Raw genomic sequence first — 144,179 nt, 5'->3', positions numbered from 1 at the left:
ACCTTTGACGTGTGGGGTAAGTATGAGGTTCGCGCGTGGCATCTTACATTTTGGCACTCCCGCCGAGCTGTCTCCAGTGACGTCACTGCACCCCGGTGGCTGTCTTGTCTGTGGGTGCACTCTTCCTTTGTTGTGTGAGTCCTCCATCTCTCCATCCTGTTGATCTTCCGTTTTTGTTCTTCTGTGGCCGTCAGGTGCTGCAGTGTGACAGGTGATGTCACACAGTCTCCTTTCTTTGTTGCAGTGTGACAGGTGATGTCACAAAGTCTCCTTTCTTCCTTCTTCATAGCGTGGTGCTATGCCACGCTTTCTTCTCCTTTGTTGTGGCGTCTGGCCACTTGTCTCCCTTTCGTGTGGACCTTCCGAAGGTCCTGTCCTGCCGAAGGACTAGGGGCTCTTCCACGTGTTGCAGTGGTGGCATCGTGCCACTCAGGGTGTGCAACTCTCTTCTTGCGAGTTGTGAGTCACTGCCGACTCCGTCTTGAGGCAGTGTGGGGGAGGACACTCCTGTGCGACTCTCCTCTTGTGAGTCACTGCCAACTCCATCTTGAGGCAGTGTGGGGGAGGACACTCCTTGCTGAGTCTCCGGCCCATTGCAGGGCAGTGACATAGGGTCACTTTCTTTTCCGCTTCCTCTTCACTTGAGGGCGCAGTGCTTGCGCCTCAAGGCAGTGCTTTCTTGGCACTGGGTCTTGCTTGAACCTGGGTGTGCTTTGCAGGGTTGGTCGCTTCTGATGACCTCCTGTGTGATGGGCCAAAGGTGGCCATCTTGTGTTGCTGAAAGGCCGGCTGGCACGGCCTCTTGTCCCGTGCGTTACGTCACGCTCTCGGGTGCTCTCTCCAATTTCGCAGGCGTTGCCTTAGTTGTCACGTTCTCTGGCGCAGCTCTCTGCGCATCCGACATAGTCTCTTTTCTGGGCGTCCTATGGTAACGCCTGCATGTCCCTTTCTTGTCCTGCGGTGATGTCCATCACTGCTGGGGCATAAGGCGTTCTTTCGGCGGTAGTGGCGGATGGCCACCAGGGGCTGTGCAGTCCATGCACACTCTCCTCGTGCCTCACGTGACACTTGCGTCCATTTCTCACCGATGCAGCTTGGCTGAGGCAGCTGCAGTCTTCTCCTTCCCTTTTCAGCGTCGTCTGCGTCACTTCCTTCTTCCTCGCCGTTTCTGTCTTCTGCGCCGTTTCTGTCCATGGGCGCACTCTTGGTGTGGAGCAGTCCCTTTCTGAAGGTGCTGCTGTAAACTTGCCTTCATCCAAGCTTGTTTTCCTTTAATACAGAAATAGGGTGCAGTGCCACCTTTGTCCACTGGATGTCAGTAGTGCACTTCTTTCATGCTTGAAAAACACTCTTTCTTCCTCTTGTGCCTTGTTGATTGGAGACGGACACCGGAGAGGATCCAGGCTGGAGGGGGCTCTGGAGGGGGCTGCAGAAGCTGCAGGTAAGTGTCTTTTCCTTATTTTTCCACTTTTCTGTCTTCTTTTTTTCCAAAATGTTTATTTATTTTTTCTTCTTTTAGCCTCGTTGACAGAGGCTGTCAGAGACTACGAAGTTTTCAGTGGGGGGTTTGGGGGCTCCGGGCACTGTTCACTGTGGGTGCGTGTAAGCACCTCACTTCTTTATTCATTTCTTGGAGGTGGGGGCGCGGCCCTGGGCACCTGGTGCTTTGGTGCGTGTCAGCACCATGTTGTTTGACATTACTTTCGGTGCGTGTCTGCACCTTGTATTTCTCTCGTGTTTTCCTTGTTTTCTTTTTTTTCCTAATGGTGGTGGGGGCGGCCTTTGGCAATTATCTTGAGTTTGGTGCGTGTCAGCACCATGTATTTCAAGTTTTCGGTGCGTGTCAGCACCATGTATTTCACTTTGTTTAGGTGCGTGTCTGCACCTATGTGCTCTCAGACCACGTGGTAGCTGGGGGCCGGCTCTGGGCATTTTCAATTCTTTTCTTTTTGGCTTAGGTGCATGCCAGCACCATTTCCTTTCTTGTACGTGGCCGCAGCCTGGCACACGCTGCGGGACGCCTTTTTTTCCTGGGGCAACCGGCCCCGGCCACATTTTGCCACTTTATTCGAGGGGGGTGGCCCTCGGCTTATCTCCGTTCCGGTGCAGGTCAGCACCGAGCGGAGCGCTTGTGTGGAGGGGCGGCCCTGGGCGTTTCTCTTTGTTTTCTTTGGTGCCTGGGAGCACCATTATTTACGAGTAAACAGGCGACGGCCCCAACCATTCTTTTGGCACTTTCATTTCTTCACGGCGCGCAACAGAGCCTTCTGCCCATGTGCTGCGCAGACCGCCGCGCTCTATCCGACTCTGGGGGGGGCCTGGGCATTTTTCCTCGAGGGCACAGGGAACAGCAGCACTGCGCACCTCACAGCGCTTTAATTGTTTTTGGCACCCGCAGCCATTCTGGCAGTGCTGCGGACGCTCCGATTGGCAGCACTCACCCCCTCATTGACACCGGTGGGGCTGGGGCTGCGACGGCCTTCTTCTCCCCCAGCACATCGCAGAAGATGCTCCTTGCCACGTGGGATCGGACCCTCTCGTCGCCAAAGTAGTGTTGGGGCCGTAGGCCCCCATGCTACTGGAATGGACGACACGGACACAGTTTCTTGGTAGGTGGAACTGGCCCTGGGCACGTGCGCCCGGCCCTTTTTATTGCCTGGGTCACCTGACCGGTGACGCCTGTGTTGGGTGGGTGTCAGGTGCATGTGGGAGGCCAGCCCTCAGCAGAGAGGCTGGCCAAACACTAGAACGTGTCCAGCAGGACACTACAAAGTATACCTAAAAACACAGAAATGTCACACACAAACAACCTGACAACTTGGCTGCTATTGCCAGAACAGATTGTGTCCTCACCTTCTAGAAATCATAACTCCGGGTCAACCAAAGGGCACCATTTCTTTTTACATATGTAACTACAAAACACATTATAAATGGAGACCAATACAGAAACCCCAGAAAATCAAGGAACACTGGCCATACTATAAACGAACAATAGCATGCTAGAGCATGCTGCTGATTCGTATACATTAAAAAACACCATCTAAGCATAGGTCTTTTCTATATTCATATTGCACAGGGTGCACTTCACAAATAAACATGGCTTCTAGCTGGTAAGAAGACGTGATATCTCACAAACTAATCAAACATATATAAAATCCTATGAGCTTACAAGTTATATACTGTATATATAAAAGTCTTCCATGGGTCCCATTTAGAATGTTAAATAAACTCACTGTACCATTCTCTACTATACTTAAATTAAATTACAAAAAAATAAAAACTTTACAATTGAAGTGAAAAAAATGAAAGATTTCAGGGACATGATAGTTAGGAAATATCATTTTTTAAAACTTACAAATTCACTGAAATAACTAAAGGATTCAAGGATTATATAGTTCGGGAATAGAATTTAAAAAACTTACAAATTCACAGAAAAAAACAACGGTTTCAGAGATGCTATAGCTAGATTGGCATTTTAGATGTACAGATCCATAGACATTCAGCAGTTATAGTTAACTCACCTAACTAGCACTCACAAAGCCAGTCACTGATTCATAGAGCTACCTATGAAGCCTCTAACACACAAACACAAACACTCACATACCCGCACAAGCACTCAAGCATACATTTCAAAGCTCATACAACTACTGACACACCCAGCCACAGACCAACTCAACCACTGAACCAAACACTCACACAGCCACACACAGATGCAGTCACACACTCACACAACCACTGACACACCCACTTACACACTTATTCAACCACTTATGCACCCAATCATAGACCTGCACAGACACTCCAACACCCACTCACACACCGATACAGATACTTACATGGCCACTTGACCACTAATATACAACACACACACCCATGCAACAATCCATATAACAACACACACCCATACAAGCAATCAGAAATCCACAGAAACACCCATACAACAGCCACAGTCACTCACACACTTAAAAAACTACTCACACTGCCATTCACAGATCTATACATCCACTCATATACCCAGTAATACACATATAGAACAACTTACAAACCCAATCTCAAACCCAGAGAGCCACTCAGAAATCAATGCAACCAGTGATACAAACAGTTACACAGCCATACAAAATAAATATGTTACAAAAACTAACACTTATTACACTATTGAACAAATAGTAATTTAAATGATTCAGTAGAATATTATAAATCTATAAATTTAATAAACATCTATAAAATACTTACATTCACTGAATGATGTCATCAGTGATGTCACTGACCATGTCATGTGTGATGTAGTATGTGAGGTCATAATTATTGAATTGCTGGGGTATAAGTTATAATTAGGTGAGTTAACTATAACAGCTGAATTTCTATGGTTTTGTACATCAAAAATGTCAGCCTAATGATAATGTCCCGTAAACCTTGGATTTTCAGAGAAACTGTAAGTTTTTTAAATTCTATTTCCTAACTATAACGTTCCTGAAACCTTTGTTTTTTTTAAATGTAATATTATTTATATATATATATATATATATATATATATATATATATATATATATATATTACACACTTCTCTTCCGTGGATATAGGAAAAAGGCAGCACTCCACAGCCACAACGAATTCAATCATGTTTATTCACCTACAGGGACGCGTTTCGGCGTTACCGCCTTCATCGACCTGTGAGCCGCCATTTTAGCTCGGTTTTTATACTCCAATTACAATGACCTCAATTAGCATATATCATGCGAAAAACTGTTTTAGTCACAAATTTTCACCATACATTTCAATTAAACAGCAATTAAATACAATTAGAAAATATACAATGTAAAAATGCATTAGCTTGTCGAGTGTCAATTCTTCAGTGTTTATAAAATGTGTTAAACTAACCCTCGCCTATAATCCATGAATACAACTATCTCTATTCAGTCAATGATCCTTTTCAAATTCATTACCATTATGATTCAATAATAATATGCGTGCTGAATGATGATCTACATGAAATTCATTCCTTTATATACCCTTATTTTCTTAGTGTATATATGTATACATATATAGTGACAAAATATTCTCATCAATCCTTGTGAGTATGGATCTCTCTAAAATTACTTCATTAATATAAGTGCATCTCCTCACTACTATTCAATCCATTTGGCTCTTTAGTATCAAATGCCAATATGTATTTGGATTCTAATTTCCTTAAATGTTTTTCTCTGTCACCTCCCCGAACATCTTTTTTCACTCCATCTATCACGCTATACACTATTTCCTCTACTTTACCTCCGTGTACCTCATGTATGTGTCTAGCTACCGGGTAAGTCTCATCTCGATTTGAAATTGCCCTCAAATGTTGCAAAATTCTTAGATGTACCTGCAATTTTGTGCTGCCTACATACATTTTGGGACAGCTGCATTTTAGTATATACTATTGAACACTTTTTACGTGCAAGACCAATCCATTTTTACCAGCATAGTAAAATGTTAATTGAAATGATACAATGGTGCCTTGAACACAATATGTTTTTTTTCAATCAAGAGATTTTTGAACAGCAACGGGGTACCGCGATGGGCACATGTTTTGCCCCAAGTTACGCCAACCTCTACATGGGGTGGTGGGAAGAATTGGTCCTTAACAATTCCCCCATGGATAAATGGAATGACAACATAATTTTGTGGTTAAGGTATATAGACGATATTTTTATAATTTGGAAAGGTGATATGAGTACTGCTACACAGTTTTTGGAAGAGATCAACATAAATGATTGTAATCTAAGATTCACTGGGAAAGTCCATAATCATGAGATTGAATTTTTAGATGTGAAAATAATGATTGTCAATAACAAAATAGAAACAACATTATATAGAAAGCCAACAGCCGGCAATAGTATTCTGCATGCCACTAGTTATCATCCACAATCATTGATTGATAATATCCCATTCGGTGAGTTGCTAAGGGCCAAAAGAATTTGCAGTACAGAGCAAAATTTTAAAGAGGTACAAGGAGATATGGTTTACAGATTACATGATAGGGGATATTCTCAACCCATATTAGAAAGGGCAGTCAGAAAAGTAAAATCACGTACCAGGGATTTGCTTCTATTTTCTAGACAAGACAGGGGAGCATCTAGGACATGTAACAGAACAGGACAGAGATTGAACAAGTTAGAGAATACAACGAGGTTTATAACCACTTTCAATATGGCACACTTGGAGATGAGAAAGTTGCTACAAAAGCATTGGCACATGCTTAAGAGTGATCCTGTGATTGGGGAACAAATAAGCAATAAACCTGTTATAACATACAGAAAAGGAACATCCATGAAAGATATTTTAGTCAAGAGTGATGTGAGAAAGGTAACGTCTAATACTAATTGGCTCAAACCCCAAGATGGCTTTTATAAATGCTTCAAATGCAAAGCCTGTAAAAATGGAGAGAATATCAGTTTTATTAAAGTAGGAGGTAAAATCATACACTCTATCAGAGGCAAATACAATTGCAAAAGCGACCATGTGGTGTATATACTAAAATGCAGCTGTCCCAAAATGTATGTAGGCAGCACAAAATTGCAGGTACATCTAAGAATTTTGCAACATTTGAGGGCAATTTCAAATCGAGATGAGACTTACCCGGTAGCTAGACACATACATGAGGTACACGGAGGTAAAGTAGAGGAAATAGTGTATAGCGTGATAGATGGAGTGAAAAAAGATGTTCGGGGAGGTGACAGAGAAAAACATTTAAGGAAATTAGAATCCAAATACATATTGGCATTTGATACTAAAGAGCCAAATGGATTGAATAGTAGTGAGGAGATGCACTTTCACTTATATTAATGAAGTAATTTTAGAGAGATCCATACTCACAAGTATTGATGAGAATATTTTGTCACTATATATGTATACATATATACACTAAGAAAATAAGGGTATATAAAGGAATGAATTTCATGTAGATCATCATTCAGCACGCATATTATTATTGAATCATAATGGTAATGAATTTGAAAAGGATCATTGACTGAATAGAGATAGTTGTATTCATGGATTATAGGCGAGGGTTAGTTTAACACATTTTATAAACACTGAAGAATTGACACTCGACAAGCTAATGCATTTTTACATTGTATATTTTCTAATTGTATTTAATTGCTGTTTAATTGAAATGTATGGTGAAAATTTGTGACTAAAACAGTTTTTCGCATGATATATGCTAATTGAGGTCATTGTAATTGGAGTATAAAAACCGAGCTAAAATGGCGGCTCACAGGTCGATGAAGGCGGTAACGCCGAAACGCGTCCCTGTAGGTGAATAAACATGATTGAATTCGTTGTGGCTGTGGAGTGCTGCCTTTTTCCTATATCCACGGAAGAGAAGTGTGTAATATAATACGCGATGGCGTGCGTATGAGGAATAGCACCGTTGACGTTCAGGTGCCGAAAGGGAACGCCACAAGTGGAGTGTTTTATATATATATATATATATACACAAAATTAAAATGTTGCAGTGAAATTTGTCACAAATTTGTAGTAACATCTTTTTAAAAAGTGCCTTTTTGCTCTGTACTAGAGCTAAGGGGTCATGATGTACCTACCCTGGCCCATTTTCTTTTTTCCTCATTTTTTTTCTAGGACTCAGCTGAGGCCGAGCCCCAAGATGGCTGCAACACTTCCTGGTTTGAAGTCTTGGCAGCCCATCAAAGTTCTGCAGCTGCGTGCAAGAGCTCTTATTATTCGTGAAGTCGCCGAGGAGGATCCACGGCCCTAGATATACAAATCTATTTTCCTGTTAATAGCTCAAAAACTACTGAACGGATTTACACCAAATACCTGAAAGCATAATCTGCATACCTAAAGCTACTTTTCTGTAATTTATTGTAAATCCGTCCAGCAGTTTGGGTTGTAGTCGTGTTCAAACTCCTATAGGAATTAACATTGGAAATGCATGTTTTTGATCCCCTTTTTTCTCTGCCCCCAATGTAACAGACAAACTCAGTCACACACCCATAAAAGCATTTACACATCCATTTACTCAACTATACATTGACTTACATAGTCATATACACACCCATACAAGCACTGCCTCACCTATTCAAATACCTATACAGCCTATACACCAGGGTGTCACTGTAATGCTAAATCAAAAATAATAAAACCAGGATTGGAGAAATGTCTAAGTCTATGCAGAAACCATAGGGTTATTTTACACCAAAATGTAATCATTGAAGAAGTTCTGGTTAACGGTGCTATGGTTAAAGTTGTTGGTTTTATTAATTTCCTTAATAGGAATGAGGTGGAATACTTTGTGATTAAATTTGATCACATTGACAATGCAAAGCAAAGTGGACAATTATTCGTGAAGTCGCCGAGGAGGATCCACGGCCCTAGATATACAAATCTATTTTCCTGTTAATAGCTCAAAAACTACTGAACGGATTTACACCAAATACCTGAAAGCATAATCTGCATACCTAAAGCTACTTTTCTGTAATTTATTGTAAATCCGTCCAGCAGTTTGGGTTGTAGTCGTGTTCAAACTCCTATAGGAATTAACATTGGAAATGCATGTTTTTGATCCCCTTTTTTCTCGGCCCCCAATGTAACAGACAAACTCAGTCACACACCCATAAAAGCATTTACACATCCATTTACTCAACTATACATTGACTTACATAGTCATATACACACCCATACAAGCACTGCCTCACCTATTCAAATACCTATACAGCCTATACACCAGGGTGTCACTGTAATGCTAAATCAAAAATAATAAAACCAGGATTGGAGAAATGTCTAAGTCTATGCAGAAACCATAGGGTTATTTTACACCAAAATGTAATCATTGAAGAAGTTCTGGTTAACGGTGCTATGGTTAAAGTTGTTGGTTTTATTAATTTCCTTAATAGGAATGAGGTGGAATACTTTGTGATTAAATTTGATCACATTGACAATGCAAAGCAAAGTGGACAATATAATGTACAGATTTTGCTTGTGAAATATTAATATGTTTGACAGAAACAGTTTCCAGCTTGTCTAGCATATGCTGTTATTATTCATAATTCATAAAGTTTAGAATTTATTAACATTTTGTAATACAGTTTTTTTTAGGAAGATATGTCATGTATAGCTTTGTCTCAAGTGAGGACATTGTCTGTTTTTTATCTATTTGTATTTGATGAGAGCAGGGTAAACACAGACGTCAGTTGTGTTAAAGAATACACCCAATAAAGAAGTCTGTATGCTCCTTACTTAGAACAGTATCCAGTTTATGAGATCCATTCCATCTGTCCAAAGTGGAAATTTTTGAAGCAGTGTAGTGATGGTGTTGCAAAGAATGAAATTAATAAAAAGAAGGAAATTGTTAAGAAACAAAAAAATGAAAATGAGGGAGATATTTTCAAAGGTTACCAGGGCACACTGCAGTAGTCCAAAGAATCTTGTGCTTTACATAACAAGTGCATAAAGTCTCTAACACATTTGTTGATAATTTATGGTTATTCTTCACAAGAACGATGATGCCAGTATATGATTTACAACTGACACGTTTCATCATCAAGACTTTCTAAAGGCTATAATATAATCTGTGATGTGTCTCCGATTTACAACAATAGTTCAGAAATCTCTGTCCATGATCAGCCTTCTTTTTAGTAATGGTGAGCCTGAAGAGCATGACAGTTATGCAGTGTGACTTAGTAACTAATGGCATCATAAATTTGAAGATTTTTCATACACATCAACTACACAAATAGAATTGCAGTGTTTTATTTATTTAAAACTGTGCCTTTTGGAAGATCAGTGACAAAAGCTACACAAAATGATGTATGTCTAAGCTGTTGAACAAATGTTCTGTTAACTTTACGTGTAGCAAGAACTGGGAAGTATATTGTTTTAATGCTACTACAATGTAGGGCACATGGCAGTCAATTAGATACTGAGATGACTAACTTTAAAGCAGGACAAATATCTATTTCTGGTAAAACATGCACCTCTATTGCTATCATTTTTCATGAAGCGGTTAGTTTTAGATCTGGTCAATATACTGTCTATCTAAAAGAATAAGTGGAAAGACAGAAGTTTATGATAGGAACCTTAAATTGCCTTGGAAGTTACCACATTCCTTTCTTTTGTTTTTCTAACCAAAATTCTGTTCATTTCTAAAAGTGGAATAGTGTAATTACTGTAGATGCATTATCAGGATTGATGGCATCATGCGGCCTATCAAGAGTGATGGTTTATAAGGCGCTGCCTATGCTGGTATGCCTTATATAGCTAATAGTACTACTGTAGCACTTCGAATGATGAAGTACGTTCTCATTTTCAGCATGTTGCTTTGGATTAATACTGCAAGTATCAATAACATGATCATTTAAAAAACAACTGTAGTGAGTAGAATGAGCAGTGTTGCTTATTTGCAATGACAAACTATGCAGTTGTGGAATTTTTAATGCAGTATATATGATTATTTTTTTCCCTACTGTTCAAGGATAGTTCTTTATACAGTATATCATTTATGTTGAATTATTATAAATTCTGAGAGCAGTAAAAAGGGAACATGACATGATGATTTGTATTATAACATAGCATGAGAGTAGAAGAAATGTGTAGTGAGTTATAGCTATTATATGATGTTATATGTGGGAAAATTGGGCTGGTTGCAGAAGCCCCCTAACTTTCTGCCCCCATTTTTAGCTTATGCTGGTGTTTTTTCTTACTCCGATGGTGCCCTGGGCACTGATAACCAGTCCCAGTGCCTGTGCTCTGGTTAAAATGCATACACAAATGAGGCTAATTATAATTGGCTGTATCAACCTACCTATCAGTCCCTAATATATGTTAGGGCGTGTAGGTTTAGGGACCCCAGCATAGGTCCTCTGCTGTGGTGCCCAGTGTAATTTTAAAGGCAGGCCTGTCCTGCTGGCTGCTTTTAAGTTAAAGTTAACCCCAAATTTGATTTTAGAATTAAAAGTACTTCGAAAGTCTTAAGCTACCTTATTTTTTAGATAAAAGACACCCATAAAGTGTGCCCAAGGTGCCCCCAGGGTTGGGTGCAGAGCAAATTTAATAACAGACTTTATAAAATAATTTTTATAAGCCCTGGTGAGGGGAAAATAGCTAAATTCCTTTCCCCACAGTAGTGAATGGGCTCCATTGGCTAAAATCGGGAGACTTTATTTTTAATTAATAAAGTCTCAAAAGGAGCAAGATATTTCATGTTTGGTATCAAACTTATTGTTATAATAAATCCAACAACTTGCCATTGTTGATTTTTTTATAACTAACTCACACTGCCTCAGTAGATGGTGAAACAGGATGGGGGAAGAGAAGCCAAACTGTACTTCAAAGGAGGGAAGGACATTTGGGCCAGCAAGTGGACCACCCCCATTTCCTGCAACATCAGACATCTAGATGCCCCCTAATTAAATGAAGGGAGGGTTGGAAAGGGGTGTGCCAAGAGAAACTTAGCCACACCAGTGGGTGGGCTCAGCCAGACCCAACCTCTGAGATTGAATTTTTGCCATCTTGGATTGTTGGAGAATGTTGCTCCCTGGAATTGATTTTTGCCATACTTCCCAGGAAGTGGTGACTCAAGAGGGTTGTGGTCTACACATAATTGGTAAAGAGACCCCCCTTGTTTTCCACCCCGGGAGCAAGGATACATTGAAAGAGCTGCACCCCCACCTCCGATCCATACAAGGAACAAGACAAGAAGAAGAAGGACTACCCTGCTGGACCCCTGACCTTCATCTGGACACTTCACCCTGAAGGACTGCACCAGCTGGACACTTGGGCCCTCATTCCGAGCCTGGCGGGCGGCGGAGGCCGCCCGCCAGGCTTCCCCCCTCCGAAATACCGCTCCGCGGTCGTAAGACCGCGGAGGGTATTCCGAGTTTTCCCCTGGGCTGGCGGGCGGTCTTCACAAGACCGCCCGCCAGCCCAGGGGAAAACTCCCTTCCCACGATGACGCCGGCTCGTAATAGAGCCGGCGGAGTGGGAAGGTGCGACGGGTGCAGTTGCACCCGTCGCGTATTTCAGTGTCTGCTTTGCAGACACTGAAATACTTTTAGGGGCCCTCTTACGGGGGCCCCTGCCGTGCCCATGCCATAGGCATGGGCACGGCAGGGGCCCAGGGGCCCCGCGACTCCCCCTCCCGCCATCCGGTTCCCGGCGGGAGAACCGCCAGGAACTGGATGGCGGGAGGGGGAGTCGGAATCCCCATGCCGGCGCAGCATGCTGCGCCGGCTTGGAGGATTCCTTTGGGGCAGCGGGAAACCGGCGGGAGACCGCCGGTTTCCCTTCTCTGACCGCGGCTGAGCCGCCGCGGTCAGAATGCCCCGCGGGGCACCGCCGGCCTGTCGGCGGTGCCACCGCGTCCCACGGCCCTGGCGGACTTGTTCCGCCAGGGTCGTAATGACCCCCTTGGTCTTAGCAACTAAAAGGGCCTTGCCTGCCTTCTAATACTTAAAGAAGGGGCTCCATGTAGGTATAAAATAGCTGACCAGAGCCCCCTGCATCAAGCCCTGAAGAAACTGACCAGTGACCAGTTGGTAATTTTTGGATTTGAGTCAGGTGGATTCTGGAAGTTGGAGTCCTAACCCTTAAGGAGCAACTTAGAGCTTCTAGAACCTTGAGGTGAGCTGTGGACTTCTAAAGGACCTTCAAAGAGTTTCAAGTTTGAAGAAAATTGGATCATTTTTGGAAAAAAGCTCCATAAGTGAACAAACCGGATGTCGTGAGTCAAGCTGGCTTCCGTCGATCGTGACCCAGCCTGACTTGCAGGTTCATCCCACTGAAAAGCTTCAGAGCCCCAGACTTCCAGGATTTCACCCGGGGCTTGTGAAAAGGCAATCCCATGACGTCAACTCAAATTCGGAGTACTGTGCTGGGTCATCCAACGTCAGAGAGGAAAAGCTCCAAAAAAGTGACAAAGTCTGAACGTAAAAAGTTGACCGATGCTTCCCATGCAGCGTATCCGAGGAGGGGTCCAGGGAGGCCAGCTTCAATTTAAAGTTTTTTCTGGAGGAAGATTTCCATCACAAAAAATTGTTTAAGTCCAAAGGTAGAATACTTCACCGAGGTTTCCTGCAACACGTATCCGAAGAGGGCTCCAAGGAGGTTGGATCCAACTTGCAGCTTCCACACTGGTGAAGAAAGTCATCCTGAAAAAAAGACTAAGGCCCTCTTCATGACATTGGTGGTAAATGCCACGGTGATGGCCACCAACCGCCCCAGAGGCGAACATCCGTTCGCCAAATTATGACACGCACACACCAATCCGATAGAATACTGCCACATACACAAATCCTCCAGCCCAAAGGCCAGTGCCAAAGTGGTGGTAGCACCACCCATATTGTTACACCAACAAAACAACGCCCACCACATCATGATCCATGATTCAGTGGTGGTAAACCATTGGCGGTACACACCAGCGTGCTCAGAATGGACACCCAAATACTAAACTACACAACATTGCCCAATACCAAAAACACACATCAGACACTAATACATACACCACACCCACAGCACTATAAAACACACACCTGCATCACCCACAAACCTTTACAAAAACAAATTATTGCCACAGGACTGACACCAAGATAACTGTGACAACTAGACACACACACCACATATACCCATACATCCCTAATGAACCCCACTTCACACAGCCAACCATAGTACCCAACACCCACACACCTACACACACCACAAAATACCCAGGTCCCCACAAAGGCACCCCATTTCACAGATAAGGAGTTGTGGTCATGGTGGAGGAGATAGTCAGGGTAGAGCCACACCTGTTTGGAGCACAAGTACAGCAAATATCCATTGCAAGGAAGATGGAGCAGTAGCAGCACCTCCCCCATCCTTCCTCCACCTCAGCGCCTTAAGACCCTCACGGGTGAGTAGTCAACTTTACAAATTCCTGACTGATTGATTGATTGATTGATTGATGGAGCTATGGTGGAGAATCGTGGACAGGGCGAACGCTGTGGGAGAGCATCCAAGAACAAGGAACGACATCAGGAAGAGGTGGAATGACCTACGGGGGAAGGTGCGTTCCATGGCAGCAAGGCACCAGTTCACCATACAGAGGACTGGCGGTGGACCCCCACCTCCTCTTTCACAGCTCACAGCATGGGAGGAGCAAGTCTTGGCAATACTGCATGCTGAGGGACTCACTGGAGTTGCTGGACGACTGGACACTGGTGAGTCAACATTCACTACTTATCACCCCTGTCACCTGCATGCCATCTCACCCTCTCACCCTCACTCCCATCACTCCTCTCCATCCCACACATTGCACCTACACATATGACTAACCCCAATGCCAAGCCCTGCATGCCATTCCAATGCATAGACAGCCCTCCCAGCCCTGCACGGATACCCATCACAAAAGCATGCACAGCATAGGGGCACTAACAATCCCACAATACATCACCATGCACAACCAAAGGTGGCAGGGCAACAGGAACAATTGAGGGGAAGCTAGGGATGTACAATATGTCACAGACATGAAGCATAATACATCACTTACATCTCCACAGGTGCCCCAGCCAATTTCAGTGGAAAAGAGGTGCCACAACAAACCAGTCCCCCATCAGAAGATGTCCACAGTGATGACAGTAACTCTGGACATCTGGATGAACCACCTGGCCCATCAGGGACCACTGGTCAGTTGGTCACCCCAGCCCACTCCCAGTCAATCACAGAGCCTCCCCTAACAGTATCCAACACCACAACACCCACCCTGCGTCCCCACACCTCTGTGCCCAGGACACGTCAATCAGCAGTGTGCCCACCTGTTCAGAGACCCCAGTCCAGACCTCACCCCCAAGACAGTTAGGGACCTGAGTTCAGTGGCAGTGGGCACACCGTTCAGGGGACACAGGCACAGGACAACAGGGACACTTGGAGGATCACTGTGCGCCAAGGGCAGGACAGGCCTAGGGAAGCGACTTTCAAAGAGACACTCACCAAGATCCTGAGGGCCTGCCAACAATCCCAGGACACGATGGGCCAGATCCTTACCAACATGCAGGAGAATAAGTGGAAAGGAGACTCTCCTGATTGTCCTCCTTGTGTCCCACCCTGTCACCTTGTCCACTTTGAACTGCCTTTACTCACCTCCCTATGGCCCCTTTGAACCTGGGCCTGTGCTACAAACAGACTGGAACAATACCCTGGACTTTCCTCTACCATCACCCCATTCCATTGCACTTTTCGATCAATTATTTTCACTATAATAAACACCCTTGAACACAACTTGAGTGACATTGTTTTATGTGTTGAAAATGTGCATTTATGGAAACAGTCATATCTAGTGCAAATGATATGAACAGTGTGTTAGCATACAAATAATGACCTGTAGATGGCTGCAGTAAACACATCAGGACACTGTTGTCATATCACTAACACCTGGAAAAGGACAAGCCATAGGTGACAGTAAGTTGAGATGCAAAGTAAGTGAATGCCTTCATGCTACAGCCACACAGATAAATCAATAGTAAGAGTAATGGTCAGTTCCACTGTCTCACTTGTGTGTCATTGGATGTTCTGTTGTCCACATCCTCATCCTCTGCCTCCTAAGCCTCACTGTCCTAGGGTACACTGCTGCCACAGGGTAATCTCCAGTCTCCTCCTCCTGCAGATAATTCACATGTCGTCTTAGGGCTGGGTTGAGCAACATGCAGCATGACACTACTATGTGGCAGACCTTCTCGGGTGAGTAGCACAGGGATCTACTTGTCTGATGCAGGCATCTGAACCTGGGCTTCAGGAGGCTGACGGTCCTTTCGATTATTCTCCTGGTTCGCCCATGTGCATCATTATGACAGTTCTCAGCCCCTATCCTGGCATTCCTCACAGGGATCAGGAGCCACGATAGGTTTGGGTAGCCAGTGTCACCTGCAAGTATTGAGGGACAAACATTAGCCTTTAACAATGCTATGGGGATAACACCTGAAGGCATACATTGACAAACAGTGGTTGGGGACTCTGGCTCACCTATTAGCCACACCCTGTGCCTCTGTAGTTGGGCCATCACATTTGGGATGCTGCTATTCTTCGAAGGCGTCATGCACCAACCCAGGATACTTGGCAGTGATGTGGGAGATGTACTGGTCCGCCATGCACACCATTTGCACATTCAGTGAGTGCAAACACCTGTTCATTTTGGTGGGGGGGACAAACGCAATATGTGTACTGTCAATCGCCTCAATAATATTGGGTATATGTCACAATGCATAGAATCCTGCCTTCATAGTGGCCAAATCTTCCACCTGTGGGAAAGCAATGTAGCTGTACATGTGTTTTACTAAGGCAGACAATGCCCTTGCCAGCACGATTGAGAACATTGGCTGTGACATTCCTGCTGCCAAGCCCCCTGTCACTTGGAAAGAAACAGTTGCCAGGAAATGGAGCACTGATAGAACCCGCACAAGAGGGGGGATCCCAGTGGGATGATGAATAGCTGATATCAAGTCAGGCTCCAATTAGGCACACAGTTCTGTGATTGTGGCCCTGTCCAGTCTATAGGTGAGTATTATGTGCCTCTCCTCCAGTGTTGCCAGGCCACAAGGGATCTGTACACAGGGGTTTGTCGCCTCCTCCCATTCATCCACAGTATTAGATATCTAAGGGACACAAGAGTGAGTAGGCTGTCGCAATTTGAACAATGGAACCACAACCTTAGTGTACATAGAGCATTGATGTGATGGGACAGTGGGAATGGCAATGTCTGTGCAATTTTCGGCAATGACACAGTTATGGAAGATCTGAATGTAGTCCACCACCATGAAATGGTGACCGTCTGTCCTGTATCTAGGGACAGGTGGAAGTGAGGTAACTCCGCTGACCTTGGGCGTCATGATGGTAGGCGGTCTTGTACTGCGGTGCAATGCCTCATTGGCTAATATGAGGCTCTATGGAATACAGTGGCCAATGGGGATCAGTGGTGGTGGTGATAGTGTACACCACCGCTGATGTGACCTCCATTTTCTATTTCAATCCTCACTTGATTCCTGACTCTCCACAGGATAACATCTATACTGCATGTGCTGCTGTGACCTGTGTCTGGAACCTACCATGGCACTTGTGGCTGGGGAAAGGGCCCCTGCATTCACTTCGATGGAGTTGGAGCACTTGGTGGATGGGGTCCTGCCCCAGTATGGACAACTGTATGGGCCTCGAGACCAACAGGTGAATACACCTTGGGCACGATACATGTGGGAAGGTTGCATGGAGATGTGTGTGCAGGCATTGTGTCATTTGTGGAATGGAATGTCTGGTGGTAGTGTCCATGGTGTGCGCAGGGAAATGTGTGTGCTAATGGAGTTGGAAACAGGAATGAGGGTGATATGTGTGACAAGCTGTATTATATGTGTAATGCTGTCCTTCTGTCTATATTACCTCTGCAGTTCAGCGCCCATCAAAAGAAGGGATTGTGGCGTGCCATCGTCAAGGACGTGCGGACCCTGGGGGTCTACAGCAGGCGGAGCACACACTGCAGGAAATGGTGGGAGGACCTGGGACGCTGGGCATGGAAGACCATGGAGGCCTAGCTGGGGATGGCCTCCCAATGAGGAAGGGGTTCCGATTGGAACCTGACCCCCCTGATGGCCTGCATACTGGCGGTGGCCAACCCAGAGCTAAATGGGCGCTTGAAGGCATCACAGCAGCCACAAGGGGGTGAGTACAGTGGGCATTTCTACAATCATTGGTAGGTGGCATGGGATCTGGGTTATGGGTCTGAGTTAGTGGGGACCCCCTAATGCCAGGACAGACATTGCTGCATGATCCAGCTCAAGGTTAATGGATGTATGGCAAATGGAGGTAACCTAGCTCGGTTTCATTCCATGTCAGTCAGGGCTTTGTGGGTCCCAGGAGAGGTGCTGTTGGCGGTGTTTGGCCCTCATCTTGCTGTGACATATAGCCAAATCAATGCCAGTGCAATGCATGGTGCTCAAGCCTGATCCCTGTGTGTGACGGTACTGTGTATGCCAACTGTGGTGTTGGTGCTGTAATTGTCCCAGTGCTGCCTTTCTCTCTCTCCCCCCCTTTTTTTCTTCTTTCATCCTGTTCATGTGTGAATTTGCATCATCTGGTGGAGGAGCCGGGGCACAAGCGACAGAGGGTGCTGCATCCCACAGGACCCAGGAGGCAGAGTCCACTGATTCCGAAGGAACCAGTGGGATGGAGGGCGAGGAGAGAATCACAGCAGAGGAAGGAGGTGACAACACAGACTCTGATTACTCCTCCGATGGAAGTTCCCTAGTGGTGGCGGACACCTCTGTGGCCACCCCAGCTGCAGGTACAGCCGCAACCATCAGTACCAGTACCACCCTGAAGTAATTTGGATGCAGGAAACCAGGAAACAGTAATCCGTATTTATTGAAGAATAATTCTCCACTCAGAAAAGGAAACTCCAGCCACTCCTGCTCTGCTCCTTCTCCAACTGTCCTGACCAACATTCTAAACAGTCCCATTGATGGAGCAGGGGCGGCCGGAAGAAACCAAGTAACATGTTACAAATAAACAAAGAGTAAAACAATGAACTACAATTACACAAGTAATATGATACATTTTAAATACATGAAAGTTATTTTTTCCTTACTTATTCTTAACACAATACCACACCACCTTCCTCTTCCAGAAAAGTAAAAATATATCCATCTACATTACTTGACTTTGACAATTCTATTGAGATTCCACACACGACCATCATCTAATTTAACAGCACCACTGTAAACTTCAACAACCTTAAAAACTCTACTAAAGTGAGATTGCCCTCCTGTAATTTTCCCAGGAAACTTGACCTTTACAAAATCACCCACCTCAAAATGTAACTCTTTTACAGATTTCCTCAAATCATACACTTGTTTTCTTTTTTCCTGACACGACAAATGTTTGCTCCTTGCTGAATCTCTCCTACCTTCATAATTGAGTTGCTCCTTAGTATAAACTTTAACCCACGGAGGATACACCATAGTATGTGGTATACGTTTCTTGAACATGACAAAAGGGGATTGGCCAGTGCTAGTGTGTGGAGTGAACCTATATTCCTCCACCTTCTTCTTAATCATGAATTCCCAATCACACCCTAATTGATTTGCCAATTGAATGGTCTCCTTTAATGTCCTGTTGAAACGTTCCACCATCCCATTTGTCTCAGGATGGTACAAGGCACTCTTTCTATGCAAAATCCCTCTTTTACTCAAAAACTCACGCATAAGTTTAGATGTGAATTGAACCCCATTATCAGTCAAAATGGACCTGGGATTACCTTCTTTACTAAAAACATCTGTGAGAAATTCTACCACAGTCAAAGAGGACACTTCTGAAGAGATCATGATCTCTGGCCACCTAGAAAGCTCATCCATAAGAACTACAACAAATTTTGAATGTGATTTATAGTTCAATGGTCCTAAGATATCAATAGATACTGAGTCCCACACTTCGTTAGGAGCTTTCTTGAGTATCATAGGTTGAGTTCTAACTTTCAACGACTTATCTGCAACATTACACTCCACACAATCACGTACTTTTCTTTCAATATTTACGTCCATACCCGGCCACCAGTATACTCCTCTCAGTCTTTCTTTAGTTTTACAAATCCCATGATGACCACTATGGGCAAAATCCATGATGCGCTCACGCAAGTTACACGGAGGAATTAACCTTTCTCCTCTCAATACTATCCCATTCTGAATGGACAATTCATGCCAAATTTTACTATAATTCTCACTCATATTCTCATTTTTTTTTAAGGCCCGTCCATCCAAAAGTAAATCTCTGACACGGGAAAGATTTACATCATCCTTCATTCCTTGAAACCATTCATCCTCTGTAACACACCCGTCAGTGACAGCACATACCTTAACATCCTCGTCAACCCACCAGGAATCATCAGAGTCATAACCATCCCAATCAACATTCTTCATTCTAGATAAACAGTCCGCTGCTTTGTTTTCACACCCCGGAACATACCTCACCTCAAAATGGTAATCCTGTAATCCAACAATCCACTTACAAATTCGACCCGAAACATTATCCAACCCCTTTTTCTCAAAGATCTCACGTAGAGGTTTGTGATCAGTGCATACTTCAAACTTGACTCCCCACAGAAATTGTTTAAATTTTCTTACAGCCCAGAAAATTGCTAATGCCTCTTTTTCGATAGTCGAATATTTACACTCCGCACCACGTAAACTACGAGACGCAAATGCAATTGTATTAACTTTGTCCTCATTAAACTGTCTTAAAACACATCCTAATCCTTTCTCAGATGCATCCGTGGTAATTGAGCAAGGTAGACCTGGTTGAAAACTATTAAGAAATTGAGCTGAAGACAAACCCATCTTTAAATCTTCAAATTCCCTCTGACACTCAGAATCCCAGTTAAATTCAGATCGGTTCTTAAGTAAACTCCTAATAGCACAAGTTCTTTTAGCCAAATCAGGAATGAACTTAGCATAAAATTCCACCATACCCAAAAAGGACTGTACATCAGATTTACTTTCAGGTGCTGCTAGCTTTATAATGGTATGAACTAACTCCTCTTTAGGCTTTACTCCTTCCGCAGAAATTATGTGACCAAGATAGGAGATTTCTGTTCTAAAAAACTTACACTTCTCTTTTTTTAAAGTTATCCCCTTGTCTCGGAAAATGTTAAGCACACTCCTGACAGATGTTCTATGCTGTTCAAAAGTATCTGAAAAAACAAGAACATCGTCCTGAAAAAATTTCACAAAAGGCAAATCACCTAATAACCCATTCATCAGTCTTTGAAAGACGGATGCCGCCGAACATAACCCAAAGGGCATCCTGTTGAATTTAAAAACACCAAAAGGAGTGATAAATGAAGTCAACAATTTAGATTCTTCGCACAGTGAAACCTGATGATAAGCTGAGCTGAGATCCAAAGTAGTGAAGAAACGGGCATTGCCCAAAGAACTTATCATTTCTGTAATGTTAGGTAAGGGAAATCTGTCCTCAACTATTTCTTTATTCAAATTTCGCAAGTCTATGCAAAGCCTAATATCTCCGTTGGCTTTAGAAGCAACTACAATTGGGGCAACCCATTCTGCAGCTTCCACCTTCTCAATAATATTTTCCAATTCTAGTCTCTGAAGTTCCACCTTAACTTTGTCTCTTAAACTAAAAGGTATGTTCCTAACCTTACATGCTATAGGAATAGCTTCTTTTTTCAACACAATGCGGTGCTTGTATCCTTTTACACACCCAATCTTACCGGAAAAAACTTCAGGAAATTCATTCATAAGATCATCACTACCAGAGCAGACCTTTTGAACCTGAACTTGTGGAACTGCATTAGGGTTCAATACAATATTAAGTAATTTCTGATGGGGCCAACCCAAAATGGTATTTCCTACTATGGGAACATAAATCTTCCCTTCAATGGTATTCCCTTTGAACATGATCTTAGCTTCAAAATATCCTCTCAACTCAATAGGTTTTCCCCCATAACTAAAAGGCAAAATATCTGGAGGTTGAAGAGTAATCTTGTTCTCAAAATGTTTTAAAAAGTCTGACTGTGAAATCAGAGTCAATTTTGCACCTGAATCCATCATCATGGAAACCTTGACCCCATTAACATCAACCACATCAATAGGATATTCACATCGTACCTTAGCAATACAGTTTACATCATTTACAACTTGTAAAATGAATGATCTTTCTTCATCATTATCATCACTGCCCCCATCACCAACTTCATTCAACTTCACCACCCCTTTATCTCCAGATTTACAACACCTAGCAAAGTGCCCTTTTTTACCACATTTTTTACATAACACCTTAAAGGCTGGGCAATCTTTGCTATTGGCTAAGTGTGATGATGAATTACATCTATAACATAACAGTTTAGTTTTCGACGGACCAGGGTGTTTTTTAGTTGGCAACCTTGTCTCAACAATCTGAACAGACTTTAACGTAGTCTTGGATTTTTTTAAATCTTCCACGCAGAGTTCTGAATGTTCAATTTGTTTTGCGACCATTAAAACCTCTTCCAAATTTGGATCACCTTTGGACCACAAGGCCTCTCTTATCTTGTCGCTTCTGCACTCCAACATAAATTGGTCTCTAATACGTTCCTCTACAGTGTCACCAAACTTACACTGGGCCGCCAATTTGCGAAGATTTGTTACGAAATCTTCTACTGTCTCAGTTTCACCCTGTTTACATTTTCCAAAGTAAAATCTCTGTAATATAATTGACACTTTTGGTAAAAAGTGCCTATCTAATCTGAGTAATGTTGACTCAAACTCATTCAAGTTTGTGTCCCCTTCTCCACCATCTGACGAATTGATAACAGGTAAATTCTCCAAAATCTCCTTTCCTTCTGCCCCAAGACAGTGTTGAAGAACAGAAGTCTTCCGGTCTGCAGACAAATTGCTTCCACAAACACGAATGTATGTTAGAAAGACCTTCTTCCACTTACACCACGGTATAGATGGTTCACCAGGCAAAGGCAAAAAAAATGGAGGTGGTGCAATGTTCTGCATGCTTTCTTCTTCAAACAATAATATAATTTATTTTAAAAAAACTCCAATCCCTTCAAACATGTATGCCTCTTTACCAATAATCCTCCCAAAAAAAAGAAAAATAGAACAAAAAGGAATATATATATTTTGTAGCAGAGCCAGGTAAAATAGAAAACCTTTCTTCAAAATGTTTAAAATGCTTAAATAAACAATTAAGCAAAAGAAACTGCAGATTGTATATAAAAATCAATCCTTAAAAAATATGCTCTTAGCTAAGCCTTGGCAAGCAGCCAAACAAAATACACACAGCAATCCTTTCTGTGCCGGAGAATCCTTGGCAAGCAGCCAAATAAAATGTGTCGAGAAACTTTGGCAAGCAGCCAGTAGAGACACGAAGTGTTGCCTAGCAACCTTAGTGTCGATCTGAGAGGAAACGTTGGCAGGCAGCCAAAGCAGCCAAAGCAGTCCTGTAATAGCTCTCTTGGTAAACAAATTATCTCACACTTCTTTGCACAAGTAATTGACACACACAGCCATCCTTTTCTGTGCCGGAGAAGCTTTGGCAAGCAGCCAGTAGAGACACGAAGTGTTGCCTAGCAACGTTAGTGTCGATCTGAGAGGAAACGTTGGCAAGCAGCCAAAGCAGTCCAGTAATAGCTCTCTTGGTAAACAAATTATCTCACACTTCTTTGCGCAAGTAATTGACACACACAGCAATCCTTTTCTGTGTCGGAGAAGCTTTGGCAAGCAGCCAGTAGAGACACAAAGTGTTGCCTAGCAACGTTTAGTGTCGATCTGAGAGGAAACGTTGGCAGACAGCCAAAGCAGTCCTTCCTTGCGCAAGTAATTGACACACACGGAGCCCGAATAAAATCAATAATGTTCAGTGCTGGAGTTTCCATGTACCGGTGAAATAAAATCTGACGCGTGGAACGTTGGCAGGCAGCCAAAACCGGTCTCTAATAGCTCTCTACTTACAATGGCAGCTGTTGTGGAATAAAATCTGACACGTGGTCCTCCAGACTGAAAGTCTTAACCCTCGTCGCCAAAATTGAAGTAATTTGGATGCAGGAAACCAGGAAACAGTAATCCGTATTTATTGAAGAATAATTCTCCACTCAGAAAAGGAAACTCCAGCCACTCCTGCTCTGCTCCTTCTCCAACTGTCCTGACCAACATTCTAAACAGTCCCATTGATGGAGCAGGGGCGGCCGGAAGAAACCAAGTAACATGTTACAAATAAACAAAGAGTAAAACAATGAACTACAATTACACAAGTAATATGATACATTTTAAATACATGAAAGTTATTTTTTCCTTACTTATTCTTAACACAATACCACACACCCTCCCAGTAGCCCCTCAATGAGTTGCCTGTGCCCGCTAACCCAGGAGCGTGGGCATCGTCTTTGCCCCAGGCACCTCAGGCCCTGCCCCAGTGAGCCCTGCTGCCCTGAGTGAGGAGGCTATTGACCTCCTGACATCCATCTCTGTAGGGCAGTCAACCATTGTGAATGCCATCTAGGGGTTGGCATCCCGGATGCAGCAATGCAATACATTCCTGGAAGGCATCCACAGTGAATTGGCAGCCCAGCCGAGATCGATTTAGGCTCTGGCCTCCTCTCTGATGGCAGCCATTGTCCCTGTTTCCATCGTCACCACTCCTACTACCACTTCCCAGTCCCAGTCTCCTGAACATGAACCCATTCCATGCACACATACAGAGGAGCATGCACACAAGACAACACACAAGAGTGTCACAGTCAAACACAGGCACCACACTTCAGTCAACAAGCACTCACACAAACAACAGACAGTTGCACACACATCCACATCCACTGCCTCTACTGTCTTCCCCCCTCCTCCCTCTCCACCTCCCTCACAGTCACGTCCACACACACCAGCATGCACTGCAGCAACAGCCACCACCAGCATCATCACACCAAGCAGCACACACACCTCACTAGCAGACACCTCCACAACATCCATCCTCGCATCCCCTGTGTCCTCTCCCACCCTGTCTGTCCCACCTCCTAAAGGACACACACACACACAGGCACTGAGACATCCAACAGCCATTCACCTCACACCAGCACACTGCCTATGCACCTGTACCCAAATCAAGTAGACGTACTCCTCCAACAACCACTTCCTCAACCTCCACTCCCATCTCTCCTCCCTCATCCCACCCTTCTGTCCCTAAGAAGCTGTTCCTTGCCCAACTTGACCTTTTCCCTCCCCCTCCTCTTCCTCCTGCCCATAAGAGCAGGGTCCCAATGACCCAGCCCAACACCTCAGCCAAACAATCCACGGGGACAGTGAAGGCACCTTCCAGTCGTGGAGGCAAGACAGTGAAGGATCCCACTCCACCAGCCAGTCACAGATCTGGTTTTAATCCAGCCATATGCAAATCAGTCTTGACCCTGTTCCTCATGGGAACAGTCCAGCCCGAACTGCCAGGCCAGGTCCTCCCTGGACCGGAAACAAGCATCCTAAGACCGGTTTCAGGGTTTCACCCTTCATCAGCCAGGTTAGCTTGAATCCAGTGGCACAGTGAGCAAGGGACCCTCGTCTGGGCATACCCTTCCCACTTAGAGCAACTTTAGCAACACAAAAGGATGATGGACAGAGAGCTGAGCAATGCAAACACTCACCCCCAGCCACAGATATGGGTTTAATCCATCGTTCATTTGCTCACCATGCCACCCCAGTTTGGACCCAGCCATATGCAAATCAGTCTTGACCCTGTTCATCATGAGAACAGTCTAGCCCGAACTGCCAGGCCAGGTCTTCCCTGGACTGGAAACAAGTATCCTAGGACCGGTTTCAGAGTTTCACCATTCATCAGCCAGACTAGCTTGAAACCAGTGGCTCAGTGAGCAAGGGACCCACGTCTGGGCATACCCTTCCGACTTAGAGCAACTTTAGCAACACAAAAGGATGATGGACGGAGTGCTGAACAATGCAAACACTCACCCCCAGTCACAGATCTGGGTTTAATCCATCGTTCTTTTGCTCACCGTGCCTCCCCAGTTTGGACCCAGCCATATGCAAATCAGTCTTAACCCTGTTCCTCATGGGAACACTCCAGCCCGAACTGCCAGGCTAGGTCCTCCCTGGACCGGAAACAAGCATCCTAGGACCGATTTCAGGGTTTCACCCTTCATCTGCCAGGCTAGCTTGAATCCAGTGGCCCAGTGAGCAAGGGACCCACGTCTGGGCATACCCTTCCCACTTAGGGCAACTTTAGCAACACAAAAGGATGATGGACAGAGTGCTTAACAATGCAAACACTCACCCTCAGTCACAGATCTGGGTTTAATCCATCGTTCTTTTGCTCACAATGCCACCCAGTTTGGACCCAGCCATATGTAAATCAGTCTTGAGCCTGTTCCTCGTGAGAACAGTCCAGCCAGAACTGCCAGGCCAGGACCAGTCATGGACCCAGTGTATCCTTTGTCTCACTCCCCCCTTTCTTGTTTTGTCATCCTGTCCTTATGTGCATTAGCATCATCTGGTGGAGGAGTAGAGGCACCGGCAACAGAGGGAGCTGCATCCCACATGACCCTGGAGGCAGAGTCCACCGACGCTGAGGGAACCAGTGGGACGGAGGGCGAAGGGAGCACCACGGCGGAGACTGGAGGAGACAACACAGACTCTGATACCTCCTCCGATGGGAGCTCCCTGGTGGTGGCGGGCACCTCTGTGACCACCCTAGCTGCAGGTACAGCTGCCACCCCGAACCAGCACCGTCCTCCCCATAGCTTCTCAGCAAGTTGCCTGTGCCCACTCACCCAGGAGGGTGGGCATCTCCTTTGCCCCAGGCACATTAGGCCCTGACCCAGTCAGCCCTGCTGCTCTGAGTGAGGAGGCTATTGACCTCCTGAGAGCCATCTCTGTAGGGCAGTCAACCATTGTGAATGTCATCCAGGGCCTTGCATCCCAGATGCAGCAATGCAATACATTCCTGGAGGGCATTCATGGTGGATTAGTGGCCCAACAGAGACCGATTTAGGCTCTGGCCTCCTCTCTGATGGCATCTATTGTCCCTGTTTCTACCATCCCCCTCCAACTACCACTTCCCAGTCCTACTCCCCTCAACCCCAACCCATCCGAAGCACATACAGACTAGCATGCATACAAGGCAACACACAAGAGTGGCACAGCCAAACACAAGCACCACACTTCATCCCACAGGCACTCACACAAACACCATACAGTTGCATACACGACAACATCCACAGCCTTCACTGTCTCCCCCTCTTCCTCCTCAATCTCCCTCCCAGTCACATCCACACTCACACCTGCATGCACTACATCTACATCCACTATCAGCATCACCACAACAAGCAGAACACACACCTCACTGGCAGACACCTCCACAACCATGCACACGTCCCCTGTCTCCTCTCCCACTGTGTCTATCCCCCCTCCTAAGGGACACAAACGCAAGCATTCACACACCCAACAGCCACCCACCTAACATCAGCATACAACCCATGCACCTGCACCCAAGTCAAGCAGACATACACCTCCAACAACCACTCCCTCATCCTCCACTTCCATTACTGCTCCCTCTTCCCGCCTCAATGTCCCTAAAAAGCTTTTCCTTTCCCAAATTGACCTCTTCCCTATGCCTTCCCCCGTCCTGTATGTATGGGCGGGGAACGAAGGACACAGCCCAGCACCTCAGCCAAACTGTCCACGGGGACCATAGTAGCACCACCTATTCGTGGTGGTAAGGATACCATACCTACAACACAGAAGGGGAAGGAGCCTGCACCACCAGGGAAGAGTGTGAAGAGTCCTGCACCACCAGGGAAGAGGGTGAAGAGGCCTGCACCACCTTTGAAGAAGGGGAAGAGGCCTGTACCTGCTGTAAAGAAGGGAAAGGAGCCTGCACCACAAGGTAGAGAGGGGATAAGCCCATCCACCCCTGCCAGGAAGGGTAAAGGATCCACGACCCATGGACAGGAGGAGACGAGACACTCTATGCCAGCGGAAGCTGTCAGGCTAACACCGCAACCACCAACAGCTGTCACGTGGCCCCTACCGCCAGCTGTAGAAGTGCAGTCATCAGGGAGTGCAGGGGCTGCCCAGGAGGCTCCTCCAACCACCACCACAATGCTGCCATCGGACAGTGCAGGAGCTGCCCAGGAGGATCCTCCAACCACCGCCACAATGCAGCCATCGGACAGTGCAGGGGCTGACCAGGAGGCACCTCCAACCACAACCACAATGCAGCCATCGGACAGTGCAGGGGCTGCCCAGGAGGCTCCTCCAACCACCACAGTGCAGCTGTCACCGCCAACGGACACTATGTAGGCCACACTGCAGGGGCTGCTGTGCGAGTTGTCCCCATCTAGAACCAGTGGGCAAGTAATCCACCTGAGAGACAGTGGCCTTGCACTCCCAGGGTAAAGCAATGGACATGTTGCCCCCTCCAGAACCAGTGGGGAAGTCATCCACTTGAGAGACTGTGGCATTGCACTCCCCATGACGAAGCAATGGGTATGTTGCCCCCTCCAGAACAAGTGGGCAAGTCACCCACTCCTGAGACTGTGGCCTTGCGCTTCCCAGGACAAAGCAATGGGCATGTTGCCTACTCCAGAATAAGTGGGAAAGTCACCCACTTGATAGACTGTGGCCTTGCACTCCCCAGGACAGAGCAATGGGCATGGAGCCCCCTCCAGAACCAGTGGGCAAGTCACCCACTCCAGAGACTGTGGCCTTGCACTCCCCAGGACGAAGCAATGGGCATGTTGCCCACTCCAGAACCAGTGGGGACGTTCCCGTATTCGGCTGAGGTCCTCCCCCATCCCCTTGAGGTGCCTTCCCACTTGCAAAATGATTCCCCTGCAGTGTTCTCTCCGGCTGTGTTAGGAAACAGGTTGGGCCTTGGACTGTGGCCTGTGGCCTTGTGTGGCCTCATGACTTCCGACTGGGCATTGGCCCTTTATGGACATTTGTATATATTTGGTTTGTGTGGTGGATTTTTCTATGCTAATACATTTTCATTACTCCAGCATTATGGTTCGTGTTTTGTTATGCTGTGTGTCGTGTGCCATTGGTTTATGTGTGCAGCTAGTTGTGTGTATGGTGTGTGTGTGTCTGGTGTGTGTTGTGCGTGTGTGTGTGTCACTCTCATTTTCCTCCCACCCTTCCTTGTGTGCTAGGTGACTTTACTCACCGTTGTTGTCTTCGTCAGCGTTGGTGTTCCAGGTGGAGCATGACGTAGAAGCTCATCGGGAAGACTTGCAGTTCAGGTTCCATTGCTGCCTGGTTCTTCCCTGTGTCTCCAATGTTGAGTCCTTTCACTTCTGAGCTCTGTTTCCGCCAGGCTTTTGTTGGTGTTGGTACCGCCCCAGAAAAGGTGGCGGTTTCCTGTGCCTTAATATGGTGGGCGGTACTTTGTCTCCCGCCTGGCTGTAGGGGGCTACTGCTGTGGTGACTGTTGTTTCCGCCATAGCAGTTGGTGTGGTACATTGGCTGTCTATGGGAGTTATCACCACTATGGTCATATTTTGGCAGTTTTTACCGCCACTTTATCACTCATCGCCAGATTTGTAATGAGGGCCATTATCTACTTTTTTTAACTGGTGTTGGATTTTTATTGTGTTTTGTGTTTTACTTATTTACTGTTTTGTGATTTTTAAATGCTTTACACACCTGTCTCCTAAAGTTAAGCCTAACTACTCGTGGCCAGGCTACTAAGGGTTGAGCTGCGATTCATTTATTGAGGCATAACTGAACCTAGTGGTGGTTTGTGGCTAATTGATAGGTGTAGGTACTTACCTGCCCTTACCAGTAATCCACTTCCCAAAATTATGCATTGTTAAACTTTCTAAGTTCAAATGTATATTTTTATATTGTCATACTGATTCATATTTGTTTGTTTTTCTTTTTTATGCAGATGAATGGCAGCATTTATTGAAGTAATGTGGTATATAAATTAGTTCTTCCAATGCTGTTGAATTCGTTTAATTGTGGCGATGTTATGGACTACAAATTAAAAAACAGTGCACCTACTTACACAGCCAGACACCCACTTACAGTCCCATACAGCTACTCACATACTCACTCACACATCTATACAGCCACTGGCTTCTCACATATCAACCCTGTCATTCAGATACCCACATGCATACCCATAGAGACACTCACATAGCTACTCACACACCCACTCCCTCACTTACAAACTCAGAAATATACCCATAAAGGCACACACACATGCACTCACCCAGTCACACACCCACTCAGACACTCACAGAGCCACTCTGATACCTACTGTCAGACTCATACAGACACTTACACATCCATTCACACACTCACTTACAGACCCACACATACATTTACATCCCCACTAACAAAGCCATACAGTCACTTACAGAGGTACTGACACATTCACACAGCCACTTACACATCCATTCACACTCCCATACAATGCCTCACATACCCATTTGTACATGCACACACTGATTCACATAGACCCATACTCAAACACTAACTCACACAGCCACTCAGACATTCACTCACACACCTATACAGCCACTTTCAAACCCACTCATAGAACCACACAGATATGCACACCCACTCACAGACACACTTACACTCCAACACAGACATGTATATCCCAAATAACACACCCATACAGTAACACACACAATGTCTGACACTCCCACACTGCGGCTCAGACACCCAGTCACAAAGCCACACCGCCACTCTCATACTCACTCAACAGACTCACTCAACCACTCACACATTCAGTCACTCACAGACTAACACACCCACTTATAAAGCTACACAGATACTTGCATCCCCACTTACACACCCATACAGGCACTCACACAAGTACTGACACAGCCACATAGGCACCTACACACCCATTCACTCTTTCATACAGTCAATCATACACCCATTCACACTGGCACCCACCTACTCACATAAACTGGTACATCCATACAAATACTCACACACTCGTTCACACACCCACTCATAGACCCATACAGTTCCTCACACACCGAGCACCAATTATACAAGCAGTGATGCACCCAAAGAGCCACTAACACATCCACTGAGACACCCATACAGCTACTTACACACCCAGTTCCATTTTAGTATTCTAGGTGACATTGCAAAACATGCATTCTTTAATACTTTATAGGTTTATTCCCATTGATGAATATTAAAGTAGGCAGATGTGCTACTTTGATTTCATTTATGCTGGGTATGATACATGTATACATACTAACAAACACTTCAACACACAATACCACAAAACCATAAAACATGTAGTTAGCTCTTTGAACAGATAAAGTGGTTCTAATAAGAATGCTTTTTGGGTGGGTTTTTTCAAAAATGTTTTTGATTTTTTTGACTTTTTACTTTTGTAACAAAAATAACAAGGATAGTAAAAGTAGCAAGGGAAAGCTATTTGGAGAAACAACTTGCTAAACTCTTTACGAGGAACACAATGTGGAATAGAGAGGAAAAATAAAACTAACAGATGTGGTTCTTGACAGCATCAATGAATTCAGCAACAGATGACATTTTTATTCCCACTGGCATATGACTATTGCCACAATGAGTGATCATGTCCAGTAGTTTCTGTGCGTCAGCAGGGATAGCAATCATCTGGTTAGGTTGTGAGGCTCCCACAGACGATCAAGCGCTGATAATGCAACTCCTTCCTTCTCTCTCATCATTCTGTCATATGTCTATGTATGAATGATTTTGAGATGTTTCCACATGGAGGATGTCCCATGCAAATACTTCTTGTCCGTTCCTCTCAATAGTTTTTTGTTGCATATTTTGCATTTTTACCAACAAATGCTTCCACACATCATACTCCTTCTTGGGAGGTGGCAAGTCTTCTTCCTCTTCATCGTCGTCTTCTCTTTGTCTGCTATCTTCTGAAGAAGACATCTTGATCTTGAAACTATGTTTTTTTGCAGGAAAGCCAAAGAAACCCAATGAAGTTCTGGTTATCAGTCTTCTCTAGAGAGATGTGAAAGCTAAATAAATAATTAAGGGTGCAGTTTACAATGTGCATGGGTGGAGGCTTGCTGTAGCCAACCAGAAGTTGAGGTTTGGGTGTGTTCCTAGCATTACAGCAGATTTGTGGATTTACTGAACTCATAAAATAAATATGTTGTAAAACACAGATAGGCTTCCAAAGATTAGTGTATGAATATGGTTTCTGAAATGTCATTGTTAAAATTTGAGCAGCCTGTATATGACATCTATATACTTTTTCAAAAGCTTTGTCTAAACCATGGATCCACCACAATTTCGTTACAGGAACCAGTAACAACAGAATACTTGTATGGCCTCCTTTTCCGAATCTTGAACTGATTTCTGGATCAATAAAATGATTAAAAAGAAAAGAGAAACTTTGCTGTATTGCAAAAAGAAAGACTACTTGTTACTTTTCCTTCCTTTGTCAATTGCTACTTTAAAAATGTATAATATAATAAATATCTGAATAAGATGTATTTACAAACTTGTGAAAATGTATATTGCTGAATTTAACTTATAGGTGTAGTTGTAGTATGATTTATAATTTAAAAAATGGTTAAATTCACTAAACAAACAAACTTTACAGGGACATTTTCTAGACAGTAAATAGCATTAAAAAGCCATAGAAATTCACTAAAAAACAAAGGTTACAGGGAAGTTATTTTCAGGAAATAAAATGAAAAAACTGTAGACATTCACTAAAAGAAACAAAGGTGACAGGGATTATATAGCTAGGTTCAAATTTTACACAAACAAAAACATAGAAATTCAGCAGTTATAGTTACATGATCTAACTATAACTTACTCTCACACAATGCACTACTTATGACCTCATATATTACATCTCTCATGACTTGGTCTTGACATTACTGAAAGTGGTGCATCATAGAATATGCAGCACTTTTCTTGCTCCTCCCTACTGGCAACTAACAACACCATGGTTGTGCTGTATTTACAATACAGTACATCATGGCACTCATTAGCACAATAGCATCAAACTTTTTGATGCCACTGTGGTGCTTTACTACACTAAGGACAAAAATGTTGACACTAGTGTAGCAAAGCACAGGGAGGCCCAATGAATATATTGGATGCATTATTTTAATGCCTGCGGTGAGCAGGCATGAAAATGACGGAAAAAATGGCACAATGAAATGTATTAAATTTCACTGTGCAATTTTTTGGGGCCTCCCTGCGTAGGAATGCTCCACTTGCCTACATTATGCCTGATGCTAGCATAATGTGGCGCAAGTGGTTACAAAGTGGCGCAATGCACCACTTTTTCAATATGGAGAGACAGAAAAGCCACCTTAGCCTAAAAAAATGATGCTATTTCAGTAAGTTCTCGCATTCAAAATAGCAGGCGAATGGCACCACACATTTTACATGGGCACGGGCATCTTGTTTTTTACTCTGTTTATGGCTCTGGGCTTGTTTTTTTCATCCCTTAATAATTGTTTCAATCCTCACACCTTCTAATTAATCTACTCCTCATTTTTATTTATTGCATCAATGTGTCTTTTTGTATCTGTGTATTTTTAAGCTTTTTAATTTTTTTGTGACTTTTTGTATTTTTCTTTATTTTTCCCCTTACTCTCTTAGTTATTTCTTCATTCCTTCTTTCTCCTGTTTCTTTTTTCTTAACCCCTCCATATAGCACCTTGGCAGAGTAGGGCAGCACCGGAAAACAAGGGAGCAGCAGCTCCTGGCCCCACGAACAGGCAGCAGCAGCTGTATATCTTGTGGGTGGCAGCCCTGCCAAGGGGTGGAGCCCTAACCCATCTTCTGTGAGTCAGAGGTGGTAGCAGTGGTTTTCTATGTGAAATGCCACAAACCCTCCATGTTGTCAGCAAACAGCAGGCCTGGCAGCAATTACCACCTGCGGGAGCATGGGCTGCATTGGGGGAGGGTGCACAGGTGTGCGCTGCACACCACCCAGGTCTAGCACACCACCCAGCAGCTGACACACTGCTGGGTGAGAATCATCGACCACAAGCAGGACCTGCTTGACCTGTTAGGCGTAGAGATTCAAGGACCTGGTGAGTATCATCTATATTATTGTGTTCTACAATGCTAACTTTTTTTCCTGAACAGCATGCTGCTCACACTCAGAGATAAGTTACATTTAGTTTACATTAAGAATCTTATTATGAGGTGGCCAACAACATGGCTGGATAGTCACATCATGTTCAAGCTCCAGCCCCACCATCAATACCCCGCCTGTAATTTAGCCCTTGGAGATGCCAATGTAAGATCACCGGAGGACGCCAGGATGGTGAGAGGGCTCTTGCTCCATGGACACTGCTGTTTCTGTGTTGGGTAGTGCTCCTCTGTATACCCAGCCGCACAGAGTAGAAGGAGCGTAGGCATGCAAGAAGGCCTGCGCCCACATCGGCCCACATTGCGCTTCAATGATTCAGAATCATAATCTGCTATATAGCTCTGCCCCTCCATTACGAAATTATTTTTGTTGCCTTGTCTACCTGGCTTTTCTAATATTATGAACCAACAAAATTCCCAGAGTGATATTTTTAATAGAAGATACTGCTGTGGTAACCAAACTGTAGTAATGTACTGTGTATTTAAAAAATAAATAAGTAGGGGGGCGTATCTGGCATCTAAAAAATGTATAATGTTTCTTTCTAGCATACAGAGGGCTGCCGGCTCAAGTTGTGTTGCAGAAGGAGAAGGAGCAGGGGTAGAAGCGGTGGCAAGGACAGCAGTGGTAAGTCACAATGCTTTCTTATTGATAATTGATAATATACTCTCTAGCTACAAGGGCGTCTTAGTGACTCATGAACCCCCCGCTTTACCAGCTTCTAGCTGCAACTCAGCAAAAGCTCACATAGCATACACTAAAAATGATGGCTTGATGGAAACAGGAAAGAACAGAAGATTAAAGGAAAGGATGGTTAAAATGAGTGAAAGGAAATGATGCGTGGGTAGGTGAAAGGATGCGTGGGTGACTATTGGGTATATGGCTGTATGGGTGAAAGGATGACTTCAATAAAGGGTAGATACTGAATGGATGGATTATGGATTGGAACTTTTGTTGAAAGACTGTATGAGAGAAAGTAAAGCTTAAATCATGGTGGCTATGGGTGAATATACCTAGGAAGAATGAAATGATGAAAGGATGATTGAATAATTCCTTGGATGATTACACAAAGGGAGCTCTTCTGGAGCGGGACATGTTGCTCACCTACTTCATTTACTTTTTTTATGGTTACCAAAGCTATGGCACAAAGTGGGGGGGTTATTTTAATTTGCGCTCTTCTAATCCCTTGGCTAACTGTATTTGCTAAATGAGGCAGATATGTACCTCAGCCATCATCATTCCTCAAACCCCTCCCTTCCCATGGCATTTCACTACCCATGACCGAAGAAGTACAGTATGGTTCAATTTTTAATTGCAGTGTTGACTGTGCAATGTGCGTCTGCTTCAGTCAATGCTGCATTTACAAAGCTTTCAATGCATTGCAAACCGAACACAGAAGGTGTGTTTCCCTTCATCCATTCAGTCACATCTCTTAGTACTTCACTCCTTTATTCTTTCCTAAGTTCTTTCATCCCAGACTCCCCAAAAAATTGAAAAATCAATTTTTGGCATGTGCCACAGTTTTATAGCCATGTGAAGTGTTTCCAAAGTATACTTTATAGTTTCCCATAACAGATTTATTTTACGCCAGTTCAGATTTTTTCGTTTAGACTTTTGTCTATTACACAGACTGAATAAGTCAAACATTGGCACATGATGAATCATTGACCCTTCTATTCCATAGCAAAAGCTATACCTACCCACATAATCCCTTAGCCATACCCTGAAGTAGAGTATGTAAATTTTCCTTTCCTCACTGCCCAGCGAATAATTTTGTTGGAAATAATTTGTGGTGGTGGGCGAGGCCAGCGAGTAAAGTAGAACTAATAAGTGCCTGATTTGATTTCAACTTTGGCATAAGGGGTAGTCTGTGACGAATGTGCCAAATATAATCTATAGAGCCCGTTCCTTTCCCTGTAGTGCAGTGCATCATTTTCCCCACCATCTACTTACAGCAGACAGTATAATATATCTGCATTTTATATGTGACGTGACGTGTTATATAGTATTGTATTTATTATTCATCTGCCTCTTTGGAGTCAGGGTAAACATTAAGTGAAAGGAATTTGGAAAAGAGCAGGGCCATCAGAATTAAATATAGATAATTGTCAACTACAGCTGCCCCAGCTACAGACAGTAGCTTCAGAAAGTAGCAAAGTACCCAAAGTGCTGGCTAGCATTTCTCCATTAATTTGGCACAACAAGTTGTACTCCATACCACATAATGCCTTACTCATAAATAAGAGGTAATTGATTTTTATTTTTCCACTAGAAGTGTCTGTTACTAGAAAATCCTATAAAAGAAAAAAAAATCAAATCTATGTTTTTTAATCTGGTGTTAATCTGTCTCAATTCTTTTCTATCAGACAGTCAATGCTTTTATGTGAGGCATTTGTGGGCAAAGAAATAAAATTGGCCCTGTGACTCTCCTAATCATAATCACATCAAATTCCAATGTCCCTAAGGGACAAAAATGTACTGCTACTGTGCCACCTACTACTTACCTTGAAAGACATGTTTGCTCAGAGCACTGTTTACAATTTGACTTTTTTTTGTTTTCTTGATATAGCTATTCCTGCTGATGGACCAGCACCACCCACCATGCAGGAGTTGGTGGCCAGTCTGAGACAGCAGAGGCTGGTGAACATCCAGGCTGAATACTGGTGGCTGGTGGTACTGGAGGATGAAGAGATGAAAATCGCTGCCTCTGACCCAGGATCCAGTTTATCAGCAGCACGCCAGTCTCAGCCTCAGCCTCCTGGCCATCACATCGCCGGTACCGCTGCCAGCAGTCTTGACTGTACCTGCTGCTTCTCCCTCCTGCTCTGACAGGTTATTGCTCCTGCTGTGGATGGGCAGTATGGAGAGCCAGCTCACCAAGATTGAGCGAAGCCTGGACCAGCTCCAGGCATGAATAGACAGCGCCCTCTTCTGATCTCTTTTTAAATTTTTTGCTTTGGTGGGAGGAACTTGTTGTGGGTAGAGAGGGTGGGGAGGGAGTTGGGACCAGGTTTTACTTTAGACTTATTGGGGATGGGGCTATTTATTTGGGGAGAGAGATGGGCCTGTTGTGGGTATGAAGGGTAGGTTTTCTTATTTGTAAAATATAAAAGGGTAACATTTATTTTACATAATTTAAGCCTAAAATGTGTATTTTGGTGTTTTAGTTTGCACTTCTGTCTTTTATTGTAGCCTGTTTTTTAAATTTACTAAAAACAAGTGTATGTCATTTACTTATTCCCTCTGTAACTATATTGACTACTAGGGGGTGATTGCATTGCATATTTTGTCTGCAAACACCTAGATACAGACAAACAACATCTTCTTCAGTAGAAGTTAATTACTAACCAAACAAGTTCACTTAAGTATATTGTTCTTCTCTCACCTAAATAGATGAAGAGAGGACTGATATCTCAGTCTTCTTAGTGCAGGGTTTTCCCAAGGTGGCATCTTAACTTAAAGGCACGGCAGTAGTAGTAGCAGGCTAGTGCACTAACAGATAAGATACAAGATGCCACTCCCACCTATGCAAACTCCCCCTGCAGGATCAATCAAAGGGTTATCCATCACGGTCAACTAGATAAAAAAAAACATAGGCAGTGGGTCCTGTATCATATCATAACTTTAGAAAGACTGAGACCAGACTACCACAATGACAGTATTTAACACACAACAAAGAAGACCTGATATGATAATAAAAACCAGCAATATCAGCTTCTTCTGAGCAATGAAGAGCTAGTATTTAAAAACTAAACTTAGGAAATGAAATCCTTGAGTTAGGAGAAGTGGACTTAGAGTGAGGAGTTGTCGGACAAAGTTAAGCGTTTATGCAACACACACACAAGAGCTTAATGTGGATGGGCCGGTGTGGCATATTGCTTAGGTCATAGAAGGTCATTCAGTGAGTTGGTGTTAATTTCACCATAAACACCCCAGCAAATGTGTGATCCATTTGTGGTGTAAAAGTCACACCTCAATAAATTACACAGCCCAGGGGAAGAGTGATAGGGGCTTGATGAATAGATTGGAAAGGGGAATTGGGGAAAGGTGTGACAAAGACAAACACTACACAAAAGAAACCATGGCAATATTCATTGGGCGTTGAGCAGCACACCATCATCAATCTGTAGTGGAAGGGAACAATGAAGGGATAAGTATGACATAGTTCAGTTAAATGTATTGCAAACAGACCTTCTGCCACAGAGAAACCCAAGATAATATATCTCTAAATGTTATGGAGTTAACCAGCCCAGTTCTAAAAATTATGATTGCTAAAAGGAAAAATATACTTTATTGTCAAATTGGATGCACATCTCTATTCTTCTAGGAATGTTTGTCACTCTTGGGTGCCTGATTGAACCCATCTGCCAGGTAAGCTGGAGTGTTAAGCTTTCACATTTTGTTTATGCAGGAGAAGACTAGGAGAAGGCCTGCACATGGAAAAACAGTAACTGTGGTACAGAGTAAAGGAGAAGGAGAAAAGGAAGCAAGGTAACTTCATGAGGAGTCAGAGTGTACCAAGAAGACTCAAAGGAAGAGCAAGAACATAACAAGGAGTTTCACATTTGAGCCAGGAATGTAGCAAACTCACACTTGGCAGCAGTTCCCATACCCATTTCCAGTCCACAGACTGAGTACTAGACCTCAGAATATTCACCACCATCATGGTTTCTCTTTGAAGTTGATAACTATCTCCTTCTAGCTGTTGAGATACTCCCGCCCTGAGACCTTCTGTCCTCCTCCTTCTCCTGATTCAGAGTACCTCTGTCCTAGTCCCAAACCGAGCAAGGTAGAACTGTGTAGTGCACTGCTGTTGAAGAACAAATAGAGAAAGAGAATTGGAGTATTCTGTGTAGATTTGTCTTTGGTAACTATAATTACTGGTCTGGTCTGGTCTCTGGGGGACAAGAAAAAAGGAGTGGACCATGCAGGTAAGTTTTGCTAAATTGAAAAGGCCAATCAATTTCAGGAAAAAAAGGTCACCTTTCTGCCCGCAAACATTGCAAAGCATCAAAATCAAGTTTACACTTTTGTTGAACTCCCATACTGTTAACCACCACATACATCATCAATCATTACTCACAATCATTCAATATATAACCACTCATTGGTGTAATAGTTAGTAGTTACCTCTTCCAATCCAAGCATGGCATTTGATTGATATATATTTCCTATTTGATGGTAGCAACATCTTGGGTTTTGGGAATAAGCACTAGCAGTCTTTTACTCAATGCTCTTCTGGGGCAGCCCTGCTAGATGATGTAAAAAAGATAAGCAATGGCATGTGAGGGAGGAAGGGATTGTATCCCATGCCCTGAAATGGGGGCTTCTTCACTGCACACAGGTCCAAGTATTTAATTTGTTTGCAAAGAAAGAAAGAAAGAAAGAAGTTTACCGATTAATATTTAAAAGGTTTTGTGGTGGGACTGGCATACCCAGTCTGGAAAGTAGAGTTCATCCCCAAACTCAGGTGGTTCACCTGAACACACTTGGGGCCAGATGTAGCAAAGGGTTTTTCCCATTCTGTGTCAATGGGAAAATGTGTTCGTACATATGGCCCTTGATTCTAACCAATCATCCTCTGCTTCCTCCTGTGATGTTTTGGGAATAGTGTACCCAGGTGATATAAAATGCTGGGTTATTTTAATCATGGTTAATCTCACCACATTGTGAGGTGAGAGACTGGTCCTTCTCACTGTAACAACTATACTAGCTGCACTGAACACATGTTCAGCAGACACACAGGACAAGCAAGATACTTATTACCAGCAGACACACAGGACGAGCAAGATACTTATTGCCAGCTTGCTGAGCTGTGGCCATTGGTGAATCTTCCTATACAATGCAACAATGGGTTTTGATCCACTTGCACCTCTTTTGGGTTATCCAGATACTCCTGGAAAATCCTCTAAAGTGTCACTGGTGTTGCCACTTTCTCAACCTTGTTTGTTTTCACCTCTCCACTGGACGTAAGACCTGCCACTTAAAACCAAGCCAATGCAGAAGTTGGGTCTGATTCTTCTGATGCTGTTGTTGCCAATGTTCTTGTTGCTGGTATTCGCTGCGGTGAAACAAGACTGGCCTCTCTGGAAGTTGAAGGTGGTACACCAGAACTACGGAGTGCGACTCTAAGTTCTAACTGTTCATCTTCCAGTTCTCAGGCTTTCTCAACAATCCACCTCTGTAGTTTGAAACATCCCCAGTAAGATTTTTTTTGTAGTGTGAATCAAGTAGGGTGGCACAGATGTACTCTTTGGATGACATAGTATAATTTTGCAGCCTTGCCTTGCAGCTGGTCAGTATGTTGCTGACTAGGTTGTCTTTCCTGAGAAAGTCTTGCACAGCCAGGTTGATGCAGTACACCAAATACAGGACCCAAAAATAGTCACCATTTGCCATGGCCTTGACTATGTTACTGCCATTGTTCTTGGCAACAAATCCAATTCAAAGGCCTCTGGGTCACAGCCATTCAGACACCTTGCTATTAAATTCATCCAAGATGTTTGCAGCTATATGTGATTTCTCCATGGTGAACATGGCTATTGTAGCATGCTGCCAAATGCTCTTAAACATTTCTTCAGGGTCAAGACCTGTAGATAGCTTTTGCTTTTCTCCCACAAAGTTCCAGTGTGCAGTGATGCACATTATATCAGTAGCCTGACAACTGGTCCATATAGCTGTCGTCAAGTGGATAGTGTGGACAACACTTGGCTGCAAACCTCATCCAACCAATTGCAACACATTGTGGTGCAGCACTGGAACAGCAAATCTGGCAAAATATGTCTGACTTGGAGCCTTCTATTTTGGGAAGATGGCTACCACAGACTCTAGGAATCCCACTCCTTCTACTAAAGAAAAAGAGAGGAGGTCCAGCACTAACATTTTTGCCAGCTTTTCTTTGTGTAAACGTGCCATAGGGTGGTTGCTGTCATAGGACCCCTCCTGCCCAAACATGTCTGTAATTGTAGCCTGGATTTTATTCTTTTGTGATGCCACTGACACAGGTGACTTTTGAGATATAGGTGGTGATAGACGCAATGTGCTTTGTAGTGCAGTCACCGCATGCCATGCTGTCTCGATCTGACTCTGTGTCTTCCTGTGCCACTGTGAGGTCACTGTGGCTGGTGATTTTGGCACACTGCGTTAACAGGGCTGCTTTGCTTGAGGATGTCACCCTCTTCTTCCTCACCTCCCACCATAATTTGACCAGTTGTAGCTGATGTTTACCTTCACTATCATGACCACATTCAGCCATTTTTTTAAGGTGCTCCTCCCGCCTGATTGTGTGATGTTTTTTCATATGGGTCGCCTGGCCTCCAGTACCATAATATGAACTAGGCTTACTTTGACGAACACTCCTGTGGCCAGTGGAGCATATTGCAATGTTTTCCTCCTGTTTGTTGATCGTAAAAAAGTCTCAAACTGGGGAGGAGTACTTTCTTACTGGCCACTGTCAATGAATGAAGAAGAACTGGAGGTAGGTCGGTGTATCAATTGCCTCTCTGCAGTGCATTCTACTTCTACTGAGGTATGGGTTGGTAGAGGTCTCTGCTGGGGCCCTACAAATTTGGGAGCTGGTGGTGCTGCGTGTGCCGCATCCGTCAGAGCAGGTTGGATAGTAATGTCAGACTCTTCTGTGCCAGCTTTCACAATAACTGACTCATCGTCATCATTCTCCTAATCATCATCCCTTTCCATGATTCTAAGGATTTGTGGAAATTTTATTTTTCCTTGCCTTTGCTGGCATCTCCCAGACTCTGCAAAGCTTCTATCCATGTCCCTATCATTGTCATCAGAAGTGGTGCTTGGAAAAGAAGGCGGAGTAGTACCCTTTCTTTTTCTTGCTGGAGATGTGGGAGCCATTGATTCCAAAAGAGACGCTTCTTACTCAGCAGGAAGTTTGAGCTTCTGTTCTGCTCCATCTTCAGGAAGATTTACTATTGCTGGCTGTAACTGCTGTCCACTTGGCTCTGAAATGATTGGGTACTACTTTGCAAAAGGGACAAATCCAATTCGTCACTGCTGATCGGCGTTGCCATGATGGCAGTGGTTGCTTCACTGCCAGACATGGCCTGGGAACAACTTTCTTTGGGGCCATCTTAAGCTCTCAGTTGGCAGTGGCACTAAGATGCACAAACAGAGGAGTTTGGAAGATCGAAGTAATGGTGCAGGCCTTCTCCTTGGCAGTACTGTGGGTCATGTGATTTCTCTTCTCTTGTGCACATAAAAGCAACCAAGCAAGAAAAACATGTAGTTAGTGTATCGTGGCATTGTTGCAGGTTGGAACAGACAAATGTAATTTTAGTGTGGTTGGTTACTTATGCAATAAATACCAATTTAATCAAGCCTTGTAAAAACAAACCGCACCACCACATCACAAAATCCCAGTCCAAATCAGGCAGCACAACATGCAGATATAGCTCTTTTCTTTATCTCCATCTGTTTTAAAGGAGACACCTTTGGTAGTCAGACAAAGGTGCATACGTAAATGGAATAATCCTTAAAAACCTATGGCTGCAAGGTGGTCCAGGCGAAAGTAAATCAATTAAAAAATGAATTATGCTGCTGATTTGTCTGCAGTGCACCCAACCAGGGAGCCCAGGAGGAAATAGAGCTATTGTACACCTAAAGAAACTGAATGCTGTTGTGCGAATGTGTGGATGGGTTGATGGAGGAGTTGATATGGATGGATGGATCAAGAGAAAATGAAGAATAAAAAAAAAAAAAAAAAAAAAATGTAAAAAAATATAAAAAAATAATTACAAAAATCTAACATGAAAATTAAAATTAAAATTAAAATTAAAACAAAATAAAAAATGAGATAGAAAATAAATTACAAATAATAGAATAAAAGTTAAAAATTAAAAATTAAAATAGAAAATAAAAATAAAAATGTAAAATATAAACTTTAAAATAAACAAATGATCAATAATTAACAACCATTGAATGTAAGCCTATGGCAAAGACACACTGGCTGAATGCGCAAAATGGCTGCCAGCCACATGTTAAAACAACATCAAGGAGCAAGGAGGCATAGCAAACAAAGAACACCTGCAAACCTATGGCAAAGGGACATTGGCTGGATGGACAAAATGGTGACCAGCCACATGGTTAAACAACAACAACAAGGAGCAACACAGCATGGCAAACAAAGAACCCATGCAAGCCTATGGCAAAGGGACACTGACTGGATGGACAAAATGGCCACCAGAAACATGGTCAAACAACAACAAAGAGCAAGGAGGCATGGGCAACAAAGAAAGAACACATGCAAGCCTCTCGCAAAGGAACACTTACTGCATGCACAAAATGGCCTGCAGCCACACTGTCAAACAACAAGGAGCAAGGAGGTGTGAGGAACAAACAAAGAACACATGAAAGCCATTGGCAAAGGGACACTGGCCAGATAGACAAAATGCAACATGGTCAAACAACAATAACAAGGAGCAAGGTGACATGGGGAACAGAGAATAACCCATGCAAGCCTATGGCAAAGACACACAGGCCATCATTACTCTGGCGGTCAGTGATAAAGCGGCAGTAATACCGCCAACAGGCCGGTGGTAACCAAAATGGAATTATGACCACAGCGGAAAACGCTCTGACAGACAGCCACTTTAACACACGGACCGCCACGGCGGAATCAACAAGCACGACGGCGGTAACCGCCAACAGTCAGGAGGAAGACAATGTACATCCCACTGTATTAAAACAGTCCAATCCACCACCTTTTACGGGGCGGTACCAACAACATCAAAAGAATGGCAAAAACAGAGCTCACCTGTGGAGACTCAGGGAACATCCACGACGCCATGGAGCCCGAGCTGCAAATATTTCCGACGCTCACCTACCTTCTGCTGCATTATGGACAGCAACACTGGTGAAGACGACCACGGTGAGTACTGCCGCCTAGCACACAAGGGAGGAGGGAGGAAAAAGAGAATGACACACACACGCAAAAACCACCACCCCCACCCCCAACACCATACACACAACCAGAAGCCGCAACATAAAATACCTACCCCGTACCCCTCAGGAATAATGCAAGGACAAAATGATTTGAAGAATGTGAGTGTAATACGATAAAATACTAGGAATAAGTGCATCAAAATACAAACGTATATACATAATTTACAAATGGAGGGACACTGCCCAGTCCTCAATGTCCGTGGGCCACAACACATAGGCCAAGGCCCCACCTCACTCCTGCAACAACATGGAGAGAACACTGCAGGGGCATCAGGTCAAAAATACACAGGCACCTCAGGGGGATGGGAATGGGGGGGCACCTCAGCCAGAAGATGGTACAACACCATTGGTCCTGGAGGGGTCTACATGCCCTGTGCGATGTCCTGTGGAGTGCAAGGCCACAGTCTCTCAAGTGGGTGGTTTGCCCACTGCCTCTGGAGGGGGCAACATGCTTTGTGCTTGGTCCTGGGGAGTGCAAGGCCACAGTCTCTCAAGTGGGTGGTTTGCCCACTGCTTGGTCATGGGGAGTGCAAAGCCACAGTCTCTCAAGTGGGTGGTTTGCCCACTTCTTCTGGAGGGGGCAACATGCCCTGTGCTTGGTCCTGGGGAGTGCAAGGCCACAGTCTCTCAAGTGGGAGGTTTGCCCACTGCTTGGTCCTGGGGAGTGCAAGGCCACATTCTCTCACATGGGTGGTTTGCACACTTCTTGGTACTGGGAAGTGCAAGGCCTCAGTCTCTCAAGTGGATGGCTTCTTCCACTGGTTCTGAAGGGGGCATTGTGCTCAGTGTGGTTCATCCTGGGAAGGATGGGGAGAGTGGATAGCTTCTTCCACTGGTTCTGGAGGGTGCATTGTGCCCAGTGAGCTTCATCCTGGGAAGGATGGGGTGAGTGGATGGCTTCTTCCACTGGTTCTGGAGGGGGCATTGTGCCCTGTGATGCAGATCTTGGGGAGTGCAAGGTCACAGTCTCTCACCTGGGTGTTAGACCTGCAGGATTTGCAGGGGCCAGGACGCACAACAGCTAATGGATGCAGGACTACACACTGTCCACCGGTGGTGACGGCTGCTCAGTGGTGGCAGTGGCGGTGCTGGTGTCGGGGCTGGCAGTAGTGGGGGGAGGCTCCAGCCATCCCCTGCAGCCTCGGACGGCTGTCCACTTGGGCTGCTGCTGCTGGCAGTGGTGCGGGTGTCGTGGCTGGCAGTGGTGGGGGGATGCTCCAGCTCATCCCCTGCAGCCTCAGACGGCTGTCCACTGGGGCTGCTGCTGCTGGCATTGGTGCTGGTGACAGTTCTGGCAGTGGTGGAGGGAGGCTCCAGCTCATCCCCTACAGCCTCGGACGGCTGCCCACTGGGGCTGCTGCTGCTGGCAGTGGTGCTGGTGGCGGTGCTGACGGAGGTGCTGACGGAGGTGCTGACGGAGGTGCTGGCAATGGTGGGGGGAGGCTCCAGCCCTTCCCTTTCAGCCTTGGATGGCTGAACCACCATGGTTGGTGGTGGGGGCTCCAAATGAGTCCCAGTACCAGGCCTCTTATCCTTCCTGGCTGCTAGTGCAGTCCCCTTGCCCTTCCTGTCAGCAGCTGGGGATTTCTCCCTGCCCTTCCCTGTCACAGCTGGTGGTGCCTCCTTGCCCTCCTAGACGCTGCTGGTGGTGCCTCCTTGCCTTTCCCTGTCGCAGCTGGTGGTGCCTCAATGCCCTTCCCTGTCGCAGCTGGTGGTGCCTCCTTGCCCTTCCCTGTCGCAGCTAGTTGTGCCTCGTTGCCCTTCTCTGTCACAGCTGGTGGTGCCTCCTTGCCCTTCTCTGTCACAGCTGGTGGTGCCTCTTTGCCCTTCCCTGTCACAGCTGGTGGTGCCTCCTTGCCCTTCCTAGATGCTGCTGGTGCATGCACCCTTTCAGTTTTGCTGACTGGTGCCCAGGATCCTCTCCCACCTGCAGCAGCTGTCGACACTACTGTGGCCGTGGAGTTTGTGGCTGAGGTGCTTGCCTGGGTTCCGACAACCCTGGCCTGATGTGATGGACAGGGGGGGAGTGGTAGGGAAGAGGTCAACGGTGGAAAGGAAAAGTTTCTTAGGGACATTGGGGCGTGAAGAGGGTGAAGGTTTGGGAGTGGAGGAAAAGGAAGTGGTTGTAGGAGGTGTCTGTCTGCTGAGTTTGGGTGTTGGTGCATGGGCTGGATGCTGTTGTGAGGTGGATGGCTTTTGGGCATCTAAGTGCTTGCGTTTCTGTACTTTGGGAGGAGGGGGCACAGACACAGTGGGAGAGGACACAGGGGACATGTGCATGGATGTGGAGATGGTGACTGCCAGTGAGGGGTGTGTAGTGATAGGTGTGATGATGATGGTGGTAGTGTATGAGGATGTAGTGCATGCAGGTGTGAGTGTAGATGCAAATGGGACGGAGGTGGACGAGGAGGAGGAGGGGGACACAGTGGAGGCAGTAGATGTTGGTATGTCTGCATCTGGTTGGTGTTTGTGTGAGTGCCTGTGGGATGAAGTGTGGTGCTTGTGTTTGCCTGAACCACTCCTGTGTGTTGTCTTGTGCAGATGCTGGTCTGCCTGTGTACTAGAGATAGGTTGGGGTTGAGGGGAATGGGATTGGGTAGAGGAAGTTAGAGGGGGAGGCTAGAAACAGGAACAATGGCTTCCATCATGGAGGAGGCCAGAACCTCTGTTGGGCCGCCATGCAAGACTGAATGCCCTCCAGGAATGCATTTGTTTGTTGCAAATGGACTGCCAGCCCCTGGATAGCATTCACAATGGTTGACTGCCCAACAGAGATAGATTGCAGTAGGTCAATAGCCTCCTCACTCAGGGCAGCAGGGCTAACTGGGGCAGGGCCTAAGGTGCCTGGGGCGAAGGAGATGCCCACCCTCCTGGGTGAGCGGGCACGGGAAACATGTGGAGGGGCTGCTGGGAGAGCTGTGCTGGTACTGGGAGTGGCGCCTGTACCTGTAGTTGGGGTGGGCACAGAGGTGTCCGCAACCACCAGGGAGCTTCCATCGGAGGAGGTATCACTGTCAGAACTGTCCCCTCCAGTCTCCGCCGTGGTGCTCCCCTCGCCTTTCGTCCCACTGGTGCCCTCACCGTTGGTGGATTCGACCTCCTGTGCCCTGTGGGATGCAGCTCTCCCCATCACCGGTGCCTCTGCTCCTCTGCGACCCCCAGTATGCGGTCAATAAGGGGGGTCAGGGTTCGACAGGCACCCCTTTCTCGTTGGGAGGCCATCTCTAGCTGGGCCTCCGCCGCCTTCCGTGCTCAGCGTCTCAGGTCCTTCCACCATTTCCGACAGTGGGTACTCTGCCTGCCGTAGACTCCCAGGGTCCGCACGTCCTTGGCGATGGCACGCCATATGCCCTTTTTTGATGGGCGCTGACCTGCAGAGAAATACACATAGGAAAAGGTATCATTCAGACCATCCTGCATGTTACACTCATGGCCCACCATGGCCCTCACATCCCCTTACGTACAGACATTGCCCACCATACATGCAGCACGCTGCCCAGGGCCCTTCCACCAACCCCCCTCTACCAGTGGCCCTCACACACAGCACTCCATGCATTCATGCCCCATGCATCGTGCTCACAGTGTACTCACCTGTTGCTCTGGAGGCCCATACAGCATTCGGTACTGGGGTAGGACCCCATCCACCAGTCTCTCCAACTCCACAGCGGTGAAGGAAGACGCCCTTTCCCCAGTGACACGAACCATGGTCGGTTCCAGACGTGGGTCACAGCAGCACTTGCAGTGTAGGTCCTCTCCTATTGAAGGCCAGCTAGCAAGTGTGTGAATAGATAGAAAATGGCAGTCACATCCGCAACAGTGCATACCGTCACCGCCGGCGTACATCACCATTGGCCACTGTAACCCATAGGGCCCAATAGTATTCAATGAGGAGTTGCATGGCGGTTGTCGACCGCCTCCCGCAACGGCACACAATGTCAGAGGAATTACCTCATTTCCACATGTCCCTCCATACAGGACAGGCGGACATTATTTCAGGGGGGGCAGGCCATGGCATTTAACTATCTCACAGTACACTATACTGTTACAGTCACAGCATGCAATGCAGTGTAGTGTTTGTAAATATGGAATACTGATCAGCTGCTCACCATTTTGCCCCCTAGATTGCAATCACTGCAAATGAATAGGAGATGGAGATATCCCCCCCACGTACAGGCCCCTGGTGGACTTGGTAACAATGGAGGACAGGCACATTATCCTCACCTATAGACTGGACAGGGCCACAATCACAGAGCTGTGTGTCCAATTGGAATCTGACCTCATATCTGCTAACCGTCAGCCCACTGGAATCCCTCCTCTTGTGCAAGTGCTATCATTGCTCCATTTCCTGGCAAGTGGCTCCTTCCAAGTGACAGTGGGCTTGGCAGCAGGAATGTCTCAGCCAATGTTCTCAATAGTGCTGACCAGAGTGTTGTCTGCCCTGATTAAACTCATGTGCAGCTACATCGTTTTCCCCCAGGTGGAGGATATGGCCACAGTGAAAGCTGATTTATATGCAATGGGACATATCCCCAACATTATAGGGGCTATTGATGGTACACATATTGCATTTGTCCTCCCCCCCCCTGGAGAAATGAACAGGTGTTCAGAAATCAAAAGGGCTTTCACTCCATGAATGTGCAGATAGTGTGCCTGGCGAACCAGCACATCTCCCATGTCAATGCAAAGTATCCTGGGTCTGTGCATGATGCCTTTATCCTGAGGAACAGCAGCATCCCATATGTGATGGCTCAACTCCAGAGGCACTGGGTGTGGCCAATAGGTAAGCCCTGGTTCCCACCCAGTTGGTGTTGGCCCTAAGGGTTAGTGTGTGACTATCAGTTGTCCCTTGATATTTGCAGGTGACTCTGGTTACCCCAGCCTCTCATGGCTATTGACCTCTGTGAGGAATCCCAGGACAAGGGCAAAGGAACGTTACAATGAGGCACATGGGTGAACAAGAAGAATCATAGAGAGTACATTCGGCCTCCAGAAGGCCAGAAGGCCTCCATCTAACAGGTGAATCACTGTACTACTCACCCAAGAAGGTCTGCCAGATCATCTTGGCATGCTGTATGTTGCACAACCTTGCCTTAAGTCACCAGGTGCCTTCTCTGCAGGAGGATGAGGCTGGAGATGGCCGTGTGGCAGCAGTGGACCTTGTGGACAGTGAAGATGAAGAGACAGAGGATGAGGATGAGGACAACAGAAGTGCAATAATACAACAATACTTCCAATGACACACAGGTAAGACACTGTAACTTCACTTTTAATTGACAGTTTTGTGTTTGACATTGTCACTGACAGGCTGATTTTCCCACTTCTATGGCCACATACTGTAACCTTTGGCATCTCTATTTTCAGATATCTGTGCCCCACTATCGCTCCTGGTGTGTTGACTGCAGCCAACTACAGGTCATGCCTATGGATACATTACTGTACAGTTGTATTGCAGTGTTAAAAGCTTGTTAAACAAATACATAGTTCAATCATTTGACAGACTCCATACTTGAATTAATTCAAATGGTGTCTATTTAAGTGCCAATAAGTAGAGGGTGATGTGCTATGGGCTGGGGTGATGGTGGAGGAATGTCCAGTATAGAGTCCAGTCTATGTGGATCACAGGTGCATTGTCCAAGGGGGCATAGGAAGTGGAGCAATGGCAGTTCAAGGTGGACAGGGTGACAGGGTGGGACACAAGGGTGACAATTAGGAGAGTCTTATTTCCTGGCAGGGGTCTTGGCAACAGTCTCTGACTTCTGCCTGGATCGCAGGGACCGTTTGCGGGGTGGTTCCCCTTCTGCGGGGGGTGCTGGTGACCAGTGGGTCCTGTGGCGGGGCCTCCTGTCCACTAGCAGCAGCGGAGATGGAAGGCTGTTCAGTGGTTTGGCTAGTGTAAGGGGCCCGCTGGTGTGCCACTGCCTCCTTCATGGTGTTGGCCATGTCTGCCAGCACCCCTCCAATGGAGACCAGGGTGGTGTTTATGTCTTTCAGGTCCTCCCTGATCCCCAGGTACTGTCCCTCCTGTGGCCGCTGGATCTCCTGCAACTTGTCCAGTATCTGGGCCATCGTCTCCTGGGAATGGTGGTATGCTCCCAGGATTGCGGTGAGTGCCTCCTATAGAGTCAGTTCCCTGGGCCTGTCCTCCCCATGTCGCACAGCAGTCCTCCCAGCTTCCCTGTTGTCCTGTGCCTCTGTCCCCTGAACCGTGTGCCCACTGCCACTGACCCCAGGTCCCTGATCGTCCTGTGTTTGTGGCGATGCCTGGGGTCCCTGTAGTGGTGGACACACTGCTGATTGACGTGTCCTGGGGACAGAGGTATGGGCCCGCTGGGTGGGTGCTGTGCTGGTGTTTGCTGAGGGGGAAGGCTCTGTGGTGGTATGGGACTGTGCCTGGGTAACCGACTGTCCAGAGGTTCCTGATGGGCCAGGTTGGTCATCCAGATCCAGGAAACCAGAGCTGCTGTCATCATTGTGGGCCTCTTCTGGGCGAGGACTGGATGTTGCTGGCATCTCCTCTCCGGTGACATTGGGTGGTGTCCCTGTGGGGATGTAATTGCAGTATTATTGTTTCTGCGTGTGACATCTTGGGCATGGGTGTGTTGCCCTCAATGGTTGTTATTGCCCTGGCAGCTTTGCCTTGTGTAAGTAGTTATTTGGTGGGCTAGGTGATTCTCTCTTGTGTGCATGCTTTAGTGATGGCTGTCCATACAGGTCTGTGATGCGGGTCTGTGCATTGGTGTTACAAGCAGGGCTTTCTATTGGGAGGGGTGAGTTGTGATGGTGGGGTGTGTGTGAGGTGGTGAAGTGAAGGGAGTGAGAATGAGGGTAGGTGATGGCATGCAGGTAGGGGGGTGATAGTAATAGAGATTTGACTTACCAGAGTCCAGTCCTCCTCCTACTCCTGCCAGGCCCTCAGGATGCATGATTGCCAATACTTGCTCCTCCCATGTTGTTAGTTGTGGGGAAGGAGGTGGGGGTCCACGGCCAGTCCTCTGTTCAGCGAGTTGGTGTCTTGCTGCTGTGAAATGCACCTTCCCCCATAGGTCGTTCCACCTCTTCCTGATGTCATCCCTTGTCTGCTGCACCTGTGATCCGAATAGCTGTGGGTCTACCCGGATGATTTCCTCCACCATGACCCTTAGCTCCTCCTTTGAGAACCTGGGGTGTCGTTGATGTGCCATGGGTGTAGTGTGAGTGGTGTGGGTGAGAGTGTGTAGGGTGATGTGTTGGGGTGTGTGATGTAAGGTGCGTGGATGGTGTATAAGTGATGGTGGTGTGTGGCTGTGGTCTTGTCTGTGGTCTTGCTATCTCCCTTGTGGCAATTGTTTTTAGTGGTAAAGGGTCGTGGGTAATGTGGGTGAGTGTTTTATAGTGGTGTGGGTGTGTGGGTGTCAGGTGTGTGATATTCAAATTGTCCAATGTAGTGTTGTTTTGTTAGTGAGTGTGTATTTTGAGCGCGGCGGTATGTAGCGCCAATGGTTAACCGCTATTGAATGTCCGCCATGGTGATTTGTGGGTCATAATGCTGTGGGCTTAGTTCTGTTGGTGTAACGGTGTGGGTTTTGCTACAGCCAGTTTATCACTGACCTTTGGGCTGGCGGACTTGTGTGTGTGGCTGTATGGTGGCGGATTGCTATGTGTGTGCCATAGTATAGGTAGTGGTAATCTGCTGTAGTGGCAGTATGTTTGCGGCAGTCAGGATGGCGGTAAGCGGTACTTACGTCAATGTCATAATGTGGGCCATAGGCTGTTTGTACAAAATGACTGCCAACCATATGGTAAAACAACATCAATGAACAAGCAGGCAAACAAAGAACACATGCAAACCTATGACAGAGGGACACTGACTGGATGGACAAAATGGCCATCAGAAACATGGTCAAACAACAAGAACAAGGAATGAGGAGGCATGGGTAACAAAGAAAGAACACATGCAAGCCTCTGGCAAAGGAACACTTACTTCATGCACAAAATGGCCGGCAGCCACACGGTCAAACAAAAACAAGGAGCAAGGAGGCCTGAGGAACAAAGAAAGAACACATGCAAGCCTATGGCAAAGGAACACTGGCTGTATGCACAATATGGCTGCCTGCCACATGGTCAAACAGCAACATCAGGGAGCAAGGAGAACAAAGAAGAACCCACGCAAGTCTGTGACAAAGACATTGGCTGGATATAGAAAATGGCCATCATCCAGATAGTCAAACAAGAACTGTGAACAAGGAGGCATGGAGAATAAAGAGCACATGCAAGCCTATGACATAGTCTACACAAAATGTCCCCATGCCACATGGTATTGAGAACTTAGACAGATGGTGGATGATGACAAACACATACACACACACACATACACACACATACACACACATACACACACACACTGACCATGCAGAGGCATGGTGGTAACACTGAAGAAAACACTAACATTAATTCAGCAATACAAAATACGAAAATTAACTGAGCTATACAAATTTCACAACAGTACACACAGCCTCCTACGCCATCAAATATTACCATACAACATATACACTTTTTGCAAAGCAAAGACATGCAAACATAGCCAACATTTGTAATTTAATCCCTTTCCATCCCTGCCCTAAATGAAGTTTTAAAACCTACCACTGAAATATTTATTTCATACACTGATGACTGCTAGTACTGGGTCTACTGGCTAAACGGCCTTAGGAAATCTAGGCCACACAGTATAATAATATTGCAAATGTTGCAAAAATGTACAAAAGGACCAGTACTGAGTTGTGAAACAATTTTCCTTTACAAAAAATGAGAAATCAATGAAATGTAAAAAAAATAACTAGCCCCATACTTAAACTCCAGGCCATCCACCACTATACATTTTTTAAATCAAATAAAGTACAAAGAAATGTTGGTGCATGCCCAAGCAAGCAAACAACACTCTTATTCAATAGTTTTGGAACTTACATGTGTGATTGTTCAATAACGTAGTCCTTAAATCCAAAGGTATATCTAGGAGACAAAGAGAGTGATCTTCCACCTCGAAATCCAAGTGAAAAGTGACCAGGAGATAGACAAAGCACTGGGAGGAACTTGCTGGACATGAACAGGAAGTTGAAGTTTCCGGCGCAGTTACTTCCCATTTGAAAAAAAAAAGGGACTTTCAGTCTAAAAAACAACTTGAAGGGTCCATTGGAGAAAAAAAATCCACTCAAAAAACACTTTTTGACTAGATTTAGATATGTCTTGAGTAGAAAATCTACTCCACCTGCATTTTCATTCGATAGAAACCCAGGAGTATTGTGGCGCTCACGAAAGAGTGCCAAAACCCCACCTCGCGTGCACAAACAAACTCTGCTCCACACCGAATTGTGGAATTAGGGAACTCTTTGCGGCTCCACGTAGAGCAAAATGCCCAAATTCCACAAACTCCTCAGGCAGAGAGGAGTTCTACACCTGGGCCTAATGCAGAGTATACAGAGTATGCAAAATCTGAAATTAAATAAGAAGCAAAATCCATAGAAAATTGGACAACAACCCTAGCAGTACCTAAAGGCCTGATTACGAGTGTGGTGGTCGGGCGAGCCGACTGCCACACTCGCAGGGAGGTGACTACCATTAACCCAGCAGCTTCACCCCCAGTCATATTAGAATGTTTCCACTGGGCTCTACTGGGCTCTACATCGTATTACAATGTTTCTGCCGGTCAGCCTGGTGGGAACAGTGCTATGGTATTTTTTGGTCTTGGCTTCATTAAGTGAGCTAAGGCCAATACTGTAGCACAACAGCACCATCAGAATGCACACTGCCTGCAAAGCAAAGCAGATAGTGTGCATTCTGAGGGTGCTTGGAAGGGGGCCCCTGCACTGCCCACAACATGGTCATGGGCAGTGCGGGGGCTTCCCTGTGGCCCCCAGCACTTCCTTTTCACCAGCCTTTTCATGACGGGTAAGCTGCATAAAAAGGCTGGTGGAAAGGGGACTAATGATCAGCTCAGCTCTGCCTTGGCTGACCATGACTCCAACTGCTGTCATCTCGTCAGGAACCATGCCCCTGGTGGGGATGGTGGCCGTTTGCCAGTCTGACCGCCAGGGTCATAATATGGCAGTCTGACTGCCTGGAGTGTGGTGGTGCACAAAATCAACACAACAGTGGGTGCAACCAAGCGTAAGTACACAAACCTACCTTTCTTATTAACCATACTGTTAGAAATGAGGTCTCTAGTTGGGAGAGGTATACACCCTTGTCTAAATAGGGACCACAATCCTAGTCAGGGTAACTCACACACAATCCAAATTATCCTGTTTCCGCCCTCTAGTTGCCTGGCACTGAGCAGTCAGGCTTAACTTAGAAGGCAATGTGTAAAGTGTTTGTGCAATAAATCATACAGTAACACAGTAAAAACACCACATAAATACACCACACAGGTTTAGAAAAATAGATAATATTTAGCTGAATAAAATTGGGTGAAAAATGGCAAACATCCAATATGCACAAGTTAAAATATCACTTTTAAAAGGTTCGAAATAAATAGTTGTATCTTTGTTACACACAATACCTTTTGGGGAAGGCAGAGTCCTTCTCAGAAAATTTAGAGGGCAGCAGGGCAGCTGGGCAACAGCAGGGTAGCAGTCCTTCTCAGCAAAGCAGTATAGATGAGTCATTTGGGCAGCCAGACAGCTCCTCTTTACAGGGTGCAGGTGTAGGTCCAGAAGTGTCTGAGTTGGTGGGTGTCAATTACCCAGTTTATATACTCAAAAATGCCTTTGAAGTGGGGGAGACTTCAAAGAGTGGTTTTGAAGTGCACAAGTCCCCCTTTCACTTCATTCCTGTCTGCCAGGGTCCCAGTAGGGGGTTTGCCAGTCCATTGTGTGAGGGCAGGCCACTGGCCTTTGAAATGTAAGTGTCAGGCCTTCCACCCTTCCAGCCCAGGAAGACCCATTTAATATGCAGATTAGTGCAGGTGTGAGTGACTGTATTGTGTTTGTGGTTGTCTGGGTGAAATGCACAAGGGAGCTGTCAACCAGCACAGACCAGACGTTGATTGGAGACAGGCTGTAAGGCACAATTGTTTTTGAGTGCAGAGAAATGCTCACTTTCTAAAATTGGCATTTAGAAAATAGTAATATAAAATCCAACCTCATCAATGAGCAGGATTTACCGTTCTGGCCATACTACATATGACCTGGTTATCACTTTCAGATCAGAATCTACCATTTGAGGGCAGTCCTAATGCTAGTGTGTGAAAGGAGCAGGCCTCACAGTAGTGGAAAACAAATTTAGGAGTTTTTCACTAGCAGGACATATAAAACAAATATGTAGATGCCCTGCCTTTTGCCTACATAGCACCCTGCCCTATAGGTTACCTAGGGCCTGCCTCAGAGGTGACATATGTAGAAAAAGGGGAATTTAAGGCTTGGCAAGTACTTTTAAATGCCAAGCCGAAGTGGCAGTGAAACTGCACACACAGGCCTTACAATGGCAGGCCTAAGGCATGATTGAGGGGCTACTTATGTGGGTGACACAATCAGTGCTGCAGGCCCACTAGTAGCATTTAATTTACAGGCCTGGGCACCTGTATTACACTTTACTAGGGACTTATAAGTAAATCAAATAAGCCAATTGGGGGTAAATCAATGTTACCATGTTTATGGGAGAGCACATATGCACTTTAGCACTGGTTAGCAGTGGTAAGGTGCACAGAGTCCTAAAACCAGCAAAAATAGTGTCAGAAAAGCAGAGGGAGGCAGGCAAAATGTTGGGGGATGACCACCTTAAGACTGTCAGGTCTAACATGTGCCCCACCAGCTGAGAGTGGGGAGAGGTACCCAACCCCCTGTGAGCTTTCATTACTAATACCAACAGATTGCACACATTCAAACACATTGGAAAGACAATGGGGTGCACAATACACAGAGAGACAGTTGTACAAACCTCACTATGCAAACAATACCTACATAATTGGGATGGGGCCAGCAGGAACATCCAGGGAATGGTGCTGCACTAAGACACATATCTTGTTTCAAATGCCCATAAAACATCTATTGCATAGGAGACAAACAATGCTAGACCCAAATGGCATGCCTATCTGCACAATGTGCAAGTGCAAGTCAACAAAGCACACACAACCATAACCGCATGGGACATACCTCTACGTGTACTAGTTGCAAGGTACACACAGCTAAAGTGACACATGTACAGTCTGATGCAAACAAAGACAGCATAATTGAACACACTCCATGTCTACACAAACAAAACTTAAGCTGACACAAATCATATGAATACATAATCCACATCAGAGGGCCACGTCTAACACCATACATGTTCACATTGGACAGAACAAAATTAAATACTTACCATAAAAACAGTACAGAATGCCGTGACATTGCCATTGCGGTTACACTCACAGATCCATACACTCAACGTATACCATTGTCTTGGGGGTTACCAGCAATGCCCAAAAACTCAGATACTGCAAACAACAGCAAATGGATCAGCAAGCAGCTGAAACACACACAATTGTAGTCAGAAAACATCAGCCACTTAGGAACAACATAGATAGGAGAAAAGGAATTGCAGGACAAACGTGTACCCCAAAAAAAATATTTGGGTTCATTAATATTAATATTATCATTATTAGAAATTTGTAGAGAGCTTGGCTACCCGGAGGCCTCCCAGTGCTAATGAAGGACAGTTGAACAGATAAAGCTGATAGATTATAAAGTAAAAAGAAAGGTCTTTAACTTTTTATGAAACTGAAGTTCTGAGTTTTCTGATCGAAGCTCCAGTGGTAGAGTATTCCATAGGTGACCTACCTTGAAGGCAAATAACCTGCCTCCCCATCTTACTTTATTAAACCGAAATGTATTGATCAAAGAGGCGGAAGAAGATCTAAGTGACCTCAGGGGGTTGTAAGGAGTTATAATATGCCTAAGAAAGGCCGGATCCCTATAGTGGAGTGCACGATGCACATAACAGGAGGCTTTAAAGTTAATGTGCAGTTCAATAGGGAGCCAGTGAAGGGAACACAGAGCAGATTTAGCTGAGTGGTGTCTCGGGGTACACGTTAGAAAGTGGGCAACTTCAAAATGCCTAAGTCCATTGGCCAGTCGATAATCAATGAGCAATGCACATCACTGTGCTCACACTTGACACTTAACTGCTAGGAAACCTTCACAGAAGGGGCATCAAGTGTGTAGGGTGGCTCCTCAGGAATTATTCTTGGGGGGTCAGATTTGGGAGGGGGTTTGGTCTTGGGTTTCGGAGGGGTGGTCTGCTTTTTGGGAGGGCTTCCTATTCGGAGAGAGAGGTATGAGTGCTTGCAGGGAGAGCAGGGGAAGCCTTGGAGGTGAAAAGGAGGGGTCTTGCCTCTTGGATTTGGGATGGAGTGGAGGGAACAGGGGAAAGGTTAAGGTTAAACATATAAACCTTTCTAAGGACACTGAGATGAGCAGCAGAATAGGGTGGGGATTTGGAGGTCAAGGGGGTGGTTGTCTGCTATGTTGTTATGGATGTTGTGTGTTTGTGTTTCTGGGAGGTATGCTTGTGTTTGGTTGGTGTCTCTTGAGTGGGTGAGTGAGTGTGTTTGTGTGTCTTGGGGGTCTGGAAGGTTGAGGTGCTGGGAGATGGAGTGGTAGATGTGTGTCTGTCTGTGAGGGTGGTGACTGCAGGGTTGCTGGGTGTCGTGGATGTCTGTGTGTCTGTCTGGGTGGTGTCTGTGAGTATGATGCTTGTGGTGGATGGCTAGGTGTCCGTTGGAGTGGTGTCTACGGGTATGCTAGGTGCAGTGGGTGTGTCACTAACTGTTCAGGTAGTTCCTGTGGGTATGCTAGAAGTTGTATGTGTAATGCTGGCAGTTGTGGCGGTGTCTGGGGACGTGGTGACTGTTGTGCATGTGGGTGTCCTTTGTTTGCTTATGTGCTAGTGTGTTTTGTGGTGCTTGTGTCTGTGTGTGCTGCTCTTGTGTGTTGAGGTGGATGCATGTGGATCTGTCTGTGTGCTTTGGGTAGGTAGGGGAAGAGGAGATTTGGATTTGGAAGAGGGAGGTGGAGATGGAGGGGGTCGGATGGTGGGGGGTGACTGGCTGCCATCAGTGAGGACCTCAGAAAAGATCTCTGTAGGCCAGCTATTGCACCACGAATGCCTTCTCCGAATGCATTTTTTGTTGGAGTTGGATTGCAAGTTCCTGTATGGCATTCACAAAGACTGACTGACTAACAGAGATACTTTCCAGGAGGTCAGTAGCCTTCTCACTGATGGCAGCAGGTGTAACAGGGGTGCCTGCAGCAAAGAGGACACCCATCTCTTGGGTGAGCGGGCATGGCCAACTGGGTGTTGAGCAACAAGAAGGGTGGTGTTAGAAGGGGAATGGCAGACAAAGATGGTATAGGGGGATGCCCCGATGGGTCCACCACCACTAGGGAGTCTCCACTGGAGGATAAATCCGATGATGAAGAGGATGTTCCGGTCTCCCTTGTGGAACTTCCCTTGCCCTCCAGCCCAGTGTGTCCCTCTGTGTCTTGACCCAAAGTCCTTTGGCCAGCTGCTTCCCCACTCTGCTGTGCCCCGTCTCTTTTGCTTGCCAGTGCTGATGCTGCAAATGCAACGAGAAATGGGGTCATCACTTGTCCATGAACACACTTGAACATCAACTCTGATTATCAAATTTTACCATGTTATCAAATAGTCCCTACCAACAAACTCTACCTTTGTGACCCATACATGTACCATACCATATGCATGCATGCCATCTGAAGTGCCAACAGCTGCCCCCAGAAAACTCAGGATCTCAGACAGCTACAATTGCATGGCTAAAGTTGTACAATCCCAATAACCATTCATCATGTAGGAGGCCCCATCACCCTCAAAGCTTTGCCCTATGTTACAGACCTTAGGTACCTGTTGTCATTCAATAGTAGGCCAATACCACATGCATTCCCCCAGATCCCACACAAGGTCATACCCACATCTATTTGTCACATACATAATGGCCCAACAATAAGAAATCATGCTCCAAAAGTTTGCCGTGTTGTTGACAAAAGTACGATAGCGTGGAGAAGGTGACATGGAAATACTCATGTCACACTGGAAGTAGTTACACTATGCACCAAGTGTTATATGTCCCAGTAGAGTAATGGAGGTAGTGTTAATGTTGCTCCATGTGGCATGGAAATGGGCTCTGTAGTCATCATGTGTAATATGTCTAGAAGAATCACAATGAATCAGCAAGCCCCAGGCTAATCACCACTGATGTCTGGCACCCCTTACAATGACATACTCTGAGTGCATCAGTGTGCGCCATCCGTCCCTTGGATGATGAAGAGGCCCAGAGATTTGCAAGCACTTGTAAAAGGCCCTTATCTCGTGCCCAATTGGAAACTACATCATTGTCTCCATTATGGTCATGCAGACCAAGAGATACATGATGCTGGCCAACAGTCAGGTCACAAACCTTACCCATTACACATGTGCAGTGCACTTTTCCACATGATGCCACATAAAGGGCATAGATTTTCACATTGTGGCTCAAAACTCTAGGCCTATCTGTCATGGCCCTCACTGGTACTGCAGTTGTACATGCCAAATGACATACTATGATGCATGAGGGAATGTGTCCACCAATAAACAATGGTGGCACACTGCTGTGTGTGGGACAACAATAAATGTACCCACATTGTAAATGTCTCATTCCACACTGTTTACAATGCACATATATGTGAGGGAATACAGACAACAAGCCATCAACACAGGTACTCCATGCATGAAATAGCAGCTTGCAAATGTTTCTCAAAAGAGAAAGGGACACATGCCTACATGTAGGCACAAGGAATGTTGGAAACAGTGATGGCACATAAATCATGTCAATGGGCATTCCCCAATTACCAAGGGAAAGTACAGATCTATAGCTGACCCAATAACAATGTAAGCTCTGTCAAATGTAATGTTGGCCATTTTCACATTACAGACTGTAATGAGGAACCAGCACCCGTCATAAGCTGAAGACAAGTGGCCTCTGGCTGGCAGATGGCTATATACTCATTTACCAAGACACAAGGCTAAGGGCAGTGCTCTATCACTTACTTACCTTTGGCCTATAACATTGAGGATTAGTGGTCTGTTTCACAGAAATTACACACGCACAACAACAGACAGTGCTGGATTGATCAATGTACCCAGCCATATGTCATCCCTGGAGAGCAAGTGGTTTGTGGAGTCTTCCCCATTTGTGTCTTAGGTCCCTAGGCCAATAGGCAAGACACCTCAGTATGCACCACATGACATGTTCACACAAAGAATCACTCATCTACTGTGAGACACATAGTTCATCCCTAATTGTCAGGGGGAGCTGTCTGGACCTAACTCATTCACTTGGCAATGTGACAGGCAGGAATATGCCCTGTATTCACCCCCTAATGGCTGCTGTACTGTCCTCAAATGTGCATCAAGCTCCGGATAGGCCAGCTCCAGAATGCAGGCCATTAGGGAAGTCATGGTCCTATGGGCACCCCACCCACATTGGAAGACCTCAGTGATCTTCCGGGCTCAGCATCAAAGGTCCTCCCACCTTTTCCTGCAGTTGCTGCTCTGCCAGGTGTGGACCCCCAGGGTTCCGCATCTTCAGGGCGATGGCTCTCTATAATCCCTTCTTTTTATGGACGTTGACCTGCATGAATGCAAAACACGAATTAAGAGATCATGATCACAAGCTTCATCACAACTGGTTGAGTCACATACATGTCAGTAACAGAAAGCTAGGACTTCCCTATTTGTCAATACTCTGCAAGTGTGGCACATACAAGCCAATAAGTACATGGACATGACTACAGTCATACATGTTTCCATCTGCAGACTAACCCACTACCCTGCTGAGGGCCTACAATGACTAAGCAAGCTCACTGACATCAGGAAGCCCATGCTCTAGCTACCTGTATTGTGATGTGTCCCACTATGAAACACATCACACATAAGTGGCTTCTGAAGGTTAAACTCTTTAGGCATGAATGGACCAACACTTTCACACTCAGTGAGAATGACTCACTGCACATAGTCCCTACAGGCAACTGCCAGAGTATAAATTCCAATATAACACATGAGTAACAATGAAGGGACTGGCATGGTGGTTAGACGTGCCTTCCTTGTCCATGTGTGGACATGTGCAATAACAAATGCAGACTCATGGGGTTCTGTGGTATGTACCTGTGACGCAGAACATTCCTTCGGAGATGGCATCAAAGGAACAAAGGCATGCGTTGTACAGTTTCTGCTATTTGAGCAAGCTTCTGAGTCACATATCATGCCATCCCAGGTATCAACACATTGTCTGCACTGTGTGACTGTCATTTGTGCAATAAGCCAGTACAGGCACATAAGAACTGTGGGAAGGTGACAACAGAGCTGTCGGAATAAGAGACATGTCATGAGTCAAACACACACATTGACAATGGTGCTAAGTGCACATGTGGCTTACATTAGTGACATACCTCTGTACCCATCCCTAATCTACTCAAAGGAATGAGGCATTCTGGGCAGGAATTTCCTTCAGGGTCTCATATTTGCCACATGACAGGATCTGCTGAGGACCAGGGAGTGGGTACAGTGCCACAGTTGCATAGCAAAAGTGATTTTACCCCAGCCTAGACAAGCCCCATACTGAGAGATACATGGGACAGGCCCTGGTCTCTGCAGGAGGCTACATGACCCTCCATTTCCATCACTTCCATGCATGACCATACGTCATGTAGCAAACAGCAATTTGGCATATGGTGTGTGTGGCAACCTGAAGGCCAGAGTGAGTCATGATATGCCTTCCACACAACAATTTAACAATGGCAGATGTGTTCAGAAATCTGTGGCACCGTACACATTGCTTACATTACTCTTAACTGACTCATCCAACATGCACACTCAAGTCATGCTCTAATGCACATACATGTTGTAGGACATTTACAACAATCATGAAGAAAGAGATGTCAGTGATCGCCTCCTCGCCTAGTTATGTGCATCGAACACAGGGAGGCTCTAGGATCCCAAAAACCTTATACAACACAATTTGACTGAATTTAACCTATGGCACTGACCACAAATACCTGCATAATGGCCCTCCCATTGATGCCACACAGACTGCAACAACAGGCACATGAATAGTCTAACTGCAACACATTGGCACATTCTGTGAGGAGGGAAAGGATGGCTAATTTCAGAGAAAATTGTGCACATGAGGTACTTACCTGCTCCTCTGGTGAACCATAAAACTGTCCATTCAATGGTAGGACCGCAGTCACTAGCCTCTCCAGCTTCCCTGGAAAGAAGACAGGGGCCCTATCACTTGATGGACATGGCATGATAGCTCCCAGATGTGTTACACAGCAGCTCAGGTCATGGAGGTCTTGCTGACAACAGTGGCAGGCATCAAGTGAATGAATCTGCAGAACATGACGGTCACATCTGCCACATACTTGATTGTCACCCACTGGTGGACACAGTCATTGGCCCGCGACTGCCACTGGCAACAATGTGAGCCTATGACTGTGTCTGCCGTGGTTGTAACTGCCTACTACCAATGCTTTTGCAGGTGGTCATGGGCGGTTCCTATTGTAGTATGTTGCAGGGTACAGATGGCCTTTAACAGTGGGGCACAGTCCACTACCACCGAAGCTCATTTTGGTGGTAGGGATGTCGAGTCAGATTTCGAGGGAAAATTGTGTTGTATATTTTTGAGTTTGGTCCATATACGTGTTGTGGAAACATGTGTGGAAAATCATGGGGGTCACATGTTTTATTTGCAGCTGAGATGTGTACTGGTTGCCATGTCTATCCATTCAGAAATGCCTTGTCACATAATATGATTGACATGCCTAATATATGTTGCTGTGGACAAACTGACTAAGGTTAGAAATCACATCTTGTCATGCATAGGTACCCTGAGAGAGAAAGGATGTGACGACCTCATGTCTACCATCCACTGTCAGACATTCAGACCTTGGAAGAATGCCACATTATCCTCCTTAACCATCTGAATAGGCAAGCAATAGTGGACTTATGTTGTCAGTTGGAGTCAAATTGGATGACAGCTATTAGTCATCCAACCAGCATACCACCCATTGTATGTCATGTCAGTATTGCACTTCCTGGCCACAGGGTTCTTCCAACATACAGTGGCCATATTAGCTGGCATGACCCAACCTATGTTCAGTCTGGCGTTGAAGTATGCCCTCTCAGCAATGTTGGAACAGCTGGACAGCTTTATAAAGTTTCCCCAATGTGAGGATTTAGCACATGTGAAGGCTGACTTTTATGGTTTTGCAGACATCCCATATGTGACAGGGGCCATTGATGGCACACATGTTGGCTTGGTCCCACCGCAGGCCACTGAACAAGTCTATCACAACCGAAAGAACTTCCATTCCATCAATGTGCAAATTGTATGTTTGGCGAATCTCTACATTTCACAGGTCTGTGCCCGTTATCTGCGTTCAGCACATCATTCCTTCATAATGCAGAGCAGCCCCATACCGCAGCTGATGTCACAACTGTACCAAGAGAGGACCTGGCTGGTTGCTAAGTCCCATCTGTCCTGAGTGTGAGTGCTCAATGTCTGGTGCTGCAATCATAAACTGAGTGACTCATTGTTGCACATATGTCCTATGCCTTAACAGGAGACTGGGCATATCCAAAACATATTTGTTTGTTGACACCAATAAGGAATCCAACTACGCCAGGGGAAATCCACTTCAATGAGACCCATGGAAGAACAAGGTGGGTAGTGGAGCAGCCTTTTGGACTCCTGTAGGCCAGATTCCTCTGTCTTGACCGGACTGGTGGAGCCCTCCTCTACTTACCTGGAAAAGTATGTCAGATCACTGTGGCATGCTGCATACTCCACAACATTGCCCAGTGGAGGAATATTCCATACATCCCAGAGGCGGGACAGCCTGCAGTACCACTGGGTGAGACTCCTAAAATGCCAACCGAGGATGACAGTGGTGAAGAGGAAGGAGCTGACTTGCGGAAAGATCTCATCAACAGCTACTTTTCATGAGTGTGTCATGTGGTGTAATGACTGTAACTGTACAATGCACTGTAGGTCTGAGAATGTGTAGAGTTGAGTATTTTAGAGAGCTGATACTCTGCAATACTCAGCCAAAGGGTGCTTGATGAGTTAGCCTTTGACACATCCCTACTTTGATGATGCTGCATTGTTCATTCTCATTGCAATGTTGTTCCATTTCCAGATGCTTTCTATGTAATTTGTGTAAAAGGTATGTTTTAAAGACCACACTCCTTGTTTTGTCTTTGCACTGGTACCTTCACCATGACATTCTCATGTGGGCATTTCCGAGTTTTGACATTGGCAGGTGTCTCATGCTGTTCTCACATAGGAAGTGGACATGGATTGTTCTAGGTAATGTAGGTCCCAGATTTGGGGCATATGAGACCTGTGCCAAGGTAGCTTGAACATTGTTTGGCTGGAAGGTCTGAAGTGTACATTGTACTTGTTTAGGGTGCTGTGTTGGGCCAATCGCATCACGTGTGCCATAATGTGGGCATGAAACCTGTACTCATGAATTGCGAGCAAGGCATTCAACCTTCACATTGGCTAATCACTCTTCTTCTATGACCTGTAAGTAGCTGTAGATCTGTTTCATCACTGCAGGCCACACTGCCTATGCCACAACACTGACATATGTTTGTGTCATATCATCAGATGCATGGTCATTGGCTATTGATGGGCCTGTGGGACTGCCCTTTATCTGTACCTTGGTTTATGTGACGGTTGATTATTCTGGTGTGGTATGTGATAAGGCTCAAGCTGGTGACATTGTCCACTTTTCTGTTTGCCTGTTATACAGCAGAATGTCTGTCAGGGCCCTTTCTTCTGTGGTCTGGGGGCTGTCCCTTGGTTTGTGCACCTTGACTTTTTATGAGGCAGACATTCTTAGCTATGACAGTCCAAACATTTCAACATCCTATGTGCTGCACAATGGAATAAAATGTTTGGTGTGAGCAGATACTTGTTGCAATGTGTTTGCGTGTGTTGGTAGTAATACGTAGCAGGACACTGTGGCGGTCATTCTGACCGCGGCGGTCGGCGGTCGCCGCCCGCCAAGCGGTTCCCGCCGAAAGACCGCGGCGGCCATTCCGGCTTTCCCGCTGGGCTGGCGGGCGACCGCCAGAAGACCGCCGGCCGGCCCAGCGGGACAGCCCCTTCAACAATGAAGCCGGCTCGGAATGGAGCCGGCGGAGTTGAAGGGGTGCGACGGGTGCAGTGGCACCCGTCGCGATTTTCACCGTCTGCACAGCAGACAGTGAAAATCTTTGTGGGGCCCTGTTAGGGGGCCCCTGCACTGCCCATGCCAGTGGCATGGGCAGTGCAGGGGCCCCCAGGGGCCCCACGGCACCCGTTCCCGCCATCCTGGCTCTGGCGGTGGACACCGCCAGAAACAGGCTGGCGGGAAGGCGCTCGGAATCCCCATGGCGGTGCTGCAAGCACCGCCGCCATGGCGGGTTCCCTGGACCAGCGGGAAACCGGCGGGAAACCGCCGGCTCCCCTTTTCCGACCGCGGTTTTACCGCCGCGGTCAGAATCGCCCAGGAAGCACCGCCAGCCTGTTGGCGGTGCTTCCGCCGCACTCCGCCATGGCGGTCATGGACCGCCAAGGTCAGAATGACCCCCTGTATCTATACCATTTCCCTTCCTGCATTAGTATCTTGTGGTTTCCTCATTTGCTTCACATGGTCTTACATCTCTACATAGCAACATGTGGGACAGAAGCAAGCAGACAATTACTTTGTGATAGGTGAATTTATTGGAAATTTGTGCAGAATATATTTATTGGGGCATGATGAAAAGTGAATCATTCAATCATGGTGGATGAAATCATTGGAGTAGATGCCACACCATTGAAATCCAAAGTCCAGTGTACTCCCCCCTTTGGAAATGGAAGGTGCTCTAGGAACAGTCAAAAGAGTGAATACAAAGAAGGTCATTTTGGAAGAGTTCACTTGCTGCAGTGGTGAGTGTCTTGCTATCCGCACCTCCTGGGTTCTTAGCTGGGCATCCCCGCTTGTGTGGTGTGGGGGGTCTTCTGCTACAGAGGCAGGGGTGTCTGGGGTGGGTTTTTCCCCTGACAGGGCCTCCCTTCCAATGGCTGGCACTGATGAAGATGGGCCTGGTGTAGATGCGCCAAAGGAAGGGGTAAGTTGTTGTTCTTGATCCCTGCTCAGGGTGGTGTTAATATCCTTCAGAACCCCTGTTAGGAAGACAATGTTGGTATTGTGAATCTTCCTCTGGTCATACATTTCCCAATGGAAGTCCCGCTGCAGCTGCTTCATTTCCCAGAGTTCAGAAAGTACATGGGCCATCACACCGTGGGACTGCTGACAGACCCCCGAGACGTGGCTGATGGTGTCCTGGCCATGAGCAGCCCCAGTGGACTCACCACACTGGCCCACAGCATCCCCCCCATGTACCCTACCTCCACTGCCCTGTCCTCTTGACACAGGGTGCCCGCTCCCAATGGTCCCTGAACCATCATTGTCAGAGGTGTTGTGTTGCGACTCAGGATCCTGGACCAGGGGAACGAGAAAGTTGGCACACTACTGGGACACAAGTTTGTTTGGGGTGCATGGTTGCCTGGGAAGTAGAGGCAGCTGGGCCAGTTGGTGTGGATGTGGCCACAGTGAGGCTCACTGCTGGTGTCTGACCAGGTAGTCCAGATGGTCCAGAACCATCCTCCACATCCAGATGTCCAGGGGTGTCTTCATCAATGAGGGCTTCATCCACGGGGCTAGTGGCAGTCTCTTCAGTGGTTTCTGTGTGGCCAGTGGCAGCTTGACCTGTGGATTTGAAAGATACTGTGTTACTGGTTGTATTGTGACATCTACCTCAAAAACTTTACAGTGACATTTCGCAAAGACCATGTACGTATTCGATTTCCAAGTAATTTGGTTGTGACAGGTATACATTGTATTGGTTGTATTGACATGACATTTTGGAGCATGCCAGATCTCCTTGCCTGATACCACTGCAGAGATGAGCAAAACATTGTCCCTTAGGGGGGCGGCCTGAGAATGTCATCTTGCCACCAGTGCAGGCTAAACAGTGGCTAGGCAAACTAGGTTTCTGGCCCATTTTGTCAAAAGTATGTTGCAGTGTAAATGCAAAGGATTGTGGTGTGTGGAGGGGTGTGCTTTATAGTGTCCTTTGCAGGTGTGTCCAGTGTGGCAATGTGGGTCAGCTGCGTGTTTTCAAATCCATCCAATGTGCCATTGTTTATTACTTTGCTGACTGTGAACCACCATGATTTAGACCACTATTGGCTGACCACCATGAGTATCCACCACTGCGACTTTGGATTTGTAATATGGTCAGTGGTTGGCTGTCGTCACTGGAGATGGGACCATCTATTTTCAGGCCTCTGCACCACTGGCAGTGTGCCTTTTTTGGTTGGCGGTCAACAGTCCTGCCTGTATAACTCGTAATAAGGTGGTCTGAAAGTCAGTCAACATGGCAGTCTTTTCAGGAATGCCAACATGGCGGTCTGACTGCCAAACCAGTAATGGGGCCCTAAGTTTTCACAAAATCTTCTGGATTTAACACTGTTGTATACATTTTATTTGTATATCAAACCAACATTTCTGCAGATTCATTGTGGTGTGACTAAATGTATAATTTCTTCAATAAATCAGAGCACATGAAAAAATAAATGTCACAATGTCTTAACACCTCAGCACTAACTCACATTGTGATAATTATTCAACAACTTCTATTATAATGTAATTTGACGATGCTTCCAGCAGAGTATGATACATCAACAATAAAGTCTTACTTGGATGAAGCAGTAAAACAGTGGAAGAAAACAAAACATGTTACAAGTTACAGTGAACTGGGAAAGGTTCATAAGGAACAAACCCACAACAGTGGACAATAACTAAATACATTACAGTTTGACTGTGCTCTGCAGAGCTTGTTGGGAGAGGATGTGCACAGGGGAAGAAGAATTGAATAGGTGACCAAGATGACTTCCATCTTGGACAAGATGGCATTTTACAAAGAAAAGTGTCCTAACTAAAGCACATTAGAAAATACACTACAACTCATCATAGAAATATTGTTTCAAAAGTAATTGTTTTAAATCATTCTGTAGATGTGAAATTGTCTGTGTAAATGCATACTGAACACTGTTAATGATGCACAAAATATATAAATCCATAACATTCTTTTACACAAGCACAGAATGAAAATATGTTTTTCATGCATGTTATGGAGTTCATGTTCATCAAGGATCCAATACACTACAGAGAAAAATAAACACCTAACCTAACAAATAAAACTAGACAAAATTTAAAACGTTTTATTAAAAAGTATTGTCTTCAGTGCCTTTCAAAAAATGAGCAATGAAGGGAATGAGTGAAGTTGTACTTGATATTCAATTCCCTGGCTGCCACTACTAAGAGGGCACTATTGCTGCACTTTATTGTTCTGCCTCTTGGGATGTCTGATAAAAACTGACCAATGGAGCTTAGAGTTCACTGGGGCGAAGGACCTTAAATTTAGAGACCAAAAAATGAGGTGCCTTTCTGTGAAAGACCGCTGCTCCTAAAATAACCCTTCTTAACGTTAAGCATGCAAAATGGAGGAAATTAAGTTGTGATGATGAATACCCATAATAAACCATACTACTGCATTCTGCATTACTTGAATCAGCTCATGATTTTCTCCGAGAGGCTCAAATAGCATGAGTTGCCATAGTCAAGGTGAGACTCCATTAAGTCCAGAATGACTGAAGTGTAGTGATCAGTATCGATAAATGGCATTACCATTTTCAATAATGTTAGGCGCTGGAAACAAACTATGCATTTTGGAGGTCTGGGCCACATTTATCAAGGGTTTGTGTTGCCCTTCAATGATGCATGGGCAAGGCAAGCCTTTAAGTGAGACTTACTATTCCACTCAGAGCCACCTTGAGTGGCACAGTAAGTCTAGAGTAATGCAAGGAAGCGCCAGTCGCTGTCTTGCCTTACTCTGCCCTAGGGAGGAGTTCTATGGGTGGGCATTCTCCCCCATTCACCCAAGGTTTTAGGCACATTTCAAGATTTACTAACACTAGTAAACCTAGGAATGAGTCAAAATGGTACACCTTCCTAGGGGAGGTTTTATTAGGAGAAATATGCTTATTTATCCTCTTTTTTTCCTCTTTCATTATGTGCCACATTCTGTAGCACACGTAGAAAGAGGGAAAAACCTCAGAGGATTGTTTTTTGTGTTTTTATCTGGAGACTTGAGGGAATGCTGGGTGGAAGGAAGTTGGTGGCTCCTCTCAGATTCCAGAACATTGCAGCACTGAAATGTGAGGGAAAGGTGTTTCTCTTGCTAACTTTTGAGGTTTGCAAAGGATTCTGGGTAACAGAACCTGGTTTGAGCCCCACAAGTCACCGCATCCTGGAGTCGCCTTGGTGTCTAGTTTTCAGAAATGTCCAGGTTTTCTATGTTTTCCTAGGTGCCGGATGAGCTATAGGCCAAAATCCACAGCAAGGCACTTTGCAAAAAACTGATCAGTTTTCCTAAGAAAATTTTGATGTGTCCATGTTGTGTTTGGGGCATTTCCTGTCACGGACACTAGGCCTACCCACACAAGTGAGGTACAATTTTAATTGGGAGACTTGGGGATATGGTGGGTGGAAGGAAATTTGTGGCTCCTCTCATATTCCAGAACTTTCTATCACTGAAATGTGGGGGAAAAGTGTTTATTTTTTCCACATTTTGAGGTTTGCAAAGTATTGTGGGTAACAGAACCTGGTGAGAGCGCCACAAGTTAGCCAATCCTGGGTTCCCCAAGGTGTCCAGTTTTAAAATATGTATAGGTTTGCTAGGTTTTCCTAGATGCCGGTTGAACTAGAGCCAAAAATCCACAGCTAAGCACTTTGCAAAAAACAGGTCAGTTTTCTTTGGGAAAATGTGATGTGTCCACGTTGTGTTTTGGGGCATTTCCTATTGTGGGCACTACCCCTACCCACATCAGTGAAGCACCATTTTTATTGGGAGACTTGTGGGAATGATGGGTGGAAGGAAGTTTGTGGCTCCTCTCAGATTCCAGAACTTTGCAGCATCAAAATGTGAGGGCAAAGTGTTTTTTGCCAAATTTTGAGCTTTGCAAAGGATTCTGGGTGAGAGAACCTGGTGAGAGCCCCACAGGTCACCCCATCCTGGATTTCCATAGGTGCTTAACTTTCAAAAATGCACAGGACTAGTATGTTTCCCTAGGTGCCGGCTGAGCTAGAGGACAAAATCCACAGCTGGACACTTTCCAAAAATACGTCAGATTTCAATGTAAAAATGTGATGTGTCCATGTTGTATTTCCTGTCGCGGACATTAGGCCTACCCACACAAGTGAGGTACCATTTTTATCAGTAAACGTGGGGGAACACAGAGTAGAAGAACAAGTGTTACTGCCCCTTGTTTTTCTCTACATTTTTTTCCTTCCAGATGTAAGACAGTGTGTAAAAGAGAAGTCTATTTGAGAAATGCCATGTAATTCACAAGCAAGTATGGGGACCCCCGAATTCAGAGATGTGCAAATAACCACTGCTTGTCATTACCTTATCTTGTGCCCATTTTGGAAATACAAAGGTTTCCTTGAAACCTATTTTTCACTCTTTATATTTCAACAAATTAATTCCTGTATGTCAAGTATTCAATGAAAACCCATTGCAAGGTGCAGCTTATTCATTGGCTCTGGGTACCTAGGGTTCTTGATAAACCTACAAGCCCTATATATCCCCAAAACCAGAAAAGTCCAGCAGACTTAATGGTATATTGCTTTAAAAAATATGCCGTAGCTGAAGAAAGTTATAGAAGGAAACATGGAAGGAAATGGCTCATTTTTCACCTCAATTTCAATATTTTTTTATTTTAGCTATTACTTTCTGTAGGAAAACCTTGAAGGATCTATACAAATGATCCTTTGCTGAATTCAGAATTTTGCCTACTTTTTAGAAATGTTTAGCTGTCCAGGATCCAGCATTGATTTCACACCTATTTCTGTCAGTAACTAGATGCAGGCTGAAAGAACTAAAAATAGTACAAATGGGGTATGTCCCAGTAAAATACCAAAATTGTGTTGCAAAATGTTGTTTTCTTATTCAAGCCTGCTTGTTCCTGAAAGCTGGGAAGATGGTGAATTTAACACCACAAATCTTTGTTGATGCAATTTTCAGGGGAAAAAATGCATGCTTTCTTCTACAGCACTTTTTCCTCCTTGCTTTGAAAAATTTAGATTTCAGCTGTATTTTGGCTAATTGCTTGGTAATCCACAAACCTGGGTACTTCTAGAATACATAGGATGTTGGAAAAAAGGATCCAAATTTGGCATGGGCAGCTTATGTGCACAAAAAGTTATGATGGCCTAAGTGCAAACTATCCTAAATAGCCAAAAAAAGGCTCAGCACCTGAGGGGAAAAGGCCGGGCAACAAAGTGGTTGACATATGCATTGAAGTTTAATTTTGGGGTATTGAGTTTATAGAGGTATTTGGTGGGTAGCTAGATTTTAATTATTATTAATTAATTAATGTGTTGATGTTCTATAATGTAAATATTAGTTCATTGTTTCCTTTAATTTGATTATGCATTGTGAGCTGTATCGGGGTGTAGAGCATGCAGTGTTTTTAAATGTATTCCAGTTAATGTTAATTGATTTTCATTTAATATATCCTGGGCTCTGACTCTGACGGTGGTCTCTGGACCAGTGACGATACTTGGGCCCTCCTGGGCACTGACTCTGGCGGTGGTCTCTGGACCAGTGATGATACTTTGGCCCTCCTGGGCAATGACTCTGGCGGTGGTCTCCTGACCAGTGACGATACTTGGGCCCTCCTGGGCACTGACTCTGGTGGTGGTCTCCTGACCAGTGACGATACTTGGGCCCTCCTGGGCACTGACTCTGGCGGTGGTCTCCGGACCAGTGACGATACTTGGGCCCTCCTGAGCACTGACTCTGGTGGTGGTCTCCTGACCAGTAACGACGGTGCTGGCGGTTGTGTCTGGATGGCCGGAAATGATGGCGCACTTCTCCGCCGTGACACTCACAACAGGCTGGGCAGACTTCCTCGGGACCTTCCCCACCTTCTTTGGAGTTACAGCTGACTAACCAATCGCCTTCAATCCCATTTCAGTTGTTGTCCCACCAGGAGTCTTGACACGGTCCCGTCGTCCACTCTCCAATTTCAGAGCCTTTACAGGGGGTGGGCTGCCAGTGCCTTGGCTCCGGGTCCTACTGCCTGCCCTGGTGGACGGTGCACTCCAAAAACCTGGAACACGCACCACTGCCATTGGCTGAGGTGCTAAGACGGGACTGATGAACTGGAGGGGGGGGGGGGGGGGCAAACAGGTCAATTTGACAGAGGGACAGTTTCTGACGGACACTGGGATGGGTAGCTGGAGGGGGTCTGGGAGTGGAGGTAGAGGAGGTGGTTGTAGGAGGTGTCACTTTAGCTGTTTTGGGTGCAGGTGCAGGTACTGGAGGCTGTCGTGAGGTGAATGGATGTTGGGTGAGTGATTGCCGGCGTTTGGGTACTTTGGGAGGGGGCGTCACAGACACACTGGGAAAGGACACAGGGGATGTGTAAATGGCAGTGGAGGTGGTGAGTGCAGGTGAGCGGTTGTGGTGCTGGGTGTCCTGGTGTGAGTCCTAGTGCCTGTAGATGTGGTGCATGCAGGTGTGTGTGTAGACGACACTGGGAGGGAGGAGGGAGAAGAGGAGGAGGGGGACACAGTGGAGACAGTGGATGTTGCTGTGTCTGTATGGGTGTGATGCTTGTGTGAGTGCCTGTGGTGTGTGTGGTGCCTATGTTTGCTTGAGCTACTTTTGGGTGTTGACTTGTGTGCCTGCTGGTCTGTAGGTGTGCTTGGGATGGGCTGGGGTACAGGGGATTGGGTCTGGGTGGAGGAAGTCGGAGGGGGGAGGCTGGACATAGGGACAATGGCTGCCATCAGTGCTGAGGCCAGAGATTGCAGGGTTCGCTGAAGGACAGCCTGACCAGAATGAATGCCTTCCAGGAATGCATTACCGTGTTTCAACTCTTGTTCTACACCCTGGATGGCCTTCACAATGGTAGACTGCCCAACAGTGAGTGACCTGAGGAGGTCAATGGCCTCCTCACTGAGGGCAGCAGAGGTGACTGGGGCAGGGCCTGAGGTGCCTGGGGCGAAGGTGATGCCCACCCTCCTGGGTGAGCGGGCACGGGACACACGCTGAGGGGCTGCTGGGAGGGCGGTGCTGGTAGGGGAGGTGGTGGCTGTACCTGTAGAAGTGGGGCGCACAGATGGTGCCACCACCACAGGGGAGCTCACATCGGCGGACGAGTCCGTGTCGCTGGTTGGTGATCCTGTGGCCGACGTGAAGCTCCCCTCGCCCTCCGTCCCACTGGTGCATTCAGAGTCTGTGGTGTGGCCCTCCATGGCCATGTGGGATGCAGCTCCCTCGTGCTCCGGTGCCACTGTACCTCCGCCTGATGATGCTGATGTACAAAAGGACAGGGAGAGCAGGAAAAGGGGGGGAGACAGAAGAAAGAGAGTTTTAGTGCATGGCATACCGCTACCGTTGGCGGACAAGACAGACGCAGCAGCCCCATGCATTACGCCGTGCTCCTGCCCTCTGCACATGCAATTTCTGGGATATGGCCTACATGGCAATGGTAGAAATCTGCACACATGGATGGCAAAGGGGCAACTATACATCAACTTGCCTCTGTTCTGAGCTGGGGTAGAGTCCCACATGGCCTACAGTACGGAGGGGCCTTGCCTACCTAACTCGCCCTGGCCTAGGGACACCCACAGCCCACCTCCCCCACCCAGACACCTCCACTGCACGCAAAGTCCACAGAATGAGGTTGTACTCACCCCCTTGTGTCTGCTGTGATGTCCTTAAGCGCCCATCCAACTCCGGGTAGGCCACCGCCAGGATCCGGAACATCAGGGGGGTCATGGTGCAACGGGCACCCCTCCCACGTTGGGAGGCCATCCCGAGCTGAGCCTCCGCCGTCTTCTTGCTGCAGCGGCGAATGTCCTCCCATCTCTTACGGCAGTGGGTGCCCTGTCTCTGGTGGGCTCCCAGGGTCCAGAATTCCTTGGCGATGGCACGCCAAATGTCCCTCTTCTGGTGGGCGCTGACCTACATGACATGCACAAGGAAAGAGGAACAGTCATTACCTACTGCACCGTCAATGTGAGTGGCCCCCTCCCAACTCTGTCCATGTGGCCCATTCATCCCCATGCATAACTGTTCTATGTACTCTGCCCCCTTCCCTCTTCCACCCAGCCCTCTCCACCCAGGCCTAACCCATACAACGTGCTCCCTCAGTAGTAACCTGTTGGTCTGGAGGACCGTAGAGTAACGTGTACTGGGGGAGGACCCCATCCACAAGTTTCTCCAACTCCTGTGCAGTGAAGGCAGGGGCCCTTAACCCAGACGCAGCAGCCATCGTCGCTTCCAGACCGAGGTCACAGCAGCACTAGCAGTGTAGGTCCTCTCCTGTCGAAGGTCAAGTATCTAGTGATTCAACAGATAGAAAATGGTGGTGACGTCCGCGGCGGGGTGCATCATCACCGCCAGCGCACCTGTTCATTGGCTCCTGGGACCCATAGGGTCCAATGTTAACCAATGCAGCATTGCGCCGTGCTCTACAACCGCCTACCGTGACGGTGTCCAACGCCAGTGCAGTTACCCCACAATTCCATTGTCCCAGTTTAGAGGTCAGGCAGCCGCCATTTCAGGGGCCCACATGGCTTCATTTACTACTGCGTCACACATACCGAGGCCTACACTCAAAACATTTCCCGGATGGGTTAATTGTCTGTTGTAGTCTTGTGTGTGACTGTGGGTACATACCTGGAGGAATGCTGACAGTTTCTTCGCTGTTGTCCTTCTTAGGCACCGTCAGTTGGGACATATTGGAAGATGGCGGAATCCGCCGGTGTACCGACCGCTGGTGGACCTGTTGACAATGGAAGAGAGACATTTGATCATGACCTACCGGTTCGACTGTGCCACAATCCAGGAACTCTGTACCCAGTTGGAGCCAGACCTGATGTCCGCCATCCGACTGGAATCCCCCCTCAAGTGCAGGTGCTGTCAGTGCTCCATTTCCTTGCAAGTGGCTCTTTTCAGACAACAGTGGCCATGGCATCAGGGATGTCCCAGCCTATGTTTTCCAACGTGTTGTCCAGAGTGTTGTCTGCCCTGCTGAAACACGTAAGGAGATACATAATTTTCCCTCAGGTGGAGGATTTGCCTACAGTTAAAGGTGACTTCTATGCCCTTAGACATATCCCCAACGTCATAGGTGCCAATGATGGGACCCATGTAGGTCTGGTCCCCCCCGCAGGAGTGAACAGGTGTACAGGAACAGGAAGAGTTATCATTCTATGAATGTCCAGATGGTCTGTTTGGCAGACCAGTACATCTCGCAGGTAAATGCTATGTTCCCTGGCTCAGTGCATGACGCCTACATCCTGCGGAATAGCAGCATCCCTGATATGATGGGTCAACTCCAGAGGCACCGTGATGGCTATTGTGGGACTCTGGTTACCGCAACATTTCCTGGCTATTGACCCCAGTGAGGAATCCCAGGACCAGGGCAGAGGAACGGTACAATGAGGCCCATGGGAGGAATAGGAGGGTGATCGAACGCACCTTTGGCCTCCTGAAGGCCAGGTTCAGGTGCCTCCATATGACAGGTGGATCCCTATTCTACTCACCGAAGAAGGTGTGCAACATCATCATCGCCTGCTCCATGCTCCATAATTTGGCATTGCGACGCCAGGTGCCTTTTCTGCAGGAGGATGATCCAGATGACGGTGTTGTAGCAGCGGTGGAGCCTGTGGAGCCTGTGGACAGTGATGAGGATGAAGCTGATGAAGATGAAAACGACAAAAGGAGTCAGTCATACAGCAATATTTTCAGTGAGACACAGGTGAGTACATTTTCATGTTTAACATAATATTAACTTTCACACGTCTACCTCTATCCTGTACCTACATTTCACTCACTATTTCTTAACTGAGTTGTCCCCTTCCATTTCAGTTTCACTAATGTGGTAACCTACGTGTCAACAGCTTGCACCCTTGAAAGGTTTGTGATGTGTGACATTGGTATGTTGGCCTTCCAATGGGTAACCATTTTTGACACTATAATTGACAATACAAAGTTAAAAATCATTGACTGACTCAAGTTTTATTATTGTTTCAAGGGTGTTTATTTAAGTGCATAACAATGAAGGGGGGTTGTGAAATGGGGATGGGTTATGGTGGAAGAATGTCCATGGCAGAGTCCAGTCTATTAGTCTCACAGGTACATTGCACATCTGGCCATTGGAAGTGGAGCTGGGGCAGTTCCGATTTGGACAGGGTAACAAAGTGGTACAGTGGGGGGACAATCAGGGTGGTCTTATTTCCTGGCGGGGGTCTTGCCATCTTGCTCTGTCCTGTTCCGGGATCTCAGGGACCGCTTTTGTGGTGGTTGTCTGTCTGCAGGGGGTGGGGTGCTGGTGTGGTGGTCCTGTGGCGCTGCGTCCTGTCCACTAGCGCCGGCGGAGGTGGTGGGCATTTCATCGTCCTGGCTAGTGTCAGGGGCCCTTTGGAGTGCCACGGTGTCCCTCAAGGTCTTTTGAATGTCCGTCAGCACCCCTACAATGGTGCCCAGGGCGGAGCCGATGGTCCTGAGCTCCTCCCTGAACCCCAAATACTGCTCCTCCTGCAGACGCAGGGTCTCCTGCAACTTGCCCAGTACCGTTGCCATCGTCTCCTGGGAGTGGTGGTATGCTCCCGTGATGGAGGAGAGGGCCTCGTGGAGAGTAGGTTCCCTTGGCCTGTCCTCCCTCTGTCGCACAGCAGCCCTGCCAGTTCCCCTGTGTTCCTGTGCCTCCGTCCCCTGGACTGTGTGCCCACTACCACTGCCCCCAGGTCCCTGTTGTTGTTGGGGTGGTGGGTTAGCCTGGGTGCCCTGTAGTGGTGGACACACCGCTGATTGACCTGTCCAGGGTAGGGAGGTTTGGGCCCACTGGGTGGGTGCTGTGCTGGTGTTACCAGAGGGTGGAAGGTCGGTGTTGGGCTGTGGCTGGACAAGGGGAACCGACTGTCCTGAGGCCCACGATGGTCCGGGCTGGTCATCAGGATCCAGTAGGGCAGGGCTGCTGTCGTCACTGTGGGCCTCTTCTGGGGGTGGAGTGGTGTTGTCTGGACCCTCTGGTGTGGTGACGTTCCTTCGGGTTCCTGCGGGGGTATGAGTACATGATTACTGCATGTGTGTGTTTCATGGTGTGCAATGGTTGGGTGTGCGTGTACACCAGTGCAGGCATTCCTGTGTGGGGGCTTGTGTGCTGATGGTTGGGGGGTGTTGTGGGTCTGTGCAGTGGTCGTTCCACCTCTTCCTGATGTCCTCCCTATTTCTTGGGTGCTGTCCCACAGCGTTGACCCTGTCGACTATTCTTTGCCATATCTCCATCTTCCTGGCTATGGATGTGTGCTGTACCTGTGAGCCAAATAGCTTTGGCTCTACCCGGATGATTTCCTCCACCATGACCCTGAGCTCCTCCTCGGAGAAGCGGGGGTGTCTTTGGCGTGACATGGGGTGGTGTGTGTGAGGTGTTGGGTGGTGTATGTGTTGATGATTGTGGTGAATGTAGTGGTATGTGGTGTTTTGTGCGTGGGTGTTGTGTGGGTGATGGTGTAGTGTGCCTCTGTGTGATGGGGTTCTCTATTCTGTGCTGTCTCTCTCTGGCCTTCTCTCAGAAATTCTGGTTGTAGGGGTTTGTGTGTGATGTGGGTGTGTGTTTTATATTGTGTTGGGTGTGTGGGAGTGGTGTTTGTATGTGTCTCAGGTGTGTGTATTTGGAATTGTCCAATGTGGCTGTGTTTTGTAGAAGTGTGTGTATTTTGAGCGCGGCCAATGGAATACCGCGGTTGAAAGACCTCTGCACTCCAGATGATCCAACCACCACATTCCGACGCTGGTGGTCGGATCCCGTCCCAAACAGGAACGTGGTTCCTGATGGGCTGACGGTGGTCTGAGTTGTACTCAGCCACAGTAGCGCTGAACTAATCGCCGCCTGGCTGACTACAACTTTGCTTTCCATCAGCCTTTCCATGTTGGGTACCCCACCATGGAAAGGCTGGTGCAAAGCCAGTGCTGAGGGCCCCCCTGACCAGCACCATCGTGATGTGCATTCCAATGGTGCTGGTGTGTTATGATATTGGCCTCAGTTCTCTTAAAGGAATCAAGACCAATGTTGTAGCAGTGTCAGTCCGGCGGTAATGCATAATACAATGTCCCCCTGGTCAGCCAACTGGGAACATTGTAATACACTGAGGGGGTTAGGGGGGGGGGGGTTGGCACAGGTATGACAGTGATATCCTCCACGTGAATTGCTTGTCGGACTGCCAAACTCGTAATAAGGCCCTATGACTGACCCCATATGTATGCATTTTCCTCAAAGTTTGATAGGCTGGAAACAGAAAATTAAATCTGACCATCCATTCCTCAGTGTATTCATTGGTTTCAACTTTGGCTGTATTGGATTTAGAACACTAACCCGTGCTCCCAGCCCCCCAACCAAGGATTTTTCACAACATTTGTTGAAGTGGAGGTAGAATAGTAAATATGAAACCCTTATTATGTGAACCTTCCCCAATGTGGTTAATGTTGAGGGTTAACAGTAAATCACACCCTTCCATGCCTGCACTTACTTCGATGCTTGTTAGACTGGAGTTAGAATAGTAAAATAGTAAATATGCCCCCCCCCCAATATGTAAGCTTTCCCCAACTTTTGTTACATTGGATTAAGGGCCAGATGTAGCAAAGGTTTGCGAGTCGCAAATGGCCCGAATCGCTATTTGCGACTGCGCAAAATCGGAAATGGGATGCAAAAACCCCATTTCTGACTCGCAAAAAGCGATGCGAGCCGTTGTCGACTCGCAAAATTTGCGACCCCATTTTGCGACCCGCAAATAGGAAGTCGCAATTTGCGAGTCGCAAACCATATGCAATTGCAACTCGCAAATTGCAACTAGTCGCAAAAAGCCCAGTTTGCATGTCCCATTTACCACTAACTCAGAGCAGGTGGTAATCATTACCAAAGTATAAAAGGAGACCCTGATAGCAGTGAGGAGGAGAGTCCACGCAGCCCAGCAGAGGAGGAGGAGGAGCCAGAGACAGGAGAAGATTTACAGAACAAGGCAGACTCTTTTTCAGCAAACTGAGGAAGAGATCTTCAACAAATACCGACTTAGCAGCGCAGCTATACTTGAATTAATTGAATTACTCAAACCACAGCTAGAACGCCAGACTCTGCGCGGCTGCGCCATCCCTACGCATGTGCAAGTGCTATGCTCACTGCACCTCTTGGCCTCGGGGAGCTATCAGGGGGTCATTGCTGTGGCAGGTGGGGTATCTCAAAGTGCACTATCAAGGTTCCTCAGGGCATTCCTAGATGCCATACTCACACACATGTCTCACTTCATATACCTACCCAGAAATGAGGCAGAAAATTCACAGCACCAAGCTGGACTTTTACCGGATTGCCAACTTTCCCCATGTCATTGGGTGTGTAGATGGGACACATATTCAAATATGCCCCCCTGCAAACCTGGAATATCTTTTCTGCAACAGAAAGTGTACCCACTCACTCAATATTCAGGTTGTTTGTGACGCCCATTATGTCATCACTGACATTGTTGCAAAATTTCCAGGCAGTACCCATGACTCCTACATTTTTAGGCACAGTGGGATACACCAACGCCTGGAACGTGGGGAGTTTGGAGACGGATACCTCCTAGGTAGAGCTGCATACACCTCGTAGACATACACACAGATCAATGTGCACACCAACCAGGACTTTCTCACAGTGTACTGTTTGTGCCCAACAGGTGACAGTGCATATGCACTACGGCCATGGATAATGACTCCGTTCTTAACACCCAGCAATGAATGCGAGAGGTGATACAACAGTGCACATAAGAGGACCAGGAACCTGATTGAACGCACCTTCGGATTGCTGAAAGCACGGTTCAGATGCCTCCACCGCAGTGGAGGTGCCCTCCAGTGTACCCCCATTACAGCATTCAAAATTGTTGTCGCATGCGCCATCCTGCACAATATTGCCACCCAACGTGGGCTACCTCTCACCCCTGCAGACCCAGATTCTGAGGATGAAGAGCAGGAGCATCCACATCGCCATCATGGGGATCGGAGCATCTCAAATCAAGGCAGACTGAGACGGCAACACATCGCAACCCAATACTTTGGAAGGTACGTGTCAACTTCAACCATACTCACCTATTGACCAAAAACTTCAAGTGGAACAAAAAAACGATTTAATATGTGCAGAAATTGAACTATTTACAATTACAAACTGTTCAGGGACTTCAAAAAGCCAACCATTCATGGGGCACATTGCCGTCATGTGCCCCAACATCAGGGACAGGGTTTAGTCTATTACCTACGGCGGCCTCTGCCAGCCTGGCTGGTCCCAGGTTGTTCTGCAGTGCTCCGCCTGGTACTCCCACTCCGGAGCACCCTGGTGTCACCAGCAGAGACACTGCTCACAGTGGAGCCCTCTTCGCTGTCCTGGGGGGTGTCCCCTGTACCCCTGGACACATGCCGTGCCTCCATTAGATCGATCACATGGGTGATCCGGCCCAGGCCTCTTGCCACATCCCCTGCGAAGTGGCCCATTTCCACTTGGAGGCCGACTGTCCTTCTGGACAGCCCAGTGGTGTTGACTGCCAGTCTGCAAATAGATGAGGCCATCCTGTCCAGCCTCTGGAGCAGCTGGCGGTCCCTGTGCCGCCCACCCTCGCTCTGTGACAGTAGTCCAGCCACCAGTTCCCGCATGGACAGGGCTAGGTCCCCAGTGTTGTTTCCTATGACGTCCAATTGTGCATGGAGCTGCTGCATGCTGGTCTCATTGCTCCTTTCAAAGCGGTGCAGAACCCCACTAATTCTCCCTAACATTTGGTTCTGCAGGCTCTGACCACGTAGCAGTTGTGCCTCGGTCATGGTGGTGGATGGACGCCCGGACTCTGCAGCCCTGCTCTCCTCAACCTGCATCGCCTGCGCAGCGGTGGATGCCCTGTGAGCTGTACCGTGGCACTCCTGGCTGTTTCTGGCGCAGCCTCCGGAACCACTGTTGCAGCAGGTGTAGTCATCAAGGTAATGGTGTTGGTGGTGCAGGTGGGAGTGGTGGCAGCTCCTGTGCTTTCATCATGGGGCTGGCTGACTGTTGGCACCTGGCTGCTGTGGCTGGTGGTGGTGTCTTGTGGGAGACCTGTGGGACATGGGGAACAGACTGTCAGTGTCTACTATCTGTTGCACACTTCCTAATAAACATTTGCCTATTGACTGCCTACTGGACTACATTGCACATAATGCATCATTCTGGTGTTTGCTACCCTGAAATGGAGCTATCTTGGTTGTGCACGCCCCTGTGTACATGGTGGGTGGGGGTATGGCATTGATGGGGGTACAGGCATATCACATGGTACTCACCGGTTGATGTTGTGGGCTCAGAGGTGTCCAGATCTCCGAATCCTGTAACTGCCTCCTGCTCCAGGGTCTCCTCCACCCTTTCCTCCAGGGGTGTGGGTGGTGGTACGGATGATGGTCCCCCTCCTGTGCCTCTCATCTCCCGGAGCCTTTCTGCCACCCTCTCCTTGGTCCGGTAGCGGGGGTCATACCACCTCTTATTGATCTCATCCACACTCCTGTGGCTGACCCCCAGGGAGTTCACCTTTTCCTGAATATCCAGCCAGAGTTGTTTTTTTGTTGAGTCTGGCACATTGAGGTCTGCCTTCCCAAAAAGATCATCATAGTGCTGACAGCATTCCTCTGTCAGCACCTCCAGCTCCTTCTCAGAAAATTTTAATTTCCTCTTTCTGGGTGTTTCTGCCATTGTAGCTGCTGTTCCTCCTGTTGGCTGTTCAGCAGTTTAAAATGGGTGTGGTCCTCCCTCCTCCCAGGTGTATTAGTAAACTTCCTGGCTGTGATGTCATCATCATGTGCCTGGAAGTGTTTCCAGAGTGTTCTGGAGTAGTTTCTGGAGTGTTCTGCAGCACCTCCAATCAATTTACATGGTACTCGCAATTTGCGACACCCACTCGCAAATTGCGTGTCCGTTTTTCGCGCGGTCACAAACAGCGACCTCGCAGACAGCGGACTCGCTATCTGCGTTGCGACTCCGGGTGTGATTCGCAATTTGTCTACGGAAATTGTACCTGCATTCCTATTAGTGACACGCAATTTGCGGGTCGCTAATTTCTTTGCACCTACATCTGGCCCTTAGTATAGTAAATATACCCCTCAACCCCACTGTTTACACGATCTCCAATATTTATTAGTATCGAGTCAGAATTGTAAATCTTATGCATGTGTTCTTCCACAATGTTTGGTGGATTGAAGTTAGAAAAGCAAATAAAAAAATGCCCTCTGATTGTGTATGCACTTTCTGGAATGTTTATTGGACAGCAGTTACCAAAATGAATCTGATCACCGTGATCCCTTGCTCCCTGTATGAAATTTTCTCAATGTTTGTTAAATGGAGTAGGAATAGTAAATCTGTTCTGTTAATGTATAAACTTTGCCCAACGCTTGTTGGGTTGGAGTTGGAATAGTAAAGTTAACCCTTACCCTCAATGTTTACACTTTCTCCAATGTTTCTTAGATTGGAGTTAGAATACTATGGGGGTCATTACGAGTCTGGCAGTCACTAGCACCGCAAGACTCTTGGTGGCGAGTGCCATGTTATGACCACGGCAGTCGCGCTGCGTTGGGACTGCCAGCACTGCCAGGATCCCAGCAGTCTAGCAGTGGCAAGTGTCCTAATCCGCCAGGGCAGCCCTGCCCTGCGGATTACGACCTTGATTGCTGCCAGCGATTTCATGAGAGTAGCACCACCATGAAAAGCCTGGTGGAGAACAGATGCAGGGGTCCCCGGGGGCCCCTTCACTGACCATGCACTTGGCATGGGCAGTGCTGGGCTCCCCCTGGCCAGCACCATCTCAATGCTCACTGTCTGCTGCACCCTGTATCCTACAGCATTGCCCCATGCTCGATTACGAGTTGGAGACAATGCTTCCCGCTAGGCCAGCGGGTGGAAACTCAGGTTTCCACCTGCCGACCTAGCTGGAAACTCTTATTGGGCAAGAAAGGGAGGTAGCCACTATGGCTGCAACCTCCCCGTCGGAAGTTCGGCGGACGGCCTAAAGCGCACACCAAACTCGGAATAAGGCCCTATATCTACCCCTTCCAAAAGTATGGTCTTTCGACAACATCTTTTAAGTTGGAGATAGACTAGTAAATCTGATCCTATCATTTTTTATACTTTCTCCAATGTTTGTTAGAGTGGTTAGAACAGTAAACATTAACCGTCCCAATGTATGTACATTCTCCGCTGTTTCTTTGATTGAAGTACAATATTAAACCTGTCACCCCTTAATTTTACAGTTTTCCTACTGATTGTTGGACTGGAGTTAAAATGATATATTTGTCCCTTCTCCATCCAAATTGAATAATAAATAAGATCTCCCACATTCACAGCATGTATTTTTCCTAATGTTTACAGACTTGTAGTTTCAGAAGTGTATTTTATTTATCATTTTTCAAACTGGAGGTAGCTATTATTTTTTATTTAACTGTGTTTTTATCAACTAAATTTACAGTATTGTAAAGTATATATCTTCAAACTGTTTACAATTCTTTAATGGTTGTATTTGTTTTGTTTTAAATTTCTGTCATGTGCTTTAGTATTAGATAAATAATAGTTGTGATTGTTCAAAGACCACTGTCTGCCATTGCACATGAGAACTAGACTCACCTGGGGGAACCATATCTCTGCATACTGAGTGTAGTACATGGAAATGACAGAGCCCCAATTCCCAGCAGGCACTGTTCTACCATTACAAAAACCAGAAGATTGTACTACACTCAGAATTACCTTGTCCTGCAATTACCTCATGAACAGTACTCACCTGAAAGGAGGACAACTCTACAATGTGTGGGAGTAGGTCAGGCACTGACAGGAATGCCAAGTGGCAATACTAGTGTCACCCCCCAAGCCAACACAGTGTTCCCTGATACAAAACACCCTTCTCCCTCTATGCATCCATTGAACTGTATTCACCTGACAGGAGGACAACTCTACACTGTCTGGGAGTAGGGCACGCCCTGACAGGAATACTAAGGCCAGTGACCAATACTAGTGTCACCCTCCCCAGCCAACATAGTGTATCCTGATACAAAGCAGCCTTCTCCCTCTACTCACCCATTGACTGTACTCACCTGAGAGGAGGACAACAGTATAGTGTGTGTGATACTGGGAGAGAAATGGCTATAACTAATAGGAGGATCCCTTACTCTCACTCCAAGCAACAGTCCACTGTACACCTTTCAAAATACCTTTTCCTGGGAACACACACATGAGGTGCACACACCTGGGTGAGTGACGCTGAATGACTGCAAGTAGTGCAGGCAGTCACATGACTGCTAAGGCCACGAGGCTCTGCCTACCCAATGCAATTACCCAACCCACTCTTCAGATGCTATGCCAAGATGAAAATAGTGTAGACAGGAAGGATGGCTAAAAATGTCTGGAAAGAACATCTAACACATATCTAAGGCCCAAAGATGTATCATCTGTATGTATTGGCACTAGTCACATCCACAATGCACTGACCACAGGTTGACAACTATCACTTTTTATCCAGGGTTCTGCCACTGCCTGCATGACAAACAACTAGGTTTCAAGATGACTCAAACAACATCCTCCCCACTACTGTTCTGCCTGCACTACTGGCAAGATATGAGCCAATTACCATCCCTCCAACAGCTATTAATTCCAGACAGTCTAGGTCACTGAACTGGAATTGGTATGTGTTAGAAATTGGGTCTCTAGTTGGCAGAGATATAACCCTTGTCCAAGTAGGGACCACAATCCTCATCAGGGTAAGTCACAACACAACACAAATTATCCTGTGCTCACCCTCTAGTAGCTTGGCACTGACCAAGCAGGCTTAACGTAGAAGGCAATGTGTAAAGGACTTGTGCAATTACTCATACAGTAACACAGTTAAAACATTACAAATATACATCACACAGGTTTAGAACAATAGATACTATTTATTTGAATAAAATAAGGTTGGAACAATGAAAATCCAATGTACACAAGCAAGTTATGAATTTTTAAAGATTAAATTCCACTAGAGGGCTTTGAAACACAATAGCTCCAACTGGGCTATCACAGCGTAATTGATGGAGTCGTTCCCAATAGTCTGATGCCGCAGGTGCCAATCAGGGATCCCCAGGTACAGTGCCTATGAGAACAAAGAAACAAAGACGTTGCACGGAGTTACGGAGATGAGGTACCGCTGGTGTGGCTTCAGTCCCATATGGTATCCGTGGAGATGAGGTGTTGGTTCCGTACTGCAAAGTAGGGGAGGCATCAGTTCCGTCTGGTTGCAGGGGGAGCTGGTGCAGCATCAGTGGCAAGGTGTTGGTACCTTGTGACCCGGTGGGTTCAATGGATCCAGTCGGTCAAGACGTGATGTGTCGACTTCATAGTGTCACGATAACACTGCAGGACTTCAGTGGTATCGCTGCAATGTCAGACTTGTGTTGCAGGTCACTGCTGTTGCGTGCAGCAAGGTCCACGGGGTTGGGGCAGGCTTGGGAAGGCTGTGGCGGCAGGGCTGGTGTTGCAGAAGTCTTTCCAGGCATTGCTGAAGTGGGAAAACTAGCTAAAAGCTTGTAGATGAAGTCTTTGCTTTCCCTGAGACTTCAGAACAGGACGCAAGCTCAATCCAAAGTGTTGGAGAGCACGTTTGGGGAAGGCAGAGTCCTTCCAGGATAGTGAGAGGCCAGCAGGCAGCAGGGCAACAGCAGGGTAGCAGTCCTTCTCAGCAAAGCAGTGCAGATGAGTCCTTTGGGCAGCCAGGCAACTCATCTGACAGAGTTCTGGTGTAGATCCAGAAGTGTCTGATTTGGTGGGGTCAGAGACTCAGTTTCTGTACCCAAACATCCTTTTGAAGTGGGGGAAACTTCAAAGAGTGGTTTTGAAGTGCACAAGTTCCCCTTTCAGACCAGTGCTGTCTTCCAGGATCCATGTGGGGGGTTATAAGCCCTTTGTGTGAAGGCAGGCCACTGGACTTTGAAATGTAAGAGAAAGCCCCTCCACCCTTCCTGTCCAGGGAGACTCAATCAGTATGCAGATGAATGCAGATCTGACTGAGTGTCCTGGGTTTATGGCTATCTCTGTGGAATGCACAAGGGGAGCTGTCAATTAGCACAGACCAGATGTGGATTGGAGACAGGCTGTAAGGCACAGATGGCAGTAAGTGCAGAGAAATGCCCGCTTCCTAAAAGTGTAATTTCTAAAATGGTAATATTAAATACAAATTCACCAGTAAGCAGGATTTTCTATTACCATACTGGCAATACTAAACACAGCAGGCCTACTCCTTCCAGATCAGAATCCACCACTTAAAAGTATATGAGGGAGTTTTTCACTGCCAAGACATGTAAAACACATAAGTACATGCCCTGCCTTTTACCTACATAGCACCCTGCCCTTGGGTTACCTAGGACCTACCTTAGGGGTGACTTATATGTAGAAACAAATGAGTTTAAGGCTTGACAAGTAGTTGTAAATGCCAAGTTGAAGTGGCAGTGAAACTGCACACACAGACTTTGCAATGGCAGGCCTGAGACATGATTAAGGGGCTACATATGCGGGTGGCACCATCAGTGCTACAGGCCCATTAGTAGCATTTAATTTACAGGCCCTGGGCACATATAGAGCACTTTACTAGGGATTTACAGGTAAATTAAATATGCCAATCAGGTAGGAACCAATGTTACAATGTTTAAGAGAGAGAGAGTATGCACATTAGCACTGGAAAGCAGTAGTAAAGTGAACAAAGTCCTAAAACCAGTAAAAACAGGGTCAGAAAAATGTAGGGAGGCAGGCAAAAAGTTGGGGGATGACCACCCCAAGGCTGTCAGTTCTAACAGTATGTGACTCCAATGTCAGGTTATTACAAATGATAAGATGTGTATCTGTCACATAAGGGAAATCAGTAGATCCAATGTGAACATGGCCCTAGCCCAATGTCACTGTCAACTATTGAAGGTAGGTGTCACTATAAAACCGCTAACATTGTCTCTCTCACATCAACAGGTCTAGCTACTACTGGAACTACCAACATCACTGAGGAGACTACCACTACCCCCATGGACAAAGCCCTCTGAGGACACCACCCCTGGGCTACTGGACATTGAGGGCCGTTCTGGCCCATCGGAGCAACCTGGTAAGACCACACCAGTCAGCCTCAGCCTGACCACATTGACTCCTCACAGCCTCGTGGCCTCTACATCACAGACAGACAGTCGCCCCCAAGCCTGTGTCCCGAGGACAGTTACCAACATCCTCTACTCCCGAGTCCGGGTTCCTGAGTCACAGGCAGCCAACTCCGACAATGAAGGATCTGGAACCAGTGGAAGGGGGCAGGCTGCACCAAGGGCACAGGCATGTGGGGGTAGGGTGCGTGGGAGCGATGCTGTGGCACAGTGTCAAGAGGCTGCCGGTGATGCCCCTGGCTAGGATGCCATCAGCCAGGTCTTAGGAGCCTACCAACATTCCCAAGGCGTGATGGACCAGGTACTAACCGAACTCAGGAAAATCAAGGAACTACAGAGAGATTTCCATTGGGAAATGTGTGAACAGTTGGAGGCCCACTGTACCAACATAGCCTCCATAACAGGGGGGTTGAGGGACGTCAATACTACCCTGAGCAGGGATCGACAACAACATCCCACCCCTTCCGTTGGTGCATCTACACAAGGCCCTACATTGGTGCCAGCCACTTGAAAGGGGTCTCTCTGCCAGTGAAAGGACCCACCTCAGACCTCCCTGCCTCTCTAGTTACTGACCCCCCCACAAGCGGAGATATCCACCTAAGACTCCAGGAGCTTCAGATAGTAAGACACCAACCACTGCCAGTAAGTGACCACTTCCTGATGTTACTCCTTTGTGTGCCACAGATTCACTCTATTGACTGTTCCGTAACCACTTTTCATTTTCCATACTTGTCGGACACTGGACTTTGAACTTCAAATGTTGTGCCCTCTATAGCCACCATGACTGATCTCTTCACCTTCGTTCTTTTTTTTTTTTTCCAGTATCACTATTGATTTCTGTAGTCATGTAAATAAACACTCCCATCACTAAAACACTGCATACTACCGCTCTTTTTTAACTGTGTGAAATTTGTGAATGCTAATCACATGTGAAGCACATGAGTAAGAGATAAAAAGGTAACGGATGCAGGGAGATGTCTCAGGTAGTGTCATGCTGTGGATGACTAGCAACACAATGTCATAAGTGTATGGTCACACCAAATGTTGTATTGTTCTGCATCACATGTAGGTTGTTACAAATGTCTGCACAGTCATTGCCAAGAATGTCTTATCCATTTTGAGTCTGGCCAGATATCCCAAATGTACTGTCCTCCAGACCATACAAGAAAGGGCTTTGTCAGATCTTGCCCCGTAGATTAGGCTAACAGAGTGTGGGATTTTGTCACCAGTTTGACTCTTATCACATACCAAAACCAGGTCTGCCAAATTAACATACACCATGGCCCAGACAGAGGGCAGTACAACATACCCTGAGCCTAGATCCTTCTCCTTATAATGAGCAAGCATCTGGTGGAGTATCACAAACTTGTGTGAGTGGTGTGAACACAGGCATACTGGCCTGCAATGAGGACATACATTGTCAGCCATCATCAAGTTCAATGTGAACCTTAGAAGGCATGAATTGCACAGGATGACATGTTACAAGGTCACATGACCAAACCACATGAGACCTTTGGACACACCGCAGCTAACAAGTCGATAGTGTACCTCAGATTCCTGCCCACTCACTGTCCAGACAGCTTGTGCATAGGACCCATGCAGCCAAAATCTGTGACCAACATTACCTGATCAATCCATGTCCACTTCACATGTCAGACCAGCAACAGCTACCCGCAATAATACAACTCTGAGGATGGCCTGGTAAAGGCACCTGGAAGAAAGAATGATATACAAGGTGTTTAGGCATGAAAAGGCATACATTAGACCCAAACCTCATTTAAAACGTCAGTTGCTCCACTGACAGTGCAGTGTGACTGACCCAAACAAAGAAGAACACATTTTCAAGACTGACTTAGCCAGCATACCCTGGCTGTATGATGCATAGCATGAGATGCCCTGCCTCTTGAAAACAGGGATACCTTTCTCAACACATCCTGACTCCTACAGTTCTCCATACAGTCACAGTAATCACATAACATCACATACTTATACTCAAGTGAAGTAGTGATTGATGAGATCTGTCTGCACGTCTCCACCTTAATCCTCATCACTGTCATACCCACTTAACATTTTTGGAGGCTCACTCGGTGGCACTGCTAACTCCCCCTCATCAGGAATATATGGGATATTTCTCCTCAGGGCAAGGTTATGGAGCATGGAGCAGGCCACAATTATCTTACACACTTTTCTGGTGAGTGAGTGAGTAGAGGAGGGCTCCACCTGTCTTGTTAATGCTATGAAATCTGGCTTTCAGGAGCCCAAAATCTCACTGAACAACACTGTGGGGGTTATTCTAACTTTGGAGGAGTGTTAATCCGTCCCAAAAGTGACGGTAAAGTGACGGATATACCACCAGCCGTATTACGAGTTCCATATGATATAATGGACTCGTAATACGGCTGGTGGTAAATCCGTCACTTTTCCGTCACTTTTGGGACGGATTAACACCTCCTCCAAAGTTAGAATAACCCCCTGTGTTTCCAGGAGCCTTGGTGAAGCAAGGGGCGGGGGCTGTGCCCCTAATTATATTGTCATTTGTGCTTTACATTATACCAATATGATGACAAAATGGATTGACCTACAAGCAGGACAAGGCCAGCACTCATGAATCGCCTGAACAACATATTCAGAATTGTGACACATCAAAAATAGCAATCAATAGCATTTTATGCCTCTAAAATTGTGGGTGTCTGACCTACTCCACTGGCTATTAGGAACCAGCTGCAACTGCAGGCAGAAGTCATTAGGGCGGTAGGTGGATGTTACTGCGGCGGACACAGCCATATGTCAACACTGCTGCCTATGGCGGTATTGGGCCAATGGCTGCATCTTACCTTTCGATAGCCTAGAGTTTAGCCCAGTGTGTCATATTGTGGAGTCAAAGCCCGGCAGGTACTGTCAGTATACATCAATGAGTGAGTCAATGGTCATGTTTCTGTGTTAAGTGACAGGTATTGAGTCCTGAGACAATGTGGTGAGTCTGTATTGATTGTTCCCAGACCCAACTTGTGTTGAATGCACTTGACTAGATGAGGTGTCATAACAGCCATCCATAGGCAACTCTTGCCGGAAGATGTTATGAAGGAGGGGTCACATGTGATTGCATGACAGCAGAAATTGAAATCACATTTCTAGCAGTGATTTGTTAGCTGCACAAATGGATAGAGAACATTTTAATTATATTTTTCTCTCCATCTTTTTATTGTACTAAAACACATTAGTGATTTTGATTGCACAAAGAGATGGAGAGTATGTTGATTATTAAAAAACTAACAACACCACATATGGGTGCGATACATCATGGATAATTCGTCACGGTGAAGGAATTCTCTAGAATAATTTCTAAATAATATCCATGCGAATCAAATTTAATTTTGTATATCATTTATAGGTCCTTATTTATCCATGAGTCCTGAAGAGGCCCATACGTGGAGGGGCTGAAACGTGTCGACTTTTTGATAGAGAGTTTGCAAGAAATATTGATTGTATGGAGTATGATTAGAGCACACATCTCTCCTTTAACAAGGAGTTAAGGAAAATAGAAAATTATGATGTGATAGCTGTCACAACCATCTCTTTTATGTGGATTGGAGTTTTAATCTATTTTGACAACCACATTTTTCAAAAAATTCTTGGAGAGTGATGAAGACAGTTTCTGTTACGATTATGTATACGTTGCTGTAGGTAATTGTGATGTAAGTCTACTGTGTATTATACATTTGTTGCATGTGTGTCGTTTTGTTTTTTATGTCCAAAAAATGAACGGAATAATTTTGCTGTAATTAAAGTACACTTCAAATGACCAATTAAGAAGCTCATTGTGAATAAATTAGTATTTAGATGTGTCCCTACTATTGTACCACTTGTGTTCATAGATTGTATTTACGCTACCCAGGTATAGTAGGGTTATTAGGGTAGACCCTTTTCTTTTCCTTATATCATAGTATGTCATTAGTCATGAAGAACTGTGGTAGCTATGAGGGACATGACAGGTAGGACCAGAGTTTGGATCCACTTTATGCTCAAATGTACCCTTGATGTGGAATAATGTTTGGAGGTGCACTGCACTTGCGTAATGATAAGGCATTGTGTCCTGAATTGGGATGCATCATGGATTGACTTGCATTGATGGTTGCATCACATGTGTTTGGAGTCAGGGACTCATCTGCGGACAGGGGCCTTGCTTGCCATTTCTGAGATGTGGGTAGTGATGTTGCTTCTCATTGGACAACAAGTTGGGGTCCTTCTGTTAGTGATTGTAAGGTCTGTGTCTCTCTTCCGTGCACGGTACAGTTGTCTACTACAAATACACTCAGATGATGTCATTCTAGTGGGTGTCAGAAATTGGTGGTGGCTAACCTGGGCCTAACAGATTAATTATTGGGTGTATTTCGGAGACATCTCTCCATTTAAATTTGGGACATGACTTCATTGTTGAATTCATTGTTGTTCCTTGCAATGCCATATGTGGGTACATCTGAGTGACCTTGCTAATATCTCCTTGACTCATTTTGGGCAGGTATCATTTTGGGCTGTGCATTGGTGAGATGTGTCCATAGTGACATGGATATTTCCATGTCAGCTACTCCAGGTATAGCACATTTGTACGACGTTGTCTGCATTTCCTTAGCAACATCTGTTATTGTCGGTACATCACATCAGTGCAACTTTGATGTATGCCTAGGCTTGTGTTTGTGTGATTGGTAGGGTACTTTACAATGGGATCCAAATATTGGCTACTGGTTCACTGGAGTCTACTGCATGGGTTTAGTGTGGTTGCTAGACTTCATTCATGCAATTGTAGTTGTCTGAGACCCTGAATTTCTCATGTGTTACTTTTGCAATTCCAGATAACATGCATGGTTTTGTTTTGGCTCATGATTGTGCCACTTAGCTGGTACTTTTTGTGGGGGGCTACTTGACAGGATGGTATGGTTTGTCTCTCAGAGTTTTGATTAAAGTGTTTTCATGTCCATGGTTTGACCCTATTCCTCTTTCTTTTGGCAGCATCAGCACAAGCAGGCGAAGGAGACGGGCCAAGCCGAGTGTAAAAGCATCCGGCCACAGGACCTCAGGTTAAGACACCACAGACACAGAAGGACCCAGTGGCCAGGAGAGAAAGGGGAGTTCCATTGGGAGACCGGATCCATATTAACCTCCTTAGATTCCTACTCCAGAGGTCACTCCCTAGTGGTATCGGACCCATCAGGGAACCCCACAGCACCATCTTTCTCTGCCACCCCCATTCTACTACTGGCCTCCCTGTTGCTCTCCACCCAGTTGGCCCTGCCGAATTACCTAAGAGGGTGGGTGTCTCCGTTGCTGCAGGCACCTCTTCCCCAGCCCCTGTCACCCTTGCTGCACTCAGTGAGGACGCCATTGACCTCCTGAGGTCGATTTCTGTGGGTCAGTCTGCCATAATGAATGCCATCCAGGGACTGGCAACCTAAGTCCAGCATACCAACGCGTTTCTTGAGGGCATTCAAGATGCAGTAGCTGGCCTAAAGAGGTCTTTTCAGGTTCTGGCCTCCACACTGACAGCAGCCAGTCACCCCTTGTCTTCCCTCCCACCTTCACCTTCCTCTTCCCAGTCCAAGTCTCCCCTTACCCGACCCAGCTAAAGCACACAGACAAACTCTCATGCATCCACCTCAACAGACAAAGGTAGAGTACAGAAACACAAGCAGCACAAGACACACTAGCACAGACACAAACAACATCCATCTGCAGACACAGCAACAGTCATGACTTGCCCTGACACCCCCATCCCCAGCATCACACACATGACATCTGGCATACCTACAGTCACCACATCAACAGTCACTGATACAGCCACTGCACCCATCCTACCCACAAGCACCTCCTCGGAAGAACCTCAGATATCCATCCCAGTCACCACACCCACAGATACCACAAATATAGACACACCTATATGCACCACATCCACCATACCTGTAGTTATCACCCCAACTGACACCCACCCACCCATCACGGCTTCCTCCAGCACCTTCACCCTGACTTAGCCCAGGACACATAAACGCCCTCACTCTTCCACCCAACAAACACCCACCACACACAAGCATACCTCCCACTAGCACACACCCAAGACATCCACTACTACACATCAGACAACCACTCCCTCAACCTCCAAATACCAATCCCCATTTGATTTGCGTCCCTGTGTGTCACAGAAACTTTTCCTGTGTGACCTTGACCTTACCACTGTGTTCCCTCCTTTACCACACCCAAAAGGACCTCAACCATCTCCAAGACCATCTCTTCCACCTCCAAGGCCTCCCCTGCCCTCCTGCAAGCACCCATTCCCACCCACCAAAAAGAAGCCCACCCATCCCAAGAAGGGTTCCCCATCCCAGGCCCAAACCCAACCCCCCTTTCCCCTCCCCAGATAATCCCTGAGGTGCCTGTCTGCCCCCTTGATGCCCCTTCATGTGGAGGTTACTTGGCAGTCAAGTAGGGGCCCAACACTGCGCAATTTGGGCACTCAGAATGGACTGGTCTATGGCCGTGGACTTTTGAACTGCTCATTTAATAAACCCAACCAGTTGTTGGTTTGTTGAGCACACCTTTATCCTGCTATTCCATCCCTAGATTTCTGTTGTTCCTGAGTGACTTTGGTTGTGCACCTGTAGTCGTGTGTGCTTGCTCCACCATGTGGTATTGTTTGTAGCATGTGGGTTTGTGTGCAATGCTGTTGTCCCCCAAGGGAAGGACTTCTGTTGTGTAATGGGTATGTGCATGCAGAAGCAATGTTGGTGTCATGGCATTATATAGTGTTCGGCGTTGTGTAGTGAATCCTACTTCGTTTTTAATGGGATAACAGGAGTTAGCTTAGCCTTTGGCTTGCAGACTCGTGTCCCCGTCACCTAGTGACTTTTAACCTACTTTGCTTGCTCTATCTTAGCCCATTTAATTATTTATTTCTTCTAAGATGGCTGCCTTGTTTATAGTTAGGCCACTTGTTATGAGTTACATTATCAGTGTCACCGCGCTAAGGTATCAAGATCAAACAACAAAGACAAACAAACAGTAGGTGTTCACAATTAGGGATTTTCCCTCTCTATACTTTCGAGGGATTGTTTATATTAATTGCCGTCCCAAGCATGTCTGTTATCTATTGTTTGGAAACACACCTACGTCAGGGGTCCTTGTAGATCTGTATAAATACATCGCACTTTAGACAGATAATCAGAGGGATTCCGACCAGAGGGCATCGCCACCATCGCTGATATCGATGCTGCACGTCATCTTGACGCTGACCCAGTCTTCATGTCCCTGTGGAGTCTGAGATAGAGACCTCATTCCAAGAGTTCAAACTACGACATTTCTTTTTGTGTTGTGCGATGTGGACATGTACAGTGTTCGACTTGTCCCCCTCAAATGGCTATTGTATACATGTGATGTGTGCCTTCTTGAGTTTTGTCAGTGCAGACATGAAGTGTCATTCCAAGGTAACGAGGGTTGGGGGCTCCTCTCGTGGACATGGCATTGGCAGATTAGGTTTAGCAAACCCAGCTCTCCTCCAGGTAGGAGGTTAGGCCTTTCACATTAGGGTATTAGTGCATATTACATCTTGTATGTCTTTTCCATGCATTGAAAGATGGTGGGGGTCTTTATAATAATGACTCTCGTCTTCACAATTCTGTTCCTTGCATTATTCATTATCCTAATCACTGCAGCCCATGCAACGTATCGCAAATTGCAGTTATGTTAAATAAAAACTATTGAAACTTAACTGCATCTTTGTCATTGCTTGTGTTTGTATGAGACATGATATATCTGTGAGAAAGGGGTATTCTCCGTTTAACCACGACATTCCCTGAGATGTCTCACTATGGAGTCCATGCGTAAAGGCTGCCACAAATCGCCTTTTAGTATTGTGTTTCTGGTGAGGTGCTGCTAGTGAGCCGGTAAGGTTGGGACAACTGTTGCGACTTGTTGTGGGAAAGGTGTAGTCGCCTACAAGCAAAAGTACTGGCATCCTTTAACCAGCAGTCTTGCCCAGAGCAAAATTCAAACTACGACATGGCGCCACCAACAATGGTCTTTAGTCACTAATTTATGAATACCCCGACTATCACTGGCTCACAGAAAACAGGTACCCTAATTACCATTATACGGAGACATCCGTGGTCTTTGGGAAAATCCTCCTCAGCTGAAAAGGTAACACCTGAGTACGCTGTAGGTTGTTCGAACTCAAACTCATAAAAAGGAATTATACTCCCCATTTTTGGTGTTCCGTTTTTTCTAAACAAATATGGCTAACACCATTGACAGTCCTGAAAATGCTAGACAAGCACTAACACAACATTTATTAATGCATGGCCTTACAGATGAGGGCGGGGATGTTACTCTTATAATAGATGCTAATGAAGCATACTAAACAGAAACATTTTACTTTTGGGTCACCTTTCCTGAGGTCGACCAAAGAACACATACATTCTACACATATGAAATTGCAAATGTACCTTTACGGTACCGAGCATACCAGTATCATGAAATATCGCTCACATACCAAGAGCATCAGAACTGGTTTGAAGGCACCCTACCGCATGTACTACAAAGAGTGAGTTTAGGTCCCTTAATTAATGACGGACCTACATGGCCTATGTTTGCCACATACACACCTCACCCAGGCATACAGAATATGCAAATAGCAGATCTGCGAAATTTATATAATGAATTGGTGACATTATATAGACGATTAGTTCAGTTCGTAATGCGAACATTGAACACAACACCAGCGCATCCAGCACCGCTAGTAACTGGTGGTTATCAATTGGCTTCTGGGATTAATCCACAAACAGTACATACTATTATGGGTAAAGTGCCCGCGGAAAGGGAAAAAATACTGTTCTGGATTGCCCAGAAAACAAATCAGCTGGAAGCTCTGTTTCCCCATACGGGACCACAGGAAAAACATAGGCTGCTCACTATGTGCTTGCCTTTTGGGATGGTTCCCTCGGTGGATGATTGTGCCACATGGGATACAATCTTCACTGCCATATACACTACCACACATGGTACCCCGACACTTGACAATTTACCGGAAGTGTTAAAACAAATACAAAATGAGCATGGAGCTGCACCAGCCCTGGATTTGAGGATGAAATTAATGTGTAACTTTGACACAGTATCCTCAATAATGCTCAGTAACATTAAAGGGGAAGCGGTAGCACTGGCAATATGCCAGCGTCTCAGTGAAACTCCACAACAGGAACAAGAGAGACAGCTACCAAAAATTATTTCCGATACGTATACTAGTATAGGACGGGATAGTTTGGGAGCCAAACCAAAGGAACTGGAGTTACAAGGTACTGCCCATAAGGAGGGTACAAAGCAGGCACAATAGGGCCCTAAGAAGCGCTGGGACAAACCAAAAGATTTCAAAGAAAGAAGAAATAATAGAGTTGATTCTCCACACCCGGAGAACTCCGAAAGAAGATATAATCTCAGAAAAAGGGAGAACATTAAAACTCCAGAAAGATATACTGATTCACGTCCCTCTCGTTCCTTTCAGGACACACCGGATAGACGTAGCGAGAGAGGGGGCCGCCAAGATCGACATCCTGAATACGTGAAAGAAAAGAAAGACTCTCCGCAGTCTACCATTAAAAAAGAAGAAAAGACTCCTCAGCAAAAGCCACAGTTTAAAAAGAAGAAGGTGGCAGTACTGACGGCTAAGAATGCCAGTATACTTGAGAACACTGTTAAGGAACAAGACGTGGGCAGTGACTCTGTTAGACAGCGCAGCAGAGCTCACGATATGTCGCCTGAGTCTGAAAGATGTGACAGCAACTAGCGATTACATCGCAGTTGAAACAGCGGATGGCCGCGTTCTCCACCCGATAGGGTTTATGATTTAAAAATTCAGATAGAGGGAGACGTGGAGCGCATTATTAGTGTGATATTTTGGGTTGAACTTACTAGTGATATCCTATTGGCCGAAAGAGACTGGCCGCCTGAACATGTCCGCAAGCTCCCGCATGGGGAAGATGTCATTTTGCCTTCTTTCTCCGATCTCGTTCCGGAAGCAGACAAAGAAGCCTATGCTTCTGAATGGGCTTTAGCGCAGGCACCTGCGTTATACTGCAATCATGTAGGTTGGGACATGGAGTCTCCTTATCATGTTATTCCTGTTAGGTCTACACCCGAACCGCAGCCACATTATCCTGTTAAACATGAAGCAAAAGCTCTGGTGAGGGAGATCCTCGCCCAACTTGAGTACCAGGGAGTGATTGAGCCCTGTACACCTGCAATGAATAATCCAGTATTTCCTGTTGCAAAGCCGGACCATTCATATAGAATAGTCATTGATTATAGACACTTAAATAGTCATACACGTACGTATGCTATACAAAATTCACACAGTACGGCACTAATAAACAATATAGTGAGTAAAAAATATAAAACAACACTAGACATTTCTAATGGATTCTTCTGCCAGAATTTAGCACATGAAAGTCAGGACCTGAATGCATTCTCATTTGACTCTCAGAAATGCTTTTGTCGTTTACCTCAGGGCTATTAAAATAGCCCAGGGTTGTTTTTAACTCGTGTAACATCAATATTGCATGATATTGATTCCGAGGCGTTGTCCTACGTCCTTGACATTCATGTTGCGAGGGCCGATCAGATCATTTTGGGATTTGCAGACCTCGGTTACAAGTTAAATTTTAAGAAAAGCAAGATAGCCTTTCTCAGTGTATTATTCCTGGGATATGAGCTATCAAACTAGGGGAAGAGCCTGGCCCTGCACTTTCTAGAAAAATGTGCTCAACTGCACCCTCCAAACACACTTAAGAAACTCCAGTCATTACTAGGTTTCTTTAATTTTGGCAGGACATACATTCCAGATTATGCACAATGTGTCAAGCCACTTTATGACTTAGTTCAGCCCAATTTTTCTAGCAGACACTGGACAATTGAACACACACGCATCCTTAGGGAAATGCAACAGGACATGCTAGAAGCTAAACACTTCCACACACGTGACAATAAAACAAATTTGGTCATCAGAATACTGTAATTGCTGCTGCCATTGGATTTACTTATGTCACCTTCAATGAGGATGACACGGTACCCATAGCGTATAAATCACATTTATACTCCAATGCTGAACAGAGTTTTGCACCTACAGAAAAGATTCTGACGACAGTTCAGATGGCGGTCATAAAAGAGAGGCCACTTGCCCAGGGGAAACGTAATATTGTTGTCTCCCAGGTGCCGGCCTTAGAGGCTGTCACCAAAGCAAGCGTTCCTAACGCTAAAGCATTACATCCACGTTGGATTCAATGGGCAACGTCTCTGACCGCCACTGATGTCGATTATATATTCGATCCAAAACTTCAGACACAAGAGTTTCTACAGTACGAACAAGAGTATCCCGCTCCTCTAAATATCTTGCCACTAGACAACTACCATACTGTCATATACACTGATGGTTCAGCACAACCGGCTGTAGGTACTAAACATCAATACTCTGCAGCTTGCGCAGCCGTGAGCGGAGTGATGGAAGATGGAGTTTTCCACCCTCACAATACCTACACACAGACCTTAGGGGACTGAACAGCCCAGTTGGCTGAGCTTAAAGCTCTTTTTCTAGCGCTCGAACATACTGAGCCAGGATGCCAGACTTTAATAGTCTGTGACTCTTACTACTGCGTCCAGTCATACAATGACTATCTCAATCGTTGGAAACTGAATGGGTTTAGAGATTCTAAAGGGAACACCATTAAACACAAAATACTTTGGGGGAGGGTGGCTTATCTTAAGGATAAGCTGCTGTGTGTCCACGTAGTCCATACAATGGGACAGCAACGTGTAGGAGCACACGTTAGTGGTAATTCATTGGCTGATGAAGCGGCCAAAGCAGCAGTAGCTACGGCTTCTGTGGCTGCAGTGACTCGTTCACAGACGAGATTGGATAATGAAATATTGACTGCTGTTAAAGCTTCGGCTGCAGGCAAGCCCCTTCCGAAAGGATACCCTACAAACTATACTTACCATATTAGTGCGCAGAATGTTGCTTACACAACAATTCCTGGGGTTGGAGATCGAGTGATCCCCAATGAAGACCAGAGATTAGATCTAATTAAAGCAGCGCATGAGGGTGTCGCTTCTGCACATGCTGATATACAGGCCACAATAACACTTCTACAGAAACGCTTCTGGTGGCCTGGTCTATGCAGACTAACAAAGCAGTATGTCCTTTGCTGTGACATTTGCCAGCAGATCAAGGGTTCTAATATGAAACGCCCACCGCAGACATCCCTCTTAGTGTCCAATAGGCCACTACAGTGTGTGTCCCTAGACCATTGTGGTCCCTTACAGCCTGATGGTGCATACAAATACATTTTAGTCACTGTAGATTCTTGTTCTAGATTCCTGTGGGTATGGCCACAGCGGTCGGCTGACACCCGGACTGTTATAAAAGACATGCTGATCTTTATCGGTACATATGTGGTTGCAGCATTCCATTCGGACCAGGGCCCTGCATTTGCCTCTAAGGCATTCAGGGACACCATGGGGACGATGGGTGTTGAACTCCATTACTCCTCACCATACCATCCTGAGGGAAATTCGGTCGTGGAGAGGTGGAATCGTGATCTAAAGCAGTCCTTAACAGCTCGAGTATTAGGTTCAGGCCGCAGTTGGTTACATCACCTATATGGGGTCCAGAGAGCACTAAATAATCTGCCAAGACGGTCCTTGGGGGGACGCACGCCATATGAGGTTCTCTTTTGGATACCTATGAATGTCCCAGATCTTGATGCCCCTGGTATAGTGGCAGCAGAAACACCATTTGACATAAATGAACGTCTCACTGTTTTACAGGAGCTTCAGCAATTTCGTGATGATAAATCATCTGCAAGTGCTGCCACCTTAGGAATAAGGGATTTAGCGAAAACTTCAACTGGCTGGATTCCTAAAGTAGGGGATCTGGTTTGTGAGAAGATCGCAGTGAAGAAAGAATTCGGTCCATCATACAGAGCACCTGTACCGGTCTTGGGAATAAAATGCACCAGGACTGTCATCTTACCACCACTGTCTGGTTCTAAAATGAACAGAATCATCTCCATTGTTGACCTCAAACTACACCATGTGGCCGATCCTTCACAGTAGACCAGGAGGTCCCTTGGCTGATTCTCACTACCCAACAGGACATACATCTACATAGTAGGATGAACATTACTACTACAGACTATGCAACAATGTGAACTGCTGTTCCAGACACCTCCCTGACCATGGGGAGGGTGGAAAATGAACTCTTGCTGGTTCCAGTCACTTCTTCAGTGATCACCCCAGTTCAAGATCTAGCTGTTTTTTACACAAACACATCACAGACTAATGACACTGTCTATCAAGAGCCCCCACGTGAAGTGGACCAAAGTACAGATGGTGCACCGGCTCCCGTGTTTGCAGAGACTGCCTCTGGCTATTTCATTGACATTGATGATTTTTCTTCAGACTCATCCACTACTGTGATTGACAATGTTTCAAAAAGTAGTAAGCTGTATCACTGGCTTAAAAATAACTATTGAAATACCATGGAACTACTTATGGGTCTGTTTGACATTTTTTGCATTATTTTTATGGATTGGTTTTGTGACTGTTTTCTTTTTGCTTATAAATGGTCACTATATTCCTGATCGCTCCTCTGTGGAGCCTGTTGATGAAGTTTTAACTCCACATCATTCTTCATATAAGGTACGAAGAGATTTGTCCCTTGTGAATATTACAGCAATACCGATTTCTGATGGGACTGTGTGGGACAAAGTTCCATCCGATATATACGGGCCTACTGAAATTATTCAAATACCATACGTGTTCAAAATTTCAATGACTGATGTAATTACACCTGATGTTGTCTCTGATGATTGGGATGTCCAAACAGTTGATTCCATGCTAACTGAAATGAAGGAATATTCTGCTTTTGAAAGTGATGATGTATATGAACATACAATGAATTATGGGGAAATGTTCTGCTATAACAATTGGGGACATTACTACCTACACCGTGCCACTAGATACCGGCCGGTATTAAACTAAACACAATGGGAACACTGTTCTACACCTCCGATGGGGAGCCCAAAGTACTATAGTGATAAATTTACATACTTTTCTGGGCATGACAAAAAAAAGCACAGTTGCATTATTTTAAAATACCTCCGGCACAAATTAGGAAAATTTTGCTAACTGATACAAAACTGATTTATTCAGATCCCTTTGTTTCCCGGCTCGCAGTTGAAGGTTACGAACACTGGAAGAGCACTATTGATTTGAAAAGTGTATGGGGAACGCAAGATTGGCAGATACAGGGTAGGGAGGCTTTATTTTGAGCATGCCTGATTCCTGTGCAATTGATTTTCTTAAATGACATCCTGTCTGGGGTTAGCAAAAATTAAAGACTTGAACACACCCAGTATCCCCACCCCGGCAAAGTTTAAAGATTGGCAATACTTCCTCAATATCACCGAGGGCAAGCTAGATGCAATGGTTAAGGCTGGTACTTATAATTCTTCACTTTCTAGTCCCAGAAGGTGGTTAATCTGGCCCACTGACGCTAATGAGTGTCAGGCGCGTTTTTTTAACTCTTCAGGGGGTTTCTCAATTAACAGACCAGACCCTTGCTTTGTATCAGGTCAACATACAGGTATAGTTACGACACACAGGGCCATATTTATACTTTTTGACGCAAAACTGCGCTATCGCAGTTTTGCGTCAAAAAGATTAGCGCCGGCTAACGCCATTCTGAAGCGCAATGCGGGCGCCGTATTTATTGAATGGCGTTAGCCGGCGCTAGCAGACCGGCGCTGCCTGGTGTGCGTGGAAAAAAAACACGTACACCAGGCAGCGCCGGCGTAGGGAAAAATGGCGTTAGGGCGTCTTAAAATGGGGCAAGTCAGGTTGAGGCAAATAAATCGCCTCCACCCGATTTGCGCCATTTTTAACGACGCCCAGACGCCATTTACATGACTCCTGTCTTAGTAAAGACAGGAGTCATGCCCCATTGCCCAATGGCCATGCCCAGGGGACTTATGTCCCCTGGGCATGGTCATTGGGCATTGTGGCATGTAGGGGGGCACAAATCAGGCCCCCCTATGCCAAAAAAATAAATAAAAAATAAAAAATTATACTTACCTGAACTTACCTGAATGTCCCTGGGATGGGTCCCTCCATCCTTGGGTGTCCTCCTGGGGTGGGCAAGGGTGGCAGGGGGGGTCCCTGGGGGCATGGGAGGGCAGCTGTGGGCTCATTTTGAGCCCACAGGTCCCTTAACGCCTGCCCTGAGCCAGGCGTTAAAAAGAGGCGCAAATGTGGGGTTTTTTGCCCCGCCCACTCCCGGGCGTGATTTTTGCCCGGGAGTATAAATACGACGCATTTGCGTCGCAGTCATTTTTTTAGACGGGAACGCCTACCTTGCATCTCATTAACGCAAGGAAGGCGTTCACGCAAAAAAATGACGCTCATTCCTCATACTTTGGCGCTAGACGCGTCTAACGCCAAAGTATAAATATGGTGTTAGTTTTGAGCCGAATTTGCGTCGAAAAAAACAATGCAAATTTGGCGCAAACGGAGTATAAATATGCCCACAGTGTGGGTAAGCTGTGCCAGCAATGGGTACAGACCAACACGTTAGCCAAGGTTAAGAAACACCTGAATACCCTTTCCGAAGATATAGACTTGCATGATTTTCTGCTGGGTCCTGGGAAAAAGCACTCAAAAAGGTTTTTATATGCTATTTACAATGAAATTTGGAAACTTTCACAGATTGAGGCTGCTGCACGATTAAGGCAATTGGATAAAGAAAATTTAGAAAAGGCGTTAGCTGTTGTCAACAACGGCATGAATACACTGTCCAACAGGATTTATTCACTATCAAATATAGTGTAGTCTGCTATAGATATCACTCAGACAGACTTGTCCCGGTTATATCATGGGCAAACACAGCTACGTTCCATCATGCAGCTGGGTTAGACTTTACAGACACTGAAAAATGACCACATTCCATGGAAGTATATTAATGGGAGTGAATTCTTCACTGCTTTTTATTTTTCCAAGGAACAACAGACCATGGCTAAAAGGGAGGCTAGTTTCACCATGCTTCGCGTAGAAAAATTAGATAAGTTGCCCTTCACGGTAGCAGAGAGTCCTTCAACTAGCTGGCTCTTACATGGCATAATTAATTTAACGATTTTGACCTTTCGTTTCTCGAGCTGCCTGAAACATCTTGCAGTGGAAAGGTACGAGCAACTAGGAGATAGCTATATTAAGGAAGAGTGGGAGTTGCCCTATGACGATAAGGCCCATATTTAAACTTTTTGACGCAAAACTGTGCCGGCGCAGTTTTGCGTTAAAAATATTACCGCCGGCTAACGCCATTTTGGTGCGCCGTGCGGGCGTAAAATGTATACTGTGACGCCCAGTGGCGCAAACCACAGGTGTAAGTAATTTTTTTTTACGCACACCGCAGCGTCAAGTCGTAAAGCAAAATGACGTTAACGCGGCGGAAATGACTGTGGGTCGATTTACGACACCGCACACTGGATATGGGGTGTTTTTGACGCAATAGCGTCAAAATTCCCTGCGAACACAGCCATTTCAGCAGAGGAGAGCCAAAATGGATCCCAGATGCCTGTACAGACCCCAGGAAGATGAAAACAGACCAGGAACAAGCCAGACGGACCCACACAAGTACCAGGACACTTTTAAGAAGAAAAGAAAGTGTCGCTTCAGTGCAGAGGAACAGGAAATTCTTGTTAAAGAGGTGACGGAACACCAGCACCAACTGTTTGTCACCTCAAAGTTGCCAATCAGTAGGAGAGACGCAATATGCCAACAAATTGTTGACAAGATCAACAGTGTGGCAGAAGTACGCAGAACAGTCATTGAGTGCAAGAAACGCTGGCATGACTGCAAGCACAGGACCAAGGAAAAGATGGCCAAGAACAGGAAGGCAGCACTGCAGACTGGAGGTAGGAGCCCAGCACACCAGGAGTCCCTAGACCACATGGAGGAGATTGTCGCAGCCATCATCCCTGAGAAGATCGTCACAGGGATTCAAGGACAGGACAGCGCAGGCTACCAGGAGACAACGCACATGCAGGGTAAGTCACATGGGAAATTATAATGCACTAATGTCATCTGTAAGCAGGGGGGGATACCGACCACAAAATGTATGGAAGTCATGATATTCAGGGAATGGAATGGGTAAAGGGGTATGGCATGGGGGCCTGGCCTGCACAGAGAGAAGCTGGGGCACACCATAACACTACACTACACCAACAACAGTCCCATGGGGGCATGCTGCCATGCCAACGATGGAGCAAAGGTAAAGCCACGCCAGGAGGGAAGGGCACAACGTCAAACTGACATCCTGGCACACGTCAGCCACTATACCCCTACATTAACTAGGGCCCAATTAACAACCTCTATCCATACCAATAACTGGAATGTAACAGTGACAACAGTTGCCACTACCACCTCCGCTCTGTGTGCAGCTCAAGTAGCCAATGGCAGTAACATCCCCATGGATCATACACACCTAAATTAGAGGGTTGAGGATGACAACTCCAATAATCCCCCGAAACAAGACAAAGGCTCCAGTCCTGTCAAATGTCAATGCCCATAGTTTTCGCAAACATCAGCCAATGTCATCAACATTAGGAGTTACACAGCACTAAGGTCACACCCATGCTGCATATGTCAGGGTCCATCCTGTGCCTGGGTCACATTGTAACATCCCGAATGGCATACTGCTCAGACAACAGCATTGAGGGGGAGGACACATGCAACTGGTCACTGAAATACACCAGCACAGTCAGAGGAGGAAATAGGACACTGCTACGACTATCAGGGCAATCCAATGTACCACATATTCCCTAACATCAGCTGTACACATTACCAATGCCAACATCCATATCGTGCCATAACAATGCTATGCATAGGATACGCTACGTGTCAACTATATATAAGTGGATGTGAAAGATCAGAGACGGGGGCAGGTCCAGATTGTTAAGTGTGCTGCTAGTGCCATCAGAGCACCCACAGCCAGTGAAAGGTCTCACCATGAGAATGGAAGTAGGGGGAGGGTTGAGTAGGACAAGAAGGTGGCAAATCACTATTTGGCCAAAACCAACACCTAGAGGAGATGATGCTGACAAGTCTAATAACTTACCACAATACATGTGACGTGCAGGTGGGGCATAGGCCTGGGAGATTGCCCATCTGAAAGACTGGAGCAATGAACAGGAAACAAGATCACAATGTGAAATAATCACAAGGCAGGCATGCCACATCACAAAAGCCACAACACACACACACTTAGGGGGTCATTCCGACCCTGGCGGGTGGCGGTATGTTGGCGGTAACACCGCCAACAGGCTGGCGGTGTCCCGCCAGCAATTATGACCATGGCGGAAAAGCCACGGTCATACCCCCGGCCCCTCCACTTTCCCGCCAGGCTTCCGCCTAGCGGGTATAATCCCCCGCTGCCCTGGGGATTATGAGTCCCCGACCGCCAGCCTGTCCATGGCGGTAAACACCGCCATTGAAAGGCTGGCGGTAAGGGGACTGGGGGGGGGGCTGGGGGCCCCTGCACTGCCCATGCACTTGGCATGGGCAGTGCAGGGGCCCCCAGGCATAGCCCCATTGCGCATTTCACTGCCCGAATTTCGGGCAGTGAAATGCGCGACGGGTGCTACTGCACCCGCTGCACATCAACATTGCCGCCGGCTCTATTACGAGCAGGCGGCAATGTTGATGTGCCATTTCCGCTGGGCCAGCGGATGGTAACGCTATTACCGTCCGCTGGCCCAGCGGAAATGTCGGGATAGGGAGGCATGAATACCGCCGGCAATGGAGGTATTCTGTCTCCCCCGGCCTCGGCGGTCTGCAAAAAAGACCACCGAGGTCGGAATGACCCCCTAATTGTACCCCATTTCATTTCAGAGGACAATGGATCTCCTGCGGATATGCCTGTCCCAGAATACCCTGATGACATGGATGACGAGCTGACAAACATTCCCCAGCAGACCATCCAAGATGTCCTTGGAACCCTCCAGACCCCACCTTCAGTTACAAGGAGGAGCACAGAACAAGCAGCCATTGCAGAGGATCCACCCACCACCCCAATTGTAAGACCTGCCAGCTCCAATACAGCTGAGAACAACACAGGCACCAACTTTGAGAGAACTGTAGTTGGGGTACAGCGGGAGCTGGCCATTGAGGTGCGGGTGGGGATGCAAACTATGGCAGGCAGCCTAGAGGGGGTGCGTTCGTGCATGATGTCATCTGCAGATCAGGCAGCAGCCATACAAGCCCAACATCCATCCTACAAGGACTAACTGTCAAGGAATTCACCACTGCAGTAAGGGAGTTGCCACAACACCTTGCACCCCAAACCTTCCACTGCATGCACGAATGCAATCATGACCCCCTCAGGGCCGACCTGGCTGCCTACCATCGTGATGTGGCTGCTATTCCTAAGAATCAGCAGATCCTCCTTGCTGCCGTACTGCCCTTAAGACCTTCACAGGTAGCAGTGACCGGGATGTCTGACTCCACTTCTTCTAACACTGAGGTGTGTGTTGCCCCTTCACTACCACCACCACCAAGGACAGAGGAAGCAACACACACATCAGAAGAAGAAGACATGGAACAGATCACATTCACACGGAAACGTACCCAGAAGCAGTAGTCCCTGCCACATGGCCAACTATTGCTAAGGTCCTGCGTTTTGTAACATGCCAGTCTTACAACAACTGTACTCAATGACTGTTCTGCTAACCACTGTATATCTTGTCAGCCTGCCCAGTGCTTGTCTCTCGCTTACTCGTTGGCAAATTATGTCCCTCTGCACTGTTTGAAACATCACCCCAGCATGTAAAAAGCATTTTCCTTTACCCCTTGTGTAGGATCACAATGGAAGATGTCACAATAATGGACTCACAATCATGGACAATGTACATATAGCACTACAGCACTTTTCAATAAATAGCGCTTACACAACAAATCTGTCTCTGTGTAATGTGACACATCAACTGTGCAGTAGATAACTGAAATGTGCCTCCTGTCAAATAACATAGCTTGTCAATACAACTGTCCTGAAATTATGTAGTCATATACATCTGCACAGTGGCCAGGATTGCATCATACTCTGCCCTTCCTGAGGGTAATATCTGATGAAGTGAGAAACCATACACCATCATGCTGTGTTGGACAGAATAATGCTTCCTCAAGGGATACCTAAGTCATCAAATAGTGCCCGCAAAATGTTGTCACCGTGCAATACTAACACATGTAACAGTGCACACAAATCTAAGCAAACACTCCAAAAACTGCATGAATGAAGGTGTCTGAGTTTACATCCAAATAGGTAATCATGCTGAACAGTGTCACAAATGATCTATATGAGTCATGAAGACGATACTACAAGAGTGCTTACGACAACTCATCTTATAAGGGTGTCCTTGAACATCACACTGCAGTCAGACCTAAAACTGTTCCCCCAATACCAAATCTGGAAGCTCTGTTTGTGACTTAGAAAACATACTTATTGACAAAAACACGTTGGGTTCCATATTAACTGTGATTGGTGGTTGCAACGAATGGTGGAATCTTTGCAAGGTAGCTCTGTGGTAGCTGTCAATCTTACAGCTCAGTTGGGATTTGTTCGTAGCATAGGACACAAATGTAATAGTACAAAATTCATGTACACTAATGCCAAGGCCATGATCAACAAGCATTTAACACATACTGTAAAGGGTTCACTATATATTTATTAAATGGTAATAACAGGAGAGGAAACTGAGGGAAAAGTCTTACCTACCCTAATCTACCCTGACTACTCATTACCCACAACTGTCCCTAACTAACCTAACCTAAACTTACTTATCACATGTAACGAAACGTTCTAAACATCAACCTCCCAACCCGCTTATGAGACGGGACACATGGAGGACAACATATACTAACCTAAAGACATAGGGGGTCATTCTGACCTCGGCGGTAAAAGCTGCTTACCGCCGGTCAGAAGTCCGCCACAATACCGCCGCGGCCGCGGTCAGCCACCACGGACATTCTGACCCACAACTGCAAAACCTCCGAAAATCCGCCCTCCACTGCAGTCCGCCACATCAGCGGCCAGCGGTAAACTGGAGAAGACCAAACCTCCACCGCCACGCCAACAGAAATACGCCCATCCCATTATGACCCGCAAATCCACGCGGCGGTCATTCAACCGCGGTATTCCATTGGCGGTAGACCCCGCCGCGGTCAAAATACACACACCTTTACAAACCCCTACCACAATGGACAATTTGAAAGGCACACACCTGAAACACATACACACACCACTCCCACACATCCAATACCATATAAAACACACACCCACATCACCCACAAACCCCTACCAACAAAAACCAGAGATGAAGGAGAGAGAGACACACATCAGAGAATAGATAGCCAGACACACAGAGGCACACCGCAACATCACACACACCACATAGAAGCACAAAGCACCACACACCAACACACACATCATCACATGCACCACCCCACACCTCATACACCCCACCCCATGGCACCACAAAGGCACCCACGCTTTTCGGACCAAGAACTCCGGGTCATGGTGGAGGAGATCATAAGAGTGGAACCCCAGCTCTTCGGCTCACAGGTCCAGCACACCACCATAGCGAGGAAGGCGGAGCTCTGGCAGCGGATCGTGGACAGGGTCAACGCGGTGGGACAGCATCCCAGAAATAGAGAGGACATCCGCAAACGATGGAACGACCTACGGGGGAAGGTGCGCTCGATGGTCTCGCGACACAACATTGCAGTGCAGAAGACTGGCGGGGGACCCCCACCCACTCCACCCGAATTCACAACATGGGAGCAGGAGGTACTCAACATCCTGCATCCTGATGGCCTCGCTGGAGTACACGGAGGAATGGACTCTGGTAAGTACAAGGCCAACCACTCCACCCCACCCCCAGCATGCAAACCCCCACCCTCACCCCCAACCCCCCAGCACACATCCTCTCTGAGAATGTCTCCCCAGCAACAACCCACCCAACACCAACCCCTGCATGCCACCCCCAAACTATGGACACCCATCACCTAAGCATGACCACTGCACATACCCATCCCCCCCCCCCCACAAAACACCCTCACAACACCTCCCCCAAGGGAATGCCAGCACTGGGGGACAAGGGCACCTATAAAACGCAAGCTAATGCACACACAGAAACAATAACCATACCCTCTTACCCCATGCAGGACCCGAACGACAACACACCGGTCAGGAGGGACCAGAAATGTCCATCCCACCCCCGGAACAGGCCACTAGTGATGACAGCAGCTCTGTCGACCTGGAACCTGACGACCAGCCCGGACCATCGGGGACCTCTGGGCAGTCGGTTCCCCTCACCCAGACACAGGCCACTGCAGACCCAACCCCCTCTGGGAACAACCGCACAGCTCCCACCCAGCGGGCCCATGCCTCTGTCTCTAGGACAGGTCAAGCAGCGGTGTGTCTACCACTACAGGGCCCCCAGGGTAACCCACCAACCCAACAACAACAGGGACCTGGGGGCAGTGGGAGTGGGCACACCGTCCAGGGGACAGAGGCCCAGGGAAACAGGGCAACTCGGAGGGCTGCTGTGCGACAGGGGGGGGAGGAGAGGCCCAGGGAACCCACTCTCCAAGAGGCCCTCACCACCATCATGGCTGCCTACCACCACTCACAAGAGACGATGGCGACGGTACTGGCCAGGTTCCAGGAGATCCAGGCACAGCAGGAGCAACGCTACATGGGGTTCAGCGACCAACTAACCAACATCTCAACCGCTATGGGGAGCATAGTCCAGGCCCTGAACCGCATAGAGGACACGTTTCGGGACCATGTGGCATCACACCGGGCCCCTGTCACTAGCCAGGAACAGGAACAGCCTACCACCTCCGCCGGCGCTAGTGGACAGGAGGCCCCACCACAACGACAGCCCCCCAGAACCCCACCTCCTGCTGAACAACAACCGCCCCGCAAAAGGAGCCTGAGATAAAAAAAAACGACAGAGTAGGATGTCAAGTCCCCCGCCAGCATCACATACCCCCTGAAGTCCTCCCACTGTCCCACATGGCCACCCTGTCAAACCTTGAACTGCCCCTGCTCCATCCTGCCACAGGCGTATGGACAATGCACCTGTGAGACTGAGAACTGGACTCCGCCATGGACATTTCTCCACCCCCACCCATCACTGTTTCACCATCATGTACCAATATCTATGCACTAATAATAAATCACACATTGCACTGAAATCAATCAGGACTCTGGCTGTCTTATTTACAAATGTATGACACATTACATATCAATTACGTATTGTGAACATTGTGAATTACACATACCGAGGTAACTTAGCATTAGTCCATGGGCCAACCAAGCCGAGGTCACGCAGTGGCTCATACAGCACAGAAAAGGGAAGGGAAATTCAAACATCATGTCCATAGGTCTGGGGGGAAACCGACAAAGTTGAGATGCAGGAGGCTTTCAGGAAATGTAAAATGGCATGGGTGATCATTACCTGTGTGCTACTGGAAATACTGTGCTATTACTCTGTCCCTGTTGTCTGTGTCGTCCTCTGAGTCTTCCTCCTCTTCACTCTCCGCAGGCTCCACAGCTACTTCAACACCACCATCTGCACCATCCTCCTGCAGGAAAGGGACCTGACGTCGCAATGCCAAATTGTGAAGCATACAGCAGGCCACGATGATCTGGCACACCTTCTTTGGTGAGTACATCAGGGATCCCCCAGTCATATGCAGGCACCTAAACCTGGCCTTCAGGAGGCCAAAGGTCCTTTCGATGATCCTCCTAGTTCGCCATGGGCCTCATTGTACCGTTCCTCTGCCCTGGTCCGGGGATTCCTTACTGGGGTCAGTAGCCAAGGCAGGTTGGGGTAACCAGAGTCACCTATTAGCCACACACGTTGTCTCTGTAGCTGCTCCATCACATAGGGGATGCTGCTATTTCGCATCACATACGCGTCATGCACTGACCCTGGGAACTTGGCATTTACATGGGAGATGTACTGGTCAGCCAAACAGACCACCTGGACATTCATCGAATGATAACTTTTTCTGTTTCGGTACACCTGCTCATCGTCTTTTGGGGGTACCAAAGCCACATGGGTCCCATCAATGGCACCAATGATGTTGGGGATATGTCCAAGGGCATAGAAATCACCCTTCACTGTAGGCAAGTCACCCTCCTCTGGGAAAATGATGTAGCTCCGCATGAGTTTCATCAGGGCAGACAACACTCTGCTCAAAATCTTTGAAAACATAGGCTGAGACATTCCAGATGACATGGCCACTGTGGTCTGGAATGACCCACTTGCCAAAAAATGGAGGACTGACAAAACCTGCACCAGAGGGGGAATCCCTGTGGGTTGGCGGATGGGGGACATCAGGGCTGGCTCCAGCTGGGCACACAGTTCATGGATAGTGGCTCGGTCAAGTCGGTATCGTAGTATGATGTGGCGTTCTTCCATTGTCGACAGGTCCACCAGCGGTCGGTACACGCGAGGATTCCTCCTTCTCATCGCAAGTCCCAGCGGACGGTGCCTAGGAAGGACAACATGGAGCACAGAGTCAGCCAAACCACAGGTACGTACAGACAGCTTGCACAGTTAAAGAATGGCAATGGGTTGAAAGGCGTGTATGTGTGGCAATGCAAGGCCTAGGCCTGTGTGTCGCATTCAAAATTAAGCCATGTAGGCCCTTGAAATGGCGGCTGCCTGACCTGTGAAGTGGGACAATGGGATGTGAGGTCAATGCGCTGGCGGGGCACACCGTGGCGGTAGGCGGTCGAAGACCGCGGCGCAAAGCCGCATTGGTTAACATTGAAGCCTATGGGTTTCAGGAGCCAATGACGAAGTGCGCCGGCGGTCGCGATACGCACCGCCGCGGTACACACCGCCGCGGGCGTGACCGCCATTTTCTATCTGCTTAATCACTCGAGACCTGATCATCCACAGGAGAGGACCTATACTGCACGTGCTGCTGTGACCTCGGTCTGGAAGATACAATGGCTGCTGCGACTGGGGAAAGGGCCCCTGCCTTCACGTCTGAAGAGTTGGAGAAGCTCGTGGATGGGGTCCTCCCCCAGTATGCGGTACTCTACGGTCCTCCAGACCAACAAGTGAGTACACCGGGTGCACATGGAATGGGCTATGCCTGTGTGGATTGGGGTGGATGTAAGTTGGTGGGCGATTGAGGAGTGCAACGCCCGACACATGAGAGCATGTGCCATATGGCAAAGTTGGTGGGGGGGGCCAATCACATCTAACATGCAGGTCATTGATGAATTCCTCCTTTCCACCCTGTACATGTCAAATAGGTCAGCGCCCATCAGAAGATCGAGATTTGGCGTGCCATCGCCAAGGAAGTTCGGAACTTGGGGGTCCACAACAGACGGGGCACCCACTGCCGCAAGAGGTGGGAGGACATCCGCCGCGGAACACGGAAGACCGCAGAAACACTGCTGGGGATGGCCTCCCAACCTAGGAGGGGTGCCAGTCGCACCATGACCCCCCTGATGTCCCGGATCCTGGCGGTGGCTTACCCAGAATTGGATGGGCGCTTTAAGACATCACAGCAGACACAAGGGGGTGAGTATCAGCACATTCTCCTATCTTTCTGCGCAGTGGAGGCGTCTGGGTTGGGGAGGAGGGCTGTGGGTGACATTAGGCCAGGGCGCTTTCTGTAGTGTAGTCCTCTCCCTTAGGCATGGCCCTGTGCCCCCGGCCCCCACCTCGGTAGGGTGACAAGTACAGCCATTGAAGGTCCTGCATCTCCCATGTGCGCGTTTGACGTCTCTTGGCCTGTTGTCCTAGTCAGTAGTACTGAGTAGTGTACCCCGAATGCGCGGCTTAGTGCATTAGGCTCCTGTGTCTGTCCTCTCCGCCAACGGTGTTGACATTGCATGCACTCAACCTGGTCTTCTTTTTTCTCCCCCCACCCTTTCTCTTCATCTTCTTGTGCATGTGTGCATTAGCATCATCAGGTGGAGGAGATTTGGCATCGGAGCACGAGGGAGCTGCAGGACACAAGGCCCCGGTGGGCCCAGGAACAGACACCGAGGGCACCAGTGATCCGGAGGGCGAGGGGAGCACCACGACGGGGACCGCTGGTGAGAGCAGCGAAAGCGACACGTCCTCGGACGAGAGCTCCCTAGCGGTGGCGGCAACATCCGTGCCCCCCGCCTCTACAGGTACAGCCGCCACCCAGCGCACCAGCCCCGCCCTCCCAGCAGCCCCTCAGTCTTCGCTCCGTGCCGGTTCGCCCAGGAAGGCGCGCGTCTCCTTCGCCCCAGGCACCTCAGCCCCTGCCCCTGTTGCCCCTGCTGCCCTCAGTGCGGAGCTCATTGACCTGGTAAGGACGCTCATTGTTGGGCAGACGACCCTTTTGAATGCCATCCAGGGTGTGCAAAGGGAGGTGCAACAGAGCAATGCGTACCTGGAGGGCATTCATTCGGGTCAGGCTGCCCATCAACGAGCGTTCACTGCTCTGGCCTCAGCACTGACGGCAGCCATTGTCCCTGTTTCCAGCCTCCCTCTTCTTACTGCCTCCAGCCTTTCTCTGTCTCCTGTCCCTCAGCCTATCCCATCCACACCATCAGACCAGCCTGCACACACCTCAACACCCAAGAGCAGCTCATCCAAACACAAGCACCACAGATCCCACAAACACTCACCCAAGCAACACCCAGATGCAGACATGCCAACAGCCACTGCCACCACTGTATCCCCCACCTCCTCGTCTCCCTCCTCCCTCCCTGTGACGTCTACACTCACACCTGCATGCACCCCAACATCAGCCAGTGCTTCCATCACCACCTCACCCTCCAGTACAGTCCACACTCGTGCAGTCACCACCCCCACTGCCATTTACACGTCCCCTGTGTCCTCTCCCACTGTGTCTGTCACCCCCTCTTCCAAGACACACAAACGCAGGCAGCCACCCACCCAACAGCCATCCACCTCACGACAGCCTACAGCACCAGCACCTTCACCCAATGACAGCACACCTGACTCTCCTACAACCACCTCCTCTACCTCCACTTCCATCTCCACTTCTCCTCCCTTTTACCTTGGCCCTAAAAAACTTTTCCTGGCTAACCTTGACCTCTTTCCCCCCGATGAGCTCCCCCATCCATCTTCAAAGAGTCCCAAGAGCACCGCAGCCACCACCAACCCAGCTTCGGGTGTCACTGTTGTGCATGGGTTCTGGAGCCCACCCTTTGCCAGCAGTGACACATCCATCAGCAGCAAGGACACGTCCAGCCCCCCCCCCGGCAAGAGGACCCGCAAAAACAAGGGCCGCCGTGCGAGAAACGACAGGGCTGCCCCCATGGAGCAATGTGCGGCCACTTCACCACCCACACCATCTAGGGGAGGCAAGGGCCCGAGAGCCCCATCAAAGGAGCGGAAGGGCAGCAGGAGCGCGGAGAAGGTGGACCCCACATGCCACATCCCAACTGGGAAGGAGGACACTAAGGAGGCCAGGAGTCCGTCCCCGAAGGGTCCAGAAACGTCACGGTCCGAGGGCGACTGAGACGGGAGTCCAGGCCAGGTCTGGCTCCCTTGACCTGCTGGATGAGCACCGCTGAACCGGGCCCGCAGTGCAGAAGAGCACCGCTGAACAGGGCCTCGCCGTGGAGATAGGCACCGCTGAACCGGGCCCGCGGTGCAGAAGAGCACCGCTGAACAGGGCCCCGCCGTGGAGATAGGCACCGCTGAACCGGGCCCGCGGTGCAGAAGAGCACCGCTGAACAGGGCCCCACCGTGGAGATAGGCACCGCTGAACAGGGCCGGCGGTGCAGAAGAGCACCGCTGAACAGGGCCCGCCGTGGAGATAGGCACCGCTGAACCGGGCCCGCGGTGCAGAAGAGCACCGCTGAACAGGGCCCCGCCGTGGAGATAGGCACCGCTGAACCGGGCCCCCGGTGCAGAAGAGCACCGCTAAACAGGGCCCCGCCGTGGAGATAGGCACCGCTGAACCGGGCCCGCGGTGCAGAAGAGCACTGCTGAACAGGGCCCCGCCGTGGAGATAGGCACCGATGAACAGGGCCCGCGGGGCAGAAGAGCACCGCTGAACAGGGCCCCGCCATCTCAAGCACCGCTCCGCTGGGCCCTTCATCTCAAGCACCGCTCCGCTGGGCCCTTCCTGTCATGCACCGCTCCGCTGGGCACCGCCGTCTCAAGCACCGCTCCGCTGGGCTCTTCATCTCAAGCACCGCTCCGCTGGGCACCGCCGTCTCAAGCACCGCTCCGCTGGGCCCTTCATCTCAAGCACCGCTCCGCTGGGCCCTTCTTCTCAAGCACCGCTCCGCTGGGCCCTTCCTGTCATGCACCGCTCCGCTGGGCACCGCCGTCTCAAGCACCGCTCCGCTGGGCCCTTCATCTCAAGCACCGCTCCGCTGGGCACCGCCATCTCAAGCACCGCTCCGCTGGGCCCTTCATCTCAAGCACCGCTCCGCTGGGCACCGCCGTCTCAAGCACCGCTCCGCTGGGCCCTTCATCTCAAGCACCGCTCCGCTGGGCCCTTCCTGTCATGCACCGCTCCGCTGGGCACCGCCGTCTCAAGCACCGCTCCGCTGGGCCCTTCATCTCAAGCACCGCTCCGCTGGGCACCGCCGTCTCAAGCACCGCTCCGCTGGGCCCTTCATCTCAAGCACCGCTCCGCTGGGCACCGCCGTCTCAAGCACCGCTCCGCTGGGCCATTCATCTCAAGCACCGCTCCGCTGGGCCCTTCATCTCAAGCACCGCTCCGCTGGGCACCGCTGTCTCAATCACTGTTTATGGTTCACTGTGCCCACCATGCCTCCTCCTTGACCAGTGGAGACTGTCATCCACCTGATGGACTGTGGCTTTGCACTCCCCAGGATGGTCCAGTGGGCAGCCCACCCACTGTAGAGACATTGAGAGACTGTAGCTTTGCACTCCCCAGGATGGTCCAGTGGGCAGCCCACCCACTGTAGAGACATTGAGAGACTGTGGCTTTGCACTCCCCAGGATGGTCCAGTGGGCTGCCCACCCACTGTAGAGACATTGAGAGACTGTGGCTTTGCACTCCCCAGGATGGTCCAGTGGGCAGCCCACCCACTGTAGAGACATTGAGAGACTGTGGCTTTGCACTCCCCAGGATGGTCCAGTGGGCAGCCCACCCACTGTAGAGACATTGAGAGACTGTGGATTTGCACTCCCCAGGATGGTCCAGTGGGCAGCCCACCCACTGTAGAGACATTGAGAGACTGTGGCTTTGCACTCCCCAGGATGGTACAGTGGGCATGGTGGCTCCTCGTGGATCTGGCGTCGTGGACTCATGTGGCTGTGGTGCCCCCCTCTTCCCTTCCCCCTGAGGTGCCTGTAGTTTTTACATCTGATGCCCCTGCAGTGTTCTCTCCAAAGGACTCAGGTCTCCTGTGTGGGCTTTGCCCTTATTTCTCATGACTTTGGCCCACGGACATGATGAATTCGTAGGATGTGCAGGACTTGGTACTTCAGTTATACACTGATGTGTATGTCATTAGTTTTCTTGTGAATATCTTTCATGGTTGTACGATAATTTTCTGGAGCTTTTTGGTACATAAATATTTATTCCAAATTTGATTATGTCCTAGCATTTTTCAGGGGTGTTTGGGTGGTGTCACTGTGACTTGTTGCTCTGCATTGGTGTGTACATAGTTGGGGGGGGCGCATATGTGTGTGCCCGTAACCTTTCGTCCTCCCCCTCCCGTGTGTCGTAGGTGCAGTACTCACCGTTGTCGTCTGCGCCGGACTTCGGACTCGTGGTAGATGAGAAGGTAGACGAGAGCAGGTAGGATGTTTAATTCGGGTTCCATGCTGTCCTCCTTCCTCCTGGAGTGCGTAGTGGTGAGCGTTTTCCCGTCCGTAGTCTGTTTCCGCCGTGTTTTTATCGGCGGTGCTCCCGCCCCGGAAAAGGTGGCGGATTGGTGAGTTGGAATAGTGTGGGCGGTACATTGTCTGCCGCCTGGCTGTTGGCGGTGACCGCCGCGCTGTTTGTTTTGTACCGCCGTGGCGGTCGGAGTGTTAAAGTGGCTGTCTGTGTTGGCGGTTCCCGCCAGGGTCAGAATCCCTTATTTTTTACCGCCAGCCTGTTGGCGGGTTGGCCGCCGCTTTAACACCGACCGCCAGGGTTAGAATCACCCCCATAGTATACTATCCTAAACAAATATAATTTTTTTTTGTTTTTTTTGATATTTTTTTATTCTTTTTTTATTTCTTTTTTTTAAACAAACAAGAACCCCAACATAGCCCCCACCCACCCACCCACACCCTTAATAAGTAAAAATAGAAAGATTCAGGACCCCCCCACCCACTAACACTAACCAAACTAACAGCCTATACTAACCTAACACTAAGCCCACTAAGCCCACTAAGTATGAGAACAAGGAAAGAGGAGGGAGGGAATCATGTCCATATACAAAAGTCTAGAGGTTGGCCCTCTGGAGGGTCCGCTTTATGGACCGCACACGCCTGTTCATATGGCGAACATCCCGGCTCAGATGACTAATTTTCCGTAGCACACGGTCCATTTTAAGTTCCATTGCCTAGAAAGCTGCAGGGTCAACTGTAGCAGCTGGGGCAGTTTGGGTACCGGCGGAGGAGGTTTGTGGGCGTGTAGAGCCAATGCCTGTGGGCTGCCATGAAAGTGTTGCACTGCTGGTGCCTGGAACAACTGCAGTCGTTGGGACAACAGTCCCAGCTGTGGGTGGTGCCACCTGGGTGGAACTGGTGGTTGTGCTGGTGGTGGCTGTGGTAGGCAAAGTAGGGCCACCCTGTGGGAAAGCCCTCCATGCTCTGGAGGCCCGTTCATTCCGGTATCTATGGGACATCCTCCTGAACCCCAACTCTACCAGCAGGATATGTTGGTATCTCATGGCCCGCCTCTGGAACTCACGGCCCTGGATGGGTGTCATGTTCGCAGCTGTGAAGACAAAGGCAAACAATTTACATTAGGAACTGTATTGTGTGAAACGGCACAAGAAGTAAATCAGACAATACATCTACTGTACTTGTAACAGCTCATATCACCATACAGATCATTGAATGTCCCTGAGGAAGTACATGGCAGGCCAGCCTACAAAGGTCATATCACACATAGCACAGCCAAAACCTACAAGATGGGTAACAACTGGCATTAGCTTGCCATTTGAGTTCTGCCAGTTGTCAGCTAACAATCATGCTGCACATCCTCCACCAATGCCTGGGCTACAGATGTCAGTGTACGGGATGGAAATCTAAAGCCACATGGTCTGCAAGTTGTAATTGGACTTGCTAGTATAGTACTCATGTGCCATACCTAAGTGTGTATACTAGGTTCCAACCAAACATTCACTTATTCACATGTATGTGTAACATACTGGTAGAATCGGTCCTAGGTACCCTATTCACAAACCCATGCCTGTGTTTGAGGGGGGGGAGGTGGAGAAACAACGAACAATTCCAAATACAACATGGACACCCAGGAGTGTATAGAAAGCTCAACACGTGTTTGGCTCTACACACACACCACAGGTAAGGTCTATCAACAATTAGGACTCAGCAAACCATTGACCAATCCTAGACCTTACATGTCAGGAAATGCAGACCTTGGTCCACATCATATACTTCCAGTAAGGCATGACTTACAACAGACACAGAGTTGCAATAACACCCATGATCATGATTTGCATGCACACCTAGGCCATTGCACTCAAGTTCCACATACTTGTAGCACTACATGTGGAAGTACATGCTGCTAGCAAGTTCAACCTACAGTTTAATAAGTACTTTGGTGAATAGGGAAGCAGAAGTCTGTTGGAAAGCGATTTGCAGTACCAATCTGGGAAAATGTGGGTCTGACAGGCAGACTAAATCTGAGATGAGTTCCAGTGCGACTCTTGTTGATACAAGTGTTATCCACATGACTCAACCCAGTTCTCATTTTGGGGCCTACAGGAATTACCTACAATCCCTAGATAATATAATAGGATAAGCATTGGCCAACTCAAAAAATTGGAGAAACTGAAATCCCACTTATGGAACAAGACAAATGATTGGCCAGCGCATCACACCTTATTATGTGTTAAACACACAAGAGTCCATCACACATCACCAGCAAACACAACACATAACAGACATATCAACACTTACTAGAGTGGTTGGGGTCCTCAAATGTAGCCACCTCTCCCACAGTGTAGGGTGCCGGTCCACTTGTAAGGCATTAAAGGAAGAAATGTGCTCAGAATCTGAGCACTGACCAACAATTTCAAAGACAAAAACAATGTGTAAGCTGACATAAGTAATGAAAGCCATTCAGACATGATGATACTGCATCTGATATATCACGGCCAACATGTACATAGCATGGGTCTCCTGTGACAGTTACACACATATCTACACACATGCAGTGGCCCTAACCATCATGTGGTGGCAAACATGCTCCTTCATTAGTGAGCAGAAATAATAATGGTGTGTAATCATCTCATCATGTGCATCCAAGAGAGACATCAAAAGCCTGGTTACTTGAGGACTGCATTACCAGTCAAACAGCATATATGGCCATGACACATTTATGACACATAGGTACAATGTACAGAGGGGCAGGGACATTTGTAAGCCCTCATGTTGGTACAGTTTCTTCATTTGATGTGGCCCAGCAATGGTGATTTGCACCAAACATAGAGATATGAACCCATGTGCATACCTTTGGACTGCCATCCCTAATTGGAATGTGGCACAACAAACTCCAAATACCAGTCTAAGATGTTAGCTGAGGGCACCTTACATCTTTTCCCGATGTTTTCAAATCCAGATCTGACATGTATCCAAAAAGATGAAGGACCACAATAATCCCTAACATTCATAGAACGTCCGTGAACGCTTTCCTTACACACTCACCAGACACATATGAGACATATGTCGGGGCCACATTGCTATCATCAATTGACGTGAAGCCAGCACTCATATTTTGCATCATGTAGTGTTTCTAAAGTCAGTCTAGCTATTCCGTCAACAAAGTTTGCCAATATTTTTGTACATCTATACTTCACTGGCAAACGTGACCTATATAGACATGATTGGCTCCTAATTTGTTTTGTTGTCTGACACAAAGGCGGCACCAAATTACATTAAGCAAAAGTATCCTGTAAGTTTGCAGAGCACGTGCTTCCTGACAGCTAGCAATTGTGATCCTTCACATAGTGCATCAATTACCCTGTATGTTTCCGCAGCATTACATACAGATATTGTACAAATCATCTGATGTCACTACAGAGCTTTTAAATGTGCACATTTACATGATTTGTACTCACCAACAGGGCCACCAATCACTATTCCCAGGTGGTACAGCAGATCTTGCTCCCTGGTGATGAGGTCAGCCCAGCAGTGCTTCAGCTGGTGGTCATTCCTCTGGCTCCCATACATGTGCTGCAAGTGATGCAGCACCTTTCCCCACCGGATTCTTCACGCCTCAGTGTGATACCCCTGTATCACCATGCCCCCTGCCTCGATCATGAGTGGGAGGAAATGGCACACCAGCCATATAAACCCCCCAACTCCTCCTCACCAATCCTGCCAAGACGTGGCCTACCCAACATCTCAGCACTGAAAAGGGGAATAAGGGAGAAAAAGAAGAAAGGAGAAAAGGGGTAAAGTAGGAGTAAATAAAAAAAGTAAATTTAACAACTAAAAGGGCCCAACTATCCCCAAACTAGCACTACCCACAACAGACTCCCACAAACGACAAATACACTACAATACCGGACAATTGTAAACAAAACACACTCAGACAGTATACAACAACAATATTTATTTAATAAAGTAACAAGTAAGATAGCACACAGGACATCGAAGCACAAAATCACTGGACAACACTCTGAACACAGCCACACAGTCTAGAAGATTCACAGACTTCAAAGTGAAAGTGAAAGTACACCCACTGTACATAATCTGTAGACAGGATATCCTATTACATCACATCCTGCATAAAATGGGCGCCATTTTTATTGTTATGCGTCATATTTTTTCATGCATACAGAATGTGCGTCTTATTTTTCGACGCACAGGAGTGAAATTAGGCCGCATCTAAATAATAGTAAATTGTCTTTACAATTAATTGGATGCAGCCTAATTTTCACTCCTGTGCGTCGAAAAAATTTGACGCACAATCTGTATTGGTGGAAAAAAATGACGCATAACGCTAAAAACGTCACAATTTCAGTGCAATAACTGGTTTTGGGGATTTTTTCAATTTTTATGTTATGTTACATTTGGGACACAACTGAGATAGGCTGATTGCACCCACTTTGGTGTTGATGGTGTATGTTCACATGTGAGACATCATACTGCAGCGGACCATGACCCGCTACTTCCTTAACTGGATTTTGACGGTTGGCTGATGGCCATATGTGTGGCCTACATATATGTATAGCACAATTTGGGCATGGTTGGCATCAGGAGAGGATAGCAAGGTGACGTACATAAGTACAATACCTCAATGCCTATGGCTCAATGTGTGTGCAGTGGCAACTAATGTAGTTGTTGACCCGGTGTGTGTGCATCACAAGATGCATTATTGAAAATATGCTAGTATGAATGTGAAGTCAAAGGGGGTCATTACAACGTTGGCAGTAAAAGCCGCTACCGCTGTGCAGAAGACCGCCAATACACCGCTGCGGGGCGGAAATCCGCCACAGCTATTATGACCCACATCTCGGAATCCGCCGAAATTCAGACACCCACACAAGTCCGCCACCCCAAAGGTCAGTGATAAACTGGTGAAAACAAGTCCTCCAACGCCACGCCAACAGAAGCACGCCCATGCTATCACGACCCACGAATCCACGCAGCGGTCTTTCAACCGCGGTATTCCATTGGCGGTACACACCGACACGCTCAAAATACACACACATCTCCAAAACACAGCCACATTGGACAATTCGAATTACACACACCTGATACACATACAAACACCACTCCCACACACCCAACACAATATAAAACACACACCCACATCACCCACAAACCCCTACGACCAAAAATTATTGACGAAGGCCAGAGAGAGAGCACAGCATAGACAACCCCACCACACAGAGGCACACAACACCATTACCCACACAACATCCACGCACAAAACACCACACACCACTACACATCACCACACTCATCACCACATACACCACCCCACACATCACCTACACCACCCCATGGCACGGCAAAGACACCCCAGGTTCTCCAAGGAGGAGCTCAGGGTCATGGTGGAGGAAATCGTACGGGTAGAGCCACAGCTATTTGGAGCACAGGTGCAGCACACCTCCATAGCTAGGAAGATGGAGCTATGGCGAAGAATAGTCGACAGGGTCAACGTAGTGGGGCAGCACCCAAGAAATTGGGAGGACATTAGGAAGAGGTGGAACGACCTATGGGGGAAGGTGCGTTCCGTGGTCTCCAGGCACAACATCGCGGTACAGCTGACTGGCGGCGGACCCCCACCTCCTCCCCCACAACTAACAACAAGGGAGGAGCAGGTCTTGAAAATCATGCATCCTGAGGGCCTCGGAGGAGTCGGTGGAGGAATGGACACTGGTAAGTCAAATCTTAACTATCATATCCCCCACCCTACCTGCATGCTATCACACACCCCCACCCTCACCCCCTCCGCTATCACTCAAACTCCTCACTAATGTACTAATAAGACAAACCACCCATCCCAACACCAAGCCCTGCATGACACAACAAAGCATCGACACCCCTCACTAAAGCATGCCCACTGCACATACCCATAACACCCCCCAACCATCATCACACAAGCCCCCACACAGGAATGCTAGCACTGGGGTACACGCTCACCCACTCATTGCACACCATGACACACACAAATGCAATAATCATGCTTTTACACCCCTGCAGGACCACTACCTAACGTCACCAGACAGGAGAGTCCAGACATCTCACCCCACCAACAGAAGAGGCCCACAGTGATGACAGCAGCTCTGGCCAACTGGATCTAGATGACCAGCCCGGACCATTGTGGGCCTAGTGACAGTCGGTTCCCCTCGCACAGCCCAACACAGACCTTCCACCCTCTGGAAACACCAGCACAACACCCACCCAGCGGGCCCATACCTCCGTCCCCAGGACACGTCAATCAGCTGTGTGTCCAACACTACAGGGAACCCAGGATAACCCACCACCCCAACAAGGGGACGGAGGCACAGGAACACATAGGAACTGGGAGAGCTTCTGTGCGACAGGGGGCGGACAGGCCAAGGGAATCCACTCTCCACGAGGCCCTCTCCTCCATCATGGGAGCATACCACCACTCCCAGGAGACGATGGCTACGGTCCTGGCCAAGTTTCAGGAGACCCAGCGCCTGCAGGAGGAACAGTGTTTGGGATTCAGGGAGGAACTCAGAACCATCAGCTCCACCCTGGGCACGATGGTAGGGGTGCTGAAGGACATACAGAACACCATGAGGGACACCGTGGCACTCCAAGGGGCCCCTGACACTAGCATGGACGATGAACTGCCCACCACCTCCGCCGGCGCTAGTGGACAGGACGCCCTGCCACAGGACCACCACACCAGCAACCCACCCCCTGCAGATGGAGAACCAATCCGCAAGCGGTCCCTGAGATCCAGGAACAGGACAGAGCGCGATGGCAAGACCCCCGCCAAGAAATGAGACCACCCTTATTGTCATCCCACTGTCCCACTTTGTAACCCTGTCCATATTAGAACTGCCCCAGCTCCACTTCCTCTGGCCATATGGGCAGTGCACCTGTGAGACTAATAGACTGGACTCTGCCATTGACATTCCTCCACCATCACCCCTCACCATTTTACCACCCCCTCCAATATTTAGCACTTCAATAAACACCCTTAAAGCACAAAACAATCTGGAGTCAGTCTGTGATTTAGAAAATGTGTATTAGCTATGACAGTGACAAAATCTGTTCTCAAATGTAATGTCAACATACCTATGTCACACATCACAAGTCCATGAAGGATGCAAGCAGATGACGCATGTTGGTAACCACACCTGTGAAAGCGTAATGGAAATGTACAACTCAGTTACCAAATACTGCTTGAAATTGACAGACAGGATAGAGGTAGAAGTGTGAAAGTACTTGTAGTAGTCAAGAAAGTGTTCTCACCTGTGTGTCACTGGAAATATTGCTGGATGACTGAGTCTCTGTTGTCAATGTCTTCTTCCTCTGCTTCCTCCTCATCACTGTCCACAGGCTCCACAGCTGCCACAACACTGTCATCTGGACCATCCTCCTGCAGAAAAGGCACCTGGCGTCTCAAAGCAAGATTGTGAAGCAGAAAGCAGGCGATGATGATCTGGCACACCTTCCTTGGTGAGTAGAATAGGGGACCACCTGTCATATGGAGGCACCTGAACCTGGCCTTCAGGAGGCCAAAGGTGCATTCGATCACCCTCCTAGTCCGTCCATGGGCCTCATTGTAGCGTTCCTCTGCCCTGGTCCTGGGATTCCTCACTGGGGTCAGTAGCCATGAGAGGTTGGGGTAACCAGAGTCCCCTAATAGCCACACCCGGTGCCTCTGGAGTTGACCCATCACATAAGGGATGCTGCTATTCTGCAGGATGTAGGCGTCATGCACAGAGCCAGGGAACATAGCATTTACCTGGGAGATGTACTGGTCTGCCAAACATACCATCTGTACATTCATGGAATGATAACTCTTCCGGTTCCTGTACACCTGTTCACTCCTGTGGGGGGAACCAGAGCTACATGGGTCCCATCAATGGCACCTATGATGTTAGGGATATGTCCAAGGGCATAGAAGTCACCTTTAACAGTAGCCAAATCCTCCACCTGAGGGAAAACGATGTAGCTCCTCATGTGTTTCAGCAGGGCAGACAACACTCTGGACAACACGTTGGAAAACATAGGCTGGGACATCCCTGATGCCATGGCCACTGTTGTTTGAAATGAGCCACTTGCAAGGAAATGGAGCACTGATAGCACCTGCACTTGAGGGGGGATCCCTGTGGGATGGCGGATTGCTGACATCAGGTCAGGCTCCAACTGGGTACACAGTTCCTGGATTGTGGCACGGTCAAAACTGTAAGTGATGATTAAATGTCGCTCCTCCATTGTCAACAGGTCCACCAGCGGTCGGTGCACCGGAGGATTCCACCATCTCCTCACATGTGCCAGCTGACGGTGCCTAGGAAGGACAACAGCGACCACAGAGTCAAGCAACTCAGAGGTATGTACCCACAGCTACACAGAACACAAAACATAATCCAAAAAGTTGTCTGTAAGTGTGTTGAGTCCAGTCCTAGGTATGTGTGACGCAGTTGAAAATGAAGCCATGTGGGCCCCTGAAATGGCGGCTGCCTGACCTCTAAAGTGGGACAATGGGATGTGAGGTAACTGAGCTGGCGTTATACACCGTCGCGGTAGGTGGTCGAAGACCACTGCGCAATGCTGCATTGGTTAACATTGGACCCTATGGGTCCCAGGAGCCAATGACGAAGTGCACCGGTGGTGATGATACGCACCGCCACGGTCGTCACCGCCGCGGACGTGACCGCCATTTTCTATCTGTTGAATCACTCGATACCTGATCTTCGACAGGAGAGGACCTATACTGCAAGTGCTGCTGTGACCTCGGTCTGGAAGAGACAATGGCTCGTGCGTCTGGGGAAAGGGCCCCGGCCTTCACTACACAGGAGTTGGAGAAGCTCGTGGACGGGGTCCTCCCCCAGTACACGCTACTCTACGGTCCTCCAGACCAACAGGTGAGTACATAGGGTGCAAGTAGTATGGGCTATGCCTGGGTGGAGAGGGTTGGTTGTAAGAAGGAAGGGGGCAGAGTTCTGCGAGCATGAAGGACTGTGAATGCATGTGCCACATGGCAAGGGCAGGGATGTGGGCCTCTCACTTCGACGGTGCAGTTGGTAATGACTTCTCTTCTTCCCCTGTACATGTCATGTAGGTCAGCGCCCACCAGAAGAAGGATATTTGGCGTGCCATCGCCAAGGACGTCCGGACCCTGGGGGTCCACCAGAGACGGAGCACCCACTGCCGTAAAAGATGGGAGGACATTCGCCGCTGGAGCAAGAAGACGGCGGAGGCTCAGCTGGGGATGGCCTCCCAACGTGGGAGGGGTGCCTGTCGCACCATGACCCCCCTGATGTTCCGGATCCTGGCGGTGGCCTACCCTGAGTTGGATGGGTGCTTGAGGGCATCACAGCAGACACAAGGGGGTGAGTACAACATCATTCTGCGGACTTTGCGCGCAGTGAAGGTGTCTGGGTGGGGGAGGAGGGCTGTGGGTTTCCCTAGGCCAGGGCGAGTTCCGTAGGCTAGGCCCCTCCGTAATGCAGGCCATGTGGCACTCCATCCCACCTCTGTAGAGTGCCAAGTAGAGGTATACATGCCCCTGTGTCATCTATGTGTGCTGATGTCCACCATAGCCATGTAGGCCATATCCCAGGAACTGCATCTGTAGAGCCCAACAGCGCAGCGTAGTGCAGGGGGCTGCTGTGTCTGTATTGTCCGCCAATGGTAGTGGTAAGCCATGCACTCAACCTGTCTTTCTTCTGTCGATCCACCCCCCCCCCTTTTTGTGCTCTCCCTGTTCTTTTGTGCATCAGCATCATCAGGCGGACGTACAGTGGCACCGGAGCACGAGGGAGCTGCATCCCACATGGCCATGGAGGGCCACACCACGAACTCTGAATACACCAGTGGGACGGAGGGCGAGGGGAGCTTCACGGCGGTCACCGGATCAGCAACCAGCATCACGGACTCGTCCTCCGATGGGAGCTCCCTTGTGGTGGTGGCAAAATCTGTGCCCCCCACTTCTACAGGTACAGCCGCCACCCCCCATATCAGCACCGCCCCCCCAGCAGCCCCTCAGCCTTCGCCCCGTGCCCGCTCACCCAGGAGGGTGGGCATCACCTTCGCCCCAGGCACCTCAGCCCCTGCCCCTGTCACCTCTGCTGCCCTCAGTGAGGAGGCCATTGACCTCCTCAGGTCACTCACCGTTTGGCAGTCTACCATTGTGAATGCCATCCAGGGTGTAGAAAGGGAGTTGCAACACACTAATGCATTCCCGGAGGGCATTCATTCTGGTCAGGCTGCCCATCATCAAACCCTGCAATCTCTGGCCTCAGCACTGATGGCAGCCATTGTCCCTGTCTCTAGCCTCCCCCCTCCAACTTCCTCCACCCAGACCCAATCCCCTGTACCTCTGCCTATCCCAAGACACCATCAGACCAGCCTGCACACACGTCAACACACAAGGGAAGCTAAGACAAACATAGGCACCACACATCCCACATGCACTCACACAAGCATCACACACATACAGACACAGCAACATCCACTGCCTCCACTGTGTCCCCCTCCTCGTCGTCTTCCTCCTCCCTCCCAGTGTCGTCTACACTCTCACCTGCATGCACTACAGCCACTAGGACCCGCACCAGCACACCCACCACCACACCCCGCTCACCTGCAGTCACCACCCCCACTACCATTTACACGTCCCATGTGTCCTCTCCCAGTGTGTCTATGACGCCCCCTCCCAAAGTACACAAACGCGGGCACACACAAACCCAACATCCATCCACCTCACGACAGCCTCCAGCACATGCACCTGCACCCAAATCATCAAATGTTACACCTCCTACAACCACCTCCTCTTCCTCCACTCCCAGACCCCCTCCAGCTACCCGTACCAGTGTTCCTAAGAAACTTTTCCTGAGCAACCTTGAACTCTCTCCCACCACCCCCCTCCAATTCATAGGTCCCGTACTAGCACCTCAGCCAAAACATCTCCGGTACCAGTGGTGCCTGTTAGAGGTATGTGGAGTGCACCGGGCACCAGGGCAGCCAGTGTGACACAGAGCCAAAGCACAGCCAGTCCCCCCCCTGTGAAGCACCAGAAGTTGGACAGTGCCCAACGGGATAGGGAGAAGCCTCCAGCCGGCAAAGCCGCTCACAAGGGTCCCGGGGGGAGTGTCCACTCAGCTGTGAGGTGGGGAAGGGGCAGAAGAAAGTGCCAAAGTCTGGGAAGAGCAGCACGGCGGAGAAGGCCGCCATCATCCCCGCTGCCCAGGAGGCCACCGCCAGCCCGATCGTCACTGGCCAGGAGACCACCGCCAGAGTCAGTGCCCAGGAGGGCAGTCCCATCGTTAGTGGCCAGGAGGCCACCGCCAGAGTCAGTGCCCAGGAGGGCAGTCCCATCGTCACTGGTCAGGAGACCACCATCAGAGTCAGTGCCCAGGACGGCAGTCCCATCGTCACTGGTCAGGAGACCACCGCCAGAGTCAGTGCCCAGGAGGGCAGTCCCATCGTCACTGGTCAGGAGACCACCGCCAGAGTCAGTGCCCAGGAGTGCCCCGGCAGCCACAGCCCCGCTGGGCAATGAGGGACCGCCATGGCAAACACCGCTGCACAGGTCAGAGACAGCAAAGTCAAGCACTGCTGAAGAGGGCAAGCACCGCTGAACAGGGCAAAGACCGCCATGGCAAGGACCGCTGAACAGGTCAGAGACAGCAAAGTCAAGCACCGCTGAACAGGGCAAGCACGGCTGAACAGGGCAAAGACCGCCATGGCATGCACCGCTGAACAGGTCAGAGTCAGCAAAATCAAGCACCGCTGAACAGGGCAAGCACCGCTGAACAGGGCAAAGACCGCCATGGCAAGCACCGCTAAACAGGGCAAGCACCGCTGAACAGGGCAAAGACCGCCATGGCAAGCACCGCTGAACAGGTCAGAGACTGCAAAGCCAAGCACCGCTGAACAGGGCAAGCACCAGTAAACAGGGCCAAGACCGCCATGGCATGCACCGCTGAACAGGTCAGAGACAGCAAAGTCAAGCACCGCTGAACAGGGCAAGCACCGCTGAACAGGGCAAAGACCGCCATGGCAAGCACCGCTGAACAGGGCAAGCACCGCTGAACAGGGCAATGACCGCCATGGCAAGCACTGCTGAACAGGTCAGAAACTGCAAAGTCAAGCACCGCTGACCAGGGCAAGCACCGCTGAACAGGGCAAGCACTGCCAACTCAAGCACAGCTAGCCCATGTGCGGCAAGGGCAGTGACGGAACTGGGACCGTCACGGGGAGAGTGATGCACTCTGGGCACCAGTCCCCCTCCAGAACCAGTGGAGAACAGCATCCACTACCTCAGTCCTTAACAGGATGAAGCACTCTGGGCACCAGTCCCCCTCCAGAACCAGTGGAGAACAGCATCCACTACATCAGTCCTTAACAGGATGAAGCACTCTGGGCACCAATCCCTCTCCAGAACCAGTGGAGAACAGCATCCACTACCTCAGTCCTTAACAGGATGAAGCACTCTGGGCACCAGTCCCCCTCCAGAACCAGTGGAGACTGTCATCCACTTGAGAGACTGTGGCTTTGCACTCCCCAGGATGGTACAGTGGGCAACCCACCCACTGGAGAGACTTGAGAGACTGTGGCTTTGCACTCCCCAGGATGGTACAGTGGGCAACCCACCCACTGTAGAGTCTTGTGAGACTGTGGCTTTGCACTCCCCAGGATGGTACAGTGGGCAACCCACCCACTGGAGAGACTTTAGAGACTGTGGCTTTGCACTCCCCAGGATGGTACAGTGGGCAACCCACCCACTGGAGAGACTTGAGAGACTCTGGCTTTGCACTCCCCAGGATGGTACAGTGGGCAAGCCACCCACTGTAGAGACTTGAGAGACTGTGGCTTTGCACTCCCCAGGATGGTACAGTGGGCAAGCCAACCACTGTAGAGACTTGAGAGACTGTGGCTTTGCACTCCCCAGGATACATCAATGGGCATGGAGCCCCCTCGTGGATCTGGCGTGGTGCTGTCATCCGGCTGAGGTGCCCCCCCTTCCCTTCCCCCTGAGGTGCCTGTTGTATTTCGATCTGATGCCCCTGCAGTGTTCTCTCCGTTTTGCTCAGGTATCGTGTGTGGGCCTCGCCCATGCATTTTGGGCCCAGTGGTCCACGGACTTTGAATGGTGCATACCTGCACTACTAATCGTGATGTATATTCTGTTTAATGTGTATATATATCTGTATATATTTGCTTACTGTATTTTGATACACTACAATGGTTGCACTCATTTCTTTTTGTCTTTCCATTCTTCCGGGGGTTTTTGGGGTTGTTACTGTTTTGTTTGGATATGCATTGGTGTGTGTGTTGTAGTGGGTAAGGGTCAGGGTGGGGGTTGGGTGTTGCGTGTGTGTGTCCCTGACTTTTGCCTCCCCCCTCCCCTATGTCGTAGGTGCAGTACTCACCGTTGTCTTCGGCGCCAGTGTTGATGATGATTGTACAGAAGCAGGAAGACTATTGCAGGGAATATTTGGAGTTCCAGCTCCATGGTGCCCTCCTTCCTCGTGGAGTGTGTAGAGGTGAGTGTTTTCCCATTTAAATGGCTGTTTCCGCCGTGTTTTTATCCATGGTGAATCTGCCCCGGAAGAGTTGACGGATTGGTAGGTTGTGATACTGTGGGCGGTACTTTGTCTCCCGCCTGTCTGTTGGCGGTGACCGCCGCGATGTTTGTCTGTATCGCCGTGGCGGTCGGAGTGTTAAAGTGGCTGTCTTTGTTGGCGGTTTCCGCCACGGTGATAATTCCCTTTTTTTCCGCCGGCCTGTTTGCTGTCTTACCGCCGCTTTAACACCATCCGCCAGGGTTGTAATGACCCCCAAAGTGTCCAAACCTTAGATGCAAGTCATTGTGGAAATGAGAGAGGACATGTGTTAGTCATACATGTAGCAACATCCGTTGTGTGCACTTCCAAGATTTTGGGTAACGTAGACATCACAAATGACAAAGCATGCACCAGATAGATGGCAGACGTTTGTTCATGTCAATGGTCCACAATTTCACCATCCCATGCCCTAGATTTTTGTTAACTGCTTCCTAGGCACTTGTTGGTGAATCCCACAGTGAGTCAGGCACATGCATAGACGAAGTGGGTACCATGTAATTGGCCCAGACAGCCAAAGGTGAACCACAAATGTATTATGATGCCACATTTGAAGTCATATAACTGAGCCACAACTCTCCAGTGGCTGTGGTGGACCAGCATACGAGGCAGCACGTGTCCACATATTTCCAGTGATCAATTGCACAGAGGTGTCTTGTTCATGTGTGTGGTCCAATGTTGATCCTGTATATTTTTAGGGGTGTATGTTGTCACAGTTACGTCCAGGTCTCACCATGAGTCAGTGGCAGCTATTCCTGTATCTACTGAGTATCCTTCGGAGATCAATGTGAGTAAAGCCAATGAGGACATGAGAACCTACATGGGGATGGTCCCACCCTGTCACTGAAAACGTGTAATTAGACTGTCAACAGGGCAACCTTGGTGTGCTGAGTGAGATCATGTCTCAGGTGTCATGTTCCGGCAAGTGTCATTAAAACATTTGTACACAGGTTGGCCTCTGAAATCCCAACTGCATCTGGGAACATCGCAGCTATTCACCACACACGGCCCATCAATATGTTGTGAGCAATGTAATTCAGCGTGTGAACTGTCAGGGTCCTAACATCTGTGGACTTTTCATGGACATTATCAGAGGTTGCTGGTTCTGCTGGAGGTACCGTACCCAATCCCTGCATATGGCCCTGGGACACTGTCACACTTTGTCGTTCATGCATAAATGAGACCCAGACAAGGGATGGGCCATGATTTTCGTATTCACAGACAATTTAACAAATATGGTACAATTAAAAGGCAGATGATGCTATACAATGTAATTGGGTATGCATTGATGAGGTACATGACAAAATACCCTCTGAGGAATGAGAGGTTTGGTAAAGCAAGTGTGGTACATATGTAGCCACAGGGAATCTTTAGGGTGACACACAGACAGGTTCCAGTCAGGCTGACAGGATGCAGGGTCAATCAGGATCCAGCAATTTCACAAGTTACATAATCAGTGGTCTGACTAAGACTGGTCGGAGGAAGAACTAGACAGGTGACATGTAAAATTGGGTATGTCCTATGTTTTTGAAGGTGACACATGAACCCAAGGGCTGTATTATACTGCTTCATTACTAGCAATGCATAACTGTGTATTTGACAAAATGGCAACTTCTATGCTGTTCCGGGCATCAGCAGGGGCAGTGCATGTTGAAATGGGTGGTGGCATGGAGGTGATCACAGGTGTGGGCTGCATCAGTTTCTCACAAGTCCTGTAGGTGAGATTTGCATTCAAATGGCCAACAGTACCTTTCACACAGGAAGCAATCTACAGGTGATAACAGGGCTTAGAAACTATAAGCCAGTGTATTAATTGACCTGACATCCATGCAGTCAGATGTACTATGACAATGGTATACCATAGGAAAGGGTGTAGCACACTGGATTATTATTGTTAGTCTGTGTGTGTAGAGGAGGGAATATCGGGGTACACATATTACTATTCCAGGGACATCTTCAGACAGGTGAGTTGTGACCAGGTGCATGGGTGTGTCAGGAGTTAAGAAATGGGCTGACATGTACATGGAATGTCATGTGTGCAATGCTTGTCATATGTGTGGCACTTGTGCTGTCTATGTTCTGCTTATATGGAACTCTAGTCACAGATAGTCCTTGCAAAGATTAGATGCAGTTGGACTTACTGCTGTCAAGGGTCTGGTCATACATTCCTGTTACTGATGCAAAAGCACATCAACTGCCTCATGTATGAGGCTTGTTTTCCCCTTATTGAGTGATGGTGTCTTAGTTGTGTGCCATATGCTGCGATGAACCATGTTTCCAACATGTATGTGTGAAATAGGTGTGGTCCTCTGCTATTGCCCTTCAAAGGTGAAATGTACAGGATCTATGTCATTTACAGTGTGTGTGTAAGTGACCGTTGTATGATACACATCACAATTGCTCTGGGATTTTCTGTGTCATGATCGGTATATCAGCAATGCTCCATGAGGCAACACTCTTATTCTGATAGTTAGAGATAAGGGTGAGCACAAATGATTAGCCAGACCATGATATGGTGATTATTATCGGTGTTTATTTACATTAGTTCATAAAGTGGTGATGGTGATTATATTTAAAAGAAATTTTTCACAATATGTTGGCGCCTACGCAATCCAGCAGCTGTGTTTTGTTGTTCCCCCTCATGTTGCAGGCCACCATCCTCCTCTTCCTCCTCTTTAGGCATGTGTGGCTCAGGTTCCAGGAGGGGAATGTTCCTTCTTATGCAAATGTTGTGCAGGATGGCACATGTTAGACTGATCTTACAGACCATTTCAGGGGAATATAGGAGGCTACCACCAGTGATGTCGAGGCACCTGAATCTCGACTTGAGGATGCCGAAGGTCCTCTCCACTATGGTGCGTGTCCTCCTATGTGTGTCATTGTAGGCACGCTCTGCTGTAGTACTTGGGTTGCCAATAGGTGTTATAATCCATGGCTGGATCTCATACCCCTGGTCAGCTGAAAGAGAAAATGAATGGGATCATGTTGATGTAGCTTTCCCCATTTATATCAGCTTGCATGGCAGTAGTTGTCTTGTGTTGTCTGTGACTCGTTTGTGTTATTGTGTTGCATCCTAGGCTTGTAGGATGTACCATCTGCATTGTGTTGTTTTCTTGGCTGTACGAGAGTTTGGCTGCTGACCGGTTGTCAGCAGTATGTTTTGTGATTTGCAGTACAGTGTGCCCTCCCTAGCATTGTGACTTGTGATACAGGTGTCCCTGTGTCTTCACTGGGGGTGAGATGATAGTTCCATACACATATTAAAATTGTTAAAATTGACAGTGTTGTTAACACGTTCATATCAATGTACCCTGGACATCACATACCTTTAGACTTATGCAATGGATTAATATAAACATAATTGAGACGCTTACAGTTTGCAAGGTGACATTTAGGCAACACACTCCAAACGTTGTGATCATTGACATCTTAACATTAGGCTGTACAGTAATTTCAGATGTGTGATAGGTTCAATGGTGACCTATGAAACATTTCTAGCGATGTCACAACCTCAGTGTGTTCCTGTCGACATGTTGCTGTTATGGTGTATGTGTTGTGTGTCCTAGAGGGTTGCTGTGCAGTGTGTATATAAGTAGGTTTTTGTACTTACCAACAAGTAGTTCATTGCCATACTGTTCATCCTGGAAGTGTTGATTGATGGTGCTGTGACGGAAGACAAATGAGTCATGTACACTCCCAGGATATTTTGCCACGATGTTGGTGATCAATCCTTGGTGATCAACAATGGCCTGCACATTGATGGAATGTGTGTGCTTCCTGTTGCGGTAGACGTGTTCAGGTGCAGCAGGTGGCACAAGGCATACATGTGTGCAGTCGATTGCACTAAGGACATGTGGGAAGCCACTAATGAGGTAGAACCCCTGTTTTGTTTCCTGTTGCTTCTGCATTGAGTTAGGGAAGCAGATGTGGTGGGGTGTGAGTCCAATGATGGCATCCAGTACTTTGGGCAAAAAGGCAGAGAATGATGGCCATGATATTCCGGCAACAAGGGCACCAGTTGTTTGAAAAGAGCCACTTCCCAGCATGTGAAGTACGACAAGCAGTTTGGTTTCTGTTGGGATGGTGCGGGGTGTCAGCAAGGTGAGTGCCAATTGTGGCTCAATGTTTCGCAGCAGCTGCTGAATGGCCTGCCAGTTCAACCTGTACCTCTGAATGATGTCATGTTCCCTGAGGCCATGAAGGGTTGTTCTGGTGCGGAATATTCTCTCCTGCCTTCTGCGCTGCCTTTGGGGTCCCTGCTGGTGTTGTGGTAGCTGCTGTACTTGCTGCTGGGCTCCGCGTCTGCGTGCACGCTGGATGAGAAGCACCTCCATGTCTCCCTTTTGCTGCTCTGCTGCTCTGCTGTTGCTTCTGTGTGTTCTGATTAAATACAGGTGTGTTTGCCCCATTTTAACGCCTGCCCTGACCCTGGCGTTAATTTTTTACGCAAATCGGGCTGTGCGTCATTTTCCGGCTCCGTCTACCGGCTGTGCATAATTTTTGCCCGAAAGCATAAATACGACGCTTGGCCGTTTAAGTCATTTTTTGGACGGGAACGCCTACCTTCCATATGATTAACGCAAGGCGGGTTGCCGCATCCAAAAAATGACGCACACGTCGGAATTTTGACGTCCGCTGGCTCGGGCGTCAAAGTTTAAATATGGGGCAAGGTTTGCGCTGAATGTGCGTCAACATTTTTTACGCACATTCGGCACAGATGGAGTATAAATATGCCCCTAAATGTCTGAACGGCGAAACAGAGGTCTTTCTTAGTGGAAGTGAACATGAGACTGCTGTTCGTCATTCCATGATATGCAAGCATGTGTCTCTTCACTGGCCAGTTTGCTGAAGGGTACTCCCGTCCCTTTGATTCGCCCGGTATTTCATGTACTTTCCAATGGAAGTTATGTGGTACTGAACAATCAAAGTTGTTGCGGCATGCGAGCAGGAATTGCGTACGCAATCTCGGTCTCGATGGTCGTTACGTGTTGTGGACATGTTTTGTTTCCCCCACACGAGAGATAAAAGTATCTGACATATGGCCCCACATAGATACTATTAATGCAAACTATGACAAGCTGAGCAGGCTAAATGCACTATTGTTTAAAAAAAGGGTTGCTTTGACATCCGCAAAGGGGGCGTATGCTCTCCAGATTGCGAGATAATCAGCCGAGATACAATCCCTATGAAATACCAACTTCCCCAAGCACTTTGGAGAACTGGTATCCAGAATATTCAATGCTTCGAGCACCACTGGGATTGTTCATTTCTTTAAGGCTGTTGGGTCTGGTTTCATGTCCATCTTCCAGACTGTCTTCGGAGTCATCCCGTCAGCCATCCATTCGCTCTTTTCAAGTGTGTTTGGTGGATTTCCAATTATTTTGGCTTTGATTGGCGGACTACTACTGCTATTTCTTCTGATTCGCAGTGGTTGTTTCTTTCCAGCTACGCAGAGCAATGGAGCCGCTCCCACCAACTCCACTGTGCCATGAGCGCATGGTTCAGATCTTCGGTGCACCCTTGCTGGTGGAATTGGAGCATGACTGGTCGTTGTCATTTCGGCCCCTTCTCTGGTGCGTACAACCAGTCTTCCAGTGCATATGGTGCCTCTTTGAACATCTGCCTATGGTCTGTCTTGCTGTTGCACCAACATCTCCTGTGGACTACGAACTGCTGATGTCCCCGATGAGGGTTCATACACGGTCATGCCCCTGGAGACTGAGGTTGCCCTGCGAGGCCACCTATGAGCCTTCCGTTTTGAGATCTACAATGGACAAGGGCACTGCAACGAATGAAGTTACACCAGAAAGTACTCCTCACTACTGCTCTGTGGATCTGTTTGTCCGCCCAGCACTTGATTTAACACCAGATGATGTTGACTCATTTTTGAGGTCATTGGTTGGTGACTTCAATGACTCTTCAAGATCATGTGTGCAGCAAATAATTTGATGAATTGGCTTGCCATTCCCGATTTACAAATATGGCAATGGGGAGGGTGTATTGAATCCTACTTCATTTTTAATGGGATAACAAGAGTTAGCTTAGCCTTTGGCTTGCAGACTCGTGCCCCCATCACCTAGTGACTTTTAACCTACTTAGCTTGCTCTTTCTTAGCCCATTTAATTATTTATTTCTTCTAAGATGGCTGCCTTGTTTATAGTTAGGCTGCTTGTTATGAGTTACATTATCAGTGTCACTGCGCTAAGGTGTCAAGATCAAGCAACAAAGACAAACAAACAGTAGGTGTTCACACTTAGGGATTTTCCCTCTCTATACTCTTGAGGGATTGTTTATATTAATTGCCGTCCCAAGCATGTCTGTTATCTATTGTTTGGGAACACACCTACGTCAGGGGTCCATGTAGATCTGTATAAATACATCGCACTTTAGACAGATAATCAGGGGGATTCCGACCAGAGGGCATCGCCGCCATCGCTGATATCGATGCTGCACGTCATCTTGACGCTGACCCAGTCTTTGTGTCCCTCTGGAGTCTGAGATAGAGACCTAATTCCAAGAGTCCAAGCTATGACATTTCTTTTTGTGTTGTGCGATGTGGACATGTACAGTGTTCGACTTGTCCCCCTCAAATGGCTATTGTATACATGTGATGTGTGCCTTCTTGAGTTTTGTCAGTGCAGACATGAAGTGTGTTTAGTTGTGCTAGATTGCTTTGCATTTGAGTGTACATGTGTTCATTTAGGGGTGTGTCCCTTGCAGCTGGTTCGTGTAGGGGTATGTCCCATGGAGTGGGAGTTGTCTGTGCTTTGTTGACTTGCCCTTCCCCATTGTGTAGCAGTGCATGACACTCGCTTTTGGTATTGCTTGCCCCTGAGATCCATATAGGGCCATTTCCTGTGTGCATGTGGTTTTGAGGGCCCTGTTCAAAGTGATATATAGCCAGTGCAGCCTCCTACCATGTATGGTCCTGATGCTCCAATCCCTGCTGTGCAGGTTTTGTTGTTGTGGTGCGCTTTGTCTATTTTGTCTATTTGTCTCTCTGTGTATTGTGCATGCCATTGTGATCCCATTGTGGTGTGGTGTGTGTGTCCATTGCAGGGTTGTTTCATGGTGGTGTTGTATTTGTTCCATGGCATGTCAATGGATATGTGTGTTGTAGATGTAGACAGTCCCTGGTCAGTGTGGGGTTTGAGTATGTGTATGTTATTTGTATATGAGCAATAGTCTAGTTGCTGTTGCTGTGAGTGAGAATGTTGTTTGGCCTTCAGTGTCCCTCTGCCTGAGCTGTGTGGCCGTGTGTAATTGTGTACTGTTCTTGTGCAGTGTGTGTGTGCTGATCAAAGTGTGTGTATTGTGTGTGTGAAGGTGTCCGTATTGATGTATATCAGTGCATGTGTGTTTTATGTAACATGTAGCTGCTGCCTGTGGCGTACCGTCCTCTATGATGTGTTTGTTGGTGCAGATTGCTGTTTTCAAAGGGTTAATGTTACAGGTCGGTGTGTGTACTTATGGTTGCTGCCGTCCACAGCAGCATTGACTTCATTGTCTTTCGGCGAGCAGGAGCAGTGGCATGACATTTGCGAAGGGCTTCATGGCTGCTTCAGACCTGTGAAGCTGTCTGCAAGTGAGGGTTCCCTTCATTGTGTCCATTCCTGCCAATTTCCATCTGGTGGTTAGTCTGCCCTGGTCACATAGGCAGTGTGCAACCTTGTAATTGGGTCGGCAAAAACATGGGCTCCGCCGGCCTGTTTGTGATTCCAGGTGACCGTGGTGGTCTGTGCTGCCTGGCGGTGGCAGAGGATTGCTGGGAGTCTTTTGTTTGTACAACCGCCATATTTGTAATACGGCAGTCCACTCCACTAGGCCATTGGTGGTCAGACTGCCAACATGGTGGTCCTCAGGCGGCCAAACTAGTAATCAGCCCCATAGTATTTTGAATTAATCTCAAACAGGTTTTAGACCTGGAAGCAGTACAGAAACTATTAGTTTACAGATAAATAAGAACAATTCTGAATCAAAGTGATTCAGCTGAACTGTTTTTATTAGACTTTAGACTTCGACACTGTGTCCTCTACCCGTTCTAATTCAAAGGTTGGAGGAGGCTGGAATGTCTGGGGTGGCACTCAAATGGCTCACCTCCTTTCTTGAAAACAGAAGTTTCCAAGTTTGTAAAGAGTCCCTGTTTTCAGGGATCCACTTCTTAAAGTGCGGGGTTCCTCAAGGATCTTCATTAAGCCCCACTTTATTTACCTAATATGTTCTCCCTCTAGCTGAGATTGTTTGGAGTCATAGCCTTTCACTTTTGTCATGAAAATCTCACAAAGATTATTCTTTCCCTTACTTCTCATACAGGAAAAGTTAATAACCAACTTAATGGCTGCTTTAAACAAGTAACAGACGGGATGTCTGCCAATACCTTAAAATTAAATAGAGAAAAATACAGAAGTGATAATTGTCACGGTGTAGGTACTCCTCAGACTCAGTGTGATGCAAACAAGGTCCACCTCCTAACACCACCAAGTCACTGATAAAAAACCACAGTGCATTGGAGTAATCAAGCGAGGGAAGGAAGGGGAAGGATCAGCAGGGACGGGATAACTGTAAAGAAAAATACACAGTGTTAATTATCACATTGTCTGTCTATTCTCCTAAGGTCTCACTAAAACCAAAACGACCTGGCCTGCCCATAACTCATAAGGGCAGAACTAGTCCAAAGCCTGACTATGTTCCATCAGTATCACCAATGGATGCCCCAAGCCAACTACGGCCACTAATAATCACCTAAGGGTCTCACCGCCCTTCCTCCTAAACAATACTACAGTACGTATAACGAAACAGACATGAGGAGAAAGAATAAGGTGAAGAAAATCTATTTTGTACTTCTTCCTATGATTCAGTTAACCCACTAAGCTTTTCGTTAATGTCACGTATATTTGAAGAAGTAACTCGTTCATATCTCAGTGAATGTTGACAAGAATTATTTGTCCCGGCTGTTTGGAATCCTGCAAACAGTAAATCTCATTCTGAATTGCCGCCAACAAAAAGCCAAAAGATTATGGCCCTCATTACGAGCCTGGCGGTCTGTGACCGCCAGGCTCGCGGTTGGCGGGAGCACCGCCGACAGCCTGGCGGTGCCCCTTAGGGCATTCTGACCGCGGCGCTTTGGCCGCGGTCAGTGCAGGAAAACCGGCGGTCTCCCGCCGGTTTTCCGCTGCCCGTCAGAATCCTCCAAGGCGGCGCAGCATGCTGCGCCGCCTTGGGGATTCTGACACCCCCTACCGCCATCCTGTTCCTGGCGGTTCGCCCGCCAGGAACAGGATGGCGGTAGGGGGTGTCGCGGGGCCCCTGGGGGCCCCTGCAGTGCCCATGCCAATGGCATGGGCACTGCAGGGGCCCCCGTAAGAGGGCCCCGCTTGTATTTCACTGTCTGCATAGCAGACAGTGAAATACGTGACGGGTGCAGTAGCACCCGTCGCACCTTCCCACTCCGCCGGCTCGATTCCGAGCCGGCGTCCTCGTGGGAAGGTTGTTTCCCGCTGGGCTGGCGGGCGGCCTTAAGGCGGCCGCCCGCCTGCCCAGCGGGAAACTCAGAATGCCGGCCGCGGTCTTCAGACCGCGGTGCGGTATTCCTGCGGCGCAACTTTGGCGGGCGGCCTCCGCCGCCCGTCAAAGTTGTAATGAGGGCCTATGTCTCATAAGATCGCCGTTCCTTTATTATGGTACCTCAAAAAGTAAAGTGCTCCAATATATGACAGTTACCCACAACCTGGCCGTAAGGAATGCAGAAATAAAGAAAGGCGATAGCCTCCGGCAAGTAGCAAGCTTGCCGCTTACCACCTTCTTAGTACTTGGAATTCGAAAGGAGGAGCAGCTAGGAACTCCTTCTGCTGGTAAAAAGTCAGTTTCCAGGAGGGGGCCCTGATGAATCTCATTCCTCTTTTCCGGCCGCCGATGAATTCCCCCCTGGGGAACGCCGTCCGCTCCTACTTCGTTGAGGCTCCGACCTGCCTCATTAGCACAAATAACGCACACCCTTTCCAGGGTGCGCCGACTTTTACGCGATCTCTACCGCGCTGGGCTTCATGGGAGGTGTAGTCCCTAATGACTACAATCTCCCGATCGGCCCTGTAGGCGCCGGCTAGCACCTGACAGTACGCCCACCTCCAAAGCACCTCCTAGGGCCAGGTTTAGTGGGATGACAAGCATGAAACCGTTGCACCGCCCTAGGGGCATGGACATTGCCTTCCGGCTCCCATGAATCCTCCTCGGCCTCATACCCTTTCCACGACACCAAGTACCATAACTTACCCCCCCGTAGTTTGGAATCCAACACCTTCCGCACCTCATACTCCAGCTGCCCGTCTCTAACCACCGGAGGCACCGCCCGCCGGGTCGCGGACAGAGCTGGCTTCAAAAGGCTGCAATGAAACACCGGATGGATTCTTAAGGAAGCATGTAAGTTGAGACGGTAAGCCACAGGGTTTATCTTGCGTACCACCTCATAAGGACCAATGTAACGAGGATGAAAGATGCTACGCATCTTAAAACGTATATACTTGGTGGAAAGCCACACTCGGTCCCCTGGCTGATACACCGGCCCCTCACGCCGATGTACATCACCCCATTTCTTATACTGTTCCTTGGCTTTATCCAAATTAAGTCGTATTTTTTTTTGCATGGATTGTAGGTTCTTAACCATAGCATGGACAGTAGGTTGATCCGTGACATCCCGAGGTATGATTATGGGCAACATCTCCGCGTGGAACCCTGTGTTAGCACGAAAAGGAGACTCCCTTATCGAGCTATGCCAAGCATTGTTGTACGATAGTTCGGCCAGCCATAGCAATGACACCCACGATTCCTGCGCGTCTTTTGCATAGCACCTCAGATATTTCTTCAGGGTTTGGTTGAGACGCTCCGTCTGGCCATCGGTTTGTGGGTGAAAACTGGTGGATAGGGCGGATTCAATGCGCAGAACCTTGCACCACATGCGCCAAAACCTAGCAACGAACTGGGGGCCTCTGTCTGAAATAATGGTTCTTGGTAAACCATGTAACCGCACCACTTGAGACAGAATTAGATGGGCGGTCTGACTTGCTGTAGGTAGGTTTCTACAAGGGAGAAAGTGACCCATCTTGGTAAGACTATCGATTACCACCATGATAGCATTGTACCCCTGATCCATTGGCAATCCTACCACAAAATCCACGCTGATGGTTTGCCATGGTTTTTCCGGAGTGGGCAAAGGCATCAGCTTGCCCTGGCTCTTCGCGTTTTCTCCCTTGGATCGAGCACATATCTCACACCGAGCTACCCATGTCGCAACGTCCTTAGCCCAACCTTTCCACCTGAAATGTCGTTGAACTATTTGCGCAGTCTTGGTGTACCCCGGATGACCAGCTGTTACCGCATCATGACACCAATTGAAGGCTTGCATTCGAAGTTCAGGTGTTGGTAAATACAAACGATTACCTTGCAACGGTATTCCATGCTTAAGGGTACGGTCCTGACTTACTTCGGCCCACTCCTTCCACTGAGCAGCAGACTTATGCTTAGAGACCTTTTCTAGGAAGTGAGATATATGAAAGGCACAAAGCACTTTTTCCGGTTGGATGATTGCTTCATCAGGTCTTGAAGTGATGTTCCTCGCGTCCCTTTGTCTAGACAGTGAATCTGCCTTGCGATTGTCGACCCCAGGACGGAAGGTTACTACAAACTCATATTCTGAAAAGAACAGCATCCACCTCATTTGCCGCTGGGTAAGCTGTCTAGCCTCCTTCATATACTGCAGGTTTCGGTGATCAGTATATACCGTGACCGGGTGTTGGGCCCCCCAGAGATAGTGTCTCCATTCCTGAAATGCGTTCTTGATGGCTAGTAGTTCTTTTTCTGCCACCGTATAGTTGAGTTCCGCAGCAGATAGCTTCTTAGATAAAAACGCCACCGGATGAAGCTGTCCCGAGGTCTTGTTTCTTTGGGATAACACAGCCCCAATGGCTATATCCGAGGCATCTGCTTCGACTATAAAAGGTACTTCTGGCTGTGGATGCTGAAGTATAGGCGCTGAGCAGAAGGCCTGTTTTAAGAAGCAGAAGGCCTCCTCTGCCTCCTCTGACCAAACAAAAGACACTCCCTTTCTTAGCAACCTTGTTATAGGTGACACAATGTGGGAAAAATGACAGATGAATCTTCTATAGTAATTGGAAAACCCCAGGAAGCATTGCACGTCTCTCACACTAGTGGGCACTGGCCACTCTTGAACCGCCTGTATTTTTCTTGTCGACATGCAGAACCCTTCCGGGCTTAAATCCACCCCCAAGAACTCAACCTTCTGTACATGGAACTCGCATTTGCTCAGTTTGCAATAAAGATGGTGCTGTTGCAATGCCTGGAGTACTAGGGAAACATGTTCCATGTGCCGCTCTAGGGAGGTAGAATACACCAATATGTCATCTATATAAACGATCACAAAGTGGTCTACGTATTCTTTGAGAACATCGTTCAGAAAGTATTGGAAAGCCGCCGGGGCGTTACACAACCCGAACGGCATTACCAAGTATTCGAACAGGCCATAACGGGTCTTGAACGCTGTCTTCCATTCATCCCCTTCACGGATTCTGACCAGATGGTAAGCCCCCTTCAGATCCAACCTTGTATAGATAGTTGCCTCTTTCACCTGTTCCAATAACACAGGAATGAGGGGAAGAGGGTATCTATTCCTTATCGTGTTCTTGTTCAGCATTCGATAATCGATGCAGGTTCTCAACTCTTTATTCGCTTTAGCTATGAAAAAGAGTGGAGAAGCTGCCGGAGAACAAGATGGTCTAATGAACCCGATTTCCAGGAAACGATCCAGATATCTTCGCAAATGTTTGGTTTCTGGGTCTGATAGAGCATATACCCTACAAGAAGGAAGGAGTGCTCCCGGAATCAGATCTATCTTGCAATCGTATATACGATGGGGTGGCAATGTCTCCGCCTGACCTTCGTCGAACAAATCCTTGAACTTGGCGTAAACAGAGGGCAATATCACCGCTTTCTCCACCACTGTGGCCAACTGTAACCCTTGAGCCAACGCTAACGCGGGGGGGTTATCATATAAGGAACAGACTTTCTCACTCCTCACGGACTGAAAACTAACCGTCTTGGTTTGCCAATCGATAACAGGATTGCTCTTTCTTAGCCAGGGCATTCCCAAAATTATTTCATACTGAGGAGCCTCTATTATATCTAGCCTGATTATTTCTCTGCGTGCCGGAGATACTCCACTGAAAACCAACCCCACATCCTCAGTTTGTTCAGTAAGGGGTCCAGACTTCAGTGGTGTACCGTCAACTGCCAACACAATTTCGGGGTTCTTTCTTGGAATTCTCAGAAGTCCCAGTCTCTTAACCACCCCTTCATCTATGAAATTTCCCGTGGCTCCTGAGTCTATCATTGCCCATACAGGATGGTTTCGATCTTGGGACACCAGCTCTACGGATAACAAAAGGTGTGACGCCTTTTCTTCTTGTGGCAAGAGGGTTAATGAAGTCAACCGGAGCCCCGATAGGGGTTCTATGAAGGGCAAATCCTCTTTCTCTGATATCTTCCCTGACGTCACCGCGGCCTTTTGAGTGGGGGAGTAGGAGAACCTTTTTCTTGGTTTTTGGGGACATTCTCTCACATAATGACCCTTCCTGCCGCAATACATGCACAACCCCTGTACCCTCCTACT

This window comes from Pleurodeles waltl, chromosome 1_1, assembly GCF_031143425.1.
Source record: "Pleurodeles waltl isolate 20211129_DDA chromosome 1_1, aPleWal1.hap1.20221129, whole genome shotgun sequence".
NCBI classification, from domain to species: Eukaryota; Metazoa; Chordata; class Amphibia; order Caudata; family Salamandridae; genus Pleurodeles; species Pleurodeles waltl.
This window is presented reverse-complemented; position numbering follows the sequence as displayed.